General features: G+C 36.9%; 1 non-coding gene across 1 annotated transcript; it reads left to right on the forward strand.

The window, feature by feature from the left end:
* The first annotated feature begins 91046 nt into the window (after positions 1-91046).
* On the forward strand, positions 91047-91169 carry LOC142444232 (small nucleolar RNA SNORA26). The gene has a single exon (XR_012783881.1). It is a non-coding gene; the product is annotated as a small nucleolar RNA SNORA26 (small nucleolar RNA).
* The last annotated feature ends 53010 nt before the right edge of the window (positions 91170-144179 follow it).

Below are 144179 nucleotides of genomic sequence, written 5' to 3' on the forward strand. Positions count from 1 at the left end.
AGAAGAAAGTATTCTTGCATTGAGGGAGTACTTGAGTGGAGGCCCAATGTCGTTCTGCTACCTTAATACTAAATCTATAAATATATGCACATATATCTATTTCCCCATCCTCATATATAAATATATTTACACATGCACATATCTTTATCTAGACCTCTGTAAGTGCCCTTTGCCTTCCAGCTCTTTCCTCGATTTCCCTTGACTTTCCTTTTGTCCCACTATCATGCTCAGTCACTACCAGAGGTTTAGCGATGCCTCTTGGTTAAATTACCCTTGATCACGCCATAGTAGGTCTCCCACACCCTCCTCACCACCGATTTGGGTTACTTGTTGTTCCATTGTCACTGGGTTTGTTAAGACCACTACCTTTTCCCCCACTTCCTCTTCTCCCATGTCCACCCAGAACTGTTGGACCATTGTTTTCTCCTCCAGATTGTTCACTCAGCTTATCTTATTTAGGCAGACCTGCGGAGATAATAACATGCACAAAAACAAGAGAGAGCAAAACCAAGCAACAAATACACAGCAAAACAACAACAACAAACCAATAACAAAAAACAAAATACAACAAGAAAGAAAAGCTTGTAGTTAGTTCAAGGATTGATTGTTGGCTTTTAGGAGTCTTTTCCAGTCCAATCTGTTGGGGCACCAGCCCTGGCCCCAAAGCCCACCTTCTGCATTCTCTGTGGACCTCGTGGCTCGATTCCCTTGCTGTTCTGTTGCACCCCTTTAGTGTTTTTCCTTGGTGTGGGGCGGATCAGATCTGGTGCAATTCCCACACTGTGTCTCTGGTTTTGTCCCTTATAGGGCTATGGGTCAGGGAGGGGTATCATGTCTCCTAGTGGGACCAGCCATGTGGTCCTCTCTGTCGACTGGCTACTCCAATTGGGAACATCTTCCTCATGGCCTAGTGGGCCAGGATGTACTCCACTCTCTCCTCCCCACTCATGCTCCCGTATGCTCAGATCAGATATGTCCCTCTCCTGGAGCTGCAGATTCAATACAGTCCTTTGAAATAAATTCTTCTGGGGGAGTGGCAGGTGTCCACTTAGTAGTTGGGATTTAGGCCAGTCCCCCAGCCCTCTCCACTGGTTTCCTACTCCACGCCGGCATGTTGCATTCACATCTTGGAGCACTTGGTTGAAGTCTGATCCCTCTTTCCCTATGGAGATATAAACAATACTCTCCCCTTGGATGGGTTAGTGCCCTGTGTCCCCACTACCCATTTCTTTATTATTATTATTATTTCCTTTCCCCACTACCTATTTAGTTGTCTACCATGTGTACCCCTATATTTGGCTTGATCCCTGCCATATTACCTGATCCTCACCCCAGGAATGAAGTATACAGTAGCTTTTCCCTGTGCCTCTTTTGCATTTTTTAAAAAAGTTTACCTCAGTGGACTCATGTTGTACTTGTCCTTTTGTGCTTGCCTTGCTTCACTTAACTTGATTTCCTAATGTTCCTCCCATGCAGCGATGTGCTTCACAAGTTCATCGCTGCTTTTTAGCAATGCATAGTACTCCATTGTATGTATGTACCACCGTTCTTAATCCATTTGTCAGTTGGTGGAAATTTGGGTTGTTTCCAACTCCTTGCAATTGTGAACTATGCCACAATGAACATTGGAACACAGATGTCTCGCCTTGGTTTGTTTATTGCCTCTTCTGGGTATGTTCCCAGTAAGGGGATGGCTGGGTCATATGGTAACTCCATTTCCATCTGTTTTAGATATTACCAGATCGATTTTAGAGTGGCTGTACATACTTACAGGTCCACCAGCAGTGGATGAGTGTATCTGTCTCCCCACAGCCCATCCAACACTTGTTGATTTATGTTTTTTTTTAATTGGGCTACCTTTGAGGGTGTTAGGTGGTACCTAATTGGTGTTTTAATTTGCATTTCTCTTATGGCTAAAAATCGGGAACATAGTCTCATATGCTCGTTGGCCATTCGAAATTCTGCCCATGTGAAACTTCTGTTCAGGTCCTTTGCCCACCTCCTCAGAGGGCAATTAGTTTTGTTTGTTTTTTTCCATTTTGGAAGCTAGCAGAGTATTGTAGATTTTAATAATAAGCCTTTGTCTGATGTGTCAATGCTAAAGATGTTTTCCCAGTCCGTAGACTCTCTTATTACTCCCTTGGTGAATTCTTTCAATGTACACAGGTGTTTTATCTTCAGTATATCCCATTTGTCAATTTGTGACTCCTCTGTGTTTGTGTCCTTCCCTATCTCTGATAGCATATGTATTTCCTGTGCCAAAGTTCTCAAGTTGATCCCCATACCCTCATTGATGGCCCTAATAGTTTTGGGTTTAATTTCAAGGCCTGTGGTCCACCTTGAGTTTATTCCTGTTCATGGAGTGAGATAAGGGTCTTGCTTCATTTTTCCACAGGTAAATATCCATGTAACAGCAACACTTGTTAAATAATGCATCTGCTTCCCATTGGATATGTTTGGGGCCCTTCTCAAAGATCAGTTGTCTGAAACTGATCATTTTATTTCTGGATTTTCAGTTCTTTTCCAGTGGTCTGAGTATCTGTCATTGAATCAATACCACTGTGGCTGCATAGTATGTGCTAAAGCCAGGTAAAGGAAGCCCTCCCACTCTGTCCTTCTTCTGGAGGAGTTCTCTGCTAGTTCTGGGCTTCTTCACTCTCCATATGAAGTTGGTAATCAGCTTTTCCATGTCCTTGAAGAAAGATGAGAGTAATTATATCAGAATCACATTAAGTTTATATATTGCCTTGGTAGAACTAACATCTTGACTATATTGAGTGTTCCAATCACGAGCATGGGATATTCTTCCATTTGTTGAGGTCGCTTATGGTTTCTTGTAATAGTGTTCTGTAGTTTTTTTTCCCGTATAGATCTATTATTCTTTTAGTCAAGTATATCCGTAAATATTTCAATTTGTGTTTGGCTATTGTGAAGAGTACCACCTTTTTTTATCTCCTCTTCTGTGGTCTTATCTGATGTGTATAACAGTGGGAAAGAATTCTGTTTGTTGATCTTGTATCCTGCCATTCTGCCAAACTCCTATATTGCTTCCATTACTCCCCTTGTGGAGCATTTGGGATTTTCCATATATAAAATTATATCATCTGCAAATAACGATAGTTTCACCTCTTCTTTTCCCAGATGAATACCTTTGGTGTCTTTTCTTTGCCTTGTGCTGTTACCTCAAACCTCCTGCACGATATTAAATAGGAGTGGGGACAAGGGGTATCTTTGTCTGGTTCCCTTTTTCAGTCGGATTGTGTTAGTCTTTTCTCCATTGATTACCACGTTGGCTGTTGGTTTTTCATATATAGCTTGCATTGTCTTGAGGAATTTTCCTTCCATTTCTACCTTCTCAAGAATCTTAAACAGGAATTGGTGTTGGATGTTGTCGAACGTTTTTCTGCATCTACTGATATTTTCATGTGGTTCTTATAGTTTTTTTTATGTCAATACGATGAATAATACTAATGGTCTTTCGTATGTTGAACCACCCCTGCATCCCTGGAATAAATCCCACTTGGTCATGGTAAATTATTTGTTTTATATACTTTTGTATTATGTTGGCTAGTATTTTGTCAAGGATTTTTGCATCAATGTTCATTAGGGATATTGGTCTGTAGTTCTCGATTCTTGTGGGATCTTTCCCTGGTTTTGGTATCAGAGTTATACTAGCTTTATATAAAGAGTTCGGGAGTTTGACGTCTTTTTCTATGTTCTGAAGGAGTTTGTATAGGATTGGTGTTAGTTCTTCCCTAAATGCCTGGAAGAATTCTCCAGTGAAGCCATCTGGTCCAGGGGATTTTTTTGTTGGTAATCCCTTGATAACCTTGTCTATTTCTTTTATTGTTATGGGTCTGTTGAGATTCTTGACGTCCACCAAGGATAGTCTAGGGAGGGATTGTTTTTCCAAGAATTTGTACATGTTTTAAAAATTGTTGAATTCACTGGACTACAATCCTTCATAGTACTGTGTAATTACCCTTTCGATTTCATTAGGTTCTCTTGTAATGACCCCTCTTTCATCCCTTATTCTTGCTATTGATTTTTGTTCCCTCATTTCTTTGGGTTAGGTTTGCCAGTGGTCTGTCGATTCTGTTTATCCTTTCAAAGAACCAACTATGGCAGCATTAATTTTTTTCCATAGATTTCTAATTTTCCCTTTCCTGAATCTCAGCCCTGATTTTTATAATTTCTTTTCTTTTGCTATTAATAGGATTGTCCTGCTGACTCTGCTCTAGTTGTTGCAAATTTTGTGCCAGCTTATCAATCAGGAGTCTCCCTTTCTCAGGTGTGCCTGTATTGCTTTGAAACTTCCTCTGGTAACTGTCTTTGCTGTGTCCCATAGGTTTTGGCATGTCGTGTGCTTGTTCTCTTTGGTTTCGAGAAATTTCCCAATTTCAGTTCTGATCTGTGCCAGTATGCACTCCTTTTGCAGGAGAGAGTTTTTTATCCTCCAATTGTTTGCTCTTGTTGTCTCCATTTTCCTTTTGTTGGTTTCCAGTCTTATGGCACAGTGGTCAGAGAGAGAGGTCTGTGTGATAGCAATGTGCTTAAATTTATGTAGATTCACCTTATGCCCCAGCATGTGTTCTTTCTTCGAATATGTGCCAGGTGGACTTGAGAAGAATGTGAACATTTTTGTATGAGAAGCTCTGTAAATATCAGATCAAACTGTCTAATTGTATTGTTTAGATCTCTAGGCTCCTTGTTGATTTTCTTTTCCTGTGATCTATATTTCTATGGAGTCCCTCTGGTATGCGTCATTCTGTCGCCATCTTCCCGGAAGCCCCCCAGAATTGTATTATTAACACATTTTCCTTTGTTATTTGTCCCAATAAAAGCCCATTATTGTGAGTATAGTCTGTGAGTTTTGTGTGATCATCACAAGGGATTATCAAACTCAGTAGAGAAGTAGAGTAGAGGGAGGGGTAATGTCAGAACATCTTATGAAAAATAAAGGCTGGAGATATGTCTAATATTTGCCTAGTGATGTGAAGATACAGATATTTGGAATTAGGAATTGGATATGAATATGATTATGGATATAACAAATACTAAGTGAGAGACCAGGAGATATTAGTCCTACAGAGAAGATAGAAAATTAACCCTCATTATGCCCACATATACAAATACAACTTAAATAATACTATAACTAAATAATAATGCCAAGAAATTAGTAGTGATTTCAACAGTGAGTTTGAGAACACATGCAAAACATTCCCAGCCATTGAGGGAGAAAATAAGTCAAAATTGTTATGAATATGATGCTTATAGCCATCACTTGCAAATTAAAGGAGTAGATTAAATTGCAAACATTTCTTTAATTGGACACGAGAGAGGTATATTTTTATGTCTATGTACTATTAAAATATTCTATGTACTATTAAAAACATTCTCTAAATATTGCACGGCCTTCACATACAAAATAAAGGATAGCAAATGTGTGGGTTTATCGTAGAATTATTCCTACATACTTTAAGGGGGAAAAAATTAACGGTTCGCTCTATCTATCCTATGGTATAACAATGAACCGTACTTCTTCTCTCCAAAAGATTTTCAACCTTAGAAACGCAGATGGTAAATTCCAGTGTGTTCTGTGGGATTGTAATGAGTCAGAGACCTCCACGTGGCAGTGGATGAGCAGATCCACTCTCTGGGAGGAGGATGTTGCTCACTCTCTGTACCTGGAAAGCTTCACAGCCTCAGAGATGCTATGGAACATGTCTGCTTTGCCCTATAAGGTCAGAGTGAGTTGGAATGGTTCATGAAAGTGATATATATCAATCAGATAGTTCCATTTATGACATTCGAGTTAGAAGTCCAGTGCTTACTGGACAGTACCACCAGCGCTTCTTTTGAAACTGTACAGAGCATTTTAATTCTGTCCTGTAAGATTGCTGACTTGACAATATACAAAAAATAAAACAAACAAATAGAAAACCAATAACAAATATCCTTGTGAGCTTTTAAGGAATACTGCGCATGCAAATAAACTTGCTCAAGCATACAAACCATTTGGGGAAATAAAGGACATTAAAATACAATGGGAGAAACTACAATATCCCAAGATGACAGTACAATACTCAAATGCCATTTAAATTAGATGTTTATACAGTTCAAAAGATATTAGGAAAATTTATTTTTATAAAAAAGAAAAATGCTATTAAAATTCTAGGAAAAGAGTGAATAATAATTCAATAATTGAAGCTAATAGTAAGTAAAATAATAGGAAAGTTACTGAGGAGCTGGAAAATAAATTTGAGGGAAATCATTTTTAATAGAAACAGATATTTGTGTTGATGGAATATAAGAGAAATAGGTAAACACAAAGGTTAACATTACATATTCAACAGACATTTCTTAAGAGTATCACTGGTAGAAATAGACTAGATATGTGGAAATATTTAAAGAAATAATGATGAGGTGCATCCCAGAGTTGACAGAAATCAGGAGTTCTCAGACTAAAAGACAATAGTGAGTTGTTAGTAAAATGACATGTCGATTTATATTTGTCTCTCAGTTATATAATTATTTTACATGTAAAATATCAAAGACAAGAGCAACGGACATACTATAAATGATTATATACATTAAAAAATAATAACAAAGAATCAAATTCTTATGAGTTACAATGGGTGTAATAATGAGAAAATCTGTTTAACTGACTAAAATCCGGAAAACAAAATTCACAGCCACTGAGTCATTTTCACATCAGAGGGAATTTGAACTGCCTCTGGGAGTTTCCAAGACTAGCTCTTTATAGGGTTAGAAAGCTTTATCACTCTATGGTGGTTTTTGAACTGTCAACCAATGCTTAACCACTACACCACCAGGGTTCCTATTTAACTGACTAGGTGGGAAAAAATTCCAAACTACAAATGCACATAAACTTATTATATTTTCAGATAGAAAAAACACTTCCTTAACATTTTTAGGTCATAATTGCTTTATTTCTAGGACACTGAGATGAAGTAGCTTCTACCAATCTGTTACAGATACACTGTCTTTTAAATACAGGAAAGAGGGGGAGATAATATTTTTGCAATGGGCTAAATGACAGAAGTCACTTACTGAAAACAAGAGATTAAAATAGCAGAATAAAGTGATACATATATTTGTATATATAGTCCCAATATATGTGAACAGATTAAGAAATTAAATTGCTGAAATCTCAGATGGAATTTTAATGGTCCAGTTATTTTTTGGTTTGCTAAATACCCAGGTAAAAAATACACTATATGTATATATGTGTGTGTATGAGTATATATGTAAGAAATCAATAAGAAATATGAAAAAATATAGCAAAAGAAGATAAGATTTGGAAAAAATAATGAAAGCTGATTTGGAGGTAATATGAAATTATCTGAAAAAATAAAAACTGGTTTGGTTACAGAAAATAACCAGTGACATTATATAGAGGCTCAGAATAAATAGAAAGTGCATATTGAAAAATATATAAAATAAATGACTTTATACAAATCAAGGAAATAAAAGGTAAAAAGAAATATGTGTCCTTGACATTGAATAATAAATCTGTGAGATAGAAAACAAAACAAACATGAGTAATAAAAGAACATTTTCTCAAAGTACAAACAAATGACATTATACATGCAGGTAAAGGGTATATGGCATTCCAGAAAAAAATTTTAAATATCAATTTAGTTTTACTATGTATATTAAACCCAAATGAAACAACTGCAAAATTAAGCCTATATATGTATTTTTAATTTCTAGGATACTGAAGGATAAAATAATTTATATCCAGGCAAATTGTGAACTGCATATAAATTAAATACAAACATTTAACTGATAACGTGGCTATATGAACTACTCCTTAAATTGGTTTTGAATGTAGGAGAACAATGTTATAATTTTAGAACACATATAAAAATTTATGTTAAAAAACAACTTCATGTATAAATGTTGATTAATGGGAACTTTTGCAGAATTGAAACCACAAAGAATAAATTGGTGACAATGATAATACTAGAGGGCTAAAAATGACAAAAAGTTCTCCCAGAGCTGAATATTTAAAGGTTAGAAAAATCTTAACTTTGAAACAATAGAAACATTGACTTCAATTATATGAAATTATTATTTTAAAAGGTGAAATTATAATGTATTGACTATCTGATATAGATCTACCACACACACACATACACAGACCTGTACATACATTGTGTTAAGTGAGGCTTATTTAAATAATGACCATGATTGCAGCTTAAGTGAATTGCTTTTTCTAATTTGGAAAGCCAAGCTGGAATCTTCCCATGAGCTCCAGTTAACTCCATAGTCCATTTCATTTACTTCTTCTGGAGTGATTCCAGGTGAAAAACAGTGAGCATCCTGGATCCCTAGGATGGTTAGGGACTATGTCATCCAGACTCTGTTAGTTAATAGTAGAGATAGAACCCAACCTATCAATAAAGTCACACTCTGATGACACCTCTTTGGAGGAGTGTCTTTTTGTACAAGAGACATATCAGAACCCATTTCTCCTTGGCCCTTCACTGTCTGCTGGAGCTGAATCCTCGGTCTGGCCCCTAAATTCCCTGTTGGGTCACCTGCTGATGAGTGGATTCATTTAGCCAGGCTCTTATTAATTTTCTTCTGCCTTTACCAACATGTGGTACACCCTGCTTCTTCATCTACTTTCTGTTCATCAGCCTGACTTAAACCTGACTGGATTTACCTACGTATACAACTATGCAAGTCATTTCTCTTTATGAATTTCTTTCTATGTACCAACACATACAAGTGTCACTGGTTTTGTTTCTCTAGAATATTGAAATTCTAAACATAAGGGTGAGTAAAAAAATATTGCTAGAAATCATAGCAAATATTATTAAACAAAAATATAAAAATCTAAATTGATTCTAAATATATGGAGGATAAAATATGCCCTGCATCTAAATCTATGTATTTCTGAAAGTGTCATACCCATATTTAAGCCTTCCTCTAAGATTTCTGTACTCTTCTGTTTACAGTGTCAAAAAAAGAGTATTTTTAGCATCCTCAGAGAAACAAATTATATTCTTTTATTCTTTCAGTTTTGAGAACAACATGAAGTCTGAAGGGGTACTCTCAGGAACATAGACAGGGATAGGGTAAAACTTCCCAATTTGTAGGAAAATCCCTGATATCCCAAATTAAATAGCAAGTATATTGTCCTGTTGGAAAATGATTCCTTAGCCCAATTTGTTTTTTGCCCAATACATTTTTTTTTATTTTCTGAAACCTCTTCATACTGAGGCCCTTAAGTGCATTCAGTTAACGTGGCCCTTATATTTGTAATTCTTTATGTGATGAATTACAATTGTGGCCTTTATACCTGTGCCTATAATCCCACTGATGTCTGTCAGTCTGTCAGTCTGTCACACCGTGGGTTCTGTGTGTCTGTGATGCTAGAGGCCATACAACAGGTATTTCAAATGCCAGCGGGGTACTCAGAATCACATTTCTACAGGGCTTCCAAAGTAAGAAGCAACAATGAAGAAGTAATTGGTTACCCACTTCAGAGGAAATAACTACTGAAAACCTTATGTATAGCTTCCAAACATTATCATATACCTAATACATGATGAGTAGAAGAACTTGTTGAGAGATAGTGTCGAGAAGGGGCCCCTCTAGATGGAGGGCATTCAACATGTGAGTGAGGCGGAGCTGCTATCTTGGAGTGGAGTTGAACATGGTGACATGAGTGGTGTTGTGGTAGTTACACAATCTGGTGTCAACTTGCAAAGGGATCAAATGTAGCCTGCAAATCAGGCTGCAGTTTTATGACTTCATTTGTAAGTGCCAGGGAGATAAAAAAGCTGACTGGAGGCCAGACACACACAGACTCTCTGCTGTGTCTTCCTGCTAAGACTCATGGAACTATGCTAGAGCCCTGGAGTTGAGGAGCCACACGGAGAACCCTGCCAGTGCTGAGGTTCTCCACTGCCACTGGATCCACACGACTTTCCACCTACTGACCTGTGCTTTTTCTGCATTATGCATCATTGCAGGTGTGGTGTGAGTCTGAAGAGGAACTTATAGACTGGAATCGGACATGTGGACTAATAATGGACTTATGGACTGGGCTAGACTGGGGTTGGGTGCATTCTTAATGTACAATTTTTCTCTGATACAAACTCTATCTTACACACACATGAGTGTCGGTGAATTTGTTTCTGTAGTCTACCCAGACTAACACAGGCGAAAAGCCTATGAGTGGAGTTTTCAGGATTTCCATTGTCTAACAGGACATGGAACAATGTAGAGAGAAGCAGATGAAAAAAACTGTGAAAGATCATTAATTAAAGTTAGGAATCATGAATATAGGAAAATAGGGAGTCATCAAAAATGTAATGAAACACTTAAAGATCAATATCTTAGGCATGAGAGAGTTGAAATGGACTCGTATCTGTGATTTTCAATCAGAAAACCATATAATTCACACAATCAATTACATAATCAATAGTAATAACATTGCATTCATTCTCACAGTTCATTGCAAAATCAGTCTCAAAGTATTATGTCGCCTATGATGGATTCTATCTATCTGCCTTCAAAGTAATCTAATAAATACAACTATTATTCAAATTTATGCACCAATCCCAAAAGCTAGTGGTGAGAAAATTGACAATCTGCCATTCTCTGTGCACCTTCCAGGCACGAGATCCAAACCAAATGCCGATGTCTGCCAGTTTGATGCCCTTGGGATACCAGTTATCTGCTTCTTCTCACACTGTGGCGTCTCATCCTGAAGGTTAGGGACTAAAGGTGAATTTGGGGCAACACGTAGTTTATTTAGTGGGTTTCCACATTGAGTCCTTCTGTGGTGGCCTAGATAGGACTTTGTAAGCATGAATGGGAAAGAGTCTAAAATCCCAGTAGTCTCTAGCACACGGTCTGGGTCATCAAGGGCTGGGTAGAAACTAAATCAAATGTGTTCACTTAGAAACATAGTATCAGGCATATTCTCCCCTTCAGTTCTGGAATTATTAGTAAGCATGTTTTTCCCAATAGGAGGCTGCTCCTTCACATTTACCTGAAAATAGAAATAATTCCCTCTCTGAATCTCACATATTCCCCTTTTCCTACCTTCACTTGAATTTCCAATAAAGTTGCCCTTATCATTAAGGAAAAATTGCCTGCTGGTTTGGGGTGATTTAAATAGCCTTCTCCTTCTCCTCATATCTTGAAAAAACTACACCCAGATGAGGTGAAATGTCCTTTGTTGAAATGATTTTAAGAGGCACACATAGAAGGGGTGATGTACATTTCGGGATGCTAGACAGACTCTCTCCCTCATTGCTTGGGAGACCAGTTAAAAGACATCACATGTAAGATTCCACTATGAACATTTTTTTTCCTGAGGGATGGTTAGAGTTGGGTTATCATAGTACTAGTAAGTTCTAGGTTGCTTAGTAAAATATATTGAGGATAGATCGGGGAAGATCCATGAACATCTGAGTGGAACTTGAACAAATAAAATGAAAAACAAAAGTAAAATAAAATGCAATGCAGATAGTCTTTTGAAAAGAAATGAACCTATGAATCCAGAAGCCTAAGAAAGACCTCTGATGAAACACACGTCCCCCTTCCCCCATTATAGTAGAAACACACACAGTTGCTCAACGTACATGCAAATGTTTGTTTCTTCAGGACCCTTCGGTTTAATCAGTGGTATAGAAATGATGCTTAGTGGTTTCTCTGTTTCTAAAATCATTTTCACAATTCCACTACTAGGAATGCTTAAAAAATGTGTTTCCATTATGACCTTTAACAACTATCATCCAGAGCTTAGAATTAATTATTTATAGCAATGAAAGTTGGGATTCCCAAAGAAATAAAACATTTATTTGTGACCTGGGCGGCTTGCAAACATTAACCTTTAACTATATCCCATCTATGTTGTTGGCACGGAGACAGAACTTATTAGAGAGAGTTCAAGACCTCATGTTTAAATCTTTTAAATTAAAAAGTCCGAATGCTGAGATAAACTGTCCCCAAATTCTACTGCTTTCTGAGAAGATGCTGGAACTTTCAGAATGTGCTGCCACATTTATATTCTTGCAATCAATTTTGGACAAAATTATTTTGGTTGATCATATAATGAGTGGGGAAATAGCACTGTTAAGCCAAACAAATAATTTCAAGAAAGGATTGAAATTGATTTATAGAAATACCTTGATAGTTGGCCTTATCATCTAAGAAACAAGAGCACGTGCATGATCAACTACAGATGTGTATTCTCCTACTGATGCATTCGTTTTGCAATGATGGGCAGGCAGACATGAGCATAAAAAATGGTGCCTTATCCTCACTGCATTTTAAAGAAGGCAGAGATTGAATTGAGTAGTGTGTAAGAGTTTGAGTACATAGCAATGGCATACAATGAGCTTGCAAATTTTATAGAACATATAAACATGGTTAAATTAGTTCGTTTTCATTTAGTTTAAAAATACAGTGAATGCAGTTGGAGTGAAAGAAAATGAAAAAGAAAGGAAAAAATAGAACAATCAAATCATGAAATAGATAGGTAATTCGAATAGAAATATTAACCACAAAGATAAAAAAGAAGCATTAGAAAAATGTTTATGAGTTTAATTATTGATATTAAAGTGACCACAAAATTGTTACTAATTTAATAATAACAGATATTATTATATTTAGGACCATTGTTTCTGTACTGTTCTGTTTCATAGAAGTTTAATAACTTGCAGTTAAACTTGCAAACATCTGCTCAGGTGTTTTATTTAAGGTTAACTTTTATTATTTTTTGAATTCAATATTCTATTTGTGAGTGTTGGTATTTGACAGTTATGAGTAAAATTCAATAAGAACTCTAACTTTGGGAAAGTTCAGTATGCTATTTGTTATTAAACTGTTTCATAGTAATTAAAATGCTGCATCTGCCTGTTAGATGCACAATTAAATTTAGTCTCTAGCTCGTGTTTCATTGTGAAAACTGAAGTCTTGCAAAAGTAAATTTATTCAAAATTTCATGGATTTAAATGACTCCTTGGACACATACCTAATATGATGAAAACATGATATCATTTTTTGTATTCTCTTGAATATTTGAAAGTATAAAGATGCATCAATTAAAGTAGATAAAATATATTATAAAGATATGAGCAACTGATCATGAATATGTAAAAGGTAAGGTATTAACATTACACACTGAGCTAGGCCTCCATTTACTAGCTGGCTGATATTGGGCCAATTTATGACATGGCTTTTGGACCAGATTTCTCATATGTGAATGGGACAATATTGATAAATGCTGTTTCCTACGGTTCTCTGTGCAATACATAGCACATAATAAGTTACTGGAAAATATTTTTAAATTACTGTCATTTTTGAAATGTTTAATTTTACAAAATTGCGATACTTTATAGTATATCACAACACTAATATTGAGAACCAGCAAATGTCATGAATTGACACAGGGACTGCAGCATGGTTTCACACAGCAAAGCCTGTGAGCATGTTGTATGACCAGGTGGGGTTTCCTACTCATATAGGGTCGACATAAGTCAGGATCAAATTCACAGTAATAAGAATAGCAGTGATATGTAATAATAAAATGGAACACATGATATGTATATCATATATATGAGGTCTTGATATATACATATAGACATCATACATAATTATTAGTTGAAATATTTTAGATCCTCAAATATATGGCTCAGAAATATGGCTTTGTCTTTCCCCAAATCTTGCAATTTCTTTTCACCTTTTATCATTTGAATGCCAATTATTTTATAATATTATTGTGAATGTTTATCTGTAATGCTTCACAGATCTTTTTCTTTCTATCATGCACTTTCTTATATTTCCTTTTAAAGTGGGTTGCTTTTGTAGTTAACACAAAGTAGTAGAGTTTCTAAACTTATTCATGAATGTATACATAGATCTGCATCATGTCTTCTTTTAACATAGTATCTGTAGCTTCAAACTTGGTACTAAAAGTAAATATCCAATCAAATTACCCTATTACATGACAGGTTTGAAACTAGAAATTTATTTCACAAAGATTTTTTTTAAGAAACAAATCATATTTTTTCCCAAACTGGTAGTTCAGAGAAATCTTTTCCTGTGGCAAAATGAGTGCATTTTTTTTAGGGCCGCTCACTTCCCAGCCCACAGGGTGGATCTCATGTTGAACAAACCCTAGGATTTCAGCTCAAGCCTGACTATTCAGAACACTGGCCCTGTGAGATTGCTTTGTGCAGTCAAATTTAAACCAGCAATTGTTTTCTACATCTGTGACATCATAAGAGTACATATACACCCTGATCATCGGCAGTCAGACATGCTGATGCTTTTGATATTCTATTTATACTTCTTTTTAAAAAAAAACATTTTGTTAGGGACTCATACAACTCTTATCACAATCCATACATACATCAGTTGTGTAAAGCACATCAGTACTTTATTTGCCCTCATCATTTTCAAAGCATTTGCTCTCCACTTAAGCCCTTTGCATCAGGTCCTCTTTTTTTATTTCCCCTCCCTCCACTCACCCCTCCCTCATGAGACCTTGATAATTTATAAATTATTATTTTGTCATATATTGCCCTGTCCGACATCTCCCTTCACCCCTTTTCTATTGTCCGTCCCCCAGGGAGGGGGGCACATGTAGATCCTTGTAATCGGTTCCCTCTTTCCAACCCACTCACCCTCTACCCTCCCAGTATCGCCTCTCACACCCCTGGTCCTGAAAGTATCATCTGCCCTGGATTCCCTGTGCCTTTAGCTACTATCTGCACCAGTGTACATCCTCTGCTCTATCCAGACATGCAAGGTAGAATTCGGATCATGATAGTTGGGGGTGGAGGGGACACATTTAGGAACAGGAGGAAAGCTGTATTCTTCATCGGTGCTACATCACACCCTGATTGACTCATCTCCTCCCTAGACCCCTCTGCAAGGCGATCTCCAGTGGCCAACAAATGGGCTTTGGGTCTCCACTCTGCACTTCCCCCTTCATTCATTATGCTAAGATTTTTTTTTCTGATGATGCCTTATACCTGATCCCTTCGACACCTCGTGATCGCACAGGCTGATGTGTTTTTCCATGTGGGCTTATTGCTTCTGAGCTAGATGGCCACTTGTTTACCTTCAAGCCTTTAAGACTCCAGACACTATCTCTTTTGATAACCGGGCACCATCAACTTTCTTCGCCACATTTGCCTATGCACCCGTTTGTCCTCAGCGATCATATCATGGAGGTGTGCACCGAATGATATGATTTTTTTGTTCTTTGATGCCTGATAATTGATCCCTTCGGAACCACGTGATCACACCAGCTGGTGTGTTCTTCCATGTGAGTTTTGTTGCTTCTGAGCTAGATGGCCGCTTGTTTATCTTCAAGCCTTTAAGACCCCAGACGCTATCTCTTTTGATAGCCGAGCACCATCAGCTTTCTTCATCACATTTGCTTATTCACCTGCTTTGTCTTCAGCAGTTATGTTGGGAGGGTTCAGTTTCTTATAGTTTGTGGTAAATATTTTTTATCTCATTTGTTCATACCTCCAACAGGAAATGTGAATCTTATTATAAGTAAGACAAACACAGCACACAGTACATATACATGGAAAATAATGTCAACATTGTAACTTGAGGTTCGCTTTCTTAATTTTCTTTTTAAAATATTATTTTAATGTATTTTTCCCTATAATATTTCTTATCAGCTATTAAATAGAATTCATGGCTCAAGAGATGTGTGCGACTGATGGTATGTGATACATTGCCCTGCAGCATGATAAGTTCAAGGACATCATAAAATACTTCCGTCTCCACAGTGAAGTTTTAGGATGGTTTCTGCCATATAGCCAATATGACTGATCGTGACCCCTGCAAATGTCTGAGAATTTAACAGTTTACAGGAGGAGAAAGCCCAGTCTTTCTCCAGAGAAGTTTTGCTGGTTTTGAGTGGGACCGTGAGGGTCACAGCCCAACACATAACCACTACACCACCAGGGTTGCATTTTAGGAATAAACAACAACCACTACAAGAACAACAACACCCCTCTCCCCACCTAAAAAAAATCACACTGCCACTGAGTCAATGCTGACTCTGCTTCAAAATCATATAGCTGCTAAGCATAACTTTCCGTTTTGGTGAAAATGTCTCCAACCATCAGATATACGAGTTAAACTGTCAAGAAGGTACGAGGTTGGTTTTCAATCACTTTTCAGACACAGTCTTCTCTAAACTTCTGATGCATAAATTCAGATTTACGTGTTGGGCTAATAATCATTCTAACAAGTTATGTATCTTATAAATTACCTTTTACTTAGATATCCTATAAAACGTGTTGAACTATAAATGAATTCCCTTTCTAAATCTTACAAATGTAGGCAATTTTTTTGTCGAGAAAGTAAAATAAAGATAGGCAGAGATGTTCGTTTGTCCTCCACCCACAAAAGGAAGGGGCTTGAACTCTCTCTTACCCCAGTCTCATCGTCTCCATCTCTAACTAGGCTGCTGTATCAAACACAATCTTCCTCATTATGATGAACACCAAAGCCTGACTCTTCCCTACTGAGAAGCTGCCAATGCAGGGTAAATAGCTAAAGCTCCTTTGTAAGAGAATATAATTTCTCCACAGGACAGCACTGGGGCAAGGAATTAGCTGGGCGGCCTCAGCAGCAGTTCTGCCCCTGATTTGTCTGGCTGTGGTTGGTCTGGCTTTTTATCTCTCCTGGATGGCACAGGTACAAAGGTGGGAAATCACTGAACTGATTTTCCCTCCGTAAATGGACATATAACATGGTTTTTACTGAATTTATCATTTGGATTTTTATTTAAATGTCACAGGCTATTTTAATTACATGCATTCAAATTTACCAATGTAACGAAAGCTATATTTGAACTGGTTTTTTTTCTAAATTTCCAAGTTGCCATGTGATAGATATGAAACAAACACATAAACAGTTGAGACATTGAAGTGTTTTATGTTCAGAACATATATGAAACAAACACATAAACAGTTGAGACATTGAAGTGTTTTATGTTCAGAACATATTATTTGCTCATGTAGAACCATCTGAACAAAATATATTGAATTTAAAAGCTATACTAACTTTTACACTTAAAAGAATTATAAGACAATTTCAGCATGAACTACAGACAGAAAAATATTTAGCCAATTGTGACATATTTTACTACTGATGTCAGCACTTTATAAATTTCCCAATTAAATTATTACAAATCAATTTTTTATTAATAGAAAAATTAAAAGCTAGAAACTATAATAAAAATATCATTTTAATTTTTCTAGTTATATATTCACACAGGTACTATCATTTATGTAAAGCTTATCTGGGAAAGCGTACACTTATGCAATAGCTAACTATGACATATTACCAAACTATATCAGACTCCCCTATGTTAAGAAATTCCTTAGTGGTAATGCTAATTATATGTATGACATCCCTTTATCCGGATTTAGTATGGAAGTAACTTCATTTTACAAAAAATTATTTTCATAGTTAAGTGTGATTTTTTGTATCACTTAAAAATTACTCTTATCCAGAATGCATAACAATATCTGCAATAAATGTCTTAAGTCCTACTTCATAAGATATCTCTTAGCCATCAGCAAAAGTAAATATAACTCGGGATAAACCAGGTAAGTACTGCCCGGTTATCTAAGCAGCGCAAAGAGGCAGTGACCTACTTTCCTCTCACATTTTGCCTACCAGCAGTATTAAATCAAATGGCTCACATTAAAACCATCACGAAAGGCAGACAATAGTCTCTCTCTGATTGCCTGCCTCAGTCTGGTAGCGGCGTGAAAGTTACAAAAGTCATTTGTATCAACTCATTACCATGTCACCTCATTTCATGCCCCTGCTGGATAAGTGGCAATAAGCCCTGTGTTAGCGTATTCCACATTGTCACCATTAGAACAAGTCCTAATAGCACCCAGCTGTCGAAGATTACCCTAGACAGTTATTGAGATTTAGGAGGGGCAGCTCGCTCCTGATTTAGGACAGATTCCTCAGAATGTTCCCTCGTTTATTCTAGGACGGAGAAGAGCACTCATGAATTATTTTCTTCGTGTAGGATACTGTAATGCTCCCAGTACAAGGTTCTTCTTGCACTTTAATTCAAGGTAATGATGTTGTTCCCTCTTATGTAGGCACTTAAAATGCGCTTTGATGTCACAAGCCCTACCCAAACCCCTGTGTGAATTCTTAGGACATTAGATTAACTGAAAAACTGAACAAAGAAATGAATGGTTTTGACGTATTTTTTTCTTCTATTGGGATGACAATAGACAAAGAATTAGCCCTCCAAAACTTTGCTGTAGAGTATACGAATCTGTGACCTGTGAGAGGCGAAGGCAAAAGAATCAATTGAAGAATACACTTGGACAGCACCTTCAGGCACTCTAGGGAAGGTGATGTCCTTGCCTAAAACTATACACCCTCTTTGATATGCCCACGGCACAGGGAATTTAGAGCAGTAATTATAATTACTGTATGACATAACTTTATAATAGAACATTCATTTAATGCTTTAATTATTAATTTTACATTTTATCCTACTTCCTACATAGTACTTCATTCTTTCACTATGTTGGAGAGAGAAAAGTAAATAAAACAGTTTAATAGGTAATAAAAGGTGTGCAGATTTACATTCTGTTGTCATTACTCACTTAATGCATAATCACACAAATGTTCTGCTTACCTGTGTAGTGTGTACAGTACTATAAATTACCTGATTATCCCTGCCATCAGCATCAGACATTGCCTGTACCAGCCACATATGGTCCTTCCTGCCAAGTATTTATAACACAAAGTTTAGGGTGGATTTTTAATATGCAATAATGTTATTAAGGAGAGAAAGTGAAAATGTGTGTTGTCTGAAATTAGACCTGCATATATTTCAAGAAATAGCCATATATATTAATTAATTTTGGTATACATATATATAGTGCACAATTGAAAATTTTGTTTTAAAAGGGGAGGAACTAAGAGACACAGGGACAGTAGATTCTCCAAGCAGGCTGACTGTGCATCCCTGGACTATACCTATGGAACCAGGTGCTGTAGTGATTGTACGTTGGGCTGTGTCAGTGTTGGTCTGCAGTTTGACACCATGTCTGGAGAATGACTGGGCTTGCCATTCCCCCACATAGTTACAGTCTCAGGAACCCACAGGAAGTCACTGTAAATCATCATTGACTCGATGGCAGTGAGCCTATTATATAGTGGGCTTCTTGGCAAGTCTCCACAAGAATTTCCTCTGCTGTTATGGAAATCAAGATATTTGATTATTTTTCACAACTGGAAAGTGGAGTTAGCAATACACTTTATCTAACAGGTCTTTTCTGGTAATGATTCAGTTACACATTAAGACCTTAAAACTCAAAAAGCCTCACTAACATTGAGTGGGTTTCCAAGATTGTCACTCTTTATGAGAGTAGATAGTCTCAAATTTCTCCTGACAATAAGACCTTTTTTTAATATAAAATATCTCATACAGAAAGTTTTTGCAAATAGCTTTCATGATGCTTGACTTTCTTAGTTAAAGGAAAGATATACTTAATTTCAAGTAATTTCAGATTAATTCTCATTTCTATGCATGCCTAGGAGAGTAAGTAAAAAAAATTGCTACTTAACTTTCAGATCACATGTGCACAAATTTGTTCGGAATGAAACCTGTTTAAATATGTCTCTCTTATCAGTGGAAGGGTGTAGGCAAGTTATCTCAAAAGCACATTTATCTTACTCTCCTTAGGGAGCCTTAAAAATGTCCAATAAACATTGTGATTTCCAAGGGGGCACGGTGGGCCAGTTCAATTCCAAGCAGAGGGAACAACTCTCAAGGTTTTGATGATTAGTTTTTGAGATTATAAAGGGATCATCTTTATCGATTTATTGAAAGACGTCAGCCGATCATGAGGGCTTACTAGATAGAAGTTTGAAGAAAATTGAAAATTGCATTAGGAAGAAAAAGGGCAGGCAGGTTATGCCAAGAGATTGCTTCTATCACAGCAGTGCTTATTCTTCGAGGGTGGCAAGGCCTGTCCTAGGGGAATTTTCTCAGAAAACCTTTTTCCCATCTACTCTACAACTCTGGTCTTGCTGCTTCAGACTTGTTTTTGATCCTAAAATTCAAATGATGGTGAAAGGGAGCACAGTTTGATTTGTGGAACCTGGTAGAAATCAAAGAGTGGTATTATTCAGGCGAGTATTAGAAAGAAGGAGCTACCACTGCCGAATCTGTCTTGGAACAAATCGTGTCTCTTTAGAGGCAAGAATGGCAAGACTTATCTCATGTACTTTGGGAATGTAAAGAGAGACCAGTCCCTGGAGAAGGACATCATGCTTGGTAAAGAGGAGGAAGACATTTGACAAAATGGATTGACACAGTGGATGCTTCTCTGGGCCCAAACTTAACTGTGAGGATGTCAGAGGGCTGGGAGTTGTTTTGTTCTGTAGCACATGGGGTCTCTGTGAGTCTGAACTGACTGCGTGGCACTTCATGAGAAGAACAACATATGGATTAGAGAGTAAAATTAGATTATTTAGACTGACGTCATATTTTCACCTGGTAATACTAGGTCTTTCCCAGGACTATAAATAGAACTGAACACTTATAACTGCATTACTATTTTTTTAATTCACATCCGGGATATCATGATGTCTTCAAATTCCAAATAATTAAATGTTATTTTCAATTGGCAGTTTTTAAAAGGTTGCATAGCTTTGCAATGAAAAGGTTCAACAGAAAATTAACGGATTGTTTTGTTCTGTTGTTCATAGGGTTGCTGTGTATTGGAACTGACTGGATAGCACCTAAAAATTTTTTAAAATGCCTTCATAAGCATGGAAATTAAAGGAACCAATAGCATTAGAGAATTATTTGCAGTCTTAAATATATTATAAAGCATTTTCCCCTCTGAAAAGTACATAATAAAGTTGCTTAATTAACTCATGCATCAGAGTTGAAGAAATAAGGCAGAAATATTCAGTTAGGTATATTATAAAGCTTAGAAAATTGGAAAATGATGGAATCAACAATGAATCCTGTAAAATAAATATTCAAATGATAATGGTATTTTTATTTACTCATTTAATAACTTAATTTAAATATTATATATGCCAGCTATGTATCAGGTATAGCCAATTGGGAGGCAGGAGCTTGGGAGATTCATTAGGATCCCACTCTCTACCTTTAATTTGGAAATGATCTGTCTCCTGAAAATTAAATTATGAAAAGTAATCATCAGATTAAATAAAAATAGAACTAGGCAAAATACTTCCAAAACTTGGATTTTGTTCTTACGCAGCAGTAGATTTTGTGGCAGACCTAACTTCCATGTCCTGAATCCATCTTTGTAAATGTATGACTACAATTGGTTTCTTCTATTATAATCCGCCTATGTTGTTTTTATTAGGTGCCCTGAAGTGCAGTCATGCTCAGGGTGACTCCCTGGGACAGAGTGAAATCCCCCTAGGATTTTCAAGACTGTAATCTTTGCGGAGCAGATTTCCTAGTCTTTATCCTTTGCAGCTTCTGGATGCCTTCTAAGTGCCAAACAGGAGCCAAGTACGTAGCCCTTGTGTCAGTATGCCACTGTCCTTTCCCAGGAACTTGTCTGAATTCCCTTCAGCAATGTAGATCACACAGGAAACTGATAAGCCTGAATTTAGAGCCATATCTGTGAACATAATAACATACCTTTATTCTGAAAAGAAGTATCCAACAAAAGTGGGTTAGTTAACTAATGCGATTTTTTTAGTTGGTAGTTACTTATACAATAGTAGATTGAACAAGTGAACCCAATATAGCTCACATTCCTCCTAAACAGACTTTTTTTTGTGGATGACCCTGATTTTGAAATATGTGTAAGTATGCAATGCATCTATTAATGTAAGTTTCCATTTTAATCTATATTTGGAATTTTGCAATTTTTCTATTTAGAAAATGTTTCCTATCACAGTACAATTTGCCTTTCTACTTTTTTTGTAGCCAATTCAGTCCTAATGTGTTAGGATCTTATTTTGGAAGAGGCGCATTTTCCAACTGGAGCAAGGAAATATCTACCTAACTAAACGCAAATATCATATATCAAGAAACATAGAAGACGAATAATCCTTTCAAGTTCTTGATTGCTGACTTTTCAAAAGAAGGCAATAGAGAAATAAAAGGAACAGCTTTTGTCAATTAGTTACTGTGAACTGGGCCATGACTCATGGTAACCTATGTACTACAAAGAATATATTAACTGATCCTGCACCAAGTTCAAAATCGTTGTTATGTTTTACCCTATTAATGCAGACATTGTCTCAATATATCTAACAGAAGGTTCTCCTAGGTAGAAGACCCTTTAGAGTGTGTTTCTTGTAATTGATCATTAAAAGGACAAACATAACTAACACTATAAAGCAAACATCCCCATAATGAGTCTAAATATTTCTGTATGGTATTAGGAACATTTTTCCAAAGATGGTGATTTTCTAGAACCAAATGATCAATTGTTTTCTATGTTGAGCAAAACAAAGTACTCCACAATGATGGATTTTGAAGAGCAAAAAAATGTGTTGTCTGTAAGTTCTGGAGCTTAGCAGTGAGGAATCATGCATTGTTGTGCGATGCTCTCTGAGAGAAGATCTCTTGATAAGGGTATCAGGAAGGTCCGTTCATGCTGGAGGACTCTGAGGGATACCGCATATTGTGTCCTGTCCCACGTTTCTGATGGGGGCTATCAGTCCTTACCATCATTCCAATTTGTTTCTCTCTTGTCACAAACTGCTTTTCCTTTCATTTATTTTTTTCTGGGTCTCTCCTTTTTTATAAGAACCCAGTCATATTGGTTTAGGGACTTTCCTCCAGAGAGCTTAGCTTCACTGATGATAACCCCTTCAAAGACCCTGCTTCCAGAGTAACTCACAGTCTTAGGTATCAAGGGTTCCAACTTCTGTATAAATTGCTTTCAGAGGACACCATGCAATCATATCAGAAAGACCCTCTTTCAATTGACAAAGTTATATATTAGACATTATGATAAAGGGAGAAATGATTGAAGCTGTTATAGATTTCTGTCGACTTGGTTGCACATCAGTCTAGATGGAAACAGCAGGCTAGAAATCAAATGACATATTTTATTGTGCAAATCTGCTGCAAGTTTTCTCTTAAAGGTGTTAAAAAGCAAAGTGTATCTGGGGACTCAGGAGAACCTGACCCGAGGCCATCTATTTTCAATTCCTGAATATGCATAAGAATGTTAGATAATGACTAAAAAAAAGGCTGAAGACTTAATGCACTTGAATTGTGGTGTTAGCGAAGACTGAATATTATATAGACTCAAAGAGGCAGAAGCAAGAGAGAACCTGTTTTGGAAATACAATCGTAATGTTCCTTAGACGTGTGGATGGCAGGCTTCCTCCTACTACCTTGGGCCTGCTAACAGGAGGAACCTGCCCCTGCAGAAGGACATCTTACTTGGTAATAAAGTAAAGGATCAATATTAAAGAGAAAGCCCATCAATGAACTCGATCAAACAATGGACTCAAATACAACAGTGATTATGAGGATGGCCAAAAGACAGCGCAGGTTTTTTTGCTGTTGTAGCTAAGACCACTATTGGTCAGAAGTGGCTCAATGGCACTTTAAAATGATTAGAGCAAGAAAGGCCTGATAAAGCCCTTATAAATCTAAGAAACCTAAAACAAGAGTAAGAGTAAGAGTATTTCTTTTATAAAAGGAAGAATAATAATGAGGAATTTTATAACTATTGATGGGATATATGGGAAGTCTAATATGTCATGGAGCTACTTAGACTTACTATGAAGCATGCATATCATATGGATTACCTTTAAAATGACTTCTGAGCTTTTTAAAAAAATTATTTATGTTTTGCCACGAACACTAAACCCAAATTAGGACTCAAGCATAATTCCATTTTTGTTCTCACATGATGTAAAGTGAAACATACATTAATCGTGGTCTAATAAGCAGCTCAAGAATAAGAATATCAATTTATGTAATTTAAATAGTCCTGCAGGTTTAACATTGGTTTACTGTTTCACTGTATTCTTAAATATTTGTACTATATCTCTATCCAAAGGAACAGATTTCCCTGTAGGCTTCATTTTCATACAGAGCATTAACAAAAGGGTTTCTCACGCATTCATGCAGTCATAAATATTCCAAACAAATTTAATGAGAATTCACATAGCTGCCAAGCTTAGGGAAGGACGATTTAAAAAAACATATTTTTCAATCGGTGCCTCTGATTATTTGCAAAAATAGAAGGCCGGATAGCTGTCAACAATGAATTGTTTTATGATAAGATATTTTTAAAGTTATTTCAAAACTTGAAAACACACAGAGTTGTGAGAAAATAAGTCTGAGAAAAAGCAGAATAGAGGTGTCATTAGGTGAGCTTATCTTGTTATTATACAGGAAGAGTGTTAATTATTGAGGCAGCCTGATTTGTCACTTGCTATACAGATATGCTGTCAATAATGAGATTCTTATGAAAAGAAGAACAATCTCTTTTCTATTTGAATTTTTTAATGCAATTGTTCCCATCATTTCTGATAATGGGGTATCAATTTTCTTATTAAAAGACTTCATTATTAAATAGAAAATACTTATTATTAAAAAGATAGTCCTCAAAATAAATGATCTTGAGCACTTGACTTGCTAAACTATATGCAATCTTATGTAAATTTTAACAACCAACTTTACCTCCTCTGAGGAAGGTCGAAACTAACTCACCCAATGCCAGAAATACATGAACTCAAAACATAGTTCCTCTTTAATGTTTTTAAAACTTCTACATCTATCAATAATTTCAATGCAAACTTCTGTTAGTACTGTACGTGTTGGACTGCAGACAAAAGATTAAAATCCACCACCTGCTCTTCAGGAGAAAGATGAGACCATCAGTTCCCATGAAGAGCTACAGTGTCAGAAACTCTTTAGGGGTTGCTATGAGTCAGAATCAACTTACTGGCAGGGAATTTTTCCCCTCTATCAATTATCTTATATTTAATAGATAAAACATAATGAACATAAGTGAAATAAATACCAGTAGTATATAAAATATTCATATATGTGTAAGTTTTTGAATGTTATATTTTGAGAAGGGTAGTAAAAAAGAGAATTTGACTACGGTTATGATTATCAGGAAAGTGGATTATTTAAAAATATATAAAAGATAAAATGAGAAAGAATTCTGGACTTAATGTGAAATTTAAGATAGAATGATGAAAAGAATATATTTTGTTTTGCATAATTGAGTAGAAGGTGTTGTTTTTTTCTAATATATGGAAGACTAGAATATAATATAATGGGGGGAAATATACACTAGATTTTGGAACCAAGCCTGGAATTCTTTTTAATTCTATCAGGGCATGTCATATAAACAATTTGATTATGATTAAGGATAAGGCATTAAAAGAATAAGGCTAAACTATATAATGCTTGTTAAAACCTCGCTGATGGGGTGATAAACTAATCATTGCTATAGAATAAATCAAGAGGAACAAGATGGAAGGAGCCAATATATACCCTTGTTGAAATGTAAGCATTTCATTTCAGAGTAAGGATGAAAGCGCTTCAGAAGGTATTCTCCATTCAGATATTGTGGTAAGATAGAAAGTCAGGAAAGGTCAAGAAAAGTAAAGGAGGAATTTTATGAAGTAAGTGCTTTCAAGAGCTCATTTCACAGAAGAACAGAAATACTGCATTTAGCAAGATCATTACGTCTCTTGAATTTGAGGTGCTTTTGGACTGGCAGGGACACAAGACATACCAAAGTCATGTGAAGACTGAATGGATGATTTCAATTTTCTGATTCTGAGTAGTGGACATTGCTTAGTGAACTGGGGAACTTTTTAGAAATAGATGTCGTCTAGTAACTGTTAAAGATAAGGCATCAAATCACATTTTGTGATGAATTGTTTTTCTGTTGTCTTTCTATTTTTCTAGAGGAATTATTTATTCAACTAATCAAACAATGCAAATAAGACAAACAAAAAACTAGGTGCCCTGAGTTGATTCCAACACATGGAAATCTTAAATGTTTCATAAGAGAATTGTTCTCCAGATGGATTTGAAGGCTGTGACATTGGGAAACAGAAGGTACCCCTGAGGCGGTCAGCCTGGCAGCTAATAGTCAATGGTATCCAAGCATTGGTGATATCTTTTATCCCACCCAGGGATTAGGTGGCTTAAGGAATTAACCAAGCCTGAGTTAACTTGAAAGAGCAACAACTTGTTGCTCCTCGTATTTCTTAGGATCTAAATTTGCTCTCCTAAATTTATCTCCCCCACCTGGGCACTGCCTGTGAGCACTCAGAACTACCTTCAGCTCAGTGGGGTGGGGGTGGGGGTGGGCGTGGGTTAGTTAGAAGTCCATGAGGATTTAGCTCAGGTGTGTCATGCTTCAGTATTATTCCTGGTCTCTGTCATATCACAGAGTTTATATTTCGTCGTCGTTGTTGTTATTTTTATAGTTTGTCAACTGGATTCCAAGAAGGAGGTTTTCAGAAGAAATCTTAATGACCCAGTGATGACCACGTCTCTGCTTGACTCACACTGATAGAGCTGTGTAAATCCCACCGTCATGGCAGGGGGCACTGCACCGCAGTGCGGTTTTCAGTACACACGAGTCATGGGGGAGTAGTTTACTGTAACAGTCGGCTGTCATGAGAAAGATCAGTTCAAGTGAGCCAACTGAATATTTCAATATCCATAACAAGGGTGGCTCCATGAAATTTTCAACATTTCGGAAATATGTAAATGTCTGTGTGGATTATATGTTCTATAGGAATATAGAAAGGGGCAAAGCTGGTGTGATATATCAGGAAGAGAGGGAACGAGGATAAATGCAAATATTCTTATAGTTTTAGCTTTAATCTTGAAGATAATTTTACTTGATGGCTTCAATTTCGTCCTGGAAGCGGGAGGCAGAATTGTTAGTTGCATGTGAAGGAGCACAAAGTGGGTGAGGCAGTTTAAGAGACAGGAAAGGGCTTAAAAGGGTCATAAAGTTTAAGAGGGTGAGTTGGAGGGAAAATGAGTTGGATTGTCAGACAACATTAAAGAACCATTAGAGACTGCATATAAGTTTTAGAGAAGACTGTCACCTTTTCATATGACTCAGTGTGCTTTGCTACAAAATTTCACTAAAGATGAACTAAAGGCAATTAAGATAAAACTGAAGAGGTTATTGAAGAAATAATTGAGGAAAACGCTATCCCTCAAACATATAAAACACACTCTAACACGTATGCCATTGTTTAAAATGTACAACTCTTTACCTTTAGACCCTCTCACCTCAGTGAGATATTATCTCTGTTTTATTAAAAAAATAAAAAGGAATGTTGAGCATGCCAGTCTCACACATTGCAAAGTTGCCTAGTTAACAAGGAGCTAAAGTCGTCCCATTTCCTCTCACCTAGGAAGTGATGGGAAAATTCATTTGACGGGGGACCTCATGCTTTGGCCAGTGGAGGCAGGGAAGCCTAGTGGGTAAGTGTGGAATTCTGGCACTTTGTTGATTATTTTAATGACAACTTCACATTCATTATTTTACCTTGGAAACGTCCTTTAACCGTCATTTTTCCGTGCTTCCTCATTTCCTAAGTAGCATTATCATAGTTCCTAATCTGAGGATTACATTTAATGAGGGAATCATGCTAAGGTGCTTAGCTGTGTGCCTGACATAGTGAGCACACTGTAAATAAAAAATATATAATGATAATTATTAGTAGTAGTCCTGTGAAGACTATCACCCATAAAATGCACTCATCAATTTGCCAGAAAGAAAATGCTGGTTATATGGAGATAATGGACAGTTTTCCTGCATGGAACGACAATCATTTTTTCACAATCACATATAAGGCACCAACTATATATCACAGAGCCCCTGTCTATTGAATGAATGAAATGAGGCATTCACTTATGAAATATACTGATTTGCTATTTTCTGTGTTTCACTGTATTTATGACCTGAAAATTGATTTGATATACCTGAAGAATAAAATGAGTAGTATGTAAGAAGTATGGCAATTTTCCATCTAGGTAGACACATATGGAAATTATAATCCAAAATTAATCAGTATCTTCTTTCCTTAGTCTATAAAAAGCATAACCACAAGGAAACATGATTCACAATGTAGTTCACTCCATTCAAACTCAGAGACCAATGCTAGATGACAGGGTAGAATTGCCCCTGTGGATTCCTGAGGCTGCCAAGTTTTACAATAACAGAAAACACCATATTTCTCATGCAGAGCTGCTCGGTGGTTTGAACTACTGACACTGAGGCTAGCAGCCCAATTTGTAACCCAAATCTCTCCATAAATATACCTCATTAAATGACCATTTTGATAAATTGAAGAGTAGGCAGATGTGTTATATTATCTGTAAATATTTACATTAAGTATACCTGCCATGCAAAACTGTAGAGTTCAAAATGTTCTTGTACTCACATGAATACTATTGTTCTTTTTTTAGAACGTTTTTATTTTGCTTCAAGTTTTGTTAAGTTTTCCCCTTCCCGATTGTCTGTGATATGAGAAAACCCTGCTTCTGACATGTAAAGAAGATAGGAATTAACTGAGGCCCTCGCTGGCCAGGCTCACAGACTGGAGGAGCAGCTAGCACGGTCACGATGTGAAAAGGAAAACTCAGAGTCCTTTTGTTATGGGAGTTTAGGCGCATGAAACAATGTGCTGAGACCATTAACAAGATGAAGATTACCAGCATCTTCATCGTTTACTTTAGAGTGCATTTATAGGCAGATTTAGATGCACATATTTATAGTGCATTTATCCGTATCATCTTTAGATACACATATTTATAGTGTATTTATAGGTATCATATCATACATAGGTATCATATAGTGTATGTAAAGGTATCATTATAGACTCACCTCTATATTCCAGAGTGTAAATACATAACAATCTCCATGGATGTAACAGAATTGCTGATCAGTTTTAATTTCCTGTTAAACAATTTTTACTTCAGTAGATTTACACTAGGGAACTCTGGTTTGTCAGAATCATTGAATTATATTCATGTGGAATTTCAAATTAATATTTAATTATGAAGTTTCTACAGTTATTACAAAGAGATGGAATGATTATATCATAGCACTGATAAATATGGAGAAACATGACCTTTTCTCATAAATCATTGCTGGTATTTTAGGGAAATATCAAGGGAAAATATCAAATGTGATTTGGCATTTATTTCTTACATAAAAATGCAATAGAAAATAACATACCGAAGGTAGCCCTAAAGTTTGTGGACTAGAATTCAGAGTACCAGAGTAATTATCGAGCAGCACATTGTTGGAAAGCCTCACAGCGTCACCCTCCAAAGCACTGACGAGTTTTCTAGGAGGTTTACATTTATGTTGTCACTGCTAACTGCCTTCTGTGAGGCTCAGCTCCACCACGTACCAGCTGTTCAGCATGGAGCAAGTTACTTAATCTTTTTAATTTGTTTTTTTTTTACTTTTTGTAAACTGAACAAAATAACATCCCTTTATGCACAGGGTTCTTATGAAGATTCAGTAATATAAATAATAGTAGTTCTTATTCGTTTTATTTGTACATAAATTTTGGAGTCACACACTACAAATATCTTGACTGTCTGAGCTCACGTAGCTCGTGTAACAAACAGCTAAGTAAACCTCAGTCTAATCAAAATTTTAGCTATGGAGATCTTCTTGCATAATGAGCATAAGAAACTTTCCAAATACTTAGTCAAGTATTTGTCTGGAGACTAATTGTCACCCCACTTACTCTACCTAAAAAAACAAAAACAAAAAAACCCTCTGAAATTGAGTCGACTCATAGCGACCCTAAAGGACAACATAACACTGTCCCTGTGGATTTCTGAAACTAGCTCATCATGAAAGTGTAACATCTTCTCTTTCTACTGCAACGCAGATGGTGGTTTCACACCCCTGATCTTGCCATTCCTTAGGCCAATGTGCAACCACTCCATCACCAGGAATCTACCAGACCTTATTGTTTCCCTTTCTGTGTATTTACAGACTGCTTCATTTCATTTGCCGTCCATCATTAGTGATTGGCATGTAGTAGCATTACAATTTAAAGAAGAAAATTAATTTCTTCTTTTGCTAAAAACTCTAGGCCTCCTTCCCAACTTGGCTAATAAACTGAATCAGTTGCAATGATTTAGATAAGTTGAACAAAATACATGATTTAATTTGGGAATATAATCAACTACTATATATTGAGTAGTTGAATACTACACACCCACATATTGAGTAGTCTGGCTTATGAAATTCCAAATCACATCAACACTAAGGGAAGCAACTCCATTTTGAGGTCACAGATTTGTGTTCATTCTAGGCCAGAAATTACATACTATATATGCAGATAAAATATAATGTATGCAGTGAGTATGCAGATATATATTTTCACATTCTTTGATATTAAATATTACCTTGTACTATTCTAAGATAGATAACTGGAGCCAAACTCTCCTGTAAGAGGCTGCTTCCACTTTACCATCAGAGACCTGCTTTTATGTTTTTGTCCTGTTCACACCACAGACACATCCTTCTCTTCAGGCTTTTGGACAGTAAGTCCATTGCTTACTTTAAACTTCAGTCTCATTCCATAAGAGATAGTGGTAATGATACATAACTTCTGCCATCTACTAGCTTCCTAGCTTTGATCAAACAACACCCACAAACTGAGTGACTTAAATGAAACAAAACACTCCAAATTGTTCTCTCACGATTCTGGAGCTTGTTGCTTGTGTTTTTGCGTCCCTTTGAGTCAAGGTTCAACTGTCAATTACTCTATGTGACAGAGTAAACCTGCCTCTAGGGTAAAGATGGCCACCAGCTCTTTCTTCCACAGGACCACTCTGCAGGCTCACGCCACCACTGTGTGAGTTAGCAACCTCACACTGACTCATCCTGAGACCACTTCAAGGCTATTGTACTGGAGGTGCAAAACAAACAAACTCACTGCCATTAAATCCATTTTAACTCATAGAGACTCTATAGGTTAGAAATCTGCTAAAAAGATAATGACAAGTCTGATTTTTTTGGTAGCCTCAAGGGAAAGGTCTTGCCTTTGGTCTTCCTTGCTTCTAGCTGAGACCTGGTGGCTTGGTGGATTATACATTAGGACTATTGAGCAGAAAGTTAGGAATTCAAAACCACCCTCTGCTTCAAGGGAGAACAATGGGGGCTTTCTGCTCCTATAAAAAGTTAGTATCAGAAGCTCAAGGGCCGGGTCTACTCTGGCCTCTGCTACATGGTCACTTGTAGTCAGAACTGACGTGGCGGCAATGAGTTTGGTTTTTCGGTTTCCTTGCTTCTGGTTGTTGTAGACAATCTTTGACGTTCATTTCTTGGTTAGGCCAGGTTATCGAGAAAAGCAAATCCCTTGACACTCATATTTGTATAAGAAAGAGCCTAACATCCAGAAGTCATCTCAGGTCAGTCCAACTCACGCCCATAGATCTGAGGCAAACCAGGGCCTTTTCAGAGTCACGTAGCTGCTGACTGCTGATGCAACACGTTGACGCATGACACAGGAAGATCACAGGATCGTAAGGGCAAAGTTGGCTAGATCCAAACTGAGTGGAATCCAAACTGGCTGGGAAACTAACAACCCTCCGTGTTTGGTGATCCACCTAGAGCTGCCTCTGGAGACAGGGAGAGGTTTTGCAAGTGTGGTAGTGAAGGGGTAGGCAGGGAAAGGAGAGAGAGAGAGAGAAACAGAGGTAGAGAGAGAGAGAGAGAGAGAGAGAGAGAGAGAGAGAGAGAGAGAGAGAGAAGAGAGAGAGAGAGAGAGAGAGAGAGAGAGAGAGAGAGAGAGAGAGCAAGAGGGAGAGATCCTCATTTTTCTCACTGTTATACAAAAATTTTATGACACAAAGGTGGTGTTAGCAGACTTTTATGCAATTGGGCCCTGCAAAAAGGCTGGGCCCTGCCCCGAGCCTTACACACAACCACTAACCATTACTCTTTCCTTGTCGCTGGTACACTTCAATCTCTACTTCTGTCACTAAATGGCCACCTTCCCATAGGGGTGTCTTCCTTATATTTTCTCTTTTTCTAAAATCATTGCTTTAAGACCCACGCTAATCCAGGATACCCGCATCTCATCTTAATTAAATACTTTTGCAAAGGTCTTATTTCCAAAAAGGTCTCTTTCTGATATTCTAGAGGGTCATGAATATTAGGGAGACTATATTCAAGGCAGTACACAAAGTCAGCAAATGTGTGATAAACAGAGCAAATGTGTAAAGACACTTCCACAGTTCTTACCACAGACTGTAGGGCCTGAAGTGTTAGCAATCCACAGAACTTTACTAAGAGAATGCAACAGGAAGGGAAATTCCCTCTTTTTTGGGAATACTTAATTAAAAGAGTCAAATCCAGCCCATATTCTGTTTTCATAAGAGGGTTTCTTGCATTTTAAATAATACAGCCATATGAAGGGGATTTTTAAAAGAAAAAGAAGTGACAAGCTTACTAAATAATTGATACTACAGAATGCCATTAAATTGCAATGATATGATGTTTATAAATTCAAGTTTAAGAAGTACAGTATAAAGCAAATAAATGTAATGGCCTTTTCAAACATTACTTGCATTATGCCATATTTCATATTTTGCATTTAAAATAGCAAGGAATATAATGTTCAATTTTCATATAAACAATTGAAACAGCCCATGCTTATGTGATTCGAAAAACAATTGTTCATTTTTTTACTGAGTTGTATTTCTCAATCATTTTAAGATCATAGCACACAAAGAAAAAGCACACTGATGTATGTTCTATGGAGGTAAACTGTGAAAAATCTTCCTGCCAGAGGCTGCTGCCCGGAACATTGATAACCTCTTGCCCTAAGAAGTGTCTAAGTCCTGAATTCATCAATACATCTGAGAATTTATCAATACATCTGAGCAAAGAGGTCCTATTCAAGGCCCTTGTGAGGCATCATCCATCTGTAAACTCTCTATCAATCAGCCATGGCAGCTGGAGCCGCGCATCAAACAGCTGAAAGGCTAAATTAGAGGACAGTGCTGTGTCTCCACCTTGACTTCCTTAATTGTGAATGCCACTCTACTAAGCAAAAGCAATTAGTCTGTTAACAATAATGCTTGTCCTGAGAAAGTCAACTCATATTTGTACTGAATGTTTTATTATGTTGTTCACAAAAAGTGGAGGGGCTTGCCAACACAAATATTGCAGTGTTCAATTTTGATTTCTGGAAAGTTCTGTCAAGAACTGTAAAAGGTCTGGGAGCTTAATCTACTTAAAGCTATCAAGTTAACCTGCCAGAGTTTGATGGATACCGAACGAACACTCCTGGAACCCAGAGGAAGGACTTTGTTTCTCTAGACGCAGCACAAATCATGAGTGCTAGGCGATGTGTGCCCGTTGCTCTTTCTTTATCCATATCCCAGAGATGAGCCCAGATGGATGCTCACTTGTTCAGTGACTTGCATTTCAGGAAGACGAGTATGTGTCTAGGAACTTGAATATTTTTATAATAGATAGAATTGTTCCTACATTTTTTTCTGTCTCCAAAGGCATCTCTCAAAGAAGAGTCTAGAAAAAAGGCTTGTGCAATGAACACCTTTGCTAGAAAGATGTGCAGAAATATATGGAAAAATTGCCTCCCATCAGGTAGTAATCAGCTTTATGGAGGTTTCTTTATTTGGCAGTAAGATGAATATCTATTTCAAGTAAGAATGTATATTAGAAACTACAAAGGCTTCAGAAGGCTGGAGAGTTATAAAAATAATAATTTTACTTGGATGTGTCACAGTAGGGAAAACATGTATATATATTTATATGTACATGTATATATATGTAAATGTAGTTCTGGTCTGTGCTTAAGAAATATTAGCTCATTTACAGTTCAAAATAATTTTAGGAGAGTTGGCTACTATAATTGTCATTGTCTTCATTTCCTTGTGCTGCTGTAACAGACATACCACACATGATTTACTTTGGGAAAACTGAATTATAGTCTCTCATATTTCTGGAGCAGAACCTTAAGTCAGCATCTTGATATTGTTGATTCTTCTTTGTAAATGTTCTTTGGTGTTATTTAGCTTTTAGAGGATCCTTGTGGTTTATTAATTATGTGGCCGAATCTGCAATTAATCTTAATTTTTATAACTTGAGAGTGATTGCTTTTGGACAAACCTCTAAAGATATGCTTTCATTAGAAGGTGAACCATCATTGGAAACCAGCAGCAGCTCCGCAGATGGCTGGGTTTTCTACTCCTGTAAATCTCAGAAACCCACAAAGGGGTCGCTATGTGTCAGCCTTTACTAGATGACAGTGCATTTGGTTTGGTTTTGATGTTGTGATAAAGGCACTGGTGGTAAAGAAGCCTAGGTGTGGGGCTGCTTCCCACAATGTGCTCATTAGTTCGAAACCACCCGCCTCTCTGCAGTAGACAAATGAGGCTTCTAAGCTTGTTAAACATTAGTCTTGGAAATCCACTTGGGCATTCCACGCTGTCCTATAGGATCACTATGAGTCAAAATTAACTCGATTGTAATAAGTGAGAGGTCATGAAAATAACAGATAAACCCCTTTTCCAAACAGAATTACAATCATACACACAGAGGTTAAGATTCAAACACATCCTTGTGGGGACACAATTTAATTCAAATCTATTACCATTATCGGCACTATTTTTTTGGCAATGGAACTGAAGCATACAGAGTATAAGTTATTTATATCAGATCACATAACTATTTATTAGAAGAGCCAGTTCTTGAGCTGACAGTCAGAATCGAGCTTCCTTAGTCTTCATTGCACTTCGCCTTACTTATCACATGACTGGGTGCTTAAACCGTTTATGCCCCTGCCCTCTTTTTAAAACATTTTAATATTTTACTTGTTAAAATATTCTATATTTTCTAGGCTGGGGTTATATTAATTCCAGATTTAATTAAGTTTCTATTGTTATAAAGATAAAACTAAAAAAAGTTGCTAATGGCGAGTACGAGTTGTGTTATGTCTGACTGTTCTCAGATATGTTAGATCTACATGGAAAAGGAAGAATCATTTTAAAAAGCAGAAGCTCTCAGGCCCTAGTCAGATTGTCTGAAAAATATAAATCATTTGATTTCAAGATCTTCAGAATAGAACATAATGTACCCATTTGTATACAACTTTTCAGAGGAATACCTTATCTGTAACAAATATGAATTTGAGCAATGAAATTAATTACTGGTTAGTCATATACTTTTTAACTCATTGGTAAAGAATAGAGGAAGAAGGGAGAAATTTAGCAAGAGAGGTTTTCAAACTCAAGCAAATTCGTGTGGTTTCTATAAACCTCATAAGCTCCACTTCTAGCCAAGCAAATGATCTAATATTAATATCTGTCATACAGAAAGGCAATCTTGGCTTTTAACGATGCCCTTTCTATCTCCAGAGTTCAATTCTTCCTTCACATGTTAAGACAGTGTCAAGAAGTTACAATGACTAATGCAAGGTTGAATTTTAGCACTCTTTGTTAAACCCAAATTTCCAATGCATGTAGTGTCAATCTCATTTTATAGCAGTTCCCTTTCAGTTACAGAGTTATATATATATGGCTTGTGATACGTTTAATATTCTTCACCAACACCACAATTCAAATGTAGCTCTTTTTCTTTGTTCTTTCTTATTGATTATTCAGCTTTCTATGCATATGGGGTGATTGAAATGCCATGGCTTGAATGAGGTGCAACTTAGTCCTTAAAGTGGTTTGCCTTTTAACACTTTAAAGAGGTCGTTTGTATTAGGTTTTCTCAATTAAATATATAACTATATTTCTCTTTTTTCATGAAATTGGTCCAATTGTAAAGATTTACATCTCATTTATGTTAAGATATGATCCATACTGAAGGTGGTAGCATTTAAATTTCATCAGTAAGTGCTTCAAGTTTTTTTCTTATCCGTGAGCACACAGTGGGCAAAGTTGGGCAATTGTCATATTGCAAGTTAATGATCCTTTTCCCATTCTTAATACCTTCTTCTTTATTCGGCTTAGTTCCTTGGATTCTTTGCCCAACCTGTAATTTTAAAAACAGTGGGGGAAATGTATAGGCTTGACGCATTTGTTTCTGATTTAAACTTTCCCCTGGTTCCCTTTGCATGACTTCCCCTATGGACTGTTTCCTCATGAAAGCAATACAGTGTTCTGGAGTCACATGCTTCACGATGTTGTCTATAATTTGTTAAATTATGCAGTCGAATTCCATTGCATAGTCAATTAAATACAAGTTAAAGTCTTTCTGATATGTCCTGCTTTCAACAAAGAACTTTCTGACATCAAGTATGATAAACATCATTGGATGTCTTTTTACAAACCCTGCTGACTATCTGGCAGTTACTTAATGTAATGCTGAAACTCTTTTTATATATCGTTCACACAAGTTTTTGTGTATTAAATCAATGATATTACTCAAAATTTTCCTTATTCTTTCGTATCACCTGTCTTTACAATGGACAAAAATATAGATCGGTTGACCAGGTTATTGGCATAATGAGTGAGTCCTACTGTTTGAGTGTGCTGCATTAATTTACTGAAACGTCTCAATTGATATTTGGTATTCAGCCATTCTAGAGTTTTAGTTTTTGGCTATGCCCTCACTGACCTTGGCCTGCATCTTTCCATACCATTAGATCTTGACCATATACTGCCTTATGGAATGTTTGAATGTCAACCACTGCTTCTTTTTTTTGGGGGGGGGTACAGTGGTTTTGTGTGTTTCTCCTATTATCTTTTGATGGTTCTTGCAGTTTCATTTTTACTCATGGAGTTCTTCAATATTGCAACTAGAGACTTCGATTTTTCCTTTAGCTTTTATAGTCCAGCAGATGCCAAAGCTTCTTATCTTCTGTTTTCATTACTCTAGTTTTTGCACCTTTCATTATAACTTTTTCTTTTGTCTTTTGAAGCTTCCATTTGCAATCTTTTTTTGCTTTTACCTCTTTTATTTTATGTGCCACTAGAGAATGCGACTCTACATTGTGGGGATAGGTTACTGTGCTGATGCTTGTAAGTTCACTCATCTAGCTTACTGCACCCCAGGAACATGTACGTCATCACAATAGAGCATCTGATTGAAAATGGTGAGTGTTAATTTACATAAACCTGTATTTAAATCTATGCTGGGCTAGTGAGTTAGTTTGGCTCTTCTAGCCAAAATCAACGTACCTTCCCCCAAATGACTTTTTCTGGCATCTATCTTGGATAGAAGGGAAGGGAAGGCAGTGATAGGATCCAGCTTTGTGTAATTGTTAATAGGATTCATTGTACTACCATCCTGCCAGGTAGAAAATGAGTCCTTGGAAAAGCAGGAGCAGAGAATCTCATGACCACCCAGAGTTAGGAGTGGAGTTGTGTCCTGTGGACCCTGGGATTCCTTGTTCAGTGATCCTCCTGGATTGAGAAGACAATTCTGAAAACAGAGGAATGACAGAGGAGCAGCAGCAGCAGTAGCAGCAGCAGAAGCAGGAGCCTGAGAATGGGACAGAATGATGAAATTCCCTGCCCACCGAGCAAGTGAAACTGAGTGCTTTGGGGGAGGAGACTGGCTTGTGGAGTGAGGTGTCTTGGAAACTTAATTAGGGGTGCTGGACTTGCTGACCCTCAGAAGTTAAACTGAATGCCTTCAGACTTAGACTGAATAGAGAAACTGCTTAAGAGAAACTGCTTAGACTGCTTAAGAGAAACAGTGAACTCGTTTTGCCAAATTAAGTGCCCTGAGGCTCACCACTCTGAAAATCATGTTCCTGCCTAAATGACTCCGCTTTACTTCTTCTGAGGGCAGGGATGTGCACTACTCTGTCACATGTTTTGACCCATTGTCTGTCGCTGCTGCCACTTTATCACTTCTCAGATCTCAGAGCTATCTGCTGGATCAAGCAGGTTCATTGAACAGGGACCTCAGGGTCCAGTGGACCTGCCCCACTCCTGGCTTTTGCTGGTAAAATCCACCCCACACCCTTCTTCTGAGTGTGCCAATTTTATACATCACAGATGGCAATCACATTAAATCCTGTGAATGAGCACTCACAACTCAATCTTACCAGTACCTTCCCTCACTATCTCTTACACAAAACCATCAGGAAAAGATTGGTAGGACTTAGAGACTATAATTAGTAGAGCCATATTAAAAATTACACGCCTTTGGTCTCCCCCTCCCCAGCCCCCCATTCCCCACCAGTTTTTTTTGTTTTTGTTTTTTTGCAGACCAAGCATGATGTGTTTTTCCATTTACTAGTCCTTTCTGATAACATTTCCAAAGTATGTGAGATTAAGTCTAACTATCTCTTTGATTCAGATCAGGTCAAGTCATGAAAAATATGTCATGAAAGCCAGTTTAGATCTATAATTTCAATTTTTCTATCAGAAAATAGGTATTTCTTGCAAACATAAATAATTTTATCCATCATTCGTATTCAAATTATAGCTGTATGACAATTAGAAAAAGAACTTGTTTTTAAAACTGGAATGAACATAAGAAAAAAATTTTTTAACCATATTTCTATAGTTTAAAATATTTATTTTATTGTTAGGGTTAAAACATATATTAAATCATTCCCTAGTTCAATCACATCCAGCAGAGTTATACATTTGCTACCACAATTTCCAAATATTATTCTTCTCTATGGATCCCTTGATATCATCACCCCTTCACCCTAATCCCATGTCTGTGCTCCCCTTCCAGCAAATCTCTATTCCATTTGTTGACTCTATAGGTTCATCAGTCCCGAGTTTTATAACCAAAAACCCAAAAACAAAGACAAATATACTGCAACTTCAAGAGGGTGACCCCAATGACATAACACTTATGAGATACTCCTAATATGATAAATCAAAGACTAAACTAAACAAAACAACATAAACTCGGAATACAGAAGAATTTGGAATTATCAGGTCCAGCATGTATCACAGGGGACTCTGCTGATTAGTTTTAACTGTTCAAGTAAGGCTAATGTCTTTGACTTTCTATACTCAGCTTTCCAGTCCACTCTGTTTCGTGACCACTTTCCTCCTGTCCTGTAACCTAGGATTAATAAACCCATAGGGATAGCAAGTAGAACTAGGTTTGTGGGAGGGGTCCAAGTGAGGGGGTGTGATAAAAGTGAGATGATGCCGAAGTATCCAGGAACAGTTAGGATGTTTGCAAACCAAATCTGGAACAGTGTTGCAACTCTGCTAGTCGAGATTTAATGATGTCTGTTTGGTTAATTCCCAAGTAGTAATAATAAATAAAAGAAAACATGAACAAACAGTTCCAGGAATGGGTCTTGGGCTCAAATTGTTTTAAGCTCTAACTTAAAAACAATTAGTTCTTATATCATGGCCATGCTCAATACGTGCCTCCAGGAATGAAACACAGAGGAGATAGGTACTATAGTACAATGGAGTGAAGAAATTTGATGGTGCTCAGCTATCAGATAAAATACAGTCTGGGGTCTTAACGGCTGGACTCCAAACAAGTAGCCATGTAAGTGAGATGTCAACTAAGTTCACATAGAAGAAGCACACCATCATTAGTCACTGAAGGATTGTGAAGCATATAATCCAAGTTGAAGGGAGAGAGTAGTCTCAGAGTCTAAAGTCTGAGACTCTGGTTTGCAGAAGGCTATGGGTGACAGTGGGAGCCCAAGAAGATTGGTGGCACTATATAGAAAAGAGGAAATAAAAATATTTATTGATATATTCTTCAGAAAAATCTTGTCAAGCAAATTTCCAAAGGCCAGTAGTCTGTTCTCAATACTAAATAATTTTTAAACAAAAATAATGACATTTTATATACTATTGTAAGTAATCTGTGACAACAGTGATTTTTGGCCTTTTAAGATGGAAATTTCAAGTAGATTCTATGTAAAAATTAGAAAAACTGAGAGATATAAGCTTTGTTTTAACTTACTAAGTGACCAGTCCGATTGAGAAACTCTTTTTAGGCTACAGACTACTTTAATCCCAGGGTCCCGCCTTATGAATGGTATTTTCACAAGACAATTTTATATAATAGTATGGCCACTGACAACCACTGCCAAGGTAAGTGAGGCACTTTACTGATTTTGTTTTATTCTTCAACAAAATTCTCTTCCCCACAATTCTAAATTTCCAACACAATGTAGTTATGAGTCCACAAAGAATAGATAATAACAAAAGTATTCACTGGAAAACTATGTTGCTCTAATAAATCCTGAGAATTCAACAAACATTGAATTATTTTATATGTATAAAAGACATGATTATTGTCTATCACCTATAGTCATGGGCCAAGTTCATGCAGCGGTCTTAAAACAGTAGGGCAATATGAATAAATAGCACACACAGGTTGAAGAAATTATGGCAATCACCTTTTCAAAATTATGAAATTTATTCATGGAAATGACAAGTATTTGCTAAACATGTGTGACTTCTTAAATAGTAATATCGTGCATTATCGGGGTTATGCTATATTGCGCAAGAACGTGTGTTCGACCAACTGTAAGTCTTCCCTTCATTGTCCCATGAAGATGACACCCATTTTTACACAGCTGCTGGCGGAGAAATAAAAAATTGATTGTAAAATAATAACATAGCCATATTCAAAAGACATTTAAAAAATAGAGCTGTCTTTTAAAATTAGACATTGGAACTCCAAAACAATATTTTCCTTCTGTGGATGACGCTCTGTTTTGTTGTGTGTTACTGCTGCTTTAGCACCATGAGAGGATTCTCATAATGAGACCTCTGCAGGTCTCTAGCCCCCTTGCTTCATTGTGTGACAGCTTGTGGTGTTAAATATAACTCACATGCCTTCTCGCTGCAGGGAATTCGCACAGTCAGGGAGACATCCCTAGATTCCCCCCTGTTTGAGGGTACCGAGAACACTCCCTGGGAGAAAGATTATAAGACCTTCTTCTGCATACAGAGCAAAGTTATCTTTGGTTCCTGTTCTAGTGGGTGAAAAAAGAAAGTTTGGGGCATCCTGCTGAGTCTGTTTGGATTTTTCAAGAGCAGTGATTTTGATGTGGCTCCACTATTTGAAAGGGGAACTAATGCAAGGATTCTATAGGAAAGCACATCATACTAGTTTTTACCACACAACAGAACAATTATTGTTTAATTCCATATAGTTGCATATATACAGAGTTGATTTTTGAAGTATGTCATTGTGAATCTTCTTTTAAAACTGCCTATGTAGGAATAATATCTAGCCCTGACAGTCACTGAACTCAGATTTCCTTTTATAAATGACTAATACAATTACAAAAGCTTTTGTGTGTCTTCTTACTAAATTGATGGGTTAAGAAATTACTGACTTCAGAAACTTAATTTCATATGATATACACTTCTGACAGAGAGGGATTGAAAAGAAAACAGGTCAATCAGTGAAAATGAAGGGTGTATCTCCTGCAAATAAGAATGTAGGCAGAAAAAATAACGGACTTTGCCTAAAAAAAGAAATGATTCTCTATTATTTGAAGATAAATCATAAGTATCATTTCTGAACTTTTAACATCTATCAATGGAGGCATTCAGAAACAAAAATGTATAGTCAAGCATTAGGTATTCCTAAATTAGGCTTTGAAGCAATTCATTTAATTAAGTTTCATTTTTACCATATAATACTTTTTTCTCATACTATTATTTGAATAAAAAAGTTTAATAGGTTTAGTGTTACTAACACATGCAATGGGAGGTTTTAGCTGACTTACCAGATTTCGCAGACTATATTAAAGGAAGTTTAAGAAATAATTTGTTTTCAATATATACATGAGCATAAATAAATTATCTGAAAAATAGTCCCTCACCCTATTAAGCTGCTCTGTGTATGTAGCAAACCTCTAAGTACTAAGGTGCTGAGAAGTTCCCTTGCCATGTATAGCAAAGGGGTTCAGGAATACATGACCTATACCTGTAGCCAGGACTTAGTCTAAGAGTAACAGGCAGTTATGATAGAAAAAAACAATTTTTACTTTTCTTTCATTATCATCTATCATTTCTAAACATGAAACTCTGGCTTCTATTAAGCCTGTAATTGAGGCTTTTATCTCTGCTCTCTGACACATAATAGCAGACGCTGCTGTGATATTGTACATGCCTGTATATCATGGTTTCTCTCTACTTTTCATTAGAGGGAACGGATCAAAAATCAGGTGTGGTAAATTCGTCAGTTATCAGCAAATGCATGAAACCAATCTAAATTGTATAATTTATCCTGTTGCTAGTGATATCCATTATGAAGACGCCTACTCACTTTGGGGAAAAATAAAACAAAATATGACAGGCGGAGGTTAGCTTTACTCCACAAAATAAGCAGAAGATTATATATTTTTACTCTTTAATTTATTATGATATTCGAAGTTGGAAATTCAGCAGAAAAAAACAGGAGATGCTCAATTTATAGGGGAAGAAATGTTATGTTGAAAAGTGATATTAAAACTAAGGTTTTATTCAACTTTTAACCCAACTAAATGTGTTAAAAAACATTTCTTCACTCAGAAACCTTCTAGGGAATAGGAAGTGATAGTTATTTCAGTTTACAAAATCAAACCCTGGTTTACTGAACGCTTAACGTTTAGAAATTAAGATCAGTCTCTTTTATTCTCTGTACATACTTCCAAATCTTACATGATGCGCAAACTCACTTTATAGAACTGCCATCAACTCAGTGTTTGCTTAATAATATATAATACTATACTGTGCCAAAAATAACTCACTACAGTATCTGAATAGACTATAGAATTTTCTGCTTATTCTGAAGAATCAAGGTCGTGCCTGAAGCCGTGCATGTGGTATTTTCGTTCACCTTGGTAACTTTAAAAATGAAATGTTCTTGAGTTGTCAATTACTGAGAAAAAGCTGCTAAGTATGTATTTCAAGTGAAGTATTGCAATTATTAATCTATTTGTAGGGTGGTATGATAAAAAAATGAATGTATTTTCTAAATATGATAAGGTAAATATAATATCCAATATTATTTTATTCAATTGAATATCAAAATAATTCGATGCTATATTAGTCATACAATACTATGAAGCTCAAAAAAAGATGCATGTTATTCCAAAGTTTAGGAAATAAGAAAATTATGACCTTAAATATTACTTGGAGCTGATCCTTTTTAACATTTGATATCTGTATAGATAACTATTTTTATCATAAAAAAAAAGCAGTGAAAATATTTCATTTGGGATGTATATGGTTCATAGAGACAATAAATTAGAATAATATCTTTGTGTTTGTAGTTAGATGCTCTCAACAAGTTGGGTCTGGCTCATGGCCACCTTATGGGAGAGCAACGCTCTGGAGCCCATTGGTGCAGCTTTGGTGGCGGTGTATTTCCTCCAGGGCCCCTGTAGTTATCACTATGTCTATCTTAGGGACTGGTTTCTCCTGATAAAAGATCAAAATGGCTTGAGACCAAGTTTCACTGTCCTCGTATCGTATCTACCGAGTATTCTAGCTACCATTCTCCCAACATCGATTTTTTTGTTCTCTGGAAGTCCATGATAACTTCAATATTTTAGCCATCAACATAATTCAAACACATTGATTAGTTTTCAGTCTTCCTTAATCTATATCTAACTCTCACATGTATAAGAAGCGATGGAAATATCATGGCTTGGGTCAGGTATCTTAGTCCTCAATCTTTGCTCTTCAAAGCTTAAAGGACATTTTATTCCATAGATTTGCCCCGGGCAAAATGTCATTTAAATGTTTAATGACTTTATTGCATTATCATTCATAACTATACCTTTAAATAGTTCAATCATATAAAGAAGAGGTGTACAATCATTGCCACAATAAATTTAGAACACTTTATTTTTTTGTGATGAAATAATTTTATTCCCAGTTATAATCCCAACAGTAATTGTGGAAGGCAGATTCTTCTTTTTTTAAAAAATCATTTTATTGGTGGTTCATACAACTCTTATCACAATCCATACACACATATATTGTTTCAAGAACATTTGTACATTTGTACATTTGTTGCCATCATCATGCTCAAAACATTTGCTTTTTACTTGAGCTCTTGATAGCAGCTCCTCATTTTCCACCTCCCCTCCCCCTCACAACCCCCTGATAATTCATAAATTATTATTATTTTGTCATGTCTTACACTATCCAGAGTGTCCCTTGACCCAATTTTCTGTTTCCTCTCCCCCTGGACAGGGGTGATATGTAGATCCTTGTGATTGGTTCCTCCTTTCTAACCCACCTTCCCCTGCTCCTCCTGGTATCACTACTTTCATTACTGGTCCTGAGGCGCTTATCTGTCCAGGATTCCCTGTTTTTCCCATTCTTATCTGTTCAAGTGTATATCCTCTGTTCTAGCTGAATTTGTAAGGTAGAATTTGGATCATGATAGTGGGGGGAGGGGAGAACAGGTATTAAAAAACTAGAGGAAAGTTGTGTGTTTCATTGGTGCTATACTGCACCCTGACTGGCTCATCTCCCCATGACCCGTCTGTAAGAGGATGTCCAATTGTCTATAAATGGGCTTTGGCTCTCCACTCCATTCACAATGATAGGATTTTTTTGTTCTTTAATGCTTCATACCTGATCCCATTGATACCTCATGGTCACACAGGTTGGTGCGCTTCTTCCATGTGGGCTTTGTTGCTGCTCAGCTAGATGGCTGCTTGCTGATCTTCAAGCCTTTAGGAGCCCAGATGCTATATCTTTTGATGGCCGGGCACCATCAGCTTTCTTTGCCAAATTTGTTTATGCACCTGCTTTGTCTTCAGAGATCCTATCTGGAAGGTGAGCATCATGGAATGCCAGTTTAATAGAACAGAGTATTCTTGCATGGAGGGAGTACTTGAGTAGAGGCTCAATGTGCATCTCCTGCCTTAATACTAAACCTATAAGTATATGCACATCGATATATTTCCCCATCGTCATACATAAATATATTTACATATACACATGCCTATATTTAGACTTCTATAAATACCCTTGGTCTCCTAGTTCTGTCCTCTATTTCCTTTTGCTTTCCTCTTGCCCCACTATCATGCTCAGCTTTCATTTGGGATTCAGTAATCCCTCTCGGTTACATTGCCCTTGATCAACCCCTACCAGGCCTCCTACACTCTCCAAACCACCAAATTTGGATAATTTGTTGTTCCATTTTCCCTCAGTTTGTTCACACCCACTTCCTTTCCCACACCTCCCCCTCTCCCATGTCCTTCCAGAACTGTCAGTCCTGCTGTTTTCTCCTTCCACTTATTTTACCTAGATAGACCTGCAGAGATAAAAATATACACAAAACAACACAGAGCTAAACAAAGAAACAAAACAACAACAACAAAAACAATGAAAAAAGAAAAGCCTATAAATAGTTCAAGGTCTATTTCTCATCACTGTTATTTCTCAATTTCCTCTCTCAATGTCCCCTGCCAAAAACTGAAGGAACCATTTATACCATTACTGTCTCTATAGATTTACCTCTCCTGAATGTTATATACAAAAGAAGAAACAAACAAACTAAGAATAAGAAAGGAAAGCAGAGAAAAACTAATCAAAAAGAAACCAGGAAATATTAAAAACTAGACAAAATTTAAAATGGGTTAAAAGGGAAAACAATGATAAAGTGTTAATTTAGTTGATTTCTCAACTGCTATTTCCATGAGCATTGATTGTGGATTCAAGCAAAATTAAATCCTTGACCACATTATTCTTTTCTCTATCATGATATTATTTTTAAATATATATGATTAACAGTAAGAGAGTGCTATGTTATATTACAAAGATTAATAGATTATGTTATATTACATGGATACTCTTACATCAATTTAAATAATAAACATCAATATACATTGAAGTGGTTATGGAGAATGAATAAAGTTATTCCTCTCATGTTCTGTATTATAATATTAATTATCTATGTTTGAACGGACATTGAACAGATTCCATGGTAGTGGATCTTTCTGTTATACCTAGGGTTGCTATGGGTCAGAGATAACTTTATAGCACAGACAAATAAGAAGCCACCACTTGTCTGTTTGAAATATTGCGATTGCTGATTGTTGCTGTGAAGCTGGAAGCTGTGCCATGGTTAGTTCAAATGCCATGAGGGTCACCAGAGTGAACAGGTTTCAATGGAGCTTCCAAACTAAGAACTTACTATGGAGAAGGGACTGGTTGTCATTTATGTGGAAGAAGCCACTGAAAAATGTAATGCATAATATGGAAACATTTCCAGGTACTGACGTCTAATGACCTCTAAACTGGGGAGTAGTTTCCAGGAGAGAACAACCCCTGGAGAATGATAACATAGCTGATAAAGTATATGGGCAGCAAAAATTATCACGGAGATGTATTGTTACAGTGACTGCAAAAATAAGTTCCGGAATAAAGCAATTATCAGGACACTCCAGCGATTATCAGGACACTCAATTATCAGTGTTGCATTCTGTTGTGTGTAGGGTCATCATAAGTCAGAACCAATGAAATCGCACTGAACAACAATAACAATAAATGGAAGTAGATGCTTTTCGGAGATAGTCCTCAAGGATGGGCCCGCTCAGGTTGGAATACATTCTAAATGTGACTGAACAGGAAAGCAAAATTGACCATTGTAAACTGAATGCAGTAAAGCCTGTGGAAGTGGAGAATCAGATCTTTATTTGCTAATGAGGCCCAGCTCAAGGTGAGAAGAAGCATCTGCAAAAATCTATTCATAATCAGAATTTGGAATATATAATGTATGAGTCTAGGATATTTGGAAATCATAAAAAAGTGAAATGGAATGCATAAAGATCAATATCATAGGCACTAGTGAGCTGAAATGGCCTGGTCTGGTCATTTTGAATCAGAAAATATAGTTTTTATTATGGCAGAAATGACATACTCAAGAGGAGTGATTTCAAACCCATCATCAACAAGGACAGTTTGGGGTCTATTCTGAAATACAATGTTGCATGTGACAAGATTATATCGATGTGCCTCCTAGGAAATTCAATCAATATAATTATTATACAAATTTATGCACCAATCACAGAAGCTAGTGATGAAGAAATTGAAGAATTCTTCCAGCATATTCAGTTGAAATTGATCAAACTTGCATTCAAAAGACTTTAAAAATTATTGGTGATTAGAAAGCAAAAGTTAGAAACAGAAAGGAACAGTAGTTGGCAATTATGGAAACAGAGATTGAATGATAGAATTTTACAAAACCACCAACTTTTCCATAGCAAATTTCTTTTTTCAACAACACAAATGGAGACTCTACACATGGGTTCCTCCTGATGGGATAGACAGAAGTCAAACAGATGACATCTGTGAGAAAAGACAATGGAGAAGCTCACAAGCAGCCCCTAACAGCTCACCAGGGACTGACTGTGGAACTGACCATCCGCTGCTCACATCTAAGCTAACGTTAAAGCTAAAGAAAACTAAAACAGGTTCGTGAGAGCCACAATATGACTTTTAATCGATGTCACCTGGATTTTAGGAACCTCTCAAGAACAGATTTGAGACACTGAACATTAAAGGCAGAAAGTGTGGCCATAAGTGGAGAAAATATCAAAGTTGTCAATTATAATTTTTCTTGGACCCATAGTAAATGCTAACATAAGAAATAGTCATGTAACCATAGGGCATACTATATTAGGAAAGGCTGCTGCACAAATTAATATGTTGATGAGTAAGCCATTGGAATACTAAAGTCCCTTCCCTAAGGCAGGGTACTCCAAACATGTTATCAGAAGAGATCAATCCCTGAGATAGGACATCATGGTTGGCAAAAGGTAGGGCCAATCAAAAGGAAGACCATCAAGGAGATGGGTTGACACAGCTGAGGCATCATTAGGCACAACAGTAAACGTGATGATGGTTCAAAACTTGGAATTGTTGTGTGGTGTTGAGCACACGGTGACTATGAGTTGGAATTGACTTGAAGCCACTTAACCACAAGAACTTAAAGCAGAAATAAATGTTTGTGTAATCCTCAATAGAAAAAAACAACTTCTAACTCTCACCTAATTTACAATTAAAAAGTTAAAAAAAGTAAAATAACTTATAATGGATGACTGTAACTCAAGCAGTGTTTGTGCCTTGATTTCAGCTTTCATTCGTTAGAAATTTTTGTGCTTCTTGTTTAAAAATACACTTGAAATAAATAGGAATGTTTACCATGTTAAAAAATTAACCTGTGTACTTGGATATGGGAACATATCCAGGAGGTAGCATATTCATAGAGAAGAACATCGTACCGAGAATAAAGCCGAGAGGGTCAAGGGAAAGAAGGTTCTCAACAAGAAGGACTGACCCAGAACAGCAACACTCTAAGGATGGCACAAATAGTTTTTTTCTGATTTAAGCTGTTGCTAAGTGCTTTCAAGTCAGCTCCAACTCATTTGTTTAATGATATAGTAGAAAGCAGAGTGCCAACTAGAAATACCAGAAAAGGCACACAGAATTGAGTATAATCAGCTGAGCCTTTTTTCATGTTGTGATGGGGAAAAAATAAAAAAATAGCTGGGTTTTGTAAAGAGTTAAACTGACAATAATTGCCAAAGGATCGTCAATTCAAACCTACTACCAATAAATGCATGGGGAGACATTACTAGCTTACTGAAAGAATCCCTGTGGGGCAGTTTTAGTCTCAGACATTTGATCATCATTGACAGGTTGATGCTGAACCAACATTAACATGAATAAACCACACGAAACATGGGGATAATATACCAGATAGAAGATACTGGGCAAAAGACAACAGCAACATACATGACAGTATTTAAAAGAAATGCTGTAAATTAGAAATACATTTATCACCAGTAAAAAGAAGAATCAAAGTATGGAACCCAGGGAGCTATCACAGGCTAGATCTACCATGATTTTTAACCATATGAAACATGGCCTCTTTTAACCTATAACCATTAGAACTAGCACCCACTTACCATTGTTGAAAATTCTAACCACACACACTACAGAAGCCACTGGAGAGATTGGGAGCAAAAAATATTATACTCTGAGTCTCCATGCCACAGTCTCTAGTACATCCTCCTGGACATGTGCTCCCAATGCTCCTAGGATTTCTAAGTCCTTGATGGCTCTTATAAACTCAATAATGGTGTGTGCTTTTCTCTCTTAGTGGACCATAAATGCTAGGTAAATGTAGGATGGTGTCTTAAGTTACACAATCTAGTAAATAACACTCCCCCCTCAAAAACAGAAAAGAAAAGAAAGAAATAAAGAGGCTACAACTGTGAATCTGATACAATCTGGAATGCAATTCTTTGGTTCCGACAGCTCCTCCACTGTGCCTGCAAGCAAGCTCTCTGCCAGTTCCTTTGAGCTAGCTTCTGCCTATGCCTGCAAGTGTTACCATGCTCATTAGCCCCAAGGAGTGCTGGCAAGTCCTTGGAGACAGCAAGTCCTGTCAGGGAGCCTGCCACGCAAAGGCTCTCCTTCTTTATAGGTCATCACACCTCCTAGAGCTACTTGCTTCATAGATTGGAGAGCTGATCACTCCATCCTGTGTTCATTTCTGATCCATCTGCTTGTATGTCTCAGCTACTTCTCACCATCTACATGTTTAAAACTCCCCTTCTCTCTGTCTCTTAGATCTAGAGACTCCTGGCATGCAGACCCTGGATCAAAGAGCTGCATTCCACTTCTCAATATGTTTTTTGGTGAAAGTGATTTACCCCTCTTTCTGCCTTTATGGTGGCGTTTAGGCTGGCTAAATTTAGCAATTCCTTCAGTAAGGTTTTATATACATTACTTGCATGCTGGCATTTATTTAAACAAGGGTGCAATTAACTTCATTAGCATTGTTAATAAACTGTCTAATCTTCCTAGTGAGCCACAAGCACATATTTGCATAAACACATCCAATCATTTGGTTGAAGTCATATGACTTCAGTGACTACTTTGTCATTCTGTGGGGGTAAAACTCCTTCTTAGATTATGCACGTTCATATATTAGGGACTCAAATATATCCATACTGGTGAATTGAAAAGGTGAATAGAACATATAAAGATGTTAAATCGTATTGAATACCTCTTTGAAATTTTAGTAACATTCTACAAATATGGGAAGTCCAAAAGGTACAATTTTGTCAAGTCAGTCTCTTACTGTAGTCCAAGCATACCTGGATAGAGTTCACAGATAAGCATATGCTTTGTAATCGTCAAATTTTCTTCTCAAAGCAGATGCAGAGCATCAATGCACTAGGCAAAAAGAAGAAAAATAAACAAACAAATAACCCCCAATTCATTGACATCCACAAAGACAAGTCCTAGTAACCTTATAGGGCAAGTTAGAATTTCCCCTGTGAGATTCGGGAGTGTAGCTCTTGACAAGAGTAAAAAGCCCATTTTTTCTCATGAGGGTGGGCTAATGGTTTTGAACTGCTGACCACAAAGTTCACAGCCCAATGTGTTAACACGATGCCAATCCACAAAGACCATTTTATAGAAAAAGTAGATAATTAACGCCCCAGTGCAGTAGACCAGGCCACCAGCCACTGTTAGGCCATTACAACCTATGTTATTATTCACTTAACAAGAGCAAAGTGGAGACTCCTCAGTTCTAAGTCATATCGGGAAGTATCCGAATCTTTCAAAAGTCCTAAGATGAAAATTAATTGTTGGGCTGCCAATAAAGGGAATTATTATGCTAGTTTAAATAAAGGCACATTGAATTGTGTGATATTTGAATTATATGCCAACAATACTATCACCAAAAAAGGAACACAGACTGGTATACTGTCAAATCTTAAAAGTTGATTAGTTAAAATTAACCTTTGAAAGTAACAAAAGCATTTAATAGACTAAAAAAATAAATTCCGTTCAAGAGCTACTACCGCATTGGTTTAACCAAAATAACCTTCCATAAATAAAACTAAAATCAGAGTAACTTACTAATAAGTTCATTGTATTATGGTAGCTTAAAGTATAATTATTTTTTTATTTTGGAAGCAAGACCTATCATTTTATTCCTTTTTATTAAAAAAGCAAGTGTTTCACGTAATTATGTTTCCTGTGCCTGAGACGAGAGCCTTTTGAAGATCATATAACTTTAACAGAGTATACAAGGGGGTATCCAAAACAAAAAGTGTTTTTTTTTTCAAAGCTATGCATTTAAATTTTTTTCACAACAACTTTATCACCTTCAAAGTACTCTTCATTACACTTTATCTATTTGTGAAATGTTGCATTCCATTCTTGGAAACATATTTAAAACTCTTCTGTTTGGATGGCTGACAGCAACATCCTTGGCATTCTTGTGTAATAGCCCTCAAAGAATGAGCTGGGAGAGGGTTGTGATGATGGGGGTGGAGGGTGGGGTGGGTGGAAATTCCTAATTTTTCTCACCAATAGAGATTACCTTTTTTATAAGCTTCATGATTTTTCCTGTGTCCTTTGAGAAAATCTATCAGGATTAACCATTTTGGGGTTCTAGCAAATTGTTGCAATAACATTCTGAGCTGATTTCTCTTCCTTAAATTGAAATGTCCCTGCATGTCCCTTTGGAAGTGACTGCTTTAATCGCACTGCCTCTTTGTTTTGAAGCCACGCAGAGGGCTCAGACACGTGCATTAACTAGAGAACTTGTGTGCGGCCAACCAGTGATTGCAGACAAGTTTAAACATGTTTTGTTTGGAATAGCAATGTATTATGACCTGGAACTTTGATAGCAATACTTTTGACAAATTCTTCTATTAAAAATGCTTAATAGGTGACTCAATTTAGCATTGGAAAATAAGTTCACTTATAAATATTTTTGAGGTGTTGTTAGATTGACTAAGTTTGCTAGGCATAATGTGCCCCCACCCCAAGTATCACATGATAGATATCATGGTGAATAAAAGTGTGTGCTTCCAGAGAGTACCTTGTGCCCAAGGGAGACAGAAAAAAATTGTTGGTGATATTTAAGTGTGTGACCATTTTGAAGCTGGATTATATTTGGTTTACATATTTTGAAAATAGTAAAAAACATGAGGGGGCATCAGAAGTTTCTGGGTAAAAATCCACTGTCTTTTTCATGTCATTTTCCACACAATTTTTGAAGTTCTCTGATTTGTTGATAAAGTACAGATGGTTCATGAGTGAAACCAAAGATTTCTTGACAGGTTTACCATGTGCAATAGTGAAACTGAGGTCAATTAAAATGAAGATGCTGAGTAGGAAAACCCACGCCAGAAGTTGGATTGCATGTTCTCATATGGGTACGTTGATTTTGGATGAGCATTAGATATTGAAGTATGCTACTGAGTAGGCAAGTAGATATATAAATATGAAACCCAGAAGTAATGTAAAAGCTAGACTTTAAACGTTAGTCTTCTGCAAAAGACTTCATAAAAAGAGTCATCAGAGAACCCACAGATTGGGCAGGGGGGAGGAGATGATTCTGTAATAATACTTGAGATAAATGGCTAGTCTCCAACATCTATTGAAAGTTGCAACATCTTCACCAGCGAAACATAAAAAGTCTGATAGAAAGAGTGACACAAGACATGAATAGATAGTTTACAAAAGACAACATACAGGCCAACAACAACTATATGAAGAAATGTTCCCAATTGTTAGCAGCGAGAGAAAAACAAAATAAAACAACAATGAGATATCATCTCACTTTGATACTTTTGGCAAAATTCAGTGAAACAGAAAATAACAAATGCCAGAGAGGATTTACAGAGATAGGGATACTTTTGCATAGCTAGTGGGAATGTAGAATTTTTTAAATTAATAAATCTTTTTATTGGGGCTCATACAACTCTTATCACAATCCATACATACATCAATTGAGCAAAACACCCTTATACATTCGTTGCCCTCGTCATTCTCAAAATTCGCCTTCCACTTGGGTTCCTGGAATCAGCTTGGTTTCCTTTTTTTTCCCTTCCCCCTCCTTCCCCGCTCCCCCCTTCCCCTGATCCATTAATAGTTTATAAATAATTATTTTATCTTATCTTACACTGCCCGGCATCTCCCCTCACCCATCTTCCCATTGTCCATCTCCCAGAGAGGAGGTAACACATAGATCTCCAAGATCTCTTCTCCCTTTCTACACCCCCATCCCTCCAGGTGTCACCACTCCCACCACTGGTGTTGAGGGGTTCGTCCGTCCAAGATTCCCTGTGTTTCCAGATCCCTACTGCACCGCTGTACATCCTCTGGTATAACCAGGTCCGCAAGGTAGAATTGGGGTCATGATAATTGGGAGGGGAGGAAGCATTCAGGAACTAGAGGAAGGTTTTGAGTTTCATTGTTGCTACACTGAACCCTGAGTGACTCATCTCCTCCCCACTACCCCTCTGGAAGGGATGTCCAGCTGTCGACAGATAGGCATTGGGTCCCCATCATGCACTCCCCCTCATTCATGGTGATGTGATTCCCCCCCCTCCCCCTGCCTTTGTTGTTAGAGATCTGGTCTTCTCTGCCCTTCACGATCACCAATGTTGGTGTGCTGCTTCCGTGTGGGCTTTGTTGCTTCAGGGCTAGATGGCCACTTGTTTGCTTTCAAGCCTTTAAGTCCCCAGATGCTATATCTCTCAGTAGCTGGGCACCATCAGCCTTCTTCACCACACTTACTTATGCACACATTCATCTTCAGCGTTTATGTGAGGAAGGTGATAACACAATGATTGTTTTTGTTCCTTGGTGCCTGCTACTTGGTCCATCCAACACCTTGTATTTACTTATGCTGTGTGGTTCTTCTCTGTGGGCTTTATTGCTTCTGAGCTAGATGGCCGCTTGTTTGCCTTCAAGCCTTTAAGACCCCAGATGCTATATCTTTTTGATAGCCGGGCACCATCAGCTTTTCTTCACCACGTTTGCTTATGCACACATCTGTCTTCAGTGATCATGTCGGGAAGGTGGGCATCATGTAATGACAGTTTAGCTGGGCGAGGTGCTATTGTATTGAGGGAGTGTGCATGAGGAGGCCCAATGTCCATCTGCTACCCTACTACTGAACCTATAAATATATGCACATAAGTCTATTTCCCCCATAATCATAAATATATTTACATATGTACATGTCTGTATTTAGGCTTCTCTGTATGCATTTTGCCTCCTAATCCTTTCCTCTAAGGGAATGTAGAATTTAACAACAATGATGGCAATCAGTATAACACTTCCTTAAACAAATGCAATACCAGTACCTTATGATCCAGCAATCTCTTACTGGTTATATACCCTAAAGAAATTAAGAATGTAACACTAACAGACATATTTAAACCTATAATTATTACAGAAATTTCCATAATTGCTTAAACATGCAACCAACCACAAACTCCAACAATAGTGGAATTGATAAACAAGGTCTACACTTTCATCCAGGGATTTTATTCATTAGCAACAATAAATGTTAATTTCTTTAAACAATGCAAGGAATGGAGAGAGCTAGAGGACATTATGCCTAGAAAACTTAGTCAATGTAACAAAGATAAATATTTAGTGTCACCATTGCTCTCAAGAAAAGCGAAGGTTTTGGTTATGCACTAATAGACAAGACTTTGACAGCTATGAGGCCTGGGATATGGAAGGGAACAAAGAGAGAGACACAGGGGACCAAAAATGGGGGGTGTAACAAATATAGAGTACGTTTCTTTTAAAAAACAAAAAGAAAAAATTCCCTCAAGATTTCTTATCGCTCAAACCTACATAGTGGTTTGAGTGGCTTAAAAAAGAGGATGAAAAGTAAAATTGAAATGGACATGGAGTATTTAGTGAAAAAAAGGTTTATCCTAAACAAAGAAAACAAAGACAAATATTTGAGCCATCAGGTATAAAAATCATATGTAAATCATATTGGATTACCTGCATACGAAGTATTATTGGAAAAGATGTGAATGTTGAGAATAAAGCTGAAACTATGTATTATGTTGGAGAAAAAGGATTAAAAAGTGGATTTGTAAGATGAATGTTATGATTGAGTATAACTTTAATGATATGATGAAATTAAATCTAACTTCTAAGCTATTTGTTGCAGTGTGATGACTGTGTTTGGGCTGTAAGGGTACTGAACAGCATGGATAAGTATGTCCAATTTTCTACATTAATAAAACCAGGATAAATTATTTTATTAAAATATATTAGGCTTGATCTCTATTTACTTTTTTTCATTCTTTCATCAGTAATATTAATAATAATACTATGTATCAAAAGAACTGCTGCTCATAATAATATGAAACTAACTATCAAACATATGATAAACATATCTTTATTATGCTTACACAAATTCAAATAATTGAAAGATGATCTTGATGTATACAAATGTTTGTAATATAATTAGATAGTTCAATTATCTGTCTATTGATTAGAGATATAGAAGTCTTACAATAATCTAGTTACATTTCACATTCTGGATTAGAGTTTAAATATATAAAAACATCATACATGATTTCTAATTAAGCTTCCCAAATTTTTATTTTTCTGAACTCATATAATTTAACTAGAGGCTCCAAATCTCTATATAATATTGTTATTTAAAAAGTCTAAGTATTACACAAACTTTAAAATATATTTTAGATTTTTAAGACTACTTTTTCTCTTGTCACAGTATGAATTAGAATTTATATAAAAATCCAATCAAATAGCAATTAAGTTTTTCAGTTTAAGTAATGATATTTAAGTCAATATTTCTTTAGTACCAGCAACAGAGCTAGATATTAATTTATTTAACATATAATGACTGGTACATGAAATTATATTTTATTTCACTAGATAGTTCCAAATTATGTTAAAGAAAAATATTTCTGGTACTTAATACGGTTTCTCTGAAGCACTTGACACTGAAAAGGCATTCTTCATACTCTATTTTCTTTTCTATAAAAATATATGAAAAAATTATGTAATATGAATTTGGTTAATGATTTTGGTGGGAAACATACTCATTTTAGGGCCTACAATTTCTCATATCAGTTTTTGTTGGATGAAATTCTCTGGAAATATTCCCAATCAATCTTATTTTTGACATGTAACACATTTTTCCAGGGCTGAATTTTATTAAAATGTTGCAAATAAATACTATTGTTACCTGTTTGCATTGTAATCATTTAAAAATATATAATCATTATTTTATTATTTATTATTTACCCCAATTAATATAATAGAGCCTTTAAAACTGAGTAATACAAATATAAAGGTATATTTTCTCTATGGAAAGGTAAATGGTTAAATTATTAACTTGACATCAAATGCCAATTCCAGGCCTTCTCGGGTACACAAGAGAATAAGTGAATTCTACCCTATCCTAGCAAAGGGTCTAAATGCCAGAGCTGTCTCCTAGTTTACATTTTTTCCAGTGTAATTCTCTCACAGGGGCTCCTGTTTCAGTTATTTTGCAGAGATTTAACACATCCACTTCAGACACATTGTTTTGCTGAAGATGTATTTGTTATTATTTTAGCTTTTATGAGAGAATAAATTGATATCAGGTCTGTGACAGGAAGAAAGCAACTGGTCATTGGTATGTATTGCCTAATAATCGTTAGTAAGTACAACGCAAATACAAATTATAGAAACTGTAATTTGATTCTACATATGACACATAAGTATTACTTATGAATCTCATAAAATGCATTAATCACATTTTGCTATTGCTGATTGGTAAATGAGATTCCCATATGATTTAAAAAATAAAATTTGACTTCTGGTACTATGAGTCAAGAAGATTTAGTATTTTATTCTTACTCTTTTATGATAAAAGAAAATAAACAATATTTGCTATACAGAATTACAAAGATTTGCTATGGCATACTGCAGATCAGATTGAAATGATATTACTACATGTAATGGGCACCCCAAAAGTCAAATAAAAGTGTACAGTATTTTATCAAAAGCAATTAATCTTTTTCATCCAGTATATGACATTTCACTATGTAATTGCACAGGAAATTAAAACTCTTTTCATAGGTTTAATAATGGATGAGATATGGTCTTTATAGTAATTGTTTTTATTGCGCTCTGTCATCCTCTAGCACGGTGTTCAAGCTGTGACTTGTAACTTGCTCTTCTCTGTCAGTGCTGAGATAAATTACAGACAAGAAAAAATAAAGAATAAGCGATCCCATTCAGAGCCCATCAGGACTCCAGCAGGTGCCAAAAATTCAAGCCCATATTCAACAATTATATTTTGCCTTGCAAATCAAGTTCTTCACTTGGTGATGCATATTACACCATTGTCATAAAACACATGACAGGACATTACATTGACCTTCCTTCATAAAGCTCTAATTTGTGTGATGGCTGCTGCTTTGCTTACACGCAGGCATTGCTTTATTTTTCAATGTACTTGAACAATTGAATTCTAATATCAATATTTGAAACAGAAAACAGAAAGTTCATTTAAATCCACAAAAGTCCTACAGCTTTAGATAATATGAATGTTAAACAATAATAAGATCAATAAACTTGCCCAAATCATAGCAACTCCATGTGTGTCAGAGGAGAACTGCAATTAATATGCTTTACAAAAACAACATTTAGAAGTGTAGCACCAGACTGCTCACTCCTCTCATGGGACTTTAACTTCAACCTTTCTGTTACCGATCAAGCTATTCACAATCTGCCCCACTGGGACTGCTTACAAGCCCTATCTGTTGCTAGGTTATAGAAATAGAATATATGAGAAAAAGTTTTCGAAAGACAAAGAAATAGTATTTCTTAGTTATTTAGTAATACACAACTATTTTCTCCTTAGTCTTCTCAACCAAATTTTATTATCAGTCTTATAGATGGGGATTATTTGTTGACTAACACTAAAGGGAAGGTCAGAATCACAAAACCACTCTGGAAGAATAGAGTTGGCAATGTGGTAAGAGGAGAGACAGCAGCATTCATTCCTCTTCTTCAGATTGGTGTAATACAGCAGCTTTTATGAATAAAATAGGGATCTAATAAGTTGCTATATGGTGAAATCACAACAGTTCCAAAAAAGTAAATTATGGAACATAAAAAATGTATAAAATAATTAAATATTGAGACATATTACATAAATTATAGAGAAGCTGGGACACATAAGGAAATAGTGACTATAATATAAAAGACCATTTTTAAAAATCATTTTATTGGGGGCTCATACAGTTCTTATCACAATCCATACATACATCCATGTGTCAAGCAAATTTGTACATTTGTTGCCATCATCATTTTTTCTACTTGAGCCATTAATATCAGTTGCTCATTTTCCCCTCCCTCCACACTCCTCCCTACCTCATGAACCCTTCATAATTAATAAATTATTATTTTGTTATATGTTACACTGCCCGATATCTCCCCCGGCCCTCTTCTCTGCTGTCTATCTCCCAGGGAGGAGGCTATAGGTAGATTCTTGTAACCGGTTCCCCTTTGAACCCCACATTCCCTCCATCCTCCAGGCATCGCCACTTTCATCACTGATCCTGAAGGAGTTATCTTTCCTGGATTCCCTGTGTTTCCAGTTTCTCTCTGTACCTATGTACATCCTCTGGTCTAGCCAGATTTCTAAGGTAGAATTGGGATCATGATAGTGAGGGGGAGGAAGTATTTAAGAACTAGAGGAAAGATAAGTACTTATTTTATTTATATTTTACATTGATCCTTATGTTTAAAAATACCTGTTTTAACATGTCAATGGCTATTTTGTCACACATTGTCTATCAGTTTTTTGTGCTGTGATGGCTTGCATATTCCACTGTTGCTAGAATCTATGCCAGTAGTACTTCAGATAGTAGCAGTCACCCATAGTGGCCCTGGATTTCCTCTGCCTCCAGCTCCTATCTGCACCAGTGCATATCCTCTAGTCTGGCCAGACTTACAAGGTAGGATTCGGATCATGATAGTTGGGGGAGGTGGGGAGGAAGCATTTAGGAAATAGAGAAAAGTTGAATTTTTCATTGTTGCTACATCGCACCCTGACGGATTCATCTCCTCCCCTAGAATGGGCTTTGGGTCTCCACTCTGCCATCCCCTCCTCATTCACTATGATAAGATTTTTGTTCTGATAATGTCTGATACCTGATCCCTTTGACACCTCATGATTGCACAGGCTGGTGTGTTCTTCCATGTGGGCTCTGTTGCTTCTGAGCTAGATGGCCACTAGTCTATCTTCATACCTTTAAGACCCCAGATGCTACATCTTTTGATAGCCGGGCGCCATCAGCTTTCTTCACCACATTTATTATGTACCCACTTGGGGGACAGCGTAATACCTTGTTACATTATACACAGATTCCCTTATATAGCATTAGACTCATCAACAACTATTTATAGATCTAGGACTATCATTTATTGATGACAAAAATGATTACTTCTAGTGATTTTTGTAATTGTTAGCATTTTTCTATTAATGGCTCACTGACCTGTCCAGCTAAAACATAGGCAAATTTTAGCAATCAATTCATTGGTTCAAGATTACCTATTCAAGCTAGTAGCTACAAAGACATTTTCATTGAGATTTTTCTTCATAAACATTATACAATGCTCATATGTCAGAAAGTGTGAAAATGTATAAATTTGAAAACTTTCTAAAATAAATAATTGCTCAGTTGAGATGATCTTACTTTTAAATGTTTGATCTAAATCTAGAAAATCAGTCAACACAAATGGGAGTTAGTATTATATTGAGAATCTAATATTATGTATTATAAAACTAAAGTAATGATACATCTTTCAAATTCATGTTCTATAAAATGCATTCTTTGAATCCCAGCCATCTAAGCCTAGTAATTCTGTATCTCAATTGCAGTACTTGATTTGAGTTTTTCAGTGGGATATGCCGTATTCCTCACATTTCAGACACCTCAACTGCAACACGTGTTTAATTTTGTCTGTTTAAGATATCTGAACCAGACATATTTTTTTGTTTGGAACTGCTAAGCACCTGTAGTTAAATAATTTATTCTATGTGATTGTTATTAGTTATTTTCATTTTAAAACAAAATAATATATTTGTCACATTTTGACAGATGCATATCTAAAACTAAATAAAAGATAAATCTTTATCTTAGGAATTTAGAGAACACGAATACTAGAAAAGTAAAAGAAGAGTGACTGAATAAAACAAAAATACCATATTTCATAAGTATACATTTTGAATTTGAGAATAAGTTTGATATAGCCCTGGTACTTAGATTCACAATGAAAAAATGAATACTTTTTGTGTATTCAACCTACTATCCTAAGACAAAATTACTTAACCAACCAATTCTAACAAAGGTGATTAAGCAGAATGTGAAAAATATTTAACAATGTAATTAATGTCATGTAGAGTAACTTTTTGCTAAAAACAACCTGAAAACAGATGTGTATAAGCTGTCAGAAGAATGAAAAATCTGATACGGAAGAAGTACCTCCTGAATACTCCCTAGAAGTGATGTTGGCAATAATTCATTTAAATACCAGGCTTAATATCAGGATGGACCGATATCTGGAGAAAAACATCATGCTTAGTATAGAGTTAATGGAAAAGATGAAACTTAATGAGTTTGATTGATACTTCAACAATGAGCTCAAACATAGAAATGATGGGGGTACGGAACAGTATCTGGATAATGTTTCATTCTGTTGCTAACGGGGTAAATATGAATAGGAAGTGACTCAATAGTACCTAAAGTGAAAACTCTTTCAATGGAAACTTCTCATTCTTGGGATAAAAATATTTTATTACTGTTTTTATTATAAGTGTTACATGAATCAGTGTGTTGGTCAGACTATTTGTTCAAACTAGTAAAATGTTTCATTAGTACAACATTTCAGTGTTTTAAATTTATATATAAATTTTATAACATTTATTTCAGGAAATTGTTAGACACATTTATTAATATTAAGAGTATATTAACATATGTGTAAAAGTGATTATTTTAATTTTAAAGAGCGGCAACTTCTATCATTTATTTTTATTTCCAAAGTAAATTTAATTTCCAAATAATTAACTTTTTAGTGATTGATTTGAAATTCATGATTATTTTAGTTCCATAATTTTATAGAATTCTGTTCAATAAATAATGAAACATTCTATATTTAAGGATAATATGATGCATTCTTTATAAACATGTTTTTAAGTCTATGCAATTAAATATAATAAATCACAATACTGTTTAATATAACATTTTACTCATCTCTGGAGCTTCTGCTGTATCATTTTACTATAGCAAAGTTTTACATGTATATATTTCAATCATTTCTCCATTTATCATGATGTTACCCATTGGTCCAGTTGGGAGTAATTTAGTCTTTACATTGACTCTAAATTTATACTCAAAGCTACAATCCTTATCTTCTTCAGCAAGTGTGTCAAGTCGTCCTCACTTTCAGCAAGGAAGATTGTTTAATCTGCATGTCTTAAATTATTAATAAACCTTCTCCCTATCCTGATGCAGCATTCTTCATAGGCCAACCTCTCTGATGATTTACTCAGTATGCAGATTGAAACTGTATGGTGACAGGACCCAATTCTGATGTACACCTTTCCTGATTATAAACCATGCACAATTCCTTATTCTCACCACTGCCTCTTGCTCTATGTACAATTTCCTCATGAGCATAATGAAATGTTCATTCTAATTCTTCTCTAGATTATCCACAATTTATTGTGGTCCACACAGTTGAATTCCTTTGCATAGCCAATAAAATACAAGTAAACTTCTTTCTGGTATTCTCTATTTTCAGCTAAGATCCATCTGACACCAGCAATGATATTCCTTGTCCTACATCCTCTTCTGTGCCCTAATGAGCATCTGAGAGTTCCCTGTCAATGTTCCGCTGCCACAGTTGTTAGATTACCATCACTCTCTGCATTCCTTTGATTTTCTCTCTTTAAATGTTACTGGATTTTTGGTCTAGCTAATCCTTTAATACAGCAACATGAGGCTTGACTTTTTTCTTAACTTATTTCAGCTAAAGAAATGCTGAGTCTGGGCTTTCATTCTGGCTTTCTAGCTCTTGTTATCTGAACTCAGTAATACTTGGTTTTCTTGAGCCTCTTTTAAGATATTGCAACTCTTTTAATTACTTCCTCATTTGTTCAATTCTCATTAACCACTTTATGTTCAAGATTAAATCTTAAAAGCTCTTTCCTATTTTGTTTTTTCCTTTCTGTTTAATTACTTGTTTCATACTCAGGTGGGTTATACCCACAATCTGACTGTGACTGTCATGAAAAATTTCATGATTGAGATTAAAGACTTAAGTTTCCATAAAATATAAACAATTACACTAATTTTGCTGAGTTGGAAAGTATGAATATTAAAGTTTTACATTTTTAAAACCAAATATTAATTTCATAAAAATTATAAAATCCAATTTGATTATGAATAATTTAAATGTGCATAGTTAGGAACTTTAATAATAAAATTTTATAATCCTAAAATATGTGATAATTACAAAAATTATTAAAAGACTAAAATTATGTCACCATAAGATGCATTTTTAGTTTAAGAATATTAATGGAAATATAAGAGCTAAAATTGTTGGTGTTATTGACAATGACTAGTTGGATAAAATATTCTTTACCTTGGAGATGTCTTCATCACTTTATTACATTATTTGAACTAATAAATAGATTTTAAATATTATCTCATCTAATATAATATCAATTTTTAAAATATGTTGACTAAGTACTTTTCTCCTATCTTCTAAAGTTAGATGATTTCACAAATGATCATACAATACATTTCAATTAAAAATTATAAGAAATTACATTTCATCTTAGAGCTAAACTTTGATACATTCATACTTAATTCACTTATCAGACAACAGGGAATTTGGATTAGAGAAACAATACACTTTAAAAATCTATAATGGAAAATATATTTTATTTCAATATATTTTATGGTAGGAAATGGGCCATTTGAGAGCAAGTTAAAATATGCACAAGTAGGAAGTTAAGTCAAAAAACATTGCTACTAGGATTCCAGTTGACATGTGATGCACACTTTAATTACAAAGAAACATCGGAACATGCCTCAGGGATTGGCAGTTGACTGAAGACGAGATCTTTCATTAATACACATGTATTACTCTCATTAGGGTGTTTTCCAATAAATAAAAGTATACAGACAAACCAATGACTTCCAACAAGATCTGTGGACTAAGTTCAGGCAGAGAGGTAAACTTGGGGTGTTTTGTTCTTTTTTGGGGGGATTCTTAAAAGGCAATCTTGGAAACATTGTCTAAAGGACACAACTATCTCAGGGGCATCTTAAAAATTATAAGAAAATTAAAATCTTGGTTATATAAAGGCTTAGAAAGTTTTGCTGAGTATTATTATTTCCCATCATGACAATACAACTCTTTGTACATCAAGGGCTGTACTACAAATATTCCAAATGAAACTTCACCTCATTCACCCCACAATAATTATATTGCCCTTTCAGATGTCTCTTCTTTGGTTTCCCAAATTTAAAGAAACATTTAATAAACACAGCATTTGTTTCTTTCAAGGATACCATATCTGCTATCATCTTCTCCTCTTTTTCCTGTAAACCAACTCCACAAGTGTCAGTGGCCAAACTCAACCCATCTCTTTATTGTTGCGTTTCTCCCACTTCCACTCAACAAGTAGATCCAGGTGGTCACTAGCAAGCATTTAAGCCTGCTCTCAGGCTCCCTTTACCATTCAGTCCCAGAGAGGAGTTTTCTCCATGGCTCCAGAATTTTTCCACCTTCTGACAAAGACCATTGGTTCCTGAGTACTCCAAAACACTAAGTGAGGCATACCTTTCTTTGCATAGCTGTCTTTGCAGGCATGGCCTAAACCCATCCTAAGATCAAATTTTAATGTTCCAAAGCAAGTGGGTTTACAAATTTTCTATTTTCCAACTTCCCATATTTTCCCCAGAAAACAACTGAGTAAATAATGTGTGTTCATCTGACCTCTGGCTAGACAAAGAAGAAAATCTTCCATGAGGGAGAGGTCAAACAACCATCTGCTCTCTGTCTTATGATTTGTTTCTCCAACACCCCACTGCGAAGGTACCGAAATGTGTTAGACAGGGTTCTCCAGAGAGACAAAGCCAGATTGCTAATAATGTTATATATATTTATATAGGTAGATATATACATATAATAAGAAATAAACAGTTAATTAAATTATAAAGCAGTACAAATGGCTCAGTGCAACTCACTCCCTTAAGACAGTTGTGAGACATTGGCAGTCCTTCAAGTCTTGAGAGCCACTAGGTAGTCCTCTGTAGAGCAATTCAGGCTATCTGGGAACAGGCAGCAAACAGCAAGGCAGGTAACCAATGGTCAACCTGATAACAGGGTCTGACAGTCCCCAGCTCAAGAGATGCAAATTCCAATGGTGTGGCGAAGCAGGTCTTGAAGGAACCTCAACTTATAGAGACACAGTCCATGGATTAGGTGTCTCACAGGTAGTGTAGTTTTCAAATTGAGGCACAGAACAAGCAAGGCAGCTGCAAACTGGTCCGATGATCAAAGAGCGAGAGACAAGAAGGGTGAGGTTCACCGAACCATTTATCTCTTCTCCCTTCAATTAATCTCATATGTGGATATTAGCCAGATTAACTCGACCCACCCCTTGGTTCCTGGACGCATGAATTCTGGCTATTTCAGACACAGCACCATATATTGGCCACTGGTTTAGAGCATATACAGCTTCCTGGAGAACATTGCCCCAGCCCTGCAAGTTGTTGCGACCTAGTTGACGACATAATTGTGTCTTTAGCAGCCCATTCCATCCTTCAATCAAGCCAGCAGCTTCAGGATGATGAGGAACATGATACGACCAGTGGATTCCATGGGCATGGGCACATTGCCACACTGGATTTCCTATGAAGTTAGTTCCTTGATCTGAAGCAATGCTATGTGGAATGCCATGCCGGTGGATGAGGCATTCTGTAAGTCCACGAATGATAGTTTTGGAGAGAAGCATTGCGTGCAGGGAAGGCAAATCCATATTCAGAATAGGTGTCTATTCCTGTAAGAATAAAATGATGTCCCCTCCATGATGGAAGTGGTCCTATGTAATCAACCTGCCATCAAGTTGCCAGTTGATCTCCCTGAGGAATGGTCCCATATCTCGGACTTAATGTTGGTTCTGCTACTGGCCAATGGGGCACTCAGCAGTGGCAGTGGCCAAGTCAGCCTTGGTGATTGGAAGTCCATGTTGCTGTGCCCATGTATAACCTCCATCCCTGCCACCATGTACACTTTGTTCGTGTGCCCATTGGATGATAACAGGAGTGGCAGAGGAAAGAGGAGCATCAGTCTTCACAGCGAGTGTCATCTTATTCACTTGATTATTAAAGTTCTCCTCTTCAGAGGTAACCCTTTGGTGAACGTTCACATGGGATACAATTACCTTTACTTTCTTGGCCCATTCAGGGAGGTCTATCCACATACCTCTTCCCCACACCTCCTTGTCACCAATTTTCCAATCATATTCTATCCAATTCCCTGACCAACCAGCCAAGCCATTAGCCACAGCCCATGAATCAGTATACATTCTCACATCCTGCCATTTTTCCTTATATGCAAACTGAATGGCCAGATGCACTGCTCAAAGTTCTGCCCATTGAGAAGAATTCCCTTTACCACTGTCCTTTAGGGAGATTCCAGAAAGGGGCTGTAGTGCTGCTGCTGTCCATTTAAGAGTGGCACCTGAATATCGTGCAGGGTCATCTGTAAACCAAGCATGACTTTTTTGGTCTTCACTTAAAGTATGGTAAGGAACTCCCCAGGAGGCCATAGGTGCAGACTGGGAGAAAGAAGGTAATGTGACAGGAGTGGAGACTGTGGGCATTTGGGCCACTTCTTCATGCAGCTTACTTGTCCCTTCAGGTCCTGCATTGGCCCGATCTATATACCACTTTCATTTAACAATGGAGGGTTGCTGCGCATGTCCAACTTTATGAGTCCATGGGTCAGACAATACCCAGTTCATGATAGGTAGTTCAGGCCTCATGGAAACTTGGTGGCCCACGGTGAGGCATTCGTCTCCACCAAGGCCCAGTAACAGGCCAACAGCTGTTTTTTCAAAGGGGAGTAATTGTCTGCAGAGGATGGCAGGACTTTACTCCAAAATCCCAACAATCCTACTCTGTGATTCATCAATAGTGGTATGCCAAAGACTCCACACTGCATCGTTATCTACAACTGACATCTGTAGCATCATCGGGTCAACTGGATCATATGATCCCAGTCGCAAAGCAGCTTGCATGGCAGCCTGAACCTGTTTAAGAGCCTTTTCTTGTTCTGGGCCCCACCCAAAATTGGAAGCTTTTCGTGTCACTTGATAAATAGTTCGAAGTAGAGCACCCAAGTGAGGGATATGTTGCCTCCCAGATCTGAAGAGGCCCCACTAGGTGTTGAGCCTCCTTTTTAGTTGTTGGAGGGCCCAAGTGCAATAGCTTATTCTTTACTTTAGTAGGAATATCTTGACATTCCCCCATACCACTGCATTCCTAGAAATTTTACTGATGTGGAGGGTGCCTGAATAGTCATTGGGTTAATTTCCCACCTCTTGTATGCAGATGTTGTACCAATGAATCTACAGTCTTTGAAACACCCTCCTTAGAGGGTCCAATAAGCGTAATGTCATCAATATAATGGGCCAGTATGACATGTTGTGGAATTGACAGGTAAGCAAGGTCCCTTCGGACTCAATTATGGAACAGGGCACAAGAGTTGTTGTACCCCTGGGGGAGAGTTGTGAAAGTATATTGTTGCCCTTGCCAGGTGAAGGCAATCTGCTTCTGGTGATCCTTTGAGACTCGTATTGAGAAGAAGGCATTAGCCAGATCAATAGCTGCATACCAAGTACCAGGAGATATATTAATTTGCTCAAGTAATGAAATCACATCTGGAACGGCAGCTGCAATTGGAGTCACCACCTAGTTAAGTCTATGATAATCCACTGTCATTCTCCAGGATCCATCCATCTTCCTTACGGGCCACATAGGTGAGTTAAATGGGGATGTGGCAGGAATCACTACCCCTGTATCCTTCAAGTCTTTGATGGTGGCACTCATCTCTGCAATCTTTCCAGGAATGCGGTACTGCTTTCGGTTTACTATTTTCCTAGGTAATGACAATTCTAATGGTGTCCACTTGACCTTTCCTACCATGGTAGCCCTTATTCCACATTTCAGAGATCCAATATGGGGGTTCTGCCAGTTACTAAGTATATCTATTCCAATTGTGCATTCTGGAACTGGGGGAAATAGCCACAGGATGGGCTGGGGACCCACTGGACCCAGAGTGAGGCGTACCTGAGCTAAAAGTCCATTGATAACTTGACCTCCATAAGCCCCCACTCTGACTGGTGGCCCTTTGAAACCCTTTGGGTCTTTTGGAATTAGTGTCATTTACAAGCCAGTGTCCAGCAATCCCTGAAAATTTTATTTCCTTTTCCTCAATGCACAGTCACTCTTGTGAAAGGCCACGGCTCCCTTTGGGGAAGGCTAGAAGAAAGACTAACAGTGTAGACCTTCAGTGATGTAAAAGTGTCCTCCTTCAAAGAGATCCGGCCTTCCCCTCATTCAAGGGGTTGTGGGTCTGTAAAGTGGCTCAGGTCTGGGAAATGATTGAGTGATCATGACTGTCTATTCTGCTGTTCACCTGACCTACTATTCTTCCACCTGTATAGATCACATAAATATTTAGTAGGTTTCCCATCTGTTTCATTCCAGGGACACTGTGGCTAAGTAGCAAATGCCGTAATTCCACACGAGATAGGTTGTTTTGATTACCACTGAAACCTTGTTGTCTATTATAACTTCGTCCACCCTGTCTCTGTTGATTCACTGCTGACACCTGCCCTCTGCCACAATGGGGACCAATCAGTCCCATTGTGGGCAAATGTCGGGCCCACTTCACAAACTTGTTCCTTAAATGGTTGTCATAAAGGGTATGTCCTCAGGACACCTCCTTTTTGGGTCTATGGGAATATCCATAAATCCAATCCAACATACCAATTTCTTTAAGTTTTTGGATGCCTTCCTCTACAGTGTACCAAGGTAGGTCAAGTACTTCAAGTTGGTCTAATTTAGGCTATCTGGCAGTCCATGCTTCAGAAAACCAACTAAATAAAGAATTAAATCCTCTTACCCTCTCTCGCAGAGACATTGAAAGAAGAGTCTGTGCTTAGGGGTCCCAAATCCCGAAACTCAGACCGGTCTAATATTACATTTCATACACCAGTTCCCACACCCTTAGTAACCATTCCCAGGGATATTCCCCAGACTTCTGCTTATACATATTTGAAAACTTGAGCAGATCTTTGTGAGTATAGCACACTTCTTCTTGGGTATTCATCTCAAGCTCACCTTTAGGAGTTTTCTGAGACAATTTTAGTGGCAGGTCTAGTGGAAATAATGGATGGTGAGGGTGTTTCCTGGGTGCTCTCAGCAATATCTTGTAAGGCTTTTTTCTCAGGAAATGCTACCGATGCAGCCCCACCTGGCATATCAACTTGAAGATTTTGGCTAATCTGCTCAGGTGTGCATTGTTTTATTGATAGTGAATTAATACTTTCAGCTGGGCGGAGTGGATATATTGACTGGGGTGGATCAATTGTGTCTAGGGGCTAAATATCCTCTTCTGGATCATCAGCCCATATGTTCCCATCACATGTTTCGGGGTCCCAACTTTTCCTGATCAATGCCCTCACTTTGGTATCAGCCATTACTTTAGATCTGTAATTCAGCTGCCTTCGTAATTCAGTCACTAGCATAATGAGACTCCGCACCTGGTTCTCAGCAATGTCAGCTCTATTATTATAGGAGAGAAGGCTCTCCTTTGTGGCACAGACAGAAACTTTTAAATCCATTAGTCTGCACCTGAGGCATGCTTCCGAGGTTCTGAGACCATCCCTCTCCTTAATCACACTTTCCATTGCAAGAAAGACCAGCCAACCAGCTTCCCTATACTTGTCATCCTCACAAAACTCTTGGAAAATCTCAAAGATATGATCACTCATAGCCTCTCCATTAACCAGCACCTCATCTATCGGTGGTGCTACTTTAGGTATTAGCTTTGCTATTTCACACCATGAATTAGTAAGAGTAACAGACTTATCCATCCTTTGGGGCATTGAAGTAGCATTATTAGTGCGGTTCAATCTAATCAGGCTGGAGAGCCAATTTAAGAAGCCCATATTTTTTATTCTATTTCTCTAGAAGGATTCCTGGTACCAAAGTGCATTATTATGGGTACTTTAGAGAATCAAATCTACAGAAACTCATGTATAAGAGAGAGTTTTATATAAAGGTTAAGTGAGCATCAAGAAAACATCCCAACCTAAGCTTCCCAAGTCCACAAGTCCAACATTAACCCATTAACCCATATGTCCAACACCAGTCCACGAAGCCCTCCTCCAGCTCACAAAACAGACGCAATGATGCCGACTGCAGGTGGAAAGCCAAGTCCGTGAATCTGTAAGAATCTCAGCATTGGCAGAGGTCTCCACATGGGTGGTCCATCACCCAGGGATGCATCAGGGTAGGTCCATGTGGCTTCTCCTTGGGGACGTCTTGCAGGAAGTCAGCCTTGCAAGTTAAAGCAGGGAACTGCCAAGGCAGCTACATCCTGGTGCGACCGTCAAATAACAAGAGACCCAAGAACTAGAAAGGCGAGGCTCACTGAGCCATTTACCCCTCTGCCTGTAAATTAACCTCACATGTGTTTATCGGTCAGGTTGGCACAATAAACTTAACTTCCTCACCTACCTTGTATACAACCTAACAAAACACTGCCATCTACTGAATCTTCATAACAATTTAAACTGTTTGATCCCATTTATTCAGTCTTTGTGTTTTCACATAATTAGTGATCTAATTATGAGTCTTTCTTTTTGGAGTAACTCTCTTATTTACTACACCTGATGTTATTCTCTATGGACTAGACTTCTGCTGAATATGATCAAAGTAGAAGAAACATAATCTCAATATTATTGCTTCTAAGAAGAATTCTATCTGTATTTTTATCAATAATCAGAAGTCGGCAAACTGTGGCTTGAAAACCAGGGCATACAAGTGACTCTGAAGTAAAATTTAAAATGAAAATAAAACTATGATAGCTTCATTTTCAGATAATGGTGAATTCATTTATTTTTAAAATGTATTTGTAGATCTTGGAAAAATTTTAAATTGTGAGGGACAGGTTTAGCTCTTGTGTTTCTAAAGTTTGCCGACACATGACCAAGATATATTTCTTCATTCTTATTAAAATCTGTGGTACGTTAAAGACTTTGTCAAAATCATAATTCAAATGCACAATATCTGTTTTATTTTCCTTATTTGTTGTCTGTTTTCTATTTAGTAATGAGGATTAAAAACATATGGTTTGGTTAACCTAAATCCTAGTGATATATTTTAATAGCAAATTTGTCTAATTCGATATACCTGTTAAAATTTTTAGTATTGCTTTCATGGCTGATGATAGTAGATGCACATAAAACTAAATTCTTGGAAACTTCCCTTTACTGCCTACCCTCCTGCTCTCTTCTGATCTCCTCAAGGAATCATTACTCCCATTACTATTTCTGAAGAGTGTTTTTAATAAATAATTTTCAATCAATTGTATAGTAAAGTAAGACACTTAGATTGTGGTGCAAATCTATTATCCTGGAGTGAAAAATAACTTCCAAAGTTGTAAATATGAGAAAAGTCAAGACATTGTTGTGGAAGTGTGGGGATGATGTGGTCTGGAGGAACTGAACATGGTAGGATGGAGAACAGGAAAGTTCTCAAGAGAATGGATGTTAATCATTTATTTTTTCAGGTCAACTATTTTTTTTCTAATTTAATGTGAACATTAATAGGGGCACAGCATATGTGATTCATCTAAAATAATAATAACAAACCTCTTTTAGGAGAAGGAGAATGGTGCCATCAAAAGAAGCAACAAGATTAGTTATGTTGATATCATCATAGTCCATGTAAGTTACGAAGATAATTTAGATGAGTAAAATGACACTGATACAGGCATGGACTTTTGGAAATACCTTATAAACATAGTCAACTAGCCTAGTAGATGAATTTGAAGCAAAAATCCTAGTATATTTGTATATTTATTCTGAGGATATTAAAATATGATAAAGTTGATTATACCAATTCCCTATATGGGATAACTCAAAAAAGAATAGAATAATAAACCATGTCAAACTCAGTGACATCAAGTCCATTTGGACTCACAGTGACCCTAAAGGACAGGGTAGAACTGCCCCTTTGGATTTCCAACACCTCAGGTTTTTATGGGAGCAGACAACCACCTCTTTCTCCCTCAGCGTGGCTGGTGGTTTGAACCTCTTACCTTGTGTTCAGCATCAGGGTCCTTTAAGGGAACAAATGAGGGATATTAATATTTAGGAAAAAATGAAGGTTTTATTTGGGGTTCTCTAAGTTTTAGAAGCCCTTTAAATGTCTAGTTGAAGATGCCAAATGGGCAGGTAATTATAGATGTCTAGAGCTCAGTGTAGAGATGAATATTTAAGAATTTTGTTTAGTGTTTGGGGAGACTTTGGAAAATGATATATTTTATGGAATGGGAAAATTTAAAGAGATAATAAAATTGTTTGCTTTTCATTCTTTTAAGATGAAAAAGAAAATCAATAACAGAAATAGTTGGAAATTACATGAAATATTGTATGCAACTAGATTTGACTTGTGTATATGTCTAAAAATTAAAGCATAAGGTGATAGCTTAAAAAATAGTTGGCAATCAATTCTTGTTCTATAACAGTGCATTAAAAAGAAAGTAGTAGAGAAAACAGGATATTGAAAATAAGATAATAGTCTTTACTTAGCTTCCAAACATTCAATTTTGCCTAGGTAAGCACTGAGTACAATTTATTTTAGAATTATAAATAGGTGTCTACATTTATTTTAATATAAAATTGACTAAAAAGATTTATAATATTATCTATATATAATATGGTCTCTATGGTTTGATGCATGAATATCTTATAGAAGGCAGACAGATGTATTGTCCTTTCTTTATTAACATTTTGAATTACGGTGTCAGTCAGTCTTAATGTATAATATTCATATAAAGCATGTTGAGTTAGTCTGGGTAAATCAAAGAAACAAATCCACAGAGACTAATATATGTATAATAAAGAGTTTTAGATATAGAGTTAGTGTATATTCAGAGAGCATCCAAACCCAGTCCAGTCCAAGCACATAAGTCCGACTTAGCCCATATGTCTGACACTAACCTTTGAAATCGTCCTCAATTTCACAAAACACACACAATGATGCCAAATGCAGGAGGATCATAGGCCATTGGGTAGAAAGTCTTGGAATCCAGTGGCGGAGTAAGCATCTCAGTGCTGGCAAGGGTCTCCACACGACTTCCCCAGAACCCAGGGCTGCATCAGAGTAGGTCCATGTGACTTATCTTCAGGGATGTCTCACAGGAAGTGAGCCTTGCCAGCCACACACCGATCCGACTATCAGAGAACAAGAGACCAGAGAACTAGAAAGCCAAGGCTCACTGAGCCATTTATCTCTCTGCCCTTCAATTAATCTCACATGTATTAGTCAGGTTGGCACAATAAGCCTTAACTATCTCACATGTATATTTATTTATCTCCAACTTTCATTTGGTAACAATCACAGGATAGTTTAAATTATATTTTTCAGGACATACTATTTCATTATCTGATATGTGCTTCTTAAATGCTAATGGTGTCAGTAAATCATTAATTTGGGAAATACCATCCTTTATCTATGCTATCCTCTATAGACAATGAACTAAAACGCCTAAGAACAATGTAGTTGCAAACAAAAACCAAATGACAGTCAAGATCCCACTTCTCGGCCTCGTGGCAATATACACGTATACCCTGAGTTAGTGAGCTACAAGATAAGAGAACTTAAAAGAACATCAAAAAGCTGTGGTTAAAAAAAAAAGAAGAAAACAAAGATGTACAGATGTAAAGGGTGAAACAGCATGAGGAATCATGGAAGTGAAGTTCACATTAGCTGTAAACTGTGACTCATGGAAAGGGTTTAATCAATCAAAGAGAGCGAGTGGAGTTGTAACAATAGAAAGGTACATTACCTACTAAGAAAACTAAAGAGGAAAGCAAGGTGAGACCTATCGGGAGCGTTGTTAGCCCACAAGTAAATCATGTGCATTTCAAATCGCTTGCAATCATAATGCAGAGGAAAGAAAAGAAGCAGAGGAAAGAAAAGAAACAGAAAGCACTCTATCAGAAGGTTGACAGACAAGTCCAAGAATAGAATATAATGAGATCATAGAGCTAACTTGGCTTAGTTCTTTTTCCCCCTATTTAATTTTGAGTTCTACACCTTTTGTATATAAATATAAAAGTTGAGGATGTCAAATCCATAGTTGAATTGTATAAAGAACAAAGACATGTTTTAAAAGAAGGTAAAGAATACTTATCAGCTCACTTTTGTAAAAATGAAATATGAAGGGGTTTCAAAAAGTTAGTTGAAAAAATCCATTATCCGTAATTCCAGTTTTTCAAGAAGTTTTAAAATCACCTTTGGATTAGCAATCTATAATTAAGGTAACATATCAAATGAGACTGATGTGCACTAAAAAAATGGTGTTTGTCTGTATCTCTAAGGAGTTGGGGTCAGAAGAAAAATGGTGTGTGGAATGGTGTGTGGTGAATGGGAGTTAGGGACTGGGATTAAACAATATATCAGCAACCCTAGTAAATGTAGAACTCTGCATAGGGAGGATTTTATTTTTTTATTTTGCACAATCAAAAAATGGGATACAGGGAAATATGATTTTTAAACAGTACATGCGATATCTTTTTAAGGCAAATATGTTGCATAAACATGATGATCGTGAGATGTCTTGTCTACTACATTTATGATTTGGTTTTGGTGGCCAAAATATTATTATTATTATTATTACTAGTTGAATTTGTAAGGTAGAACTGGGTCATGATAGTGGGGGGAGGAAGCATTAAAGAACTAGAGCAATGGTGTGAGTTCTGTCAGCATCAAGTGTGTTCTGTCAGTGTCTCTGTCAAGTTCTTTCCTTGTGACCCGTCTGTGAGGGAATGTCCAACTGTCTGCAGAGGAGTGTTGGTCTTCACTCTGACCCCCATCATTTGTATCAATATATTTGTTTGTTTTAGGTCTTCTGATGCCTGATACCTTATCCCACCAACATCTAGTGATCACACAGGCTGGTGTGCTTCTCCCATGTGGGCTTTGTTGCCTCCTGTTAGATGACTGCTTCTTTAGCTTCAAGCCTGTAAGGCCCCAAACCTAATACCTTTCAATTTCTGGGCACCGCCAGTTTACTTCACCATATTTTCTGATGTACCCATTTTGATTTCAGCAATGCTGCCGTGAAGGTGAGCATCACAAAATGCCAGGTTACTAGAATGAAGTGTTCTTGCATTGAGGGAGGATTTGAGCAGAGATGCAGTGCTCGTCATCCCTACCTTTTGATGCTAATGTATTTACATATATGCACGCCTACATTTATGTCTCTGTAATTGTCTTGTGCCTCCTAGTTCTCTCCTCTATTTCTTTTTACTTTCCTCCTCTTCCATGTCACCCAGAGCCGATGGCCCCTTTGTTTTCTCCTCAGGATTGGTTATCCTACGTATCCTACATGGATAGATATATAGGATAAAGTAAAACAAAAAAGAAAGGAAAAAAGAGACAGAAAGAGGAAAACACACACACACACACCAACCTTACAAATAGTTCCAGGTCTCTCTGCTGACCCGTCTGAACGTTTTCCAATCTGGTCTGGTGAAGGGCCACACCGTGCCCATCAATCCCGAGGTCTATTTTCAGGATTATTCTAGTTCTTCATTGTTTTGCTCCCCTTGTTCTGCTGCACTCCCTTTGTGTTCACTCCAGTGGGGGTGGGGGAGGGTAAGATAAGGCACAATTTCCTAACGGAGAGAGAGAATATCCAGGTTATAAAAGCAACCATCAATATAACCTTTAATGAAAGGATAATTCTGGTGTATTAATGATTATAGATTGTTGACCTATCCATGGCCAATATGCACAACAAAGCAAAACTACCATGACCTGCAACATTCCCATGCTCAGATTGTCTAACTCTTCCTCCAAGTTTACATTAGTCTGGAAATTCCTCTGAAATTTGTTGTAGCAACACACTAGCTTCCCCTGAAAGAGGTTTTAGTTACTCCTGAGGCATATTAGTTGAGAATTTTATACCAGATAAGACCAGTGAAGCTGATTGATGTTCATTATACCTTTCACATCTCACAACTAATGCCTAATTTTTTGTTGTTGTTGCAGTTGAGTGCTTTGCTTTCTGGAGTCGGTTTTGTCTGTTTTCTACTGGATTCTGCATTGGAACAAACTGTGCTGATTTTAGATGTTCATTGCTTGACTTAAAAGTACATTGAAATATTAGAATTTTACATCCCCATTTATGCCGTCAATGGGGATTAAAAACTAAAAATGGATTTATTTGCCTTTTTACCTATTTTCTTTTCTCTATTTCTTTTGGTTTATCTTGATATATTTCAGAAGCTTTATGGAAAGATAGGATGGTAGGTTTCTTTTATTATATAAATCTGCCTATCCTATTGACATGGTTATCTAATTATCAGTATAAGATTATATATTACTTTCAATTTTCATTTAAAGTAGAGGAATTTGTTGAAAAATCTTTTTCACATGTTTAAGGCCTATGCACTGGGCAGTGAACCTCAAGGTCAGCGGTTATAAACCACCAGCAGCTTCGTGGGAGAAAAATGTGGCTTTCTCCTCCCATAAAGAGTTCCAGTTTTGGAAACTTACAGGGGCAGTTCTCACGTTTCATAGGGTCACACTGAGTCTGAATCAACTCAATGGCAGTGAGTTAGGCTTGTGAATCTTATGGTTATGGTAAGTAATGATGCAAGACAGGTCTTGACCTTGGAGAAGAGGCAGTTTAAGTACACCCTACTCTTACAGACATAGGTCAATCTATACCCCAAGTAGTTTTGTATAATCACTGTAATCAGCATAAAATAATATAATCATGTATTTTATTATTTCTGAAAATCTAGTTACCTTAACAAAAATCACACATTTCCAACACAAGATATATATATATCCACTTTCTATACATGTGTTTCCTATTCTTCTAAGTGCATCACTATTACCCTAACTATTGGTTAATTATGAAAAAGAAGTATAACAAATAAGTAAATATTTTCAACATTTCTGCTTTGCTTCATAAATCATTTAATCTATGATTATATTAAAGTTATCACTTCTTACGGACACAGTGAATATTATGGAATTTTATTCTTTTGCCTCTTTCCAAAATTTTCTTTAGTTCTAAGGAAACAAGACTTACCGTACTTTGTCCTTGGGAAGTTGCTTAGCCTTGAACAACCTGTCTTATTCCATATCCTCTTCAGGCCCTCACTGTCTCAATGGGTCCAGAGCTCAGGTATCTGTGACCGAAGAAAAAAGAATCACATCAACGCAGCTAAAGATCTTGACAACCCATATCATGACAGATGGTTACAAAAGTTGCTTAATCTATTAAAGCATAATTTAATTTAAACTTTGAAAGTCTTTTCTTTTCCCTACATTGAGTGCACAGATCTTTGATTAGATCCATTATTTATTATTAAACATTACATATTTTACACAGATTTCCAAATCCAGATAAGTTCACAATCCCCTAGTTTCAAATAAAAAAAGAAACAACTTCCTATATTGCCTGTATTTCTATAAATCTAAATGGTCAAAATGGAGCTAAAAATTAGTTTAAAGGAATTTGCCTATTATCTCAAGTAGACTGTGCGGTTGTACATAAATGAAAAAGAAATACTCATACTTTGATGGAATTATTAAATATTAAATTTATTGAATTCATAATGAAAGACCTATCGGTCAAAGTAGGGTCCAATGAGCATGAATTTTTTTTATTTTATTTGTAATCATTTTATTGAGGGCTCATAAATGCTTATCACAATCCATACATACATCCATTGCATCAAGCACATTTGTATATTTATTGCCATCATCATTCTCAAAATATTTGCTTTCTATTTGAGTCCTTGATATCAGCTCCTCTTTTTCCCCCTCCCTCCCTGCGCTCCCTCCCTGTACCCCCTCCCACTGAACCCATGATATTTTATAAATTAATATTATTTTGTCATGTCTTACACTATCCGACCTCTCTCTTCACCCACTTTTTGTTGTCCATCTCCCAGGGAGGGGGTAATATGTAGATCCTTGTGATCGGTTCCCCTTTTATACCCCACCTTTCTTCCACCCTCTCGGTAATGCCACTCTCATCACTGCTCCTGAGGAGTTCATCTTTCCTGGATTCCCTGTGTTTCCAGTTCCTATCTGTACCAGTGTACATGCTCTAGTCTAGCCCGATTTGTAAGGTAGAAATAGTATCATGATAGTGGGGTGGGTGGTGGAAGCATTTAAGAACTAGAAGAAAGATGTACGTTTCATCGTTGCTACCTTGCATCCTGACTGGCTCGTCTCCTCCCCATGACCCTTCTGTAAGGGGATATCCAGTTGCCTACAGATGGGATTTGGGTTCCCACTCCACACTCCCCCTCATTCACAATGACATGATTTTTTGTTCTTTGATGCCTGATATCTGATCCCATCGATACCTCATGATCACACAGGCTGGTGTGCTTCTCCCCTGTGGGCTTTGTTGCTTCTCAGCTAGTTGGTCACTTGTTTATCTTCAAGCCTTTAAGATTCCAGATACTATATCTTTTGATAGCCTGGCACCATCAGCTTTCTTCACCAAATTTGATAATGCACCCGCTTTGTCTTCAGCAATCACGTCAGGAAGGTGAGTGAGTTAGTTTAACAGCCTGGCTGATAAATACATGTGGGGTTAATTGAAGGGTGAAAATATAAATGGCTCAGTGAGCTTCCCCTTTCTAGTTCTCAGGTCTCTTGCTTTCTGATGGTCATACCAGGGTGCAGCTGCCTTAGCCAATTCCCTGCTTCAGCTTGCAAGGCTCACTTCCTGCAAGACATCCCTAAGGAGAAGCCACATGGACCAACCCAATGCAACCCTGAGTGCTGGAGCAGCCATGTGGAGACCCCTGCCAGCGCTGAGATACTTACATGTTCACTGATTCAGCTTTCCTCCTGCAGTCGGCATCATTGCATGCATTTTGTGAGATGGAGGGGGACTTTGTGGATTAATGTTGGACATATGGATTAATGTTTGACTTGTGGGTTTGGGCAGCTCTGGTTTGGGATGTTTTCTTGATGTGCACTTACCCTTTTTATATAACTCTCTTATACATGAATTTCTGTCAATTTATTTCTCTAAAGTACCTAGACTAATACAGTGAGCATCGTGGAATGTCAGTGTAATAGAACAAATTGTTCTTGCATTGAGGGAGTACTTGAGTGGAGGCCCAATGTCCAGCAGCTACCTTAATAGTAAACCTATAAATATATGCAAATAGGAATATTTCCCCATCATCACATATAAATATATTTACATGTATGCATGCCTATATTTAGAGTATGAAGGGTTTTTTTAATGAGAGTTGGTTCTCTTTGTATTCACACTTCAAACTCTTTCTTTCTCACAATTGCTAAGACAGTTCAAACAAGGCAATCGGTATATTTCTCAGGACTGTTTGTGATTTTTCATTTTTGAAGAGTTACTTGGAAATTCTTGGTACTAATCTTTGTTAGGAAAGTAACAAGTCAAAAAAACAGCATTGCACTGTATTTTTGGAGATGAAGATATCTATTGCATGTCTGTTTAGCTGGAAAATTACAGATTATATCAAAATGAATTAAATGGTGAATTCAGTTGCACTTGCTATTCCAGTTTTGGTTACAGAAGGACATTTGGATGAACCAATTGATTTGGAAACTTCATATTTCTCTATATAAATTAGCAATAGCATCTAGAATAGTTCACATCCATTGGGATGGAGAACAGTGGGTCTTCATGGTATAAATTTAGGGATATGTTAACATCTGTTCACTGCTACCATTTAGTATACAGAGTTATTGAACATCTTAAAATCCACTAAGCATCACTCCTATCAACAATAGTAATGATACCATAACATTTTGTGTTAGAAAGATGTATTTTATAACCTGGATACATTAGTATAACATAGGTATATACCTAAGGGCACATGTATGATACAATTTCAATATTTAATGTTCATTCACAATGGTGAAAATTCTTATGGTAGTTGAGGGCAATCTTATTTAACTTAAAATTTATGTACACAAGTTGCCTGGGGCTTTTTCACAAAGGTCTGGGAAGAGGTCGGGGAGGGGTTGATGCTCTGCATTATTTACAAACTTCTAGCAATGCTGCTTTTGGCAAACCAAACCTTAAGAAGAGGCTATGTGTTTTTCTTTCATTAATTTTGTCATTGCTGAGAATGGACACAGCAAAATATTATCCAATCCCACAGTTTCTACAGATACAGTCTCATGGCATTGGTGGCATTCTTCCATTTGGAGAACCCTTCTCATTCTACCTTCCTTTCTGAGTTGTTCCTCCATTACGACCATACATTAGCTTCCCACTTAAATACTCTACTTAATATGTAAAGTTACTGGTGTCAATTTGATCTCATATAAATAGGTCTTGAGAGAGCACAATGCTCAAGTGAGACACTCTTTACTCTGTAAGCTAATCTAATTGATACTTTTGTTTTGTTGCTAGTTACATGGACCATCTCATAGATGTCAGTGATTCAACCATGTCAATATGGGCTATTCAACCATCAGCAAATCAGTCTGTCATTTGCTTTCCCCATCTTTTGTGTGCTGATGGTGATGCCTCATTTTTCCTTGTCACTACCTCTGCATCCCCAGGTAATCATCAATCCAGAGAGTATCTTCTTACTTCTTTAAATCCAAGTTCCCTACATAGATAACTATACAAGACAAGGGCACAAACCAAACAAGGGTACATCAGCAATAATGATACAAAACCCATAGAGACTTCAAAAGAAAAGAAAACAGAAAATAGTAGAAGTTTAGATTCAATTCACATTGAATTTTGAGGGAGAGCAAATTGCCAAATGTTACAACCTGGTCTGGTTTGGGGATTATTGTCATTTATAATCAATGTGCATTGGAAATTCATTGGCAACTCATTCCATGTAGTGACCTTGTACGTGGAATTTGAACTGGAAAAGGGAGTGGTACTGGTTCCCAAATCCTGCATGCACAGATTAAAGAAAGAATGGGTTTCCAGACAGCTTCAGATCATGTGTTTTGGGGTAGAAGATTATCCCAAAATTCGCTCATGGAAATTCATCTATCCTAGTTGGAGTCTGGAGGTCATAGATATTTTAATTTCTGTTCTGTAATTTTCCCTTTTGATCATGGGTTCTTTATAGGATAAATGAGCAAAATATAAAGTAATGGTAGCCAGTCACTACCCAGTTAATTTAGTCTGAAGGCCATGGAAACAGTTAGTCATGCTAAATTGAAAACCAAAATATTATTTTCTTCACCTTTCAACACTAAATAATTAGAAAGAAGCAAAATAATATTAAATACCCTTTTTGGATTTGGAAGGAAAGTATAATAGAATTGCTTCAAACTTTTGACAAGAAATATTTGAGATTTCAATTCAAGGTGTGTTGGAGTGAAATTTCTTAATATGGCTCTTTTATCCACAGCTCAGTAATGTCATCAAATTTTTGAGTAGGTTTATGTGAATAAGTTATTTTATACACTAATAGAAATAATTAGTAGTTAGTTTTGGTTGCCATTTCCCTGTGCATAAGGAGTAGAGAGAATTCAGAAGAAGTAGAGAGAATTCCCAAGACCCTCAAGTGAGAAGAAGAGCTACTCACTGGTGCATGTTTGAAATCACTACATGACATTTTGAAGGTAGTAGAGGTCATGTCATGTCCAGACAAAAGACTGAAGCAAACAGACCATGAGACAAAGTGGAGGAACAGTACTATGACTATTAAACTGTGAGACAACGCAGCAGGTAGGCTGCCTGCCTCATGGAGCCAGAGGCCAAGGGCCACATCATGAAAGGGTTGAGGACTGGACAAAAAGACTGGTCTATTAGCCTAAGAGAGGCATTGCTGTGAACCAATGACAGTATCCTTAATGTTCCCTGCTCCTGGTTTGGAGTAACCTGTAAACTTTCTTAGTAATTATCTGTGAGTTCGGCGTAGCCATTGGAACAAATTATTTAATCCACTATAAAAGTATAATGTCGTGGGAGAAAAGCTGGCATTAGAATAAGGTAAATATAGACAGAGGGGAGAGGATTTGTGGCAATTGACAAAGGGCTGATATGGAGGTGGATTCTCCTTTCTACTGAAGCCTGGGGAAGTCGGATGTGGTCTCTGTACTATTTTCCCAGAGGAGTATCAAAAACCTAAAGAAGATTGCGCAGAAAGTACAGAACATATTGCAAGCTGTCTATCACTTAGGTCTTGTTATTGTTAGCGGCTGCCATGTTTGTTGGCTCACAGAGACCCATGAACAACTGGATTGGATAATTAAAACATTGTGATTTGTAGGACCCTGGTGGTGCAGTGGTTCCACATTGGCTCTGAAACTACCAGTAGCTCTGAGGGAGAGAGACTGGGCTTTCTACTCTCCTGACCAGCTACAGTCTCTGACAGCCACCTGGGGTCACTATGAGTCAGCAGTGACTCAATGGCAATATGTTTGGCTTGGGTTTGGTGATTAGTAGGGTTTTAATTGGCTGATTTTAGGAAATAAATTGCCAGGATTTTAACCCAGTTGACCTTATTCTACAAATTCCACTAAAACAAGGAACACCCAAACCACCACTTACAAATAGGTGGTGAATAATTGGGTGGATATAAAACCATAGCCTGTTTTTGTTTTTTTAATATAGGAAAGTTTATTGTGAATGAGTGGGGCATTCCATATGAGAACATCAATGCTGCATTCAACAATTCAAACAACACCTCCACACATACACACTCATGTGTTATTACAGCATCCTCCCTGGATTATTTTCTCTCTCACGGGTCTCTAAAAGGAGCCATGGTGGCATAAGAGTAATGCATTGGATTAGTAACCACAGGTCAGCAGTTTGAAACCACCAATTCACTGATGGGAAAAGTAGGGAGAAACAGGGGGCTTACCGTTTCTGAAATTCACAGGAGCAGTTCTCCCTTATCCTAAGGGTCCATGTGAGGGGTCCATGTGAGTCAGCATCGACTCGATGGCAGTGAGTGTGTTTTAGGAATCTCTATCTTCTTTTTCACCAAATCAACATCTCTCAACTCTTTAGTCTTTTGTTTCATCTTCTTACCTTTTACCTCCATTCCTTAGGAACTTCTAAATCTGTTCCCTTGGGCATGCTCATTTTTGTCTTGTTTTTTAAACTTACAGTAGTGGTCTCAAACAGTGTGTGTCCCTTTCATTATTGATTAACTTCACTCAGCATAAACATCTACCAGTGAATCCATGTCATGAGGTGATTTGTGTTTTCATCATTGTTTTTTGTTATTGTTTTTTAATGTATACTATTCCCCTGTGTGTATGTACCAAGTTTGTTTATGCATTGTTCTGCTGATGGGCATTGGAGCTGTTTCTGAATTCTTGCTGTTGTGAGCATTGCTGGTATGAACAATGGAGTATAGATGCCATTTCTTATTACGGCTCTTCCTTTTCAGGGTGTATACCCTGATGGTTTTTGTAGAATTTCTATGCCCACAGTTTGCGATCGTACCATGCAGCTTTTCAGAATGGTTGCACGTTTTTACAGACCCACAAGCAGTATGAGAGTTCCAATCTTTTTGAAAACTTTTCATAATTTGTTGTTCTCTCTTTTAGGTTAACTGAGCTATAATTGTGGTGATATTGCATCTGTTTTGATTTGTACCTAGGGAATGGTTGGTGATCACAAGCATTTCATCATATATTTGCCAACCACTGGGGAGTCAACCCTTGTCAATTTGGATTGTCTATTCATGTCCTTAAACCACCTTTTAATTGGATTGATTTTTTCTTATTGTACTGTTGAATAATTCTATATAAGTTAGTAATTAGTCTATTATCTCTTTGCCATTGGTAAAGATTGTTTTACCCAATTCCTGGTTTCTGCTTTTACAATTTTAATAATATCATTTGATGACATAATTGATTAAAATTAAAATTTTAAATGTTAATATGTTCTAATTATCCATTTTGTCATCCACAGTATGTGCTTCTGTGTTAGAGAGGGTTCTCTAGAGAAGAAAAACCAGGACACTTATGATTTTATAGACAGATAGAGATACAGATATATACCAATATATAATACAAAGAAATAAACATCTAATATACTGGCAGTCCTTCAACTCACCAATGCTGCTGGGTGCAAGTCAAGGAAGAGACAGCTGAGCCTTCTTTAGAGCAATACAGGTAGTCCAGTCACAGGCAACAAATAAACAGGAGGGTAGGTCACCAACAGTCAGCCAGATGACAGGTCCAACAGTCCCCAGCTCAAGTGATATACACACTAGCAGTGTGGTAAAGCAGGTCTCAAAGGAACCTCAAGCTATAGCAATATGGTTTGTGGGTTGGTTGTCCCATAGGCAATATAGCTCACAAGTTGGGGCAGAGAACTAGCTAAGGCAGCTGCATATTGGTCCAATCATCAGACAGCAAGAGACAGAGAGACGAGGATTGTCAAGCCAATTATCCCTTTTCCCTTCAATTAAACTACATTATTAATCCCACATGTGTTCATTGGTCAGGTGGGCACAATATCCCTATCTATCACAGCTTTTTTATTATGTTTGATATAACTTCTATATCCTGTAACAGGGCTTATAAGTGTGTCCCTATTTTGTCTGGTTTTATAGTAATGGGACTTACATTTGAGTCTTTAATCTATCTTGAGTTGTTTTTATACATGGTGGGAGGTATGGGACCTGTTTCATTTTTCTGTAATTCACTGGTTCTCAACCTTCCTACTTCTACAGCCCTTTAATACAGTTCCTCATGTAGTGGTGACTCCCCAATCATAACATTATTTTCACTACTACTTCATCCCTGTAATTTTGCTACTGTTATGAATCAGGTGGCCCCTGTGAAAGGGTTGTTCAACCCCCAAAGGGCTCATGATACACAGGTTGAGAACCACTGTTTCACTTGGAGATCCAATTTTGCCAGTGCCATTTGCTGAAGAGACTGTTTCTTTCCCATTTAATGTCTGTTGGCCACTTGTGAAGATCAGTTGTCTCTAGGTAGATTAAATTATTTCTTGGGTTTCTATTCTGTCCTATGTGTCTACGTATCCGTACCAGAATTTTTATAAAAGAAGTTCGTTGCTTATCCCAGGTCTCTTTGTTCTCCTTATAAAGCTAGTGATTATTTTTTCCCATTTATTTAAAGAATGTAGTTGGGACCTGGATCAGAGTTATGTTTTATTTATAGACTGCTGTTGTTACTTTTGACATCTGCAGTGTTAAGATTTCTTAAGAGCATAGAATAGTCTTTTATTCATGTAGGCTCCCTTTGGTTTATTACAGTAGTGTTCTGTATCTTTCTTTGTACAAGTTTCTGGTTCTCTGGTTTTGTTTCTTCCAAAATATTTCCTCCTTGGCGTGGCTATTGTAAATGGTATTTTTTAAATTTGTTTTCAGCATTCTCTTCATCTGTATATTAAAGTCTGTCCATTCTTGTGTGTTAATCCTCTATATCCTGCCACGCTGCCAATTCTTTCAATTGCCTCAAACAATCTTTGTCAAGTTTTGGGCGTTTACTACATATAAAATCATATTAACTGTAAATAGTGAGAATTTCACTATTCTTTGCCAATCTAGAGCCTTTCCATTTATTTTGGCTATTTAATTGCTCTGGCAAAGACTTCCAGAACATTGTTGAATAAGAATGGCTTTGACAGCACCAAAGTGGCACATGAGAACATGGCGTCGATGGCAGCAAGCTTGTCGGTGTTGCTGCCATCAATGCCATGTTTTTATGTGCCACTTTGGTGCTGTCAAAGCCATCCTCAATTTTATGCACATATTACTATATCTGCAGGTTCACCTAAATAAGATAGGCTGGACATACAATGTGAGAAGAAAATAACGGAACCAACGGTCCTGGAGGGACATGAGAGTTTGGGAGGTATGGACAGGGAAGAGGTGTTGGCCAACCCAGGGACAAGGGAAAAACTAGTGGTTCAAAACCAGTGGAGAGAGGGAATGGGAGAACTGGTAGGGAGTGACCAAGGGTAAGGTAACTGAGAGGAACTACTGAAACCAGAATGATGGCCGGACATGGTAGTGGGACAGGAGGAAAGCATAAGGAAATAGAGGAAAGGAGTAGGAGGCAAAGGCATACAGAGAAGCCTAGGTACAGACATGTACATATGTAAATATATTTATGATTATGGGGGAAATAGACCTATGTGCATATGTCTATAGGTTTAGTAGTAGGGTAGCAGGTGGACATTGGGCCTCCTCGAGTGCATTCCCTGAATACAAGAGCACCTTGCTCAGCTAAACAGTCATTCAATGATACCCACCTTCCTGACACGGTCGCTGAAGACAGACATGTGCATAGCTAACGTGGTGAAGAAAGCTTATGGTGCCCAGCTATCAAAAGATATAGCATCTGGGGTCTTAAAGGCTTGAAGACAAATAAGAGACCATCAAGCTTGGAAGCAACAAAGCCCACAAAGAAGAAGCACACAAGCCTGAGTGAACACAAGTTGTTGAAGGGATCAGGTAGCAGATACCAAAGAAAAAAAACCATCAGTGTGTTATCACCTTCCCCACATAAACGGTGAAGATGAATGTGTGCATAAATAAGTGTGGTGAAGAAGGCTGATGGTGCCCGGCTAGCAAGAGATATAGCGTCTGGGGACTTAGAGGCTTGAAAGTAAAAAAGCGGCCATCTAGCCCATAAGCAACAAAGTCCACATGGAAGCAGCACACCAACGTGTGATCATGAAGGACCAAGGGGACCAGGTTTCAAACAACAAAGGCGGGGGTGGGGGGAAATCATATCATCATGAATGAGGGGAGTGCATGATGGGGACCCAATGCCCATCTGTAGACAACTGGACATCCCTTGCAGAGGGATAGTGGGGAGGAGATGAATCACTCAGTGTTCAGTGGAGCAATAATGAAACTCACAACCTTCCTCTAGTTCTTAAATGCTTCCTCCCCCCAACTATCATGATCCCAATTCTACCTTGCAAACCTGGTTAGACCAGAGGATGCACAGTGATGCAGATGGGATCTGAAAACACAGGGAATCTAGGATGAATGAACCCCTCAGGATCAAGTGGGGAGAGTGGCGATACCAGGAGGGAAGGTGGGGCAGAAAAGGAGAACTGATCTCGGGGATCTACATATGGCCTCCTCTCTGGGGGATGGGCAACAGGAAAGTGGGTGAAGGCAGACGCCAGGCAGTGTAAGATAAGATAAAATATTAATTTTTAAATCATTAAGGGTTCATGAGGGAGAGAGGAAAAGGCAGGGAGGGGAGGGGGAAAAAACTTATTCCAGGAACCCAAGCAGAAGGCGAATTTTGAGAGTGATGAGGAAAACAAATGTATAAGTTGCTTTACACATCTGATGTATGTATGGATTATGATAAGAGTTGTATGAGCTTCAATAAAATAATTTTTGAAAAAGAATGGAAATAAGATGCATCCATGTAGCCTTCTCATTCTCAGGGAGAATGTTTTCAGTTTTTCCCCATTGAGTGAAATATTGGTTTGGTTTTTCATATGTGCTTTTTATTGTGTTGAGAGATGTATTTTATATCCCAGTTTTGGTAATTATTACCAATTATCATACTTTTTCCGTGTTGATTGATAAGACCATGTATTTCTTAGTTTTGGTTTGTTTATACAGTGGATAACATTGGTTTATTTCTAATGGTGAATCATGCATTTGTTCCTGGAATAAATCCCACTTGACTATGGTGTATTTTTTTTTAATCTTCTTGGATTATATTTGTAGCTATTTTGTTGAACTTTTTTGCATTAATCTTACGAAGAGGTTTTGATCCTTAGTTGTCTATCATTGTAGTGTTTTTTCCTATTTTGATAAGAAGATAATGCCCGCAACATAAAATTAATCCAACAGTTTTCAGGGAGGATGATTCTCCTTTCACATGATCTCTTTTATGAATAAACAAACAGACAAACAAACCCCAAAACTGGATATGTTGTCACCAACACAGCACTAATACCAATGTTTCTGCAAGTTAAGACCACCTTAAACAACCAAACAAAAAAATTACCAACCCTACACTGTCGAGCTACTTTGTAAGACGGTAAAATGTTCCTGAAACAGACTGCCAAAGTTTTCTCATATGGTATAGCTGCTATGTTTAAATGGACAACCTTTCGGTAGAAAAATGTTTAAAGACTATAACACCAGCACTAATTTATTCCATGATATTTTGTACAATATCCTTCCACAGAAGGAAGGGATTTCACAGCAGAAACATTTTTAGAATGATGTCATTTCAAGGAAATGATGGGATAAATAAGACAATTCAATATTCAGGAAACCCTTGACTGATACAATGGTGTGAAATTTTATGCTGACCTGGCACCTTTAAGACGATAGGATGAAGTAATCTATCAATCAGGTCCCAGTTGGTGATGTCTCCTAGAGGGTGCAATATTTTTATAAGAGATACTTGGAAAATCCCACATTCTCTCCCCACTTTTTGCCTTCTTGCTTACATGTAGTCTGTGTCTGTATTCAGCCCATGTAGGCTGCTATCCTCAGGATCTGTCATCACCTGCCATGTTTCTGCCGGCCTTAGATCCATGTGACCCACTGGCCTGTGATGTCTGTTCCCACTTTGGCTTGCTGTTTCATCCACCAGCAGCTACATAAATCTGAGGGTCTCCATCCAGCATCTGACTCATGGACTTGAGTTTGATGGGGCTAGATCACTTTCTTTATTTAAAAGCCTTACTGCTATGAAGTTCATTCTTAAACACATATGAATGTCACTGGTTTTGTTATAGTGGATTACTCATTAGGCAGTTAACTTCAAACATAACAGTTCTTAACCAAAAGCTTCTCCACAGGAGAAAGATGAGATTTTCTACCCCCATACAGATTTACAATCTTGCAAATCCTCACCTGAATTTCTACTATGAGAGCTTGCTTATAAAATGCCGATAAAGCAACTTGGCTCATGTGGAAATTCTAATTCTCAATGTAATATGACTTCAACCACTAAATACACACTGACTTTCAATGCATAATATTCACTGGGGAATATCTTTGTGCTTTCCTTTGCAATCTTTCCATTCATTTTGAAGGTTTGTTTTCCTACAAGGATACAAATTCTGTGTAGTTGAGGTTCTGAATGAATATTAGTTAAAAGAATATTAGTCATCATTGAGAGAGGAGTTGTGATATTGTATAAATATATTACCAGAAAACAAAAATAAATGTATCTGAAGAAACACATATAAAAATGGTGCATAGTCTGCAACATGATTTCAAGCTTTGATATAATTTTCTCCTCATTTTGGGAACATTCACCCACGTTAAGTAATACTATGCAAATGTTAATGACAGTTCCTAGGTGAAGCTGTTACCAGCATCCAGGTTGGTTCTATTACTTGGTTCTTATTCTCTTGAGATAATGAATTACATGAAGAAATATAGCAGGCATCAAAGTATATGAGAGTTTTATTGAAAGTAGGAGGTGCAACAAAGCACAGGGAAGTTTTATAACAATGACAGAGTTCAAAGAGGTAACTCAGGTATGAGATCTAAGGGCACTGCCTGTCTGGGGAATTTCTATTTTATAATCCAATTTCCTACTTTGAAGTTTGGTTGCTGGTCAATATCTAGGTACTACTGGCCCAGCTATTATGGGGTTGTTTTACTGGCTAATTTCTAAATGCCATCTACCTAGCTTCTTTGGTTTTATTTGTCTGGTGAAAATTTTATTCCTATATCTGGTTCTGAATACAGCCTGAACCTCTAGCAGCTCCCTATCAATGTATAGTTGCAACCATTGTTGGATTATCTTCAGTAAAATTTTACTTCCATGTGATATTAATGATACTGATTTATAACTTGAACATTCTTATGGGCCAACTTTCTTTGTAATGGGTACAAATAGAGATCTCTTTCATTCATTTGGCCAACTAGCTCTCTTGCAAAATGCCTGCCATCGATGAGCACTGCTTTGCTTCATTGTTTATTGAAACACTTCACTTGGAGTTCCATCAATTCCTCGAAACTAGGTTTTGACTCAAGTTTCCACTACAGCTTGAATTTCTTCTTTATTCTTTCAGAAACATGAGTTCCTGTTGATATATGTAATGTTGACTCCAAAAAGGACATATAATTAGAGCTATTGCTAAAGTCAGGTGGATCATGATTGAAAATTGAGAACACAAGAAAGGAGCTCACTTGTGTTTTATGGACTATCCCAAGGCATTGGATTGTGCGGACCCAAAAACTCTGGATGGCCTTGAGCAAAATGGGAGTCTCAGAATGCTACTTTAAGCTCATTCAGAATCTCTGTATGGATCCAGAGGCAGTTATGAAAACAGAACAAGGGAATATTGTATGGTTTGAAATCAGAAAATGGGTGTGTCAAGGTTGCATCTGTTCACCAAACTTACCCAATCCTTATCTTGAGCAAGTAGCCAGAGAAATTGTATTATTTGGAAAAGAATGGTGCATCAGGATTGGAGGAAGACTTATTAACAACTTGCAATATGCACCTGACACCTTGCTTGCTGAAAGTAAGGAGGACTTGAAGCACATGCTAATGAAGACTGAGGACTGCAGCCTTCCATATTTATTAAAACCCAATGCGAAGAAAACCAAAACCCTTACAACCCAACTGCTAGGCGACATCGATGATAAATGAAGAAAAGTTTGAACCTGTCAAGGATTGCCTCTTTTTTGGATTCACAATCACTACTCATGTAAGTAGCAGCCAAAAGATCAAATAATGTATTTTGTTGGGTAAATCTAGTGCACAAGGTCTCTTTAAAGCAATGGACAGCAAAGACCGCACCTTTATGTCAAAGGAGCACCTGACTCAAACCAATGTGTTTTCTGTTCTTCTCATGGGAATGGAAAAGGTGGGAATCAAATCAAGAAGACCAAAGAAGAATTGATGCATTTGCGTTATGGTGTTGGAGAAGAATAAAGCATAGACTGTTGAGAACAAACAAGTCTGCCTTGTAACAAGCAATGCTAGACTCCTTCTTAGAAGTAAGAATGGGGAGACTTTATCTTATAGACTTCGGACATGTTGTCAGGAGAGATCAACCCTAGAGAAAGACCTCATACTTGGTAAAATAGCAGGGCACTGCAAAAGGGGAAGACTGTAGACAAAATAGACACAATGGCTGAGCCAGTGGGCTCAAACATAGGAGGACTGGGAGGATGGCAAAGGACCAGGCAGGATATCCTTCTATTGTATATCAGATTGCCAGCAGATGGAAAAGTATCCAGATCTTTTTTCCTCATGCCCTCCTTCTGGCTCTAAGCAATCTAAATCTAGCACAGTTCAAGCTAATCCTTTGTAAAAATGTTTCTTTCTAGAGTATGCAAATTTGCAAGGTCAGAATGCTTAACACTATAAAATAAATGACTTCTATAATTATTATAAGGATAAACGTAGATATTTAAATACTCATATATGAGAGCACAAATCCTCACAACTCATTCAATAAAGACCATTATGATCAATGTAGAAAGGATGGAAGTTGGAATATGTACAACCAGAATGCTCCTTGGACATGAGGGTAATGAAACTTTGCCTCACTTATTTTGGACATTTTCTCAGGAGAGGCTGGCCCTTGAAAAATACATCATGCTATCATGCTTGGTAAAATTCAGGCTCAGTGTAAAAAGGGTTGATCCTGAAGGGAATGGAATGACACAGTGCCTGTAACAACAGTCTCCAACCTAACAGTTGTGATGTGTTGGACCAGTACCAGGCAGTGTTTTATATATTATTATAGGGTCCATATGAGTCAGAAGTGACTCAGCAACATAAATGATATAAAATATTAAAGTCATTTATCAATATTCCAAACAAATTTTATACTTTAATGTTCTTTGATTATTAAAACAAAACAAATTCACTGCCCTTAAGTAGATGCCAGCGGATAGCAAACAGACAGGATGAATTGCCTTTGTAAATTTCTGAGACTGGAGAAAGATGTAGGGAATTCTCCCTTTCGTGTGCCCTTTTCAGATTGCTGCAGTACTTTAAGAGGCTAGCACAGGAGGGTAAAGCAAGTCTCCATAAAACCCAGAGATGAGGTTGGTAGAACTCCTCTTTGGATCCTGTCTGGAGCCACAACATAAAAAAATATATTCTGAGACTTAACACTTTACAAAAGTAGAAACCCTGTCTTTCTCCTGCAGATTGGCTGGTGATTTTCAAATGTTGCCCTTGCTGTTTGCAGCCAAATGCATAACAATTAGGTCCACAGCGTTCCTTTAATTCTTTATGTTCTATGCAATTTGTTTATTTTTCTCCTCAAATGGTCATCTGGGGAAATGAAGATGAATTCTAGAAATTTTGACAGACCAGCCATTGGCTTAATTTTGTCTAAACAATGCCAGTAGATTACATTTTTGTTAGGTGCCATTGACTCAGCTTCAACCCATAATGACCCAATGTACAACTGAACAAATCACTGTGTGTTCCTGCACCATCTTCATAATTGTTCCTATGCCTAAGCCCATTGATGCAGCCGCTCTGCCAATCCATCTTGAAGGCCTTCCTCTTTATTCCTCTCCTCCACTTGACCAAACATGGTGTCCTTCTCCAGGGATTGCTCTCTCCTGACAATATGACCAAGGTGTGTAAGAAGAAGCCCTGCCATCCTTACCTCTAAGGAGCACTCTGGCTTTGCTTTGTCAATGACAGATATGTTTGTCTATTTAGCATTCTGTGGTACTTTTAATATTGTTCTCCAGCACTACAAGTAGTATTTTTCTCATTAGCCATAAACAAGGCTTTGGAAATTTACAGAGCACCCATTAAAATGTTTCAGGAAGCTGAAGAAGTATTGGAAAGACACCCTCATCTATGCCAAGAAATTTGGAAGACATCTACCAGGATAACTGACTGATAACAATCCATATTCGCACCCCTTCCAAAGAAAAGGGACCCAAAATATTGCTCAAATTATAGGTTGATATTATTGATATTCGACTCGGGTAAAATTTTACTTGATGTAATCCAAATATTGTTACACCAGCTCATTGACAGGAACTGCCAGAAGTACGGCCTGAATTCAGAAAAGGACATAGGTCAAGGGATACCATTGCTTATGTCAGATGGATCTTGGCTCAAAGCAGTGAATACCAGAAATAAATTGATTGTGTTTCATTGCCATGCAGAGAAATTTGACTGTGTGGGACATAATTCACTGTAGGTAACCTTGAGAAGAATGAGAGTTCTGGAATACTTCATTTTGCTCATTAGAATTTGTGCATGGATCAAAAGGGAGCGTGGGAATAGAAAAAGGGAATACTGTCTTTTTTTAAATCAAGAAAGATGATGTGTTTCAGAGTTGTAGCTCTCACCATACTTGTTCAATCTGAAAACTGAGCACGTCATTGGAGCAGTAGAATTATATGAAGAAGAGACTGGTATCAGGACTGGACGAAGGCTTACTAACAACCTGTGGTATGCCAGTGATACAACTTGCTTGCTGAGTGATAGGGGTAATTGAAGCACTTGTTGATGAAGAGCAAGGATTTGAGCCTTCACTATGAATTGCAACTCAATTTAAGGAAGATTAAAACCTTCATAACTGGAGTAATAGGTAACATCACAATAAATGGAGAAAAGCGAGACATTCTCCAGGATTTTGTCTCACTTGTATCCACAATCAATTCTTATAGAATCAGCAGTAAAGGGATCAAAAGATATATCGCAGTGAGTGTCTGCTGCACATGATCTTTTTATGTTGTTGATGAGGAAGGATGTTACTTTGAGGACGAAGATGTGCCTGACCCAAGCCAAGATATTTTCCATTGCAGCATATAAATGTGAAACTTGGACACCGTATAAGGAAGACAATAGTAGGAGACTCAATGCATTCAAATTGTGCTGGAGAAGATTATACCACTGTTATAAAAAGATATATTGTTTAAAGTGGCAATAGTTTTGGGAATATCTTACAATTTTCTTTCTTCTTGAGGTAGTTAGGCTATTGTGCCAACCTGGCCGATAAACACACGTGGTGTTAATTCAAGGGCAGAGAACTAAATGGCTTGGTGAGCCTCTCCTTTTTAGTTCTTGGGTCTCTTATATTATGATGGTCGTACTAGGGTGCAGCTGCCTTAGCCAGTCCCCTGCTTGCAAGGCTCACTTCCTGTAAGACATCCCTGAGGAGAAGTCACATGGACCTAACCCAATGCAAACCTGGGTGCTGGAACAGCCTTGTGGAGACCCTAGTCCATGCTGAGATGCTTACACATTCACTATCAGCTTTCCTCCTGCAGTCAGCATCATTGTGTTTATTTTGTGAGATGGAAGAGGACTTTGTGGATTGGTGTCAGACATATGGGCTAATGTTGGACTTGTGGGCTTGGGCACCACTGGGTTTGGATATTTTCTTTATGTGCACTTGCCCTTTATATAAAACCCTCTTTTATACATATGAGTTTCTGTGGATTTGTTTCTTTAAAGTACCTAGACTAGTACAGTCCACACAGAACTCTGAGCAAGTCCTTTGAAGAATGACATTTTTTGCATATCTTTTTGGTAGGCATTAGAGTTATTGAAAATTAAATTGTATGGCTGAAAAAAGTATGTTGACATACCAAGACTTCCATAAGTGAACATAATCCCATTTGGGAATATGATTTTCTTTGTTATGCTAACAAGCTAACATCTCTGGAGAAATATTTGGAATTGAATCATGCACATTTTAACTGACAAAATGTGTATTCCTGTAGCATGAAAAAAAATAGCAAAACCAATTCTGCCCCGAAAATTAGACAAACTGTCCTTAAGAATTTTGTTAATTCTATTTTCAAAAATAGATATTTATGTTACAGATGACATATAGAAGTGAATATTTTCATAGGGAAAATATTCATGTTACATAAACATATAGCATACTCAAGTATACTATAATGAGAACATACTAAAAATTTTAAATGCATAAAATAATCAATACTTATGTAAACCTGAAGTTGTATCTGAACATTTCCATTTTATAAAATTTTATAAGTAATAATGATATGCACAACTAAAAGCACTGGTTAAGAATATGCTATTTTTTACTAATAAATTAAGTTTTAAGCATTTAAAAGTTATAAATACTAACTGATGTTTGGTAACATTTAACTCTTTTTCTTATTATTTTATTGGGGATTCATACATCTCCTCTCACCAACCCATACAGATATCCTTTGTGTCGAATAAAACCACATCTGTACATATGTTGCCGTCATCATTTTCAAAACATTTTCTTTCAACCTGAGTCCTTGCTATCAGTTCCTCATTTTTCCCTCTCTCGCCCATTCTCCCTTCCCCATGAACCCTTGATAATTTATTAATACCAGGCATAATTTCACCATGATTCTGGTACATAGAAACATTATGAGAATTGATATTTTCAATTCTGTACTTTTCCGAATTTTGAAGTTTCTTCTATGTTATTCATTTGTCATGTTATTGTCGAGGAAATAATTTCTTATTGACACTCACAAGCAGATCCAAAGCCAGAGAAATATAACAGCACCTGTCTCTCATGCCTTCCTTCCAGAAAAAGACCTTAAGAAGATGCAATGGAAGGTAGATTCCCTTAGATGAAAATCGGGAGCCGATGACAATTTTTTCCCTTCGGTGTACAATGGAGTCAACGAGAGCCCGCTTCTGCAGTGAGGGGAAAAATGCAGACAACAAAACCAAACTTCCCCTGTTGAGACTTGTTTTCATTCTGATTTGGAATTATAAGAGCCCCTGATTATGCATATGACTCCTTTCTAAGGCTGTCTTAAAAATTCAACATGTAGGTAAGTTTGAGCAGGTGCACGTGCTTCATGTTTTACCCTGATTTTAGTGGCAGAAGGAGCCCTGGTGGTGGAGTGGCTGCACGTTGGGCCACTGACTGCAAGGTCAGCGGTTAGAAGCCACCAGCTCTCCGTGAGAGAAACATGGTTTTCTACTCACATCAAGAGTTACTGTCTCAGAAAACACTAGGAGCAGTTCCACCCAGTCCTATGAAGGTTGCTATGAGTCAGCATTGACTCCATGGCAGAGTTTGGTTTTGAACTAATTGCAAGAAAAAGCATAAAAGTCTTCAATTATTTAAAAGCTATGGTTGAAGTTGAAGTTGATTATGGTAAAGATTTTGTGCAGAATTGGTTCAACTGTTCCAATGGGAGGGAAAATTTACATATTAAAATCTCCAAGCACAAACTTATTGACAGCCAGTGGACTCAAACTGATAGCAGCTGTACATGGCAGGGTAGAATTAGCTGTGTGGGTTTCAGAGGCTGTAAGCCTTCACAGATGAAAATTCCTGGTGGGTTTGATCTCTTGAACTTGTGGTTCACAGCCCAAACCATAGCCTACTGTATCACTAGGTCTATTCCATAATATTAAAGGGAAAATGAACCCTGAGTTCTCCAGCTTTTACAGCCAAGTGATATTTCCAACTAGAGGTTAATACTTAGTGCTACAATACAACACAATAAGGGACTCAGTCGGGACTGTACCAATTCAGTTATGTAAGGGAGACAAGTAAAATGTGTTATATTTACAGATCAAATTAATTGACTAGGAAAATATTTATACATGCCATTACTATGAGTCATGAAGACTACTTGCCCCACCCCAGGATAAAAGTAGAAAAATTTTCTGCATTGTTTTATCATACAGAAATTCCTGATTCAAGAGACTGAGATTTTTTCAGGAGTAAAGAAATATTATATATCCAAACTATACCAAACTGGTGACAATTTCAAACCTTTCTCCATTTATCAGGTTATTACCTATAGCACTGAAGGCTGTGGTCACTGATATTTATCAGCAAATGCTTCAAGTCCTCCACATTTTCAGTAAGCAAGGTTGTGACATCTTCATTTCACAGGTTGTTAATAAGCCTTCCTCTAATCTTGAAGCCAAATTTATCTTTATATAATCCATCTTCTCTGAGGTAGCTAGTTTATTGTGCTAACCTGGCCAGTAAACACATGTGAGATTAATTGAAGGGCTGAGAGATAAATGACTCAGCAAGCCTCGCCTTCTTCTCTTGCTCTTTGATCATTGGACCAGCGTGCGGCTGCCTTGCTTGCTCTGTGCCTAAATTTGCAAGCTACACTACCTGTGGGACACCTAACCTGTGAACTGTGTTATTGTAACTTGAGGTTCTTTCAAGGCCTGCCTCAGTACACTATTGGAATTTACATCTCTTGAGCTGGGGACCATCGGACCCTTTCATCTGGCTGACTGTTGGTGACTTGCCTTGCTGTTTGCTGCCTGTGGCTGGATAGCCTGAGTTACTTTACAGAAGACAACCCAGCGGCCTTTAAGAGTTGAAGGACTGCCAGTGTCTCACAACTGTCTCAAGGGAGTAAGTTGCACTGATCCATTTGTACTGTTTTATAATTTAATTAACTGTTTATCTATCATATTACATATCTATCTGCAGAAATATATATATATAATTATTAGCATTCCAGTTTTGTTTCTCTAGAGAACCCTGTCTAACACTTTCTTTAATTATTTTCGTAGCATACCTATCGAATAAGTATTGATGATGTACACCTTTCCTTATTTTAAACCATGCAGTGGGCCCTTGTTTTGATCACAGGACTGCCTCTTGATCCATGTACAAGTTCGGCATGAGCACAATGAAATGTTCTAGAATTTCTGTTCTTCTCAGGATCATGCTTAATGTGTTATGATTCACACAGTTGAAGGCCTTTGCATAGTCAATGAAACACAAGTTTCATGGGAAGCAGCAGTCAAGAGATCAAAAGATGCATTGCATTAGGTAAATCCGCTGCACAAGACCAAATTAAATTGTTAAAAAGGAAAGAGGTTACTTTGAGCACTAAAATGTGCTTGACCCCAAAGATGGTATTTTCAATAGCCTGATAATCATGGCCAAGATGAGTAGTTAATAAATTGACTGGGAAAAAATATATGCATTTGAACTGTGGCATTGGGAAAAATATTGATAGTTCCCAGGACTACCATAAAAACAAGCAGGTCAGTCTTGGATGATCCAGAATATTCCTTAGTGGCAAGGATAGCAAGACTTCTGATCACTTACTTTGGGTGCTTTGGGTGTGTTTTCAGGAGAGACCAGTCCCCAGAGAAGGATAACATGCATGTCGAAGTAGAGGTTCAGTGAAAATGAGGAAAAGCCTCTGTAAAGTGGACTGGCTCAGTGGTTGCAACAATGGGCCCAAACATGAAAATAATAATGGGCACAGGACAGTCTGAGTTTCCTTCTGTGGTACATAGGGTGGCTATGAATCAGAACCAAGTCGATGGCCCCTACCAACAGCATCACAGACATATAGGGAAATACAGAGGATTTGCACAAAGCATTCTGAAATATTTGTAGCTTTGGTAATTTAACAATGAAAAATAGCCTAAAGAGAGCTGTTCGTCTCATCTAATTTGACAGAGCTTTCCATGAGTAATGGCATAGAAAATCAACCTGATTCTTCCTGGCACCTCTATTTACAAAAAAAGCAAATATTTGTGATTTTCAGATGCTACCTACATGGGAAATATTAAAGATAGTTTTCAGAATATATACTAAAAGCAAATATAAAATTATTTTGATGAAATTGTTGATTTCATTAAAGTAGTAGCATTGGTGTCTGAAAACAACAAAACAAACCAACCGAACGCCTGTTTAACAATTTAAACAAAGTACTAACAAGACATTTTACAATAATTTAAGCAGTAGTGCAAATGTAAGTACATTGGGCTCTTTCATATAAAAGGAATTTGTTTATTTCTTATATAACTAAGGATGTAATAAAATCCATATGAAGCTCAGAACGTTATTTTTGTATGACACAATAATTGTTATCAAGGGAGAAAAACTGTACACCAATGTAAGCTTAATGTCCGGTGGTGTCTTGCTTGTAGTTCTTAGAAGTTACACCATCAGTATTTCAAATAACACCAATTTTACTGAGGATGAATATGGGTTTTCCTGGAACTTCCAGAACAGATTAGGAAGTGGAAAAGGTATCCACATCATAGGGATTACTCACTGAAAAAGTCTGACATTTAACAATTTATCTCATTTAATGCTAGAAGGTAAGCTCCCAAGGCTGGAAAGCTCTCAAAATACAACTGAGGCAGAGCTGCTTCCTCCTATGTAGAGTCTACCTTAATGGTGTAGATGGAATAAAGTTTCCAGGACCCTCATTTTCCTAATCAACACAACTGAAATGAAAAGAAACATCTGTCAACATCCATTAATATTTGCAACAATGAATCTACTGCCATTAATATTTCAAACAAGTAACATTTGCTGAAGGTAATTCAATAATACTTTCAGTAGCATGTCAACAAGAAGTTGCAGAAATTGAAGCGGATTCAGAAGTCTTGGAATAAGGGATATCATTGTTAACAGCATATGAATCTTGACTGAAAGCAGGGAATACCAGAAACATGTTTACTTTTACTTTACTCACTATCCAAAGGCGTTAGATTTATGATTCCTAACAAACTGTGTCTAATATTGAGAAGAATAGGGACACTAAATTGTGCTCATGAGGAACCTGTATACAGATTGCGGGAGCAGTGAATTATTTAACTTGACTTTTCTAGCCAAAGTCTATCTACTGGTTACTCTACCCAACCGACCTTTTCCTACATGGCTCTGGGTAAGAAGGTGGAGAAAAATATTGACCTATGAGTATTTGCTAACAGGATGCATATTGATTGCCATCCAGCTGCATATAAAATGAGCCCCCAGAGAACAGGAGAGGCTAATCTTTCCACCGGCAAGAGCCAGGAGTGAAAAGTGCATCCTGTACTCAAGATCTCCGCCAGGTGTCTATCCTTGATCCAGAAGACTATTGTGACATCAGACATCAACAGTAGCATCAGCATGATTATCCAAGGTGGATAAGCTTCACCAGAGCTTCGGGGCCAAACACATATTTAGAAGATGGATCAGGCTGTCCACCATTGAGGAATTAGCCACTGAAAGCATCCTGAATATTAGTAGAACAGATCCAAGCATTCTGAATGTTAGTAGAACATTCTGAATATTAGTAGAACATTTATAAATATTTGTAGAACATTTCGGAATATTAGTAGAACATTCAGAAAGCATTCTGAATATTAGTAGAACTTGTCCAAGCAATCTGAATATTAGAAGAACATTCTGAATATTAGTAGAACATTCAAAAAGCATTCTGAATATTAGTAGAACATTCAATGCATTTGAATTATGGTATTGGCAAAGAATATTGAAAGCACTAAGGACTTCTAAAAGAAGAAACAAATCTGTCTCAGAAGGAGTACAAACGAAATGCTGCTGAGTATCATGAATAGTGAGACCATGTCTCATGTACTATGGCCATGGAATCAGGGGAAATCAGTCCCTGGAAAATGATATCACACTTGACGAAGTTGAGGGGAAGCAAAAAAGAGGAAGCCCCTTGACGAGGTGGATTGATGAGGTGGATTGACACATTGGCTACAACAATGGGCTTACATCTAGCAATTATGAAAATGGCTTAAGATCTGGGCAATGTTTCTTTATGTTGCACATAAGATCACTAAGAGTCAGGACCAACTCTAAGACATTTAACAATAGTGACAAACAACACAGAGAGGTGGCAGCTGAACTACGAATAAGGTATGTTGCAGAGGAATTGACTCCTTTGAATTATGATGTTGGCAAAGAATATTGAATGTGCCATGGGCTTCTAGAGAGAGAAAATGGTTCTGAGGAAGTTTTATTAAATTACCCCTTAGAAATGTGTATAAGCACACTTTGTCTTATGTACTTTGGACTTGCAATCAGGAAAGAGCAGTCCCTGGAAATGGATAGTATCCTTGGTAACGTCTGGTGCTCTTCAGTACTATAAAGAGTCCTTGGGCAGCAATTTTACCAAAGCAAAATATCTTTTGCTATCTTGACTGCTGCTTCCATGAGCATTGATTGTGGATCCAAGTAAGACAAAATCCTTGAGAAATCCAACCTCTTCTCCATTTAGCATGATGTTCCCTATTAATCCAGTTGTGAGGACTTGGGTCCTCCTTACACTGAGTTGTAATTCGTACTGAAGGCTACAGTCCTTGATCTTCATTAGCAAGTGCTTCAATTTCTCCTCAATTTCAACTAGGTTAAAATTGTGTCATCTGCATACCACAGGTTGTAACTAAGCATTTGCCCAATCCTGATGCCACATTCTTCGTCATATAAGATGGCTTCTCTGATGATCTGCTCAGCATACAGATTGAACAAGTGTGGTGAGAGGTTATAACCCTGATTTCCACCTTTCTTGATTTTAAACCATGTAGCATTCACTTGTTCTGGTCTCACAATTGCCCTTTGATCTACGTACATGTTTCAAATAGGCACAATGAAATGTTCCGAAATTCCCATTCTTCTCATGGCTATCTAGAGTGTATTATGGTCCACACAGTTGAATGCTTTTGTATAGTCAAGGAAACACACGTAAATGTCTTTCTGGTAATCTCTGATTTAAGCCAAGATCTATCTGACATCAACAATGATATCGCTCATTCTGAACCTGGCCTTAACTTCTGGCACGTCTTTATTAAGGTCAAGCTACTGCTGCAATCATTGTTGGATGATATTCAGCAAAATTCTACTTCTGTGTGATATCAATGATATCATGCTATAGTTAGAACATTCTTGTGGGTCACCTTTCTTGGGAATGGGCACAATTATGGATATCTTCAAGTTAATTGGCCAAGTTGCTATCTTCCAAATTTGGGGAAGATTCTATAGGAAAATATTGAATGATGCAGGAAGCATCAAGAGAACATGGAGAGACTATAGTTACTATACCAAAAAGCATTGCTCTATATTCTATCATTTCAAGAGGTAGCATATGAGCAAGAAGCAATAATGTTGAAGGAAGGAGTTAAAACCTCCCTGAATGCATTAGCCAGGCTCTAGGAATTTATGGAATAACCACTGAAATGTTTTAACAACTGATGAACCACTGGAAGCACTTACTCATCTACGACAAATAATTTGGAAGACAGCTACTTGGCCAACAGACTGGAAGAAATCCATATTTTTGGTCACACTTATAAGTTGTTAGTGTTAATCCAATATCAATAGATTAAATATATCTATAATCATTTTATGCGTGTAATGTTGATATTTTTTATTTGTAACTCTACATAATGTACAAAATCAAACTGATTTTAATTTTAAAATTTATGATAGAATTTTGATTAGCAATTAACAGAAGAAATATATATAATTTATTAAATTGAAATTAATAAATTATAGTTCCTGTTGCCAAGCATTTACTAAAATTAAATTTCTTGGAATTATTCAGTTTCTATGTATTTGATAGAAATATCATTTTAACATTTTAATTATAGCATATTTAAGCATGCAAAATTCAATTTTTTATTCTGAAAATGTTGACAATTAATTATTCACATAAATGTTTATATTCATAATCCAAATATCAAAGACTTCTTTCACTTTAAGAGGTTATAAGTATAATAAATTTTATCAGTAAATTCCGGAGACAGGGCAAAAAGAGATCATACAATCACTCAATGAAAGGTCATCTTCTAAATTATAGACACATAAATATATCTATATCTAAAATTTTACAATTGTAGCTGTCATTCATGATTAAACAAAGATATATAAAATTTCACTGATTCAAATAAAAAATATTGTTCTCCTTACCAGCAATCACAAAATGCTGAACACAATGAAGCACACAGTAAAATAAAAAAAGAAGCAAATATTTCACAAAGCAGTGACTCTACTTTAATTAATTTAATTGGATCAGCATTCACTCGTGGTTGGCTACCATATATTTTCTCTTGTCCAACACAGAATTGATGCTCACAAACCATTAATTCACTTACAGAGATTACAAAACAGACCATGAATCCTAAATCTTAACCATTACTTCCATGTATTGATCAACCAGGAAATAAACTATGAAGAAGAAAACTAGAATTGGAAACATACTCAACAAATATCTATTCATACATTTCTTCAGTAACAAAATTTTCTTGTCTCTATCATATGGAAATACTTCCAAAAGTGCTAATGAATAATTTTCAAGAAGGCGAAAACTGTAGAGTCAGTCAAGTTTAACATTAATTCTTTTATTTCATTCAGTATTAATGAGAGAGTCAGGGAAATACTTCAATCAGCTCAAATGGGAATTGAAAGAAGCACACATTCATCTAAAGCAGGGATGGGAAACTTTCTTCCGCCAACAACCATTTGGATATTTATAACATCATTCACCAGTCATACAAACAGCCAGTTGGGCAGTATTTTTTTTTTGTCTGTTGTCTCCTAACAAGCCAAGGGAAAAAAAGAGGAAATCTCCTACAGCACCCTTCAGTGTTTTTGCCATATTTTGTGCTAAATCAGTAATTTATTCTGAGCTGATTCTCCAAGACAAAGTGACACTTTGATCTGATGTTAACGCCACAGCAGTCAGCATGCACTATTTCACAAATTCCCCCACTACGTGAGACTTAGACTTCTTTTCGATTAGCTCTCTTACTGAAGAGGTAATGCATAACTCTTCTAAATAATGTCACTCTCAAAACGACACCCATTGAAAGTGGCCTGTCTTGATTTCAAACTCTGACGAAGAGCTTTGGGTTCTTACCAGGTATATTTGGCTTCCTAATTCATTGAAGTTAGCATGTTTTGACCCTCCAAATTGGTTTCTTTGATTATCACTAACACATTGCCAGAAACTAAGCACACAGGTTTGCCTTAGAGCCGTCAACCAAAAACTTAATACATTAATATTCCATTGCTCTTGGAAACATAGACCCTCTGCATCTATTTTTATTTTTGTAGGATGTCATACCATTTAAATTTAACAACTATCCAGTTTGTGGGTTACCAGTGAGGCAATTGTTTTACTTTGATAGCTGTTCTAATCCGCATCTTGGATTTGGAATGCATCCGATGTTTCTATCATTTATTCTTGAGGTCTTTTCTGCATATTATAATGTCTTTAATTTTCATATAAGTTTCTGTTTTTGTGAGGAATGTTGACTGTGGATGTGTGGATAAAGGTTGAAGTTATTGTATGTGTCAACCAAGAAGTCCACACATCCTCATCAATCATCAGAGACAAGGTCATCAATGTAGCACCTTGTGGCAGCCGGTCTCAGTCTCATCAGTACCAGATCGCCGGAGTTTCACCATAGTGCGTTACACATTCACATGTACACTCCTCGACTACCTGGCATGGATTCTGTGGCACTGAAATGCACACAGAGAGGTCATGGGAAGCTGAAGAGAAACATACGTGTCAGTCCCATTATGTAGTTGTATGTGTCCTGTCTATTCTGTAATGGATTTTCCTTGCTTGTCCCTCATAATTTATGTTATTTTTATGGGTCATGTAATATAAATTTATCATGCTATGAGAAAGATATTATTACATTGTTCAACTTCCAGGCCCACCTGTGATTGCCTCGGCAGTAACATACTAAATTACTTTGTGGGCCTTATACAGGATGTGGGGCTGCCGTTTCCCACCCCGATTTAAAGAATCCTAAAAAGAATTTACAAATAAATTTAGAAGTAGATTTTTCCAGGAAAAAAAGAGATACAATAGAATTTTAATTGAATTTCCACTGGAAAAAAAATAAAATTTCACGTCCAAAGGATAGGAATTACTTTTATACTTTTATGACATTCAATTATCTATGATTTATAAAGTTATACATTAATTTAAGGACAAAGCTTGGAATTAATACCTCAGATGTGCTCTATACAATGCAGAATTTCACTAGATATCTGTAAAATAATTTTGCCTATGTCAATATTAAGAATATACATAAATTAAATTTTCTATTATAGCTAAATTTGCTGTTGAAAAGTCAAATGTCTATTTTTAGATTTTGAAACCTTTCTAGCATTAATTAGGTAAAGGCTTGCAGAGCAAAGCATCAGGTTGAAATCCCGTAATTCATACACATTTTGTTTGAACTTAACCACTGCAATCCCTTCAGTGTGGTATCACTTATTCCTCTTCCTACGTGTGCTTCCTGTTTCCCCTTTGAACACTCTGAACATTAGTCTTGGTTAAATGCTGCTTTCATAATTTCTTGTGGTTGTTTGTGACTTTGACGATTTGGATGCTCTCATTTCCCCTTTGTTGTCTTACAGCACTAAGGCTCAGAGAACAGTATTGAATAGAAGTGTCCATAAAAGCCATTATTGTCTGCTTCTAATTCACAAGGGGAACACTTTCCGTTTCTAACCATTGAGAGCAATTATGGCTGTTGGTTGTGCATATATGCCCATTATTATGTTGAGGATTTTCTCATCTATTTCTATTTGCTTGTCTATTTTTATCCAGAATGGGTGTTGAGTTTTGTCAAATGGTGTCTCTAAATTTTATTTTATATATTCTACTTTTACTCTTTGGATAGTTTGCCAAGTTTTTCAATCATTTTCTATTCTTCCATTAAATGTATTTGATCATTTATTCTGTTTGCCTCATTTATTTCAAATGTTTCTTACCGTATATTTCCTCTTGGTTCTTTTTCAGTGATTTATTTTCTTTCCGTTGATAGTATATCCATCTGCTTAATTAAAAGTTGGGTGTTAGTTTAAATTATTGGTCCATCTATTTCTTTGATATCTACCAATAATACTTTATATCTTTAACTTTCTATAGAATTCAGACTCAGTTCATCTTCTTTATTTCTAAGGAGTTCAATGTTATCCTATTAGTTGATTCTGGCAGTAGACTTTTTGTCGTGCTTGACTTCTCTTTTCTTCTAATATTCCACCTGTGTGCGTGTTTTTTCTACTAAAAATTATTCTTTTTACCAAATACATTCACTCAATGTCTAACCATATTCTATCAATCTTTACTTTTCTCTCATTCATCACAGTTGATGTAATAACCTCCATTTGTTTCCCTGTGGCTATGGTGTCCCACATCAGTTCACAAGTCTGAGGGATCCTGGGAAGAATAGACAGCAAATTATTTTATTCTCTATTTTAATTAAGGATTTCTTTGTGCCACTCCGAGAACAGCCTCCCAGTTGTCCCTAAGGTAATAAAACATCTGTACTTCCATGACCCTACAATTCCATGCACTCATAGTCCCAAAATATTGTCTACTGACCAATCTTAACAAATATGCTTCTTGCTCAAGACTTGTACAAACTTTCTCTATTCCGTATGATTCCTTTCTTTATCAATGTAATCATATAGCCTATATATTCTTTCTACGTGAGACTTCACTCAGAAGTGTCCCGCATACTGGAACATACGGTGAGTAGGTCATTTAAATTGTAATCTTCAAACCAACTACCCTGTTAAACCTGTTTTGTTTCCCTGAAATGTTTTTTGTTTCCTAAAAGAAGCCCACTTGTTTTTATATTTATTTTCTGGCTCACTCTACTAGGATTAATTCTTTTCAGTGAAAGAGCTTTGATATTTTAATCTTATATTCTTTTTGACCAATTGAATATATTTTATTAGTATGTATAAAGTAAATATTTGTTGAATTAATGAAACAATAATTACTGTTGGTCATATAGTACAAAAGACAGAGAAAAGGCAGTTCAGACAATTTAGAATCTATCTTGGCACTAGCAGCTAGTTCTAGGTGTTTTCAGACGTAATATGGATAATTTCGTTGGACAATAACATTAGGCAAAACCACTCTTGACCATGATGAACAAGTCATACTTAAAAACACTGTATAACTATGTATAGATGCAGAAAATAGATGACCATTGTTCAAAATTCCAAACCAATTATTGTAGAGTTAATTCCCTAGATATCTATACTTTTTCAAGAAATAATTTAATTTTGGTCTCCTACAACTCTGATAACAATCCATACATCAATTTTATCAAGCACATTTGCACATATGTTGCCATCATCATTTCCAAACTATTTTCTTCCTGTTTGAGCCCTTGGCATGAGCTCCTTTTTCCCTTTCCTCCCTTCCCCAACCCTACCACCCTTGTGAACCATTGTTAATTTGCAAATTATTTTTATTTTCATATTTTACATTGTCTGCTGTTTCCCTTCATCCACATTTCTATTGTTCGTCCCATGGCAAGGGGTGTTGTGTGTCAATAACTGCCATCGGTTCCCCCTTTCTCCCTCTTTTCCCCCCACATCCCCACTACTCTCACGTTTTCTCTACTCTCGTTATTGGTCCTGAAGGGTTAATTTGTCCTGGTTTCTGTATATCGAGGGCTCTTTGTTTTTTTTTAAACACTTACCTCAGAGGACTCGTGCTGTACTTGTCCTTTTGTGCCAAACTTACTTTGCTTAGCATGATTTCCTCCATTGAAAGTATATACCACAATTTTTTAATCATCAGTTGATGGAAATTTGGGTTGCTTCCAACTCCTTGCAATTGTGAACTGTGCCACAATGAACACTGGAGTATAGATGTCTGGCCTTGGTTTGTTTCTTGCCTCTTCCGGGTACCTGCCCAGTAGGGAGATTGCTGGGTCGTGTATCCAGAGCTCTTATCTGTTTCAGTGTGCATGCTCTGGTCTAGCTGGATTTATAAGACAGAACTAGGGTCATGATAGTGAGAAAACCAGACGAATGCTATGTGTTTCATCAGTGCTATATTTCAACCTGACTGTCTCTTACTTGGGACCCTTCTGTAAGGGGATGTCCAATTGTCTACAGATGGACTTTGAGGCTCCATCCCAACCCACTTTGTTCACATAAAAATGGTGGTTTGTTTTGGGTCTTTGGATGCTTGATACCTGATCCTGTGAACACCTCCATAACAGGCTTTTTTGCTTCTTCCAGGTGGGCTTTGTTGATTCCCTGATAGATGGCCACTTGTTTTACTTCAAGCCTTTAAGACCCTAAATATAATAGCTGGGCACCATCAGCTTTCTTCATCACATTAGCACCCATTTTGTCCTCAGAAATTCTGTTGGGAAGTTGAGCATCATATTATGTTTTCCAGTCAAGTATGTAGCATTGCCAAAACCCTGCACCCCACTCCCCCACACCCACCACCCCCTTGCTAAGGCTGAAGTCTATTCTCAGATTTCCTGAGGGATTTTGTTGCCTTCCTCCCCTTGCTGCTCTGTTGAGCTCCCTTAGTGTTATGCCCTGGTGTGGAGGAGCCAGACCAGGCGCAATTCCTACACTGTGTCCCTGGTGTTGCCTGCCGTAGTGCTGTGAGTCAGCAAAGGGACAGCATATCTCATGGTGAGGACGACCTGTGGTCCTCTCTGTGCTTTGGCTGCTCCAAGTTGGAATGTCTCAAAATTTGGTAGGCCAGGATGTTGTCCACTCTCTCTCTTTGTCTGTCTTTCCCTCTTAGTGCAGTCTGGGCAGACCTGTCACTCTCTCCAGGCTGCAGCTTCAGTGCTGTCCTCTGCAGTACATTCTTCTGGGGAAGCGGATAGGGACATAGCTAGGATAGCTGGGACCTCTCTGTTCCTCCACTGTTTCATGCCGATCAGTTGCCCTCAAGGTTTGGTGCACCAGGTTGATTTCTGGTCCCTCTTTCCCTCTCCCATGGAGACAGAAACACTATCCTCCCCATGGTGGATTAATGTCTTGTTCCCCCCAATGTCTTCTTTCCCCTCCTTTTTTCCCTTCCAGCTCCCCTGTCCCTCAGACATATCTATACTTAGTGTGACTTTTTCAAATTTAGAATTGGCTTTAATCATGCCTTCCTTCCTGTTAGATATTATTTATTTTATTATCCAATCAATTTAGATTGGATTCTTGCAGCAGTCAACACAGCAAAGCATTTCTTCCCCAATCCCATATAATCTAACATAAATCCATGTACTATACTGACCCTTTCTCACATCCTTATGCTGAGACACTGGCTGATTCCCCCATAGTGTCTACAATCAGTCTCCGAGATCTACACACCGAGACAACTACAAGTAGGTTGTTAGTGATCAGTGATTGGAAAGACTTGGCACTCATCAGCCTTCATCCTGAGTGATCATAGTTCTCTGGTAAACTAAGTATGCAAATATTTAATAATGAGATCTCAAAAAGAGAAAAATCATTATTTGTAGTACATACCGATTTCCATATCACAATTAGGTTTTGTAGACAATTATGATATTAGAATTTTGGGGATATTTTAAAGCCCTAGGATTGTAAATTTAAATTAATGCTGACCAAAATGACAAGCTATAACATTTTATCCACAGATTGTATTCAAATTAATATCTATTTCCCTGCCAGTTCCATACTTACTTCAAGGTAACCTTACAGGCAAGAATGAAGCATTTCTCCACGGCTCACCCTCTCATTATGAGCCAGAAAGCCTGTAATTTCACTATTATCTAGGTAGCTATGTGTGTAGGAACATGCAAAATGAAAATTAGTCATTAACTTAAAAATTTTAAATATAGATTGATGACACTTAAGAAGATGAAAGAGCTTTTCATTTAATGGGAAAGAGATCTTCTGCAGATTGATCTCACATTTTTTTTATAACCTGCAGTACATCAAGTGACATAAATCATCATTTGTGATAAGTAAGGCAAATATTTTAAATCTTCTTTGGCACTGACTTTTGTTATAATAGTTGAGTGCTGTCTTTAAATGGAAATAATTCTTCTAAGGCACAAGCTTAATGATACTTAAATGTCACATGTAAAAAACTGTAATATCTCTTGAAGTGTTTATACTTTTAGAATTCAAATACTTGACAGAATACACTATTTAGAAATATGGAATTTCTTACTAGAATTTATGTTCAGTAGTAGGACTACTGAAATATCTATGTTGTAAAACTCTGAAGGCATATTGTTTGTTATTGAACATGACCTTGTGGAGTTACATGAATTTACTATTCCTCAGTTTTCTGTTTTGTAAAACAAGGCTGAGTAGGATAAGACCCATCTTCTATCAGAGTATGAAGGTAGAATCCTCACCTTTCATTACAGAGGTCTGATTCAGGTCTCACTCAATACACTTCATATACATTTTCTATGCTGATGAGCAGTTTCAAGTGGGCCTTTTAGACTAAACTAGGATGAAAGACCTGGAAATCTAATTTTGAAAACAGCTAGTGAAACTCAATGAATAATAACATTCTGTTCTGTAACGATCAAAAAGTTTACACAAGGCAAGGGAGTGTTTTATTCCTTTGTGACTTGTGTTGCCATGACCCTGGAAGCCAAATTTATTGTAGTTAAAAGCACCTTAATAAAATTGTCATGAAAGTGAAATGAGTGCATATATGATAAAATGTATTTAGAACAATTCCTGTAGCATATTTGGTGTTATACTCATGGAAATATTTTATTATTCCTTTATTGAAGCATACACTATAATTATTCAAAATGTAAATTTTATACAAATAGATATTATACAAAAGAAATCCATTTCTAAGGGCAAGATTATATGCATAATATTTAAAACACACTCTTAAATGTGAACCTTTTAAACATAGAAAATATTAGAAATAACAAGGTATAAGATAATAATATTCAGAGAAGCATTTGCATGCTAGTTACTTGGGAGGTAAAAGTTATATTATTTAACAACATATTTTAAAATAGAAGTCTTTAAAGCAAAGAAAAACAATCATTATAATTGTGCTTCAGTACTAGCATATTTTGGTTAAGTTTAAATAATAGTTATTTAAATCTTTAACAGTGTGAAATTACCCTTGCCCTTTGAAGTAGTAGTTTAATGTAAACTTAGGAATTAAAGGGGCCTAACCATGTATTACTTTTTCTTATTTGTCAGTTTAATCCAGTTGGGTAGTTTAGAAATTCTGCCACAGATGTCTGAAATTGTTAAAATTAGCATGTTTTATCTGCAGAATACAGAATGTTCATTTACATAAAACTGGTTCATTTCTAACACAATGCGGCTATAAAAATATGTTTTTATAAAATATATTTAAAGTAGTTGAAATGCTTTCTGGGAAATTATTTGAGGAGAAAACTGGTAGTATTTCTGGTGCACTCATTCTAGCAGCAAGGCCAAGTCCACACTGTTACTCAATGGAAAGCTCCTGAGCATGTTTTGAAGAAACAGGTTATAATTATATACAAATAGGGACATCTACAATGATTAAAAGTCTACATAAAGAGAATTATGCTCTTTCCTTTGAACATTTTTTCTTTTCTAGATTTAAAAAGGGTCCTATGAAAAGGACCATCAACTTTCAGGTCAGACTCTGCTACAGTTTTTGAGTATTGATATAATCAGTCAGCGGATAGATAAATAATTTTGTAAATATTTAATTGTATAAAATTTAAAACAATGATCAAGAGTACACAAGTGTTGAGTAGAATATAGATTTGGGTAGAATGAACTAAACTTACAAAATGAATAGATAAGAGAAAAGCAAATCTATTTCAAAGTAAACAATTTATATGTGGAAAAATCATTTTAACATAAATGTAGAATTAAATCTATGGATCCAAATTCAATGTCAAACTTTCACATTCACATGAGGCAATTGAAAGGGCCAAGGATTGGGTCAGGCTCTCCCTAGTCCTCCAAGGAGCAGCCTTGAGTTTTCCATTTCTCCCCTCTGCAATAGTTAGCATATTATGCCTAATTCCAGCTTCTTAATTATTTTGAGGAATCAGAATAACTTGCCACATTAAATCAGCATGACCATACAATAATAGTTGTTCGGACATGTGTATTATTAATGGTTGGGTTTCTTAGAGGAGCACAATTAGTGAGAGTATTTTATCTCTATCTATAGCTATATGACATTGATTAAGAAAGGAGCCCACATAGTTGAAGAAGCTGGTAAGGTCAGTGTAGCACAAGTGTGTGAGTGAAACCTGAAGATGGAGATGTATTTGATTGGAATAACTGCCAGAAGTGATGAGCCAGGAAGCCTGAAGACAAACTAGAAAGCAGGGAGGTGTTGCAGAAAGATTGCAGCTGGTATTGCAAAGGGGGATAAATCCAAGGTAGGTAGGTCAAGGTTCCTTGGGATGGCAGGCAATATCGCGGGGCATTGTTTCTGTAAGGAATTTTGGGGTGCGAAACAGAACCAAAGATCCAATTGGCAAAGTTTAGAAGCAGGCTTTATTGGGAGGCTTGTGGGCGGATTCAGCAACTCAGGGAATTGAGCTATTGAAACTGCACTTTGGGAAATTTAGGCTGCGGTTTTTATACCCCTGCTGGCAGACACAGCTGGGAAGGGTCCAAACTGGGGAGGATCTGTGCACACAGGTGCTTCAGAAGGGAGAAGTTCTTTGACCTTGTCTATATGCCAAGGACGGCTAGAGTGGAGTGGGAATATCTTCAGAAAACATTCTGGCTCCGGAAGGAGCTGGCTCCCGGAATTTGAAGGTTGAGCAGGGGAGGGGGAGATCTGTGAGAGAGGGAGGTCAGTGAAAGGGAGGTCTATAAGAGCCAAGCTGAAGGCACCGGATTCAAAATGGAGTCCCTTTTGCCAAGACCAGGCATACCCAACTTTGCTTTATAGTGTAAGGGGGCGGAGTCAGTCTCTTCTGTAACTTCTTCCTGCCGACATAAGGACAATGAACTCATACCAGGGAGGGGATTTTAGGCAGAGTACTGGAATGCCTGGCCTGGCACAGGGTGGAGAGGCTGGTATTGCTGCAGCAGCATCTGGTGGCCTGCTATACGGGTGATCCTGCAGAGCCGGTTTTGCAGGAGCTGGATGAGACAAGGGGCAATTAAGAGCAAAAGTATAACTAATATTATGGGTCCTAGTTTGGGGGCTAGGAAGAAGTACAGAGAAGAGTTCCACCAGGAAGAGGATCCGTCTGTTCTGAATCTGGTGTTTTGCAGCTTACAGTTTAGCTTGTTGAGGGTCTGGACTCTAGTTTTCACAGTTTCAAGTTCAAAGAACAAGAAGTTGATGAGTCAAATGCAGCGTTGTATTAGACAGGGTTCTCTAGAGAGATAAAACCAGATTGCTGATGCTTTTATATATACATTTATAAAGATAGTTATATATATAACCAGTATCTATTTATATAGTAAATAAGTCACGCCCCTCAAGAAAAGCCATTACCCAAGTGAGGGTTGCATGCCTCCCTAATCCTCTCTCAATGGGTTAGCTGCTCACAGCAGGTCCTCTTTTGGAGTTTGTGGCATTATGTTAGGTCAAGCATGGAAGAGGCCTCAATCACCACACTCCTGAGAATCCTGGCTTAGCCAAAGCGACACAAACCTACATCACATGATAGCATCTTCCTACTTTATCTCAGGAAAATGTATGAACTTTACTGTCCCTACTGCTACAGACCCGCGTGTACGTCTCAGATTTGATTTCATTATAAATGTGTCCTACTTGGTTCTTGTAGGTATTTTCCAGTCCTAAGATTTTGACCCTTGTGCTTCTTGTCAAGTTTTCCCCTCCTCTAACTGTAATAATTTTTCAACTATCGTCTGAATATTTATATTCTATGGCCACCTACATGGTGGACATAAGTGAGTATAATTACAATTAAATGTCCATTTCCTTTCATTTCAATGCTAGTATAAACCAAGCTAAAGTTAATAAAAAGTTATATTTTATTTTGCTCTGCATTTTTTTACTTATATTATTTTAGTAATGTGTTATAATGGCAATAATTCTCATTTGAAATTTAGGTTATCTTCAATAAACACTTTAAGGATTGTTGCTGTTGGATAAGCACGTGCTGGGATGCTGAAACTGGAGAGAAATGGGGGCAGGACTGATGGATAATAATAAGTCCTTTCTCTATTTTGCAGAGAGAGACTCATTGCTCTGGGACAGGATAATGACACATGGAACTATTTACTTGGTGTTTATTTTCTTTTTTCCTTTACATATTCATTTTTATCTTTTTAATTTCTTTTATTTCTTTTGGGTGTCTATGTAAGACAGTCAGGATAAACAAGCCCATGGAGAGAGGGATGGCATCGGGGGTGGTGGTGGAGTTTGGGAAAGGAGGTGGTGGGAAAAAGGGAGCGGTGAGCCAACAATGGCAGAGACTGGAATAGTAAGGACATTAAAACAAATGGTGAGGAGGGTGTTGCGTTCCTGTTCTATCAATTGATGTGTATCTGAGGGGAACTACGGAGCAGTGAACGACAGATAATCATAATGGTGAGGCCGGAGGAAAAGAGGTGGGTAATATATATATATATATACAGAGAGAGAGAGAGAGAGGTATAGGTATATGTATAGATATAGAGATAGATATATAAAGAGAGATAGATATAGAGATAGAGATATATAGATATATCTATAGATAGGTGTATTTCTCCATGTATATATATACATATATGTAAATACATCAAGGAAACAGATGGACTTTGGCCTCTACTCAAATCTTACTTCAGCACTAGAAAAACTTGTTCGAATAATTTGTAACTGTATGATACTCACATTCTCCACACAATTGCTGAAGATAAAATCGGTGCATAAGAAAATGTGGTGAAGAAAGGGATGGTGTCCTGCTATTAAAAGATATAACACCTAGGGTCTTCAAGGACTGAAATTAAAAAGTGGCCATCTAGCAGGGAAGCAGCAAAGCCCACATGGAAGAAGAACACCAGCCTGTGTAATCACAAGTTATCAGTGGAATAGGTATGTGAAATTTTTAAAAAGCAATTAAATAGACATGAAAGAGCATGGACAGAGTGGAGGCCCAATACTCACCTGAAAGATAATTGGTCAGTCCCTCACAGAAGCTGCAGCACAGAAGTGATGTTTGGACTAGGATGTGGTATAGCTCTGATGAAATACACAACCAACCTCTAGTTCTTCAATATTTCCTCCCCTCACTGTTATGTTGCCTTACTTCATAAAACTAGTTAGACTTAAGTATGCTCAGGTATATAACTAAGATGGATTGATGCATGAAATCCAAGATAGATAACCCTTCAGAAACAGCAAGGGGAGAAATTCTTGGAGGAGAGGAGTGGGTGGGTAGGGGGGGTAGGGCAAGCTGATAGCAATGATGACTGTATAATCCCATTCGAGGAAAACGAATAATGGAATTATAGGTGAATGGATATAATGGATAGTGTGAGACATGGATAGTAACAATAATAATTATCATTTATAACATATATAACATAATAATAAAGGTTCCTTAGGGGGAGGGGGAGGGAAGGAGGGGACAATCGAGAGCTGATAACAAAGAGTTCAAGAATGCAAATGTTTTAAAACTGATGTGGCAGAAAATTTTATAATCATGCATGATCTAATTGAATTAGGGCATTTATAGAGGTCTAGATAAAGACATGTACATATGTAAATATATTTATATATTAGGATGGGGAAATAGATCTATGTGCCTATATTTATAAGTTTAGTATTAAGGTAGCAGAAGGACATTGGACCTCCACTCAAGTACTCCCTCAATGCAAGAATACTTTCTTCTATTAAATTGGCATTCTGTGATGCTCACCTTTCCAACACAACCTCTGAGGACAAAGTGGGTGAATGGGCAAATGTGGTGAAGAAAGCTGATGGTGCCCAGCTATCAAAAGATAGAGCATCTGGGGTCTGCAAAGCTTGAGGGTAAACAAGCGGCCATCTAGCTCAGAAGCAGCAAAGCCCACATGGAAGAACACACCAGGCTGAGTGATCACAAGGTGCTGAAGGGAGGCATCAAAGAACAAAAAATTATATCATTTAGTGCACACCTCCATGATTTGATCACTGAAGACAAATGGGTGCATAAGTAAATGTGGTGAAGAAAGCTGATGGTGCCCAGTTATCAAAAGGTATAGCATATAGCATCTTAAAGTCTTGACGGTAAACAAGCGGCCATCTTGCTCAGAAGCAACAAAGCCCACATGGACAAAGCACACCAGTCTGTGCTATCACGAGGTGTCGAAGAAATCAGGTATAAGGCATCATCAAAACAAAACAAAACAAAATCTTACCATAGTGAATGAGGCGGGGAGTGCAGAGTGGAGACTCAAAGCCCATTTGTAGGCCACTGGAGATCCCCTAGCAGAGGGGTCTAGGGGAGGAGATGAGCCAGTCAAGGTGCAATGTAGCAATGATGAAAAATACAACTTTCCTCTAGTTCCTAAATGCTTCCTCATCCGCCCCCCCGCTCCCCAAATTCATGATCCAATTCTACCTTGCAAGTCTGTACAGAGGATGTACACTGGTACAGATAGGAACTGGAAACACAGGAAGCCAGGGCAGATAATCCCTTCAGGACCAGTGGTGTGAGTGGTGGTACTGGGAGGGTAGAGGGAGAGTGGGTTGGAAAGAGGGAACAGATTCCAAGGATCTACATGTGACTTCCTCCCTGGGGGACAGAAGGGAGAAGTTGGACAGGGAAAGATATGACAAAATAATAATTTATAAATTATCAAGGGTTCATAACGGAGGGGGTAGTGGGGAGGGAGGGGAAAAATGAGGACCTGATGCCAGGGGCTTAAGTGGAGAGCAAATGTTTTGAGAATGATGAGGGCAATGAATGTACAGATGTGATTTGCACAATTGATGTATGTATGGATTGTGATAAGAGTTGTATGAACCCCTAACAAAACGATTAAAAATAATAAAGAAATAAAAAATGATTTTAAAAATTAAACTTTTTTAATTTAATAAATCTTTTTATTGGTGCTCATACAACTCTTATCAGAATCCATACATACATCAATTGAGCAAAGCACCCTTATACATTCATTGCCCTTGTCATTCTCAAAATTCGCTTTCCACTTGGGTTCCTGGAATCAGCTCGGTTTCCTTTTTTTCCCTCCACCTCCCTCCCCACTCCCCCTTCCCCCCTGAACCCTTAATAGTTTATAAATTATTACTTTATCTTATCTTACACTGCCTGGTGTCTCCCCTCACCCACCTTCCCATTGTCCATCCCCCAGAGAGGAGGTTACAGATAGATGCCCATGATCGGTTCTCCCTTTCTACACCCCCTTCTCTCCTGGTGTCACCACTGTCACCGCTGGTCCTGAGGGGTTCATCTGTCCTAGATTCCATGTGTTTCAAGATCCCTAATAATGGGACCAACGGTCCTGGAGGGATATGAGAGGGAAAAAATGATGAATAAAAAAAGAATAGTTAAAATCTTCATATAAAGAACAAATATACCAAAACCAACACTCTGCATGATGTACATACTATGTTATTTTATTGATATTAGTAAATTTATAAAATTTAAGTTTAAAATTATTTCAAATATTAATTTAAAGGATAATTTTAAATGAAAATACTAAAATTTTAAAGTATCAAAATTATCCACACAAAGTAATATTTTAATCATTTAAAGCATAATCTATTGTTAATGAAGTGTATGTGATTCCCATTGAAATTTTGAGCATAAGAGTCCTGTTTTAATTTTAAACACTCAATAAGTATAAAGACTTTAAAAATGTATTCATATATCTGCTGTATTGAGGAAATTATGTACTTCCAATGGTTATACAATTTAAAATTACAAACTAATGGATCAAATTCACAATTCTGGAAATTAAAAATATTTCCATTCAGGTTTGAAGAAATCTAAAATATTTTAAAGTATCAGGAATAAAATCATTTTAAAAATGATAAATTATCAATACAAGTATAAGTACAATGTTTTTGGCCAATAGAGATTACTAAATGTTACATTCACATTTGAATACCTTCTCAGTTGTAGACTTATGGAGCATCATTGTATTAATTATTTCCTTACTTTCTAAAATATTTAAATGAGAACAATATAAAACAGATACTAAAAAGCAAAATTTAAGCTATCATTTCCTTTTAAAGGAGAATAATACTGAAATCAAACTCACTGCCAATTAAATCAATTCTGACCTATAGCAACTCAATAGGACAGAGTAGAATTGCCCCTCTATGTTCCCAAGACTGTAACTCTTTATGGGACTAGAAAGCTTAGTCCTTCTCATAGGGATCAGGATGGTAGTTTGCAACTCAATGCATAACCACTTAAAGGAGAGTGGATGGACAATATTATCGAGTATTAAGGGATGGTGTATGATGATAAAACTGAGTGTTTCCTGTTTGCCTGAAGGCCTTGTTCATCGCATTGGTAATTTAGTCTTACATTTGATTCAAGAGCTATTGAGATAGGAATTTTTCTTATGGGGATAAAAAATAAGCACGCAGAAAAATAAACTGGTACAAAGAAATACACTACTTTAAAAACCACAAATAGTGTTTTATTTTAAACTTAGTGTTTTAAAATGTTATAGAGTTAATAAATGTATATATTTCAAATTATTAAACAAAATATAAGTCTACTGTGACAGATCTGTATCTATTTCACCTCATAGTAATTTACATAAAATACTTAATATATTTATATATGATTATCATGCTAATATCTCTTAATAAAATGTTAATTTAAAATATTGATGGGTGATAATATAAAGTGGCTCATAAGGGAATGTATATTTTAAAATATTATTAAGATTAAAATTTAATAAAATCTGAAATAATAATTCAGGATCAGATATTAAGAATAAATGCAATTTGATTTTAAAGTAAGTTCTGGTCGTTAGGAATCCCTGGGTTGTCCAGTAGATACACACTAATCTTGTAACCTCCTGTTGCATATTAGAGTCCACCCTGTGCAGTTGAGAAATAACCAGTAATATACTTTTGAAAAGTCAGATATTGAAAGCCTTTTAGAGCATTCTATTCTACCCTGAAATACTCAGGATCACCATGAATCAAGGTTGACATGAGAGAAATATTTTATGGTTTTTGTTGGCTTGTGTTGGTGTGTGTGTATGTGTGTGTGTGTGGTAGTGGTATCTACATTTTGTTCAATAGTAGGGAATATGATACATAACTTTTAGGAGATAAATATGAATTTTTTTCATGATAGAAAGTTCAGTGTAGCATGTTGGCTATATGCAGCACGTTGTATAGCAGAAAAGTTACCAAATACTTACATTTTTTTAATTTTAGAAGTGTGTAGTTCTAGGCCCAAATCATACCAGCAGTCATGTCCCTAACTTATGCTGAGCCTCTCAGACACATAGACCCCTGTCTTTTCCCTGCTTGGGCAATGTAACAATACCCCTTTCATTTTGATAGATGATGAAATGTCACCACACTCTACTTGTCTGTATTGTATTGAGCAGATCTAGTGCAAAAGTCCATTTTACAGTATTAAAAAGTATAGATGTCATTTAACTATCCTAGAGTTGATTCTGATTAATTCTGAATCTGTTATACTAATACAGAATAGAACTTCCCCCATTGAGTTTCCTAGGCGAAAATAATCTCACATTTTAGGAGTTTGAAGTGCTGATGTTTGGCTAGCAGCCCAACACATGACTCACTCATGGTGCCACAACAGCTCATTTGCCTGATTCAAGACATGGCCCTTCAATCACCTCATATTCTTGCCAAAATTGGACAATGAAAATGGAAGACCAAAGAGGAATAGATGTGTTTGAAAATTATTGGGTTGACAAAGGATATTTCATATACAAGGAATTTCTAAAGAACTAACTAATCTTCATTGAAGAAGTACATCTAGAATGCCCTTCACAGGCAAGGATGTCCAGACTGGATCCCAAGCATTTTGGAAAATGCATTCAAGAGGGATCAGTCAGGAAGAAGGAAACCATCATTGGCAAAGTAGATGTGCAGTGAAAAAGAGGAAGCCCCTCAATGTGATGCTTTGAAGCAGTGGTGGCAATAGTGGACTCAAAACATAGAAACGAATGTGAAGATGGAACAAAACTGGGCAGTGTTTTATTACAAGTAGGGTCACTATGAACTGGGACCTACTCAGTGATCCCTGACAACCGCAAAGTTTGTTTTACCAACACCACAATATTTTCTTGTTATACATAAGTTTTATTGGCTAATTCCTGGAAATGAATTGCCAGATTTTTCTTCCTTGTCCAAGTCTGGAAGCTGTATGGAAATCTGTACATAAAAGATGAACCTGCTACTATATGAAATGTTAGGAAGACAGATTTCAGTTATGTACAAGTAACCACACTAAAAAAATCCCTGATAAATAGGTGATGGTGGTAACAAAAGATGTGCTATGAGTGATGCTTTTTATGTATTCCATAGATGGGCAGAAGAATAACAGAAAAACAGGAAAACTAAGAATAATAACCAGAATATTTGTTGGAATATAGGCTGGTTTCAAAACATAGTCTTTCTTGTTGAACTCCTTGATGTTGGCTCCTTTATCCCCTCTCTTCTCAACTCTACTCCCCAAGATCCCTTTGTATTTTTATAATATATTATATTATACTATATTATTACATTACATTTTTATTTATTTATATGGTCCAATTTATATCACCCAATGTAACTGTGCACCCACAATTCTGTTATTTGTCCTTCTTGCATGGAGTTATACAGTCATCATTGTTAGCAGTTCTCCCTTCCTTCCTTGCCCCTCCCCTCTTCCCATGCCCTCAGGGAATCATTACTCTCTTTACTATTTTATTTTTTTTCACACAGGAGCTCTCTTTACTATTTCTGAAGGGCAATCTATCTTAACTTTCATGCATCGAATGATCTTAATTATACAAATGAACCTATGCAGGTCTAATAAATTTAATGAGGTTAAAACAAAGACCATAATGGCAAAGGTAGGACATATTAAAGAACTAAAAGATAGTTATATATTTCATGAGTGCTATCTTGCAACCATCTTTGTGGTCCTCTGCAAGGAACTGTCCAATTATCTTACAGGTGGTGGCTGCAATTGTACAATTATGCTTGATCGATTTGAATTATGGTTTGTTACAATATCTGTAAGTGCTACCAATAAAAATGGTTAATAAAAAGTATAATAGTTAGGAGGTACATACTATGAACAAAATAGCATGGTAAATGTATGAGAGGACATAAATGACTCCAGTCTAAAGAACTTTCAGATATTGCTAATAGTAATACTTGAAATGTGAAACCAATTCGACTTTCTTATGTCTAAAATTATAACAGAGTGGGTAGCCTCTCTCCTTTACTATAATTTAGTCTCCTTGATGGTGGAGTTTTATTGTTTTAATTGTATTTGTATCTTAGTATCTTCTACAAGGTCTGTCTGGTAACAGAAATGCTCACAAATGTTCAGTTTTTATTCAATCAATTAATTTCTGACTTCTGAAAATTATATTCTGAGGGCCCCAAACCTACACTAATAAAACATCATGTTATTGATTTTTTCCAAAAAAGAAAGAATAGAGACTGATGGCCTTGAACTTGTTTATTTTGACATGTCATCAAAAATGAGCAACTTGGTGGACATCGTGTTTTTAAAGTAGAGGATCAACCATAATGAGGGGCCTTCAATGATATTGACTGACACAACAGCCTCTACCATATCAGTGGCCATGAAAATGACACAGGGTTGGGCAGTGCTACACATAAGATCAATGTGAGTTGCCGCTAACTCAGTGGCAACAAAAATATCATCTATTTAGACTTATAAGTTTCAAATTTGCTCTTCCCAATTGTTTTCATTTGGTTCCTTGCTCTATTTTATTATAGGAAAATAAATGCATTATGATAAATAAAAGGGTTATTCTTGTCTGTGCTATCTAGAAAAACAAAATCAGTGACACTCATCAATACAATAAGGAACATTATCTAAAAAATAATGTAGAATTCATCCTTGACAAATCCAAGTCCAATGCACACCAGAGTCCTCTTCAGACTCAATATTTGCATTCTGACGACACAGGAAGGTGAAACAGAGCAGGAAGGTCACAGGCCAGTGGGTACAGGACCGATTGAAACCAAAGTCTGTAAATATCACAGGATCCCTACAGCCAAGAGTGTCTGGAGGCCCACATTGAGCTGAACCTGGAGGCTGGTCCAGTGACAATAAGCCAGAGATAAAGAGGCAGAAAAGGAAAAGGTTCTCAGTTTCTCTGACTCTTAAATAAATTGCTTGTAAAACGAAGGAGGTGTCATCAAACTGTGACCCAATTGATAGTTCAAACCCTAGCTCTACCCTTATCCAGGATGTCTGGTTGACATAATCTTGATCCATCACAAGGGTGATATGTTGGACTACAACCTCTTGCTGATAATAGGCTTCTCCATCATCACTTCTCAAAGATGTACACAATTTGAGTTCAGTGTATTCCATCTAGAAAAGTCTTTGTGTATACTAGCCTCTTCTGTTATTAAAAATAATTATTTGTTATGAAGTAGTTTATCTTGAAAAAGGTTTATTATGCAATCTCCAGATTTCTACTATATCTTACTCTCAACAGTGTACCAACTATTGTTCTTACACTTTGTTCCCAACATTTTCAGTTCAATCACCAATAATAATCAATGCATTTAGATTGCATGTTGGAACAATTTCAGATTGAAGATGTGGGTAAAATCTTCAACTTCTTCAGCATTTTGTTTGATGGTTGTTGCATAGATTTGAATAGTAGTTGTACTGATTTCCCTGTGAGTGGATAGATAAAATCCTATCACAGGCAGCGTTGTATTCCAAGATAGATTTTAAAATGCCCAAGTTGATGTGTTTTCGTGATATGTCATTCCAAGTACAGTAAAGTATATGATTTTCTTATTAAAATGGCCAATACCAGTCCATTTCAGCCTATGAATGCCTAGCATATACATTTTTAAAAGTTCCATTTTATTTTTCACAACTTCCAATTTTCCAAGATGTATCCTTCCTGCATCCAAGTTGCAATTATTCATCGTTAGAAAAATATTCGTTTTCAGCTGTTTCTTCTGAGTTGGAATCTCTCCCTGTCAGCAAATAAGGGTCTCGGAGGCTTTGCTCATGCAAACTTTACTCCATTTGTGTCATTATTACTAGTCTACTGTGAGATGGCAGCTCCTCCTCAGTCATATTTTCTGCTGCTTCAGACCCAGGGCCTCATGCACTTTATCTGGCAATGTTCTGCCTTTATTCTTTTTGGCCTTCAGTATTTGACAATATTGTGATACTATCTATAATGTTTTCAGTGATGGAGTACTTCTGTGACGTGGACAGTTGACTCCTTCTTCTTAGTCGGCTCTTACTCTGGAAGTGCTGCTGAAGCCTGTTCACTTGGGCTGACTGGGCGGCATCTGGAACATCAATGGCAGAGCTTCTAGTATCAAAGCACCACCCAGGCCACCACAGTACAACTCTCAGACAAGGTGTGGTGTTTTCTGTGTAGCCTTTCACACTTCTGACCTAGTTAAGGGAGCCACTCGGGCTCTTTAAGACTTTTTATAAAGACAATTGAGTCAATAAATAGTTCTGTACTATAACATTTAATGATTTTTATCTACTTATTTGCAAATGCTGCTTTGATCTATCTTAAGGAAAAAGCTATTAGAACTAAAATTGATTCACCAATTTTCTATAAAAGCTTCACACAATATAAATATCAGTGTTTATTAGTCAACAGAATGTTCTAAAAACTGACATGTTCACATTGTAAGAAATTGCTAGAAAGTATGCTTGGCATATTTTCCAAAATATGTGTCTTTCTTTAAATATAGTGATGAAATTTGTCTTACAACCAAAGATAGTACATGATGCATATTTTAAAAACAAGACACATAAACTACTTTTGATGACATAAACCAAAATAGTATCCTTAATTTTATTTAGAATATTTTCTGAAAAAATCATTTACTTTTTGACTATTCAAAAAATGCTGATTTAAGATATATTGTATCACCAGATCTTTTATAATGCAATTTGAACATATTTTAAGGAGGCATCAAAGTAATTGATATGCATCTGCATAGTGTCAATAAAAGCACTTAACATTGTGTTTTTGCTTTTATGCTAAAAGCAAAATTTTATAGAAAAAGAAAATTTCAGTTTTTCCACCAAAATCATAATGAATTGTTTGAAATTATTTATTTATTTTCATCATATAAAATAATTGCGAATTTTTTGAGAGAATTCTTTTTTTTAATCATTTTATTGGGGCTCATAAAACTCTTATCAAAATCCATACATACATCAGTTGTGTAAAGCACACTTATACATTCATTGCCCTCATCATTCTCAAAACACTTGCTTTCCTCTTGGGCTCCTGGTATCAGCTCCTCTTTTCTCTTTTGTTTTTTCCCCCTCCCTCCCTGCTCCCCCATCCATCATGAACCCTTGATAATTTATAAATTATTTTTTTATCGTATCTTACACTGCCAGACATCTCCCTTCACACACTTTTCTGTTGTCCATCCCCCAGAGAGGAGGTTATATGTAGATCCTTATAATCGGTTTCCCCTTCCTAGGCCCTCTTCCCACATCCCTTCCGGTATCACCACCGTCAGCACTGGTCCTAAGGGGTTCATCTCTCCTGGATTCTCTGTGTTTCCAGTTCCTGTCTGCACCACTGTGCATCTTCTGGTCTAACCAGATTTGTAAGGTAGTATTGGGATCATGATAGTGGTGGCGGGTGAGGGGGGGGGGGAAGCATTTAAGAACTAGAGGAAAGTTGTGTGTTTCATCAATGCTACACTGCACCCTGAGTGACATCTCCTCCCCAATACCACTCTGCAAGGGATGTCCAGTTGTCTACAGATGGGCATTGTGTCCCCATCCCGCACTCCCCGCCATTCACAATGATATGATTTTTTGTTCTTTGGTGCTTGATACCTGGTTACTTCGACCCTTCGTGAGCACACAGGCTGGTGTGCTTATTCCATGTGGGCTTTGTTGCTTCTGGGCTAGATGGCCACTTGTTTACCAAGCATTGGGACCTCTATTTTTCAAAATTGTATACTTACTTATAAGTTGAATAACACAAAAAAAATTTAAATTAGAACCTTTTTTATCAAACAGAAATATGTACATACATTCAGCAGATTATGGGAAATAATTTTTGATTAATCACATTGTTTAACATTTTATGAGAAAATTGCCAACAATATAATCCCCTACTTTTAGACTAATCATTGTCAACAGTCACCAGAATTGAATATATGACTAGATAATTTATTAGCATAAATTCCATAGTTTACATAGGATAAATATGCCCAGTGCTGTTCTAAAAAATCACATTTTCAAAATCTTGGATTTTGGGCGAGTAGGGGATTAATAAACAAGGCTTCTATCTTTGGTGTCAAACATATTAGGTTTTAAACCAGCCAACTATTTTGTTACTAATATCTGAACTCTGTTCAAAAATACCTGTCTCAATTGAAAGCATGGAATAACACTATTTACTTCTCAAGTTACTTGAGGATTTTGAGAATTATTTGTCTGCATGGAATGGACTCATTCTAAATGGATTTCAACGCATACTAACTTTTTATACTTCCCAAATGTAAATTAGGGTTCCTACCCTTTGAATATTTTCTTTTGAACTTTCAAATGGCTTCAAAGTGGTTATAAAGCTTATCCTGCATTACATTGGCAAAGTAGCATTTAGGTAATTACTTTATTCTTTGATTTGATATAAACATTTTCTTCTGAAACAGGTCTTACTAAAGGTATTTTAAGCACCATTGCCATTATTTCAACGTGTTTGAACCATATTTTAGACTTTTAAATACTGTCACATATCATATCTTTTCTGTAGTCAGAATTAATAAATTATATCTAATTGGGTGTCATGGGACTAAAAAGGGAAGCGATTTTATTTAATCAATATAGAGAGTAATGAAGTACATGCATATTGGAGAATTTGCCCCTGCTTTCCTTTAATAAAATCTATGCACAAAATTCATTTGAGGATAAGCACATATACTATGCAATCATTATCAAAGGCTACTCTTGAGCAATTCCACTAGAGGACATTTTCAAGGCAGCAAATTGATCAAAGTAGTTATTTTCCCTGGGTTCTAACACAAAGCAACATCAAATAACTTTGCTTTGCTGGCTTCTCGCATGCTTTGAACTAGAAGTGTAATATACTGAATAAGGCTTTGTGTCCCGAAGTAAAATTATGAGTCTTGTCTCCAGAAGCCACTTGAAGAAACTCATGAATACTTGAAGGAAACACAGAGGAAAGTATTTTTCTTGCTTCTCTCCTTAGTAACATTTTGTAATCTTATTTTAATTGTATTTTTTAGCTCTAACCAGATAATTAAACACTTTATGGTCTTCTGTATTGATAGCCTATAATTTATAGAAGGATCCATTCAGGGTAAATCACAAACATTTTATTTTTCATCGATATTTAATGTAGTCAATTTCAGTAAAAAGTTCAACAACAGAGAATATTGAAATTTTAAAATATATTAGGAGTATTCCAAAGATCATTTAGACTCTTTGATTAGCTTCTTACATATGTCAACATGCTTTCTTGGATTTTAATTCTCTTAGGGCAAAGTGTTAATATTGCCAGTTATCTAATTAAAAATTATATTGTATATATGCTGGGTTCATTAAAAAGTATTTTATTAATTATCATGTCCCAATTTTAATTAATTTTATTGTTAAGTATTATAACCAAAAGCCATTTATGACAGAATTTAAATAAATTTTACCTTTCCCTTACCTTATAATTATATCAAGGAGCCTTGGTCATTATCTACTATTGTGTTAGGCAGGGGTCTTTAGAGAAATAAAACCAGAATTCTTATGATTAGATAGATAGATAGATAGATAGATAGATAGATAGATAGATAGATAGATAGATAGATAGATTTACACAGCGAGAAGAACTATAATAGCTAATTAGTCCACACAGCAGGACAGAGGGTTTAGTTCAACTCACTTTCATGGAACAGTTAATATACTGGAAGTCCTACAACTCGCTGGACCTGCTGATCCATGGTCCAGGTAGCAGAGAGTGGAGTCTTACCACAGGCAGCACACAGCAGGCTGGGTCAGACACAGTCAGTAGTAGAACAGGAGCTTAGAGAAGCAGGCCCAGATGGGATCTCAAACTCAAGTGATTCACGTGCCAGCAGTTTGGCAAAGCATGTCTCAAAGGAGCCTCAAGCTCTAGCAACATGATCCACAGGTTGGCTTGGCGTACAAGTGATGTAGCACATGATTGAGACAAATAACTAGCGAAAGTGGCAGCATGCTGATCCTCCCACCAGGGAGGAAGAGTGAGGGGGTGGGGCTTAGGAAAGCTATTATCTCATTGCCCTCCAATCAAACTGTGACCTGATTAATCTCTGCCAACATGTTCCTATGACCCTAGTTGGCACAATAAACCTTACTATCACAACTATAAAGATTTACATCCTCAGAAACCTTTAAATGGGGTTTCTATAAATTGAAATCAGCTTAATGCCAATTCAATTATAAAGGTTAAACAAAGTGTTAAAATACATTTAGTTGATTCAGTATAGCCCATGCCCATGCCAGTTTTGATTATTGTGGTAACTATAATCAGCTTTTACATTTTTTAAAAATCATTTTATTGGGGGCTTATACAACTCTTATTCTTATCACAATCAATACACACATCCATTGTGTCAAGTATATTTGTACATGTGTTGCAACATCATTCTCATTTGCTTTATACTTGAGCCCTTGTTATCAGCTCCTCATTTTTTCCTCTCCTTCTCTGGCCCTTTCCCTCATGAACCCGTGATAATTTATAAATTATTATTTTTTTGTCATGTCTTACACTGTCTGATATCTCCCTGCACTGACTTTTTTGTTGTCCATCCCCCAGGGAGGGGGTTTTATGTAGATCCTTGTAACTGGTTCCCCCATTCTTTTTTTGTTTTGTTTTTTTACACTTTCGGTTTTTTTTAAATCATTTTATTGGGGGCTCATACAACTCATCACAATCCATATATCCATTCATGTGTCAAGCACATTTGCACATGTGTTGCCATCATAATTCTCAAAACATTTGCATTCTACTTGAGCCCTTAATATCAATTCCTCATTCCCCCCCTCACCGCTTCCACCTCCCTCATGAACCCTTCATAATTCAAAAATTGTTTTTTGTCATATCTTACACTGTCTGACGTCAGCCTTCGCCCATTTTCTGTTGTCCACTCTTACAACAGCTTGAAATGTGAGTCTCTTGCTGGTCAGAGTTAAGTAGGGAAACAACTGTTTGGGCAGGTTGGGAAATAGGTTCTGGGGATGAGAGAAGAGTCAACATATGCTTATCTCCTATTCTAAATCCCAACTGTAGTTACTTAAAATTATTAGTGTACGTTGGGATGGAAACTGTATTGAAAGCTACATTGGCCTGAGAACATGGAGACCTGACCCAATATGAATTTTTTCTAGGTGCAAGTAGCTCTAGTTTGTTCCATGACAAAAATTTCTTCCCTGGATTTAAAAATATTCATCCTATTTTAAGTTGATAGATTTTATCATTCACAAGGGAACCAAATCCTTATATTACTTTATGTGTCAGGTGAGCAGGTTACCTGAAAGGCTACTATGGCTTCCATGGACTGCAGGTTACATGATGGCCATTGGCTCGATTCCACAGGCCAGAGGTCTATGGGTCAGCTGCAGGTGCAAGAGCAACAATAATCCAGATGCTCCCCAGGGTCTATATGAAATACACCACATATCCTAAGGAACATCATTAGAGCTATGGCCTGAGAACGTGTTTATCCTCCATGCTAATGTTCTCCCAATCTCATGGCTGCTCCCAGGGGCTCCCACTATGATTTTCGCTACATCATATTAGATCACATCATTGGCAAGATCTTTTGTTCTGCTAGAGACTGGTACCTTATCCTTTTTAGTCCTTCAAATCGTATCATTTTCAGACATGCCCTAACAAATTAGTATTAGTTTATTTTGGAGCAAAAAGATTGTGAAATCCTTGCATAGCTTTTCCCTAGTAGACAGCTACCATAAGTGCTTTAAAATAAATTTTTTATGTAACCAGCTAAAAAGGATAAAATAAATGAGGAAGAAAAGATTTCATCATTCTTCTTAGTACTAATTTGTGTTTGTGCATTCGCTTTGTGATGCAAAGCAAATAAAAACCAGATTATAGAATCATAAGATACGAAAACTGGAAGCAAGTATATGAGGGCATGGAAATTACATAATTTTAACAGACAAAAAGACAAAGCCTTCAATAATATCCCCTAGATTACATGTGAGCATAACAGCAACAAAAATGGGGCAGAACCAAGCAAACCTATATAGTAACCTCTGAAAAGGTGAATGAACTGGCAAATCAATATCTCATGGCTTAAGGAGGAATAAAGAACAAATGGCACTCTGTTGATTTTAAAAGGTGTTTAATAAAAATATTCATTGGTCTGCAGACTGTCTTTGCTTGACAGTTAAAATCAGAATTGATTTATTAGCCTCACAGTAATTTATCATTTATTTTATACTTATTTTCATTTGATAGTTTTTCTCAAACAAGATTCAGTATCTCTCTCTTTATTCTCTAGATTCTAACAGATGTACTTTTTAATAAGGCACATTGTGAATTGCTAACCCCTGAAGAAAAGTTTGCATTGATGTTTGAATGTTTGACATTTCCTTCCAAGTGAAATTGTTTTCATTTCTTCAAAACAACTTTTATTAATATGGATATATCACAGCCTATAACATTTAGGAGTAAAAATGATATATTCTTTAAAATTGTTATAATGTAGAACTTTTTTAAAAATAAAAGTAATGCAAATCTTTCATATTGAAAGCAGATCTAGATATGTAAAATTTTCTATAGTATCAGGCCAAATGTGCTTAATGTATAATGTTAAAACATTTATGGATTATATATAGAGACAGAGCCCTGATGGTATAGTAGTTATTCATTGGATTGCTAATTACCAGGTCAACAGTTTGAAACCATCAGCAACTTCATGAGACTCTCTCTACTCCTGTAAAGAATGAATCTTGGAATCCCATAGAGGCAGTTTCACTTTGACTTGGAATCAACTCCCTGATAGTGAAAGGGCTGATAATCCTGTGTGCTTGGAAAACTCTATTAAAATGTCCTTTTAGCTCTATGTTCTTCACACTCATTAAGATGGGTGACATAACATTATTTAAGTATGTATGGCTTGGGCTGAAGCCTAACAACAATGGTGAGGATGGCACAGGACAGGACATTGTTTCAGTCTGTTGTGCAAGGGCCGCTATGAGTCGGAACAACTCCATGTCACCTAACAACTACTACCAACCAAACTTGAAAGATCAAAGTCACTGCATTCCAAGTGATTCCAACTCATAGCAACCCTCTACGACAAAGTAGAACTGCCTCTTTGAGACTTTTAAATTTTAACAATATCCCACACTGAAGCTGTTGCATTCAAACTGCTGACTATCACCATGGGAATGGAATTCTGATGATATAATGGTTACATGCTGGGCTATGTGATAGCTAGGTTTATTGTGCCAACCAGGCCAATAGGAACATATGGGCAGAGTATAGTCGGTCTCAGCTTGATTGCAGGATGACTGAAATAAACAAAGACAGCCAGCATCCCATCTCTCTCTTGCTCCCTGATGATCCGACCAGTGTGCTGCTAACTTTAGTTGGTTCTCTGCCTCAATCTGTGTGCTACATGGCCTGTGAGCCAGACCAATCTGTGGATCCTGTTGCTAGAGCTTGAGGCTCCTTCACGAGTGGGAGAGGAGGAAAGTAAAAAGAAATAGAGGAAAGAGCTAGGAGGCAAAGGGCATTTACAGGGGTCTAGACAAAGACATGTACATATGTAAATATATATAAGAGGATGGGGAAATAGTTCTATGTGCCTATATTTATAGGTTTAGTATTAAGGTGGCAGAGGACATTGGGCCTCTACTCAAGCACTCTCTCAATGCATGAATACTTTCTTCTATTAAATTGGCATTCTATGATGCTCACCCTCCCAACACAACCGCTGAAACCAAAGAGGGTGAACAAGCAAATGTGGTGAAGAAACCTGATGGTGCCCGGCTATCAAAAGATATAGTGTCTGGAGTCTTAAAGGCTTGAAGATAAACAAGTGACCATCTAGCTCAGAAGCAACAAATCCCACAAGGAAGAACACGCCAGCCTGTGTGATCACGTGGTCCCGAAGAGATCAGTTATCAGGCATCAAAGAACAAAAAATCATATCATTGGGTGCACACCTCCATGATATGATCACTGAGGACAAACGGGTGCATAAGCAAATGTGGTAAAGAAAGCTATGGTGCCCAGCTATCAAAAGAGATAGTGTCTGGGGTCTTAAAGGCTCATCAGAAAAAAAAAATATTACCATAGTGAATGTAGGGGGAAGTGCAGAGTGGAGACCCAAAGCCCATTTGTTGGCCACTGGAGATCCCCTTGCAGAGGGGTACAGGGGAGGAGATGAGTCAGTCAGGGTGTGATGCAGCACTGATGAAGAATACAGCTTTCCTCCAGTTCCTAAATGCTTCCTCCTCGCCCCACCCCCCAACTATCATGATCCAAATTCTACCTTGCAAGTCTGGATAGAGCAGAGGATGTACACTGTTGCAGATAGGAGCTGGAAGCACAAGGAACCCAGGGTGGATGATACCTTCAGGACCAGGGTTGTGAGGGGCGATACTGGGAGAGTAGAGGGTGAGTGTGTTGGAAAGAGGGAACCGATTACAAGGATCTACATGGACCTCCTCCCTGGGGGACGGACAACAGGAAAAGGGGTGAAGGGAGACTTCGGACAGGGCAAGATATGACAAAATAATAATTTATAAATTATCAAGGGCTCATGAGGGCGTGGGGAGCGGGGAGGGAGGGAGAAAAAAAAGAGGACCTGATGCAAAGAGCTTAAGTGGAGAGAAAATGCTTTGAAAGTGATGAGGGTAAAGAATGTACAGATGTGCTTTACACAATTGATGTATGGATGGATTTTGATAAGAGTTGTATGAGTCCCTAATAAAATGTTAAAAAAAAAAAAAAAGACCTGCTTCAGTGTAGTGCATGCATTGCTTGATCTTGAGGCTGGTCGATCCTATTGCTGTGCTTGAGTTCAAGACCCCATACACCTGCTTGCTACTGACTGTTGCTGAGAGCCCTGCTGTGCTTTCTGTGGGCAGACTCATCCCTCCTCGTCTAAGGGAAGACTCCACGGTTCACTTCCTTTACCTTGACCGTGCAGCCCTCTAGCTTTGAAGGACTTCAGGACTATGCCACTAAAGTGAGTTGAACTGAGCCCTTGTGCTGCTGCAGAGACTAATTAGCCTTTATATTCCTACTTTCGGTATGACCTTATCCTCTATATATCTATAATCAGACGTGTCCTGGTTTTCTTTCTGTAGAGAATCCTGCTTAACACAGGCTGAAAACCACAAAGAAAACAGTTCAATATTACCCGCTTCCTTGAGAGAGAAAGAAAGGGTTTTCAACTTTTGTAAACTGTCATAATCCTAACACAGGGGCAGTTCTACCTTATTCTAATCTGGGTCATAATGATTTAGAATCAATTCAATAGCAATGAGATGCCGCCAGGTCTCCTAAAAAATCTAGGCAGTTTCTAAAGCAGTTTAATGTTATGAAATGATCATCCGTATTGGGATGTCTATTTCCTTATCTTGTCTTTGCTCATAGACATGTCTATTGCGTATCAAGAACTGTGCTAAACTCCAGGCAGAGAAGAGTACAAAGAACAGAATAACCTCATGAGGGAAAGGAATTGCTTTGTTTTGCTTTTTTTTTCTTTGGCAGGGCAGGGGAAGTTGACAAGCCTAAAATAAATGGCAGTAGCCTGGTTTAGACTAGCCAAGTAATCTTTGCAAGATATGTCCAAACTAATATTTACATAAATGTTGTTTTGCAAGCAGGAAGGGAGGAGTGGAGGCAGCAGATTACTGAGGTTGTTGGGAAACAATGGCCCCAACAGATAGCACCGTAATCTAGGACATAATTGGGTGCATCTGTAATCTGCGTGGAAATACAGAGTAACAATTGCCAAGAGTGAAATGACAAAGATGATCATTGACCAGATATTGAAAGTTTTGCACACAACTCAAGGGAGAATAAACAGTTTTGTCTAGGGTTGTGACAGGATCAAGCGTGTATTCTGAGAAATAACCAAGATGTGTGATGGTTATTGACAATGTGTTCAACTCCTTCTTAGATACTGACAATGCATACAACTCTTCTCCTCCAATGAATTCTCTGTTTTTGTGTCAGTTGAGAATTTTAAATTGTGTCCAACATATATTTCATACTGTACGTTGAGTCAGAGTTTTTTGTTTATTTTTCCCAATACTGTAAAGAGTATTATTATTTTATTTTAGTAGGCAATTTGGCCTCAAATTCCATAGATTTTCTTTGGACTATGGTAGCCGTATCAGCTCAATGTCTAAAGCCTTCTAGGACTATTCAGGTGCCTTGATTAGAGGGTAGGTGTTAACAGAAAAGATGGCAGTTTGAATTTACCAACCACTCTCTGTTTTGCTAACCCAAGTTCAAATCTGTCTGTCAGTCCTCAGGAAAAAGATAAGACTACCTACTCCTGCAAAGATTTACAGCCTGGGAAAGCCTACATTGGATTGTTATGAAGCTAGGGATCAGAATTCACTTACTGGCAGTCGGTAGGGTTTTGGAATTTCTGGAAAAAGCAAAAACAAAAAACTAAGAAACCTCACGAGATATCTTGAAGCATCTTTTCAATTGACGATCTGAAATTCACACATCTACCACAGCCTCCCTTTTTTCTAGTGCCTTGATGATTTCTTCAGTAGTTTTCATAATATTGAAGTAATTTGAGCTTCTGATTTTCAAAAGATGAAAATCAGAAAAGTAAAGTTAAACAGTAAAGTTCTATTTATATGCATATAATTATAAACTCTACCAAGACACAATATAAGGCAAATCAAAATATCAAGATAAAGATTCATTATTTAGGTCAAAAAGGAAAAACTAATGCTATATATCATTCCTAGTTATATATGGAATGAATGATTTTATACTTTTCTAAATATTATCTTCAGTCATTGTTACCATCTCACATTCCTTTTGTTATTATTTTTACTATATTGCTTACTGGAGAGTTTTGAGAATTAATTACCTTTGTCATAAATTTTAGCTGAAGTCTATTTTTGAAATAATTCAAGACAGTTTTTACTAAAAAATGAAAACAGCATACTTTGCTTATAGAAACAACTTTTAAAGAAAGAATGTTTGGCTAAAATTGTATAATATGCATGCAAGTCTCATAAAATATGGTTAGTATTAAGTATTTAAATATATTGATAAATATTTTCATGTAAAACATTCTATTAAAATGGTTAATCTATTAATAAATATTGAAAGCCAAAATTGATTTTAAATCCATTGATTTAAAAGATATTTATGGATACTTTATGGTCCTCAGAAGTAGTATACATAGACATATAAGATTATTAGACTCTGTAAGTAATTATGTTTCAGAAACTAATAAGCATTAACCTTGTTGCTAGGCTTTAGAGTTAGTTCTGACTCATTGCAACCCATGAACCGCAGAGGGAAACCCTGCACTGCAGTGTGCCACCCTCACAATTGTTCTTACCTTTGAACCCCTTGTTGTACCAGGGTCAATCTATCTTCTCTCAGGCTGCCTCCTTTCTGCTGCCCCTCACTTTACCAAGCATGATGTCACACTCCATGGACAGGTCTTGGCTGACAACCTGTCCAAAGTACATAAGTTGAAATTTTGCATTCTTTGCCACAAAGGAGCCATCTGGCTATACTTCTTCCAAGATACACGTGCTAATTGTTTTTGTAAGGCCATGGTACTGTCAGGATTCTTCACCAGCATCATACTTCAAATGCATTGATTCTTCCCCAGTCATCCTTACTCAATGTTCAATTTTCATGAGTATGAGGCAATTTAAAATATCATGGAGAGGGACAGGCATGTTTTAGTCTTCAAAATAGCCTCCTTGCTTTTCAACATTTAATAAGATAGAATAATTCAGTTTAGTTCATTGAAATTACAGGTACTATGGCCAGATTTCCAGAAAATGGGAAGAAACCATTCAAAATATCAGTGTTAAATAGTGTGTTAGTCCAGGTAGACAGGAGAAACAAATCCAAAAAATTCAGGTGTGTAAGAGAGTTTTATATCAAATTGTAATTTTGTACACTAGGAAAACATCACAGCCTGGTCCATATCAAGTCCCATAAGTCCAATATTAGCCCATATGTCCAATACTAGTCCATAAATTTTTCTTTAGACTCATACAGCCATGCAATATAATGTTGAATTCAGGAAGATCACAGGCCACTGGGTGGAATGTTTTGTGGATCCAGTGGCTGTAGAAGCATCTCAGTGCTTTCAGGGGTCTGCACATGGCTCCTCCAGCTCACAGGGCTCTGGCTGCAACAGTGTAGCTCCATCAAGCTCATTTTCAGTAATGTCTAGCAGGGAGTGAGCATGTGTCCCACCTCCAGCGAGCCTCCAAATGAGGTCATCAAGCTGCGACCTAATTGACAGGCTAGACCCCAACCCTTCACTCTTAATTCTCATATTGACAATAGATTATGTTACTACCATAAACAATATTCACCTAAATATTTTAAATTATTATAACCTAATAATAGATGTCTTTTAGATGTCTAAAAATGAAAATGGATATTATTACATTATTATCCCTTTTTATTTTAATAAATCATGTTATTGGATGCTCTTACAGGTCTTATAATAATCCATACATCCATTGCATCAAGCATATTTGTACTTATGTTGCCATCATCCTTTTCTTTTTTTTTTTTTTCATCCTTTTCAAAATATGTTCTTTCTTCTTGAACCCTTGGTATCAGCTCCTCTTTTCCATTCTCCCATCACTCCCCTCCCACCTTCATTAACCTTAATAAATTATAATTATTAAAATTTATTATTATATTTTAATGTACTAAAATGTACACCTACTTTGTACTTTTAAAATTCAAGTTAAGTAAAAAATTAATAAAACAAAATAATAAGGCTATCAGCAATATTGAATCATGATAATTTATTAGTTTGGGTTGTACATTATTATCTATTAAAAGTAAGAGATTTACAGAAAACAATTGTCTCAAAAAACATAAACTATAAATATTTTTTCTCTATAGAGTGAAAGATTATAAAGATAAGGAATGGAAAATGTCTGCCTGTCCCTATATCGCTTTTCTTGTATACCAAGCACACTTAAAAATTCAACAAATATTTGATTACTTGATAAGTCACTACAAAATACACAGATAATTCCTGAGTTGTTCATATTCAGGTTTAAAACTCTTTGAACCTCTGACCAAATGGAGAATCTGAAATCTAAATCTAGGATAAATATTTTTGCCGATTATTCCAGTTTATAACAGATGACAGTGGATGAGGTAAGCGCACCAAGATGACAGTGTGCCTTTATTTTTATTTCCTCAAAAGACAGAGTTAAATAACAGAGGAAAAACATGAATATGTCATCAAAAAGTTTATGAGAAAATTCCATTATTATTTAAATTTCACACTAACTTTTGAAGCTACTTCATATATATTATATTAAGGCTCAAGTTTGAGATATTTTCTGGAATATACCAAAGAAATCCACTCAGATACAGGAGAGGTGTGAAATCTTCTTCCCAGGATCAGCATTTCCAAATAAGTAGTTCCAAGTGATTCTAAACGTTATCACCAGCAGTAGGCTCATGGTGGTGCAATGGTCAACAGCTTGGCTCTTAATCTAAATGTCAGCAGGCCTGCTTGAGAAAAGACCCGGTCCTATGATGACTACAACTTAAGAAGCACTGTGAAGCACTTCTACCTTCATAAAGGGTAGCCTTGACTCAGAATGGAATTTCAGAGACACACAAAACCAGACCCAATTATACACATATGTAGCAAAAAATCAAATCGCCACTGACCAAAAGATTAGATCACTGAGCCTCTTATGTCAACTAGTTTTAACTTAGTCAAATCAGAGGCGTTGGCTATTCATATTTTTATTATTCATATTTTCTTAGTATAATTGTGAATTACAATATAAATTAATATTAGCACAAAATTAGCAGTAATGAGATATTCCAAATTTAGGACTGCCTTTCAGAGATACACAGACAGAAAAATCAAAGTCTTTATAAGATAATACATTTAAAGAAAGGTGAACATTGAATCAAATAACAATTTACTTGAAAAAGCACCTAAATGTTTTAATGTAACTGTGCTTTTTAAAACTTGGTCACGTTGTTGGAAAATAATCAATGATTTATAGCAATATTTTTAATAAGAAAGCTGGTGAAATCAAAAATGACATTAAAAATGCAAAAGTGGTAAAATTATAAAGGAAAGATAGGATAAATAATGAAGACAGTCAATATCTCCTTATTTGAAATCCAAAAAAATAAAGACGTGTGATATGGGATGTTGAATAATTTTAAAAGCTGGAATCAAGCAATACAAGCTTTAAAAAATATTACTGTTGTGAGTGTCACGTATGACCTTATATAACAGGACACAAAAGTGTGCGAGGTCCCAACACATCTTCATAATCACTGTGGTTTGAGCTCATGATTGTAGCCAACATTTGTCAATCCAAAAAATAAAAATGTGGGCTGTCAAAATAAAACACATCTGTTTATCAAACAATATCAAACAAGGGTGAAAGTTACGCCTAGAGAGAAGAATAAAATATTTGAAAAGTGTATCTAAGATATATAAAATTCACCATAGAGAAAATAGGTATATGTTACCCCACAAATTGAAACGATCTTTAGATAGCCACTAATCGTACATTCCATCATTGAAAAACTAATAATGCACATAATTTTGACATAGAGAACATAATTTTAATTCCATTTCATATATTTAACATCAAATTATATAATACAATACTGTTCAATATACATATTTGTGTGTATATAAATATACTTATATGAATGAATGCATTTAAGTAGATATGAGTACATTTATTTGTATTTTTTATTTACTTGTTTATGTCTAGCTAGCTAGACCTAATTATAGTTACAGTGAGGTAGCTACACAATTTTATGTCTACTCGATAAGTTGAGTGAAGGGGTGGAATTTAGCCTGTCAGTCACATCATAAGTCTAACCGTGCCTCCTGATGGCTGTGACCTTCTCATGTAGATTCTGGGAACTTAATCATTCCTGTAGGCAGGACACACTCTCTGCTCGACATTCCAGTTGACAAGCCACATGGAGCCATGCTTATGGCAGCCAGCGCCCTCGAACTGTGTCCACTGCCATTGGACCCTTTGCACGTTCCACCCACCGGCCTGTAATCTCCCTGCATTTGGCATTATTGCACATGCTATGTGAATCTGAAGAAGAATTAAGGGGCTAATATTGGACTTAGGATCAGTTTCACACTTATGGAGTTGAGATGGACTGGCTGGGATGTTTTATTTATGCATAATTACTTCTTGATATGAAATTCTCTCTTACACACATCAACCTGAACTAAGAAATACACATAAAAGTATTTCAAATTATATTTTAAAATGAATCACTATTATTAAGAAAAAATTTTTTATCACATGTAGATCTGTGATAGGTAGGTGTATTATGCCAACATGGCTAATGAGCACATGTGAGATTAATTGAAGGATATAGAGATAAATGGCTCTGCGAGACTCACCTTTCTTGTCTCTTGCTCTGATGATCAGACGAGTGTACTACTGCCTTAGTTTGTTCTCTGCTTCAATTTGCAAGTTACACTACCTGTGGGATATCTAACCCATGGACTGTGTCTCTGTAGTTTGAAGATCCTTTTAAGTCCGGCTTTGCCATACTACTGGAGAATACATCTCTTGAGCTGGGGACTGCCGGATCGTGTCATCTGACTGACCGTTGGTGACCTGCCTTGCTGTTTGCTGCCTGTGGCCAGATATACTGAATTGCTCTATAGAGGACTACCCAGTGGCCCTCAAGACTTGAAGGACTGCCAGTGTATTTGCTGTCTCATGGAAGTGAGTTTCACTGAGCCATTTGTACTGCTTTATAGATTAATTGACTGTTTCTTAATATATATATATATATATATATATAAATACTAGTTTCTGGTTTTGTTTTTCTCTAGAACCCTGTCTAACATAAGATCCAAGCAGATGTCAAGTCAATAATAAAAATACAACCCACACTGGCACTGTAGACCAACATTTATTTACAGGGAAGAGAAGCAAAGTAATATCAGCTTTAATATGAAGGTTGGTCTCTCATGGCCAAGAGGTCATTCTTGTAGCCAATGCCAGAGGCTCAGATGCATGCTCCTCCTTCTGCTACAAGTAAAGGACTCTGTTCTCTCCCTACTAAGCAGTATTATGCCTGGTGCTATGAGATAACACCATGGCAGAGCAAATAAATACTTTCACAGGAAGATATACAACAAAATATATCACCAAGCTGCCGGCAAAGCATGTGCCCAGAATTTAGGCTGTATTACATTTCACTCCTCTGATCTTGGATTTGCTTATTTATACTCCTTGGATCTCACAGGCGGATGTGCTTCTTCCATGTGGGTTTAACTGTCACCTCACATATATAATTAGTTGCTTCGAAACAAGATTTTAAGACCCCAGATGCTAGTCCCTCTTTTGGCTGTACATCACCTGATTTTTCACCACACTTTTCTAAGACTTGGGGAAAATAGTCTTCCACTGAACATCCTCAGACCATTCTCAGGGATGAGAAAAGCCGTGCTTACAGACAGAGCACAGCAGAAAGTGAATATTTACGGATATAGGTTAAAATTTAACATTTTATCATTTGTTGTCCTCTTTAACCCATCCTTACTTTGTTCAATTTTTTTGTCTTCTCTGCTGTCTTTTGAACTGAAAAAAATAAATGTAACCCACGTCACTAAACAAGTCGATAGAAATGAAAACCTAATCTTTTGTGCACACTATAACTGATGACAATAATATTTTATCAAAAAGTATCACCAAACCAAAACTTTCCCAAGAATGTATATGAAGCCCTAATTGAACATCCCGGAAGAGAAGTAAAAAGTTACGTGAGTACCATGCTCCTCTGTATGGACTTCATATATGATGGGGCCTATTCAAGGCAGCTCAGAATTTCCTGTGTAGAAATCAAAGATAGACTTTCTCTGGAAGTGTCAAAATAATGTACTCTCTTTTAATATGTAAGTTTAATAAGCATGATATTAAAACAATCTGCATCTTTGGCTGCCATTAGGGGTATGTGTCTGTGTCTGTTTGGTGTTATGAATAGAACAACATATAATCTAAAATTGCCTGAGTATTGAACATCTTAGGGTCTATTAGCAAAATCACTTCAATAATTTTCAAATGAGCCCTGGTGGTGTAGTGAGTTCCGCATGGCACTGCCAATGGCAAGATCAGGAGTGGCAACACTGCTGGAACGTGGCCATCTGCTCAGAGAAGAAAGTGGTAACCTCAGGAACCCAAAGGGTAAGTTCTACCTGTCCTATGGGGTTGCTGTGATTCGATACCTACTTGGCAGTGAGTTTGGTCTTTGGTTTATAAGCATATTGATAAAGTATACAAGCTATCGAGTAACTGTGGTGTGTGTGTGTGTGTGTGTGTGTGTATGGTTTTCTCATTCCAGAGAACAGGATTTGGTTAATAGCAGTTATATAAATACTTTTGGAATACTTTAGTGCCCTGTAAGTCCTTATAATAGATTCTTATTTTTGCAGTTCTTTAGAATTCTGTGTCACCGCATCTTCACTAGCTATAAAAGAATGAACCCAGGTGCTGTATTGCTAGGCTACTAACTGGAACGTTGTCAGTCCAAACTACCCTCTCCTCCTTGCGAGATGGACATGGCAGCCTGTTTCCATAGAGATCAAAGCCTTGGAAACCCTGAAGGGCAGTTAGAATTAATGTAACAGCAATATTCAGAAATAAGTGAAAACATCACCAACTTGTGAAAACGGCAACTAAAATAAACTTAATCACATAATGATACTTTTGGAATGTTTCATCCCACATAAAATTTTCAATGTGAAGTGATGTGTCATTATTTCATTTTTGTTTTTTACTAAAACTGTTTTTCATTAAAAAGCTTGCATATAAAAATTGTCTAATGCATTTTGAAACTGGTGCTTGTGGATTTTGCTTATAGGCAGAATCCTTTTATTTCTCCTTGAACGGTTGCCAAGAGAAATGGAGTACAAGAGTCTATCTAAAAGGAAATGCTTGAGAGTTCTTCTCTCTCCTGGAGTTGTATGGTTGTTATTTATATCTGTCTGGTTGCAAAGAGGAAAATTGGACTGATACTTACCAAATGCTACTGATATCGAAATCTCCTAAAGTGAGTATTTGTTGTGATGATTGACAGCTTGATTATATGAGAGCTTAAGTAGCCATGATTACATTGTGAATTCTCTTGTTTAAATGTTTCCAAGTATTTCAAACTGATAACCTTCAAAATTATGGAACACTTGCTACAATGTCATTAGTAAAATTTTTATAAGATTAAAGACTCTCCAGAATTTTTTCCAGATTTTTTCCATTAAAATGAAATGTTTTATTATTGTTGACTATTTAAGTTCTTTTACAGAAATGTTTCTAAATAATAATTTTACTATTTTCTGTTGTGGATATTCATTAACATTGCCTATATATTTTTACCATTATTTTTTCCTATTAATATCAATGCCATTTTCCTTATTGTTCATTTTATCACAGTTTGCAGTTTTTTTATATTTTTGTAGATTCTAGATGCAGTATATGTCCCTAATTCAAATATTTTAAGAATTAAACTAAGCAAACACAGCATATATTTCTATCTTTTATAAGACTTTTGACCTGAATATTTTCACATGCTGTGTCTATGGATTTTAGTTTGTATTTGTTTCTTAATATGAAAGTAAAATTTTACCTTATAGAATCAAGTACAGACTTTTGAGGGTGGGGAGAAGAAACATAATCCCATCAACTGGCAGTCTCTTGAATTCTGTTATTTTCCACTTATTGTTTTAATTTGATTTTCAGTGATTCAGTATGTTCCTATGCTTTTCTTTTGCCACATGGAAGATATCCGTTTATTACATACAAGCCTTGATCATCATGAATAGCATTGGAGTCCTGTCTGGGAAAAATAAGCGGTCTTTGTGCATAAAGCGGTGAGATGGGGTACAATGCCATTTTGAAAGGACAGCAAAAACAAAGACTTGGCAAAGTACGTTTTACCACATAGAGAGATGCTGACAACTCATTCAGATAACGTTTAGATTGGAATAGACTAAAGATATCTCCAACAAGACTCTAAATAGATTTTAAATGACTTACAACTAATTATGAAGTAATCATGTTACCATTTCTGTTTTAAAGATGAAAGCACTCAACTTTATTCATTATAATTAACAATATGAAAGCTGACAATAAATCCAAGCAGACCTGACTGATCATTAAACAGGGTTTAGATAAAAGAATTACGAAATGTTAATAATAAAAGTTAAGTGGGCTAGGACTAGGGTATTTATGTATATAAAGAAAAGATAGTCAATAAGGAGCCTGGTTTTAGTCCAGATTACTTCGAGGGACAAAGGAAAAGAATGTCTAGAACTCTGTGCTTCTAGAACAATGTAATTGTGAACACAATAATTTTCAAATTGAATTAGAATCTGCAAATGTAATATATTATAAAACTAAAAATCCAAATAAGAGGAGGAAAAGTGTTGTTTAATTTTTTTCCATTCAGTTTTACTTTTTTTTTAAATTTTTTTATTTTAACAATTTATTGGGGCTGATACAATTCTTTTCACAGTTCATACATATACATACATCAATTGTATAAAGCACATCTGTACAGTCTTTGCCCTAATCATTTTTTTTCTCTTTTCTTCTTTTACATTTTATTAGGGACTCAAACAACTCTTACCACAATCCATACATATACATACGTCAATTGTATAAAGCACATCCATACATTCCCTGCCCCAATCATTCTCAATGCATTTGCTCTCCACTTAAGCCCCTTGCATCAGGTCCTCTTTTTCCCCCCCCTCCCTCCCCATTCCCCCCTCCCTCATATGCCCTTGGTAATTTATACCTCGTTATTTTGTCATATCTTGCCCTATCCGGAGTCTCCCTTCCCCCCTTCTCTGCTGTCCCTCTCCCAGGGAAGAGGTCACATGTGGATCCTTGTAATCAGTTCCCCCTTTCCAACCCACTCACCCTCCACTCTCCCAGCATCGTCCCTCACACCCTTGGTCCTGAAGGTATCATCCACCCTGGATTCCCTGTACCTCCAACCCTCATATGTACCCGTGTACAGCCTCTGTCCTATCCAGCCCTGCAAGGTAGAATTCAGATCATGGTAGTTGGGGGGAGGAAGCATCCAGGATCTGGGGGAAAGCTGTGTTCTTCATCGATACTACCTCACACCCTAATTAACCCATCTCCTCTCCTAAACCCCTCTATGAGGGGATCTCCATTGGCCGACACTTTTTTACTTTTTAAATCAAGGCATGAAGCCAAAGCTAAGGTAGGTTTTCTAGATTTTTTTTTAATCAGTAAAAAGCGATACAATTACTCTCAGGTGTTTCCAGAGCAGATTTAAAGAGCTCTGCTCCTCCCGGGATTCAGTCTCGAATGTGTAAGGCAGTCTAAGCAAGACCACGGAATGATTACAGGCCAGCCAGCATTGTGGGTTACTGGTTGGGCCGCTGCACAGGACAGAAATCTGATAGCCCCAGCGGCTCTCTACTCCAAGATTTGCAGTCTCAGAACCACAGTGGAGTACTTCTGTTCTGCCCTATCGTATTGTTATGAGTGGTAATGCACTTGATGACAGCGAGTTTAGTTTTGAGTAGGGGGATCGATGATGGTAACAAGCCACTCTTAAACATTACCTTCCCAGATGACCGGCACTGTTTCAAGAATTTAAAGTAAAATCTGGGGCGTAATTGTCCCAGTAATCCTATACCTACCCACTCAAATGTGAGAAGAAAGATATGTCCTTATTTTAAATTGCCAAGCCAAACTGTACAGAAATCAATACATATAACTGTAGTATAAACATAACAGACCTAAAACAAGCATCAATTCATTTGAAGTGAGAAAATACACAAGGGGGTATGGGATATGGGGAAACTGCCAGAAGGGAAGGAGAAGCAGAGAGCAATTATTATGGGAGTGTGGAGAGTAGAAATCTCCATTTATAGGGAGAAATAATTAGGAAGGATGCTCTTTGTAGTAAAATGGACATTAAAACTCTAAGGGATATATTTTCTCCGAAAAGAGTATAACAAGCATCTTTAAGATGCTTCTCTTTTCCTTGTTCTTATTTCTTATAATATCTTTTATTTATTTTCTTCATGTATAGGAGTAAAGGTTTGTACTGTTATGTTGTTCAACATGAATGCTGAGTAAATAATCAGAATGTGCTTGGCTTGTATGAAAAGGGTTGTGACATCGGGGTTGGAGGAAGGCTTATTAGCAACCTGAGATATGCAGATGCCACCTACTTGCTTGCTGAAAATAAGAAGGATATGAACCACTTCCTGCTGATGATCAAAGCTTTCTTCAGTATGGATGACAGCTCACAGAAGAGAAGACCCAAATCCTCACAACTGGACCAACAGGTAATGTACTGACAAATGGAGAAAAGGTTGAAGTTGTCAAGGGTTTTGTCTTTTTTGGATTCACAATTGATTCTCATGGCAGCAGCAGTAAAAAGAGATCCAAAGAGACATCACGTTAGGTAAATCTGCCACACAAGACACCCATACAGTACTGAGAAGGATGGGTATTACTCTGAGGACTAAGGTGTAAAATATGAATCATAAATATCTAAATATATGTAAAACCTACTCCTGACAAGATGATCTAATCAGAGTGATCTTTTGAAACAAAGCGAGATTTCTTATAAGTTTTCTAGGTTGATATGTTTATCGAAGCAGATTGCCACAGCTTTTCCCAAGAAGTGTCCTGATTACATCAACCCTCTAACTTTTCGTTAGATATTTCAGCCCTCCATTATACAATGTAAAATATGTGTATCAAATTACTGCCGTTGGCTCATTGTGACTCATAGTGACCATGGAGAACAGTGCAGAGCTGTTCATGTGGGCTTCTGAGGCTAAAACTATTGAGGGGAGTACAAAGCCTCGTCTTTATACCTTGAGAGTGCTAGGGTTTCAAACTACTGACCTTGTTGTTAACAACCTCACTTGTAACCCACTACACCATTGCTGTTGTTAGGTGCCCTTGAGTTGGGTCTGACCATAGCACCTTTATACACAACAGAATGGAATACTGTGAGGGCCAGGGCTTCCTCACAACTATCCTTATGCTTGAACCCATTGTTGGAGCCACGGATCCAATCCATCTCCTTGAGGGCCTTCTTTTGTTTTTTGGCTGCCCTCCATATTATTAAGCATGCTGTCCCTCTCCAGGGACCAATCTCTCTTGCCAACCTGTCCCAAATATGTCAGATGAAGTCTCTCCATGTTTGACTCTAAGAAGTATTCTGCCCATACTTCTTCCAAGAGAGATTTCTTTGT

Source organism: Tenrec ecaudatus, chromosome 3 (assembly GCF_050624435.1).
Source record: "Tenrec ecaudatus isolate mTenEca1 chromosome 3, mTenEca1.hap1, whole genome shotgun sequence".
NCBI lineage: Eukaryota > Metazoa > Chordata > Mammalia > Afrosoricida > Tenrecidae > Tenrec > Tenrec ecaudatus.